At 45.0% G+C, this 144,179-nt stretch overlaps 1 protein-coding gene across 1 annotated transcript; it reads left to right on the forward strand.

Moving 5' to 3' along the window:
* The first annotated feature begins 38,024 nt into the window (after positions 1–38,024).
* On the forward strand, positions 38,025–120,346 carry LOC121008753 (bifunctional apoptosis regulator-like). Its single transcript, XM_040441448.1, has 7 exons — positions 38,025–38,314; positions 53,269–53,473; positions 54,595–54,764; positions 55,961–56,105; positions 56,745–56,915; positions 119,082–119,284; positions 120,340–120,346. Exons 1-7 carry the CDS (start codon positions 38,025–38,027, stop codon positions 120,344–120,346), a joined length of 1,191 nt encoding a protein of 396 aa, XP_040297382.1.
* The last annotated feature ends 23,833 nt before the right edge of the window (positions 120,347–144,179 follow it).

Genomic DNA, 144,179 nt, shown 5'->3' on the forward strand with positions numbered 1-144,179 from the left:
GTTCCAGGGTCCTATAGGGTGAGATATGATTCTAGGTATCAGGTGAATTAACTTGCCTACCTTTAGGGCCTGTTTATAATGGTAGACTGTCAGGAGTGGAGTTAGGGTCTTCTCTAGGAGGTGTCCATCTTTCTTCCCTAGTTTCCAGGCCTTATTCCGGTATTCCCTTCCCTTTCTATGCTTGGTGTGGTGTTTTCCTCCCACACACGAGCGTGAGAATTAGATTTACACTGTTCACCAATATTAGACAGTTTTTATTTATAAGAAAACAGAATAACTATAGGCTTTTAAACAGTCTATAGTCTGCCGTTTATGGTAGTCAGTAATCTACAAATTTGACAAAGATCTGTAGTTTTTTAAGAGGGAGCCCATGACAATTGAATAGCTGACAAGGATTTTGAAATGTGAAATCCTGAAACGTAAGTATGGAAATTAATCTGTAGAAAAAAATGACACACAATCTTACTTTCACAAAGGGCTTACAAAAGGGGCATTCCTGTGCAGGTGAGCGGGATGTAAGCATTTGGCCAACCTGAATTACAGACTTCTCTTCAGGGGCCCCATAGCAACCACAGTGTCTGGTGTGACCCCCTTGTGAAGCAACTAAATGTTTCAGTAATTGTTGATTAGTCCTGCACATTAACTTGGAGGAATTTTAGCCCGTTCTTCCGTACAAAACAGCTTCATCTCTGATACGTTGGTAAAATTTCCTTCCATGAACTGTTCACTTCATAATATTTCTATTGGATTAAGGTCATGACTTTGACTTGGGCAATGTCATGCCCTGCTCAGGTTATGTGCGGAGGTCTGCCAGGTTAGCAGCACGTGTGTAGTTTTTTGTTTGTTTTGGGTTTGGAGTTGAGCTGTATCCGCCTCCCTTCAGGTGCACTGGGTGGGGTCGTTTGTGTGAGTTTATATTACGCCCCTTCCCAGTATCCTGTCAGGGTATAGCTTCTATCTTGCTCTGAGGAAAGGTGAATTTTCTGTTTCTGCTCTGTTACAAGATAAGTTGGTTTTGGTTTCCCTTTTCTGTTCTGTCTAGGCTGTTAGAGAGACACCTGCCTCCTCCATGTCCTAAAGAAGCAGGCTGCCTATTTCCCCCTTTTCACCATCTCAGGGACCTTTAGGGAATCTTCAGCCTTAGGCACAGGGGCACGTTTATTACTAGCATTAGGGTCTGAATGTGGGCACAGAAGTCCAGGGAGAGTTGGTAGGGATTTGTCAGGAGGTGACCTTATCCCCAGCTTCTGGCCTAGACGCTTGTTTTGAAGTTTTCTGTGTGTTTCTTGTATCTTGTATCCTACCCGTCGTGACAGGCAATCCAAAACTTTATTCTTCTTTATTCATTCTTTGGTAGAACGACTTGTTTGCTTAGGGTATATGTCTTGCGGGCCGCAGGAGCGTGCTTGAGTGTGGGTGGACAGATGGGTGCATTAGTCATACTCCTGGTTTTGTGTAGCTATCTGGGTCTGAGTGCAGTGATGCGAAGAGCGCACTGGTTCTTCCCTTCGGGGCACACGCCGGTTCTGGGGTTCTCCTGCCTGATGGAGGTCGAGGTGCTGTTGATGTTTTACAGTGCAAGGCAGGGTCACTGTTGTCATGATCCTAGTACCTTGAGGTGCAAATGTGAGATGGAAATAATGAGTCCAGGATAACAGCAAACAATTCTTTACTGAAGTTTTAGATGTAGACAATTCAGGACAGGTCTTACTTGTTATGGACCGGCTGATCTTACACAGAAATACAGTATCCACAGATGCACAAATAACCATAGGCCAAAATGGTGTCTCTTTAGATGTTTTAACTAGCAATCTTCCTTATCCTTCACTTTCCCAACTGACTTTAGCTGCCAGATGTGGGGGGTAATACTTTCACTCAGGGCAATGCAATGCAACCAGAGGGTGGTTCTCCCTAACGGCAGGCAAACTTCTCTGCTCCATTCTTTGACAGGTTGCTTATCCACGTTTCCGCCTTAGGATGTGGAGGTACATACAGGTGCTTAGGAAACTTTGTGCCATGGTTACTATTACGTGTCCTGCCATTGACAGCTAGAGTGACAGAGGTTGCAATCACAGTGCTAGCAGACGGAAGAGTCTTGGGACTGGATGTCTTATAAAATGTAAAATCATCTGCAATAAACAAGTGGTGGATTATCACAATTTCTGTACTTTAGTATACCAGAAAACTAAACTTGTAAATTTGCATGCATAGTGACCACTCCCTTTACTGGCAGGGACTTTCCTTTAATACTGAGCCTCCAGCGGAATTTCAGTTTCCTTGTAGCTTCATCAAGACTGTTCTGTGTTATTCTATGGAATCAGGGGCGAGCACAGCCAGCGGAAAGTGTTCATGGAAGAACAGTATATGGGCCCCTTGACCTTGAACAGCTCAGTAAAGAGCACCCCCTTATGTCTCTCTAACAATCCACCAGTAATAGTCATCTACAGGGTATGTGAGCTCAGTCCCTTACATGCAATATAACAGTAGATAGTGGCCCACTGCCCATAATAGCGGATTCCAACAACTCCTTATTGGTGTGTGATTTTGTTTGTCAATGAGTGTATTATATCACGTCAGTTACATGTAGATGCATTATATTACACATCAGTCACAGTCCTTGTGATTTATTGACACCTGTGCACTGGTTATATTGCTGCGTATGTGCGAGCAGAGGATGGAAGTGGTAGTGCCGCTGACTATAGGAATTGTCACAGTGGTTTTCCTCAGACCTTTGCTCCCTAGGGCTGGTGCAGTGAGAGGAGGGTGCACCCTGTCTTCCCTTCGGGCACTACCTGAAGTTGGGGCTCCTGCATGATGGTAATTTGGGGTGCCCTTGATGTTGCTGTTTGCATGGGTGCCAGGCAGGAGGTGTAGTAGTGCAATGTAGTAGTGCAGTGGCCAGTATTTGGTGTGGTAGGAGTAAGTTAGAAGAATACATTTCTCTCTTAACTTGAGTGCGAAATAGGAGTTGTAGTTCATCCAACAATAATCTGTACACAAATTTTTTCCCAGATGGCGAGGTAAGGAGACTGGCACAGTGGCAAATAATTGCATTCTTGGTACGCCATCTTGCTAAAGTTCTCCTAGAATCTCTTAGTAACTTTCACATACATGATCCATCTCTGGATCCTGAGGCCTAAGGAAAAGGAGGACACGGACTTGCTTCCTCTCTCCTCGCTCTCTAGACTAATCTCCCCCTCCAGACAGGAAGTTTGACAAGTGACTTTCCGAGAGGGGAGGAACAAGGTGGTTCACCATGTCCCTGCCAACCACATAGCAGGTCATGATTGTTGTACAGAAGCATTAAATGAAAGTACATAACATTACATTACAAACCATTTGCAGATACCTCCTGTACTAGGATATTGCATGTGGAAGTTACTACAGTAATCTAATTCCTGGGAAAACCCTGATCTGAATAAAATGACAGAAGTTAGGAGGTTGTTTGACTGTCCTGCATCTCTGGGTGAACACAGAGGATATTGCTGACCTTGAGCGCATGCGCTATGTTTGTGCTTTGGAAGGATTGCAGATTGAAAAAGTCAGATTATGTCAGGATTTTGGTGTTTGTGTTGTGTATTTGTAATACCCCAGAGTGGCATTACCACTTCTGCACCCTGCTACTATCTCTAATGGGCTAATATCATGTCATCTGTGTATTTATTACAGGTCCTTCATAATGTGCATTTTCTATTTTGCAACTGTTATGTTATCATGTAATGTGCCTGGTTCAACAGCAGGTGGCAGCAAAGATGGTAGAGCTATCTTATGGAGGATGGAACCCTTCTTTCCATTCTAACTCCCCCTCTAGGGAAGTGAGGAGACTAGCTAGTGACAGTGAGTCTAGCTTACCCCCTTCTAGGGGAAGGAAGCAGGTGCATGTCCCTGCTGGACGTGCTTTGTGTAAGCCAGCTGGAGCACCGTCAGCTCTGCTGGATGTGGAAGCACAGCTTGGAGCTTCTGAAGCCAGGAGGAAAAGTTCCCTGGATAAACCTAGAGTCAGACTACTGAGAGAAGTTGCAGCATCCAGAGGAAGCTAAGTTATACAGCTACCCTGTTAGTACAACAGAGCCAGAGAGTGACAGATGTAGCAGAGGGGAGTTTGCCTGCCACAGTTTTGTTCATGCTAAAGACTGCTGGGAACCAAGACAAAGCCTGAGACTGAAACATTTAATAAAAGTAAAGCTGTTATGAACTTCATCACAAGGTCTGGACTCAATTTATTTCTTCATCCCCTTATCAACAACACCCTTTTTCATTGCTTCGGAGCCAACGCCTAGGGTCCAGCATATCCAGGTAGGAGCACCGTGACATGTGCACCAACATTAAGAGACATTTAGGCCACCCTACACCACTCTGGCATTCCTACACCTGGGTACAATCCACAGTATAACTAAAAGGGGCCTTGTGCCCTTGTTGCTTCACTGCAATTGGCGTCACAAAAACAAGTACTTTTTTTCTCTTATGTGCTATTTTTGGAACCATGGAGCATGAGTGGATGAGTAAACAGAGCAAACTAGTTCAGTGACATTTGTGGCAAGTTATTATTGTATTTGCCTCCAGCAATCATACAAAAAGCCTACTCCTTGGGCTGGGACTACATGTCGATCTTTGGCATGACAACTGTGAGACCAGTGATTGGCTACAGCGGTCACATGCTGTATACTGGTATGTCACTCCTGCAGCCTATAAATACAGACCGGAGCAGCAGTGCTGGAAATGGTAGGGGATGAAGTGGTGAGTATCTGATCTTTTATTATTTTAGCACATTTATGGTACTGGGCAGAGTTTCAAAAAAGTTGGACATTCCTCTTAACCAGCTGCTGTTTACCTGGGGAGTGGTTTGTGCTTCCAGGTGCTCTTAGGCTACTTTCCCACTAGCGTCGGGGCTCCGCTTGTGAGCTCCGTTTGAAGGGTCTCACAAGCGGCCCGAACGCATCCGTCCAGCTACCAATGCATTCTGAGTGGATGCGGATCCGCTCAGAATGCATCAGTCTGGCAGCGTTCAGCCTCCGCTCCGCTCAGCAGGCGGACACCTGAACGCAGCTTGCAGCGTTCGGGTGTCCGCCTGGCCGTGCGGAGGCAAGCGGATCCGTCCAGACTTACAATGTAAGTCAATGGAGACAGATCCGTTTGAAGTTGACACAATATGGTGCAATTTCAAACGGATCCGTCCACCATTGACTTTCAATGCAAAGTCTGGACGGATCCGTCTGACTAACTTTCAGACTTAGAATTTTTTCTGAAATATAATGCAGACGGATCCGTTCTGAACAGATCCCATCGTTTGCATTATAGGAGCGGATCCGTCTGTGCAGACATCAGACGGATCCGCTCCGAACGCAAGTGTGAAAGTAGCCTTAATTGCACCACTGAACTCATCCTCTCTCTACTGGGCTCGCTGTACTAAGTGGGCTTTGGAATAAGTGAAGTTTAGAGAACCCCATATTAAGACAAGGAGTACCTAAGGTTTGATAGATTTTCCTTGTGTGTTGTTGCCTTGATTCTAGCTAGTCCTCCAACTACAGCAGACAGGGGCTAATTCTAAATCATATTTCCTGTTTTCCTACTTTACTGTTCATCCCCATTTAAACATGTGCTCCATGGAGAATGCTACTAAGTGTGTGTCCTGTGCAATGTATGCGTGCCTTGAAGAACCTTTCGAGGGTGAATACATTTGCACTAGATGCAATTATGTTGCATATTTGGAAGCTCAGATCTTGGATCTAAATAAGCAGCTTGAAATACTTAGGGGAATTGCAAAACTGGAGAGATGATTAGACCTCCCTGTATGAACAGTTAAAATATAAAAGATGGATGGCACACTAATATCTGGTGTTGCAAGGATTAAAAATAGCTCAATAATTTATTAGTACACAAAATTACATAAAAAGAGAAAATTGTTAAAAATTGTTATCAATAATAAAATAAATTCTATCCCACAATAAATAATACTAGTATAGACTCCTACGTGGATAATAATATTGTGAAGAATAGCGTTACTAAAACCACAGTGTTGGTAATACTAATAGACGGTATATACTTGTGTTAACAGTAATCTCTGCACCTCTTATATTAATTCACAAAGATGGCAGTAAACATAGCAATAAACATAGCCGTCTCTAGATGGCAGCAGTTCACCATAATAATAATAATTTGATGGGTATAACACAAATAAATCAATTCTCTAAAATTGTTCCGAACCAAGAGAATGTAAATAAATAAATAAATATATTTCTAATAAAAGTAGAAAAAACTAAAATAAAAAAAATATAAAAAGGTGAAAAAATAGAAAAATTGGAAAATGTGTGAAAAAACTGTCTATATTCAATCATCCTCAATTGATGAATTAATATTTAAATTCATATTGTAAAGATCCTATTCAGTTATGGAGGAGTTCTTGGAAATTAATATTGCTCAATGAGCTGTCGGCTTTATCCTGTGTTCGATAAAGTCACTCCTTTAGTATCTAAGCCACGGTCACATAGTAATAGAATCTAACATTCAGTGTTGGCACATATTGCTTATGTGATGACATTCAATGTTGAAGCATTCAATGGTGAAACTAGGGATGCTTCGATACCAAAATTTTGATTCTGTTTCGATACCACCAAAAAAAAATAAACCACCAAAACAAGACGCGTGCATTCCGCTTTTTATGGAACGTCCGGCCCATAATAGAACAGTTCCTATTTTTTGGGAGGACAAGGTGACAAAAAAAAATGGCGAATCGTGCATTTTTTTTTTTTTTTTCCTGTTACGCGCTCACTGCATAGGACATTTTTTTATATTTTAATAGTTTGGACTTTTCAGATGTGGCGATATGTAATATGTTTATTTATTTACTGTTTATATATTTTATATGTAAAATTGGGAAAGGGGGTGATTTATACTTAATATTTTGATGTTTTTTTATTTATTTTAGTTTTTCATTTTTTTTACAGTTTATTTAATAACTATTTCCCCCTTTAGGGGCTAGGACCTGGGATCTATTGATCCCTTGTGCTATTCACCCTAATAGAGCTCTATCAGGGTGAATAGGACTTCACACTCTCCCTGCTGCCCTGTGCATAGTACACACAGCAGTAGGGAGCCGACTATGGCAGCCAGGGCTTCAGTAGTGTCCTGGCTGCCATGGTAACCGATCGGAGCCCCAGGATTACACTGCTGGGGCTCCGATTGGAACTGCCACCAATGAGGAGGAGGGGACCCTGTGGCCACTGCCACCAATGATTTTAATACTGGGGAGGAGGGGGGGAGGGCGCACTGCACCACCAATGATAATATAATTAACATTTAATACAGGGGGTGGGTGCGGCACCTGAGGGGTTAACTGCCGCTAATTGCTGCTACCCGCCAGCACCCTCCTCCGGGATTTGTATTAAAGAGGACCTTTCATCTGGCAAAAAAATCTAAACTAAGTATCATGATATGTACAGCGGTGCACAGGGATCTCATTGCACTTACTATTATCCCTGGGCGCCGCTCCGTTCTCCCGCTATGTCCTCCGGTATGTTCTGGGCGTCTCCTTCTCGCAGCATAGAGCTCACAACCTGGGAGAAAAAAAAACCTCCCAGGCTGTGAGCTCTGTGCTGTGATTGGCCAGCGCTACAGCCTGGGAGAAGGACACGCCCATGAGAACAAGGGCAGTCTCTGCCCAGTAAAACCAAGTCCCCCGAAGATACCGGAGGACATAGCAGGAGAACGGAGTGGCGCTCAGGGATAATAGTAAGTGCAGTGAGATCCCTGGGCGCTGCTGTACATATCATGATACTTAGTTCAGAATTCTTTGCCAGATGAAAGGTCCTCTTTAAACATTTACATTCATTTGTGGCGCAGTGCGCCCGCCCCTCTCTTCTCATTGGTGGCAGCGGCAGCAGTGGCACAGGGGGGAGGGAGAGACTATTTCCTTCTCCCCTGTGCTGCTGAGGAGGACATGGAGCGCGCTTGGAGCAATGCTATCATTGTTTTCTGATACTATACTGCGCAATAGCGAAGCCTATTATTGAAAATAGGCAAATCCTGGTATCGAGGTTGATAACAGGCAAAAGTATCGATTGGGTATCGAATATTCGATACCTGAAACAACCCTAGTTGAAACATGTTGTAATACTATGTTTCATACATTACCACTCACTGATCTGTAGATGCTTGCTCCCCTCCGTGATGTTCTTTCTGCTGTTAGCAGTCCGGCTTGATCGCGAGTCCCGCTGTCCTGTTGGCGGTGCGGCTTAATCGTGGGTCCCGCTGCCCTCGGCGGGTGGGTTGTTCAAGGTTGCGCCGGGCTTGTGTAGGGGTTCAGCTTTCCCTCTAGTTGATTATGCAATAGGTGGGGGAGGTGTACTTTTTGAATATCTCAGATCGCTGTTCGGCTGATAGTTAGTGCATATGCTGCATAGATATAACTTTCAGTCTCTGTTCATCACATATGGCGTGCTGGCTATCGTAGTCCCGTAAACGTGTTTCGGAGCACACGTGCTCCTTCCTCAGTGGGTATTGATAGCCATCTTGTTAGGTAGATGTATATAAAAGGTATGGGTCCAGAGGTTATTGGTCCGTAATGGATATAATGAAACACTGGACCGGATTTTATCTAGCTTGTGGACCTAGCATTCCTATTCAAATCACCTGATATAAACTCTCATAGTTCAACTATATATAGGAATAAGAACATCTAGAGTGGAGGTATATAAATGAATAAGAATAAAAATTAAAATGTAAAAAATGAAATTTAAAAAAAATATATATAAATATATTCATAAAAATATAATTATGGTCCACGATAAATATCTGAATATATATATATACACTCACCTAAAGAATTATTAGGAACACCACACTAATACTAATAATTAGACCCCCTTTAGCCTTCAGAACTGCCTTAATTCTACGTGGCATTGATTCAACAAGGTGCTGATAGCATTCTTTAGAAATGTTGGCCCATATTGATAGGATAGCATCTTCCAGTTGATGGAGATTTGAGGGATGCACATCCAAGGCACGAAGCTCCCGTTCCACCAAATCCCAAAGATGCTCTATTGGGTTGAGATCTGGTGACTGTGGGGGCCATTTTAGTACAGTGAACTCATTGTCATGTTCAAGAAACCAATTTGAAATGATTCGAGCTTTGTGACATGGTGCATTATCCTGCTGAAAGTAGCCATCAGAGGATGGATACATGTTCTCATTCTGTTTACGCCAAATTCGGACTCTACCATTTGAATGTCTCAACAGAAATCGAGACTCATCAGACCAGGCAACATTTTTCCAGTCTTCAACAGTCCAATTTTGGTGAGCTCGTGCAAATTGTAGCCTCTTTTTCCTATTTGTAGTGGAGATGAGTGGTACCCGGTGGGGTCTTCTGCTGTTGTAGCCCATCCGCCTCAAGGTTGTGCGTGTTGTGGCTTCACAAATGCTTTGCTGCATACCTCGGTTGTAACGAGTGGTTATTCCCCTCTGACCTCTAGCATCCACAAGGCATTTTTGCCCACAGGACTGCCGCATACTGGATGTTTTTCCCTTTTCACACCATACTTTGTAAACCCTAGAAATGGTTGTGCGTGAAAATCCCAGTAACTGAGCAGATTGTGAAATACTCAGACCGGACCTTTCTTTCCCATTCTGACATTCAGTTTGGAGTTCAGGAGATTGTCTTGACCAGGACCACCCCCCTAAATGCATTGAAGCAACTGCCATGTGATTGGTTGACTAGATAAATGCATTAATGAGAAATAGAACAGGTGTTCCTAATAATTCTTTAGGTGAGTGTATATGATAAGATATATAGATATATGTGTATATATTGCATAAAAAATTGATAATAATTGCAATAGATAGCACCTGCATTACTTTTGCGATTTGTGTGCGTTTTGTATATTAGTCTAAAAATATAGTAAAAATAATAATAATAATAATAGGAAATATTCATGAGGGAGATAATGAGATCTACTATTATATTGCTCTTGTGACTCCTGTTTTAAGTATGCATGTGCATGTAGTGGAGAAATGATGAAGTAGTGAATAGTGGTGAATAGGGATGGGAGCCCTCCAAGGAGAGAAGAACAAGGTGCTGATAAACAGCCAGACACTCAATGTCCCGTCCTCAAAGGGCACCCACCCCGTTTTTACGCGAAACCGAAAAGTTCAATTTCTGCGGTTCAAGCCTTTAGGGATTACAGTATCAAATTTGAAGATTCTTCTAGATTCAATTCGACATGTTTGCTATATGGTTCCCCCCTCTCCAGTGTCTTCTGATTTTCTCAAAGGCCACATATGTGAGTGCTGATGGATCTTGATTGTGGTGGTCCTTGAAGTGTTTTGAGACTGAGTGTTGTTCATAGCCTTTTGTAATGTTCGAAATGTGTTCGGCTACCCTTTTCTTAAAGGGTCTCTTAGTCCTTCCTATATACTTTTTATGACATGGACATTGTAATAGATAACTTTTTGATTGAGGGAGCTACTTGTAGGCCTAAGTTGGGAACTCTAGTGTATGTAAACACGGGGCTTGTAGATAATAGAGGCCCTATCCGTTTGTCTCCCAAGAGATGGTGCCAGTGTTTCCTAATGATCTTTTCTGTGGTCTTATATTGGGCATTAAATGGCAATATTAAACGGATCTTGTCATCTATTTTGGTCTCATTCTCTATCTCGTTATTAGAAATTAAAAAAGAAAGCGCTCCTATTCATTGTTCTTACTTTGTTTAATGAGGCATCCACTATTTCTCTTGGGTAGTCTTTAGCTATAAATTGTTGTCTTAGGTCATTGGCTTCTTTTTCAAATTGATCAGTTTCTGTGCAATTTTGTTTGAGTCGTCTGATCTGACTAGTCGGAATATTAATTAACCATCTAGGAAGATGGCAGCTAGAATATAAGATGTAGTTATTTTTCATGACTGGTTTCTGATATGTATTGCATATCAGTTTTTGCCCACAAATTTTCACTGTCAGATCTAAGAATTCCACATGGGTGCGACTTATGTTCATGGTGAAATTCAAGTTTTTATCATTATCGTTAATTTCTTTTAGGAAGCTCTGTAGATTCTCCTCTGTGTCTTGCCATATAAAATATTATCGTCTATGTACTGACGCCATAGCACCAGGCTCCCCCCCAGCCTAGGTCGGATGACTTCCATTTCTCAGTGTGCCATGAGGATGTTGGCATAACTGGGGCGAACCTGGTGAATAGAGGAAATGTAGGAAAAAAAATCACCTAATGGCGCCAAACTGCTACCAGATAGTGCCTATAAGGAACCATGGATTGGTATAAGAAATGTATTAAAATTAGGGAGTGGAGGTGTAAAAATGTATACGATTGAGTAAGGGGCTATATTGTCTCTATGGTAAAATCTTATGTCAATAAGTGCCCCTTACCAATAAATAGTAGGATAATCAGTATTCGGTATCCATATGGTAAAGCTATCTACCGTACGGTTCTATTATCCGGTATATAGTAGCATACGTAAAAGCAATAAAAAGTACTTTAAAAACGTAAAAGACAGGTGAAATACACCACACTCACTTCACCAGGGAGGGGTGCAGTGGGATAAAGCTCAAGACACCCACAACATCCTCCTCCCTCGCCTGGCTCGCTCGTAGAGTTACTGGAAGATACGGCAGTCCAACGCTCTGTACTTATGGTATAATCCTTTAACCACCTCCCGACCGCCTAACGCACGGATGCGTCCGGAAGGTGGTTGATTCATTCCTCCTGGACGCATCCGTGCGTCATCTCGCGAGACGCGAGATTTCCTGTGAATGCGCGCACACAAGCGCGCGCGCTTACAGGAACGGAAGGTAAGAGAGTGGATCTCCAGCCTGCCAGCGGCGATCGTTCGCTGGCAGGCTGGAGATGTGATTTTTTTAACCCCTAACAGGTATATTAGACGCTGTTATGATAACAGCGTCTAATATACCTGCTACCTGGTCCTCTGGTGGTCCCTTTTGTTTGGATCGACCACCAGAGGACACAGGTAGCTCAGTAAAGTAGCACCAACCACCACTACACTACACTACACCCCCCCGTCACTTATTAACCCCTTATTCACCCCAGATCACCCCAGATCACCCCATATAGACTCCCTGATCACCCCCCTGTCATTGATCACCCCCCTGTCATTGATAACCCCCTGCAAGGCTCCATTCAGAGGTCCATATGAATTTTACGGATCCACTGATAGATGGATCGGATCCGCAAAACACATACGGACGTCTGAATGGAGCCTTACAGGGGAGTGATCAATGACGGAGGTGATCACCCCATATAGACTCCCTGATCACCCCCCTGTCATTGATTACCCCCCTGTCATTGATCACCCCCCTGTAAGGCTCCATTCAGACGTCCGTATGAATTTTACGGATCCACTGATAGATGGATCGGATCCGCAAAACACATACGGACGTCTGAATGGAGCCTTACAGAGGAGTGATCAATGACGGAGGTGATCACCCCATATAGACTCCCTGATCACCCCCCTGTCATTGATCACCCCCTGTAAGGCTGCATTCAGATGTCCGTATGATTTTTACGGATCCACTGATACATGGATCGGATCCGCAAAACACATACGGATATCTGAATGGAGCCTCACAGGGGGGTGATCACCCCATATAGACTCCCTGATCACCCCCTGTCATTGATCACCCCCCTGTAAGGCTGCATTCAGATGTCCGTATGATTTTTACGGATCCACGGATACATGGATCGGATCCGCAAAACACATACGGACATCTGAATGGAGCCTTACAGGGGGGTGATCACCCCATATAGACTCCCTGATCACCCCTCTGTCATTGATCACCCCCCTGTCATTGATCACCCCCCTGTAAGGCTGCATTCAGATGTCCGTATGATTTTTACGGATCCACTGATACATGGATCGGATCCGCAAAACACATACGGACATCTGAATGGAGCCTTATAGGGGGGTGATCAATGACAGGGGGGTGATCACCCCATATAGACTCCCTGATCACCCCCCTGTCATTGATCACCCCCCTGTCATTGATCACCCCCCTGTCATTGATCACCCACCTGTAAGGCTCCAGTCAGACATTTTTTTGGCCCAAGTTAGCGGAAATTATTTTTTTTTTTCTTACAAAGTCTCATATTCCACTAACTTGTGTCAAAAAATAAAATCTCACATGAACTCACCATACCCCTCACGGAATCCAAATGCGTAAATTTTTTTTGACATTTATATTCCAGACTTCTTCTCACGCTTTAGGGCCCCTAGAATGCCAGGGCAGTATGAATACCCCACATGTGACCCCATTTCGGAAAGAAGACACCCCAAGGTATTCCGTGAGGGGCATATTGAGTCCATGAAAGATTGAAATTTTTGTCCCAAGTTAGCGGAAAGGGAGACTTTGTGAGAAAAAAAAAATATCAATTTCCGCTAATTTGTGCCCAAAAAAAAAAAATTCTATGAACTCGCCATGCCCCTCATTGAATACCTTGGGGTGTCTTCTTTCCAAAATGGGGTCACATGTGGGGTATTTATACTGCCCTGGCATTCTAGGGGCCCTAAAGCGTGAGAAGAAGTCTGGGATCCAAAATGTCTAAAAATGCCCTCATAAAATGAATGTTGGCCCCTTTGCGCATCTAGGCTGCAAAAAAGTGTCACACATGTGGTATCGCCGTACTCAGGAGAAGTTGGGCAATGTGTTTTGGGGTGTCATTTTACATATACCCATGCTGGGTGAGATAAATATCTTGGTCAAATGCCAACTTTGTATAAAAAATGGGAAAAGTTGTCTTTTGCCGAGATATTTCTCTCACCCAGCATGAGTATATGTAAAATGACACCCCAAAACACATTGCCCAACTTCTCCTGAATACGGCGATACCACATGTGTGACACTTTTTTGCAGCCTAGGTGGGCAAAGGGGCCCACATTCCAAAGAGCACCTTTAGGATTTCACAGGTCATTTACCTACTTACCACACATTAGGGCCCCTGGAAAATGCCAGGGCAGTATAACTACCCCACAAGTGACCCCATTTTGGAAAGAAGATACCCCAAGGTATTCCGTGAGGGGCATGGCGAGTTCCTAGAATTTTTTATTTTTTGTCACAAGTTAGCGGAAAATGATGATTTTTTAATTATTTTTTTTTCCCTTACAAAGTCTCATATTCCACTAACTTGTGACAAAAAATAAAAACTTCCATGAACTCACTATGCCCATCAGCGAATACCTTGGGGTGTCTTCTTTCCAAAATGGGGTCACTTGTGGGGTAGTTATACTGCCCTGGCATTCTAGGGGCCCAAATGTGTGGTAAGAAGTTTGAAATCAAAATGTGTAAAAAATGACCGGTGAAATCCGAAAGGTGCTCTTTGGAATATGGGCCCCTTTGCCCACCTAGACTGCAAAAAAGTGTCACACATGTGGTATCTCCGTACTCAGGAGAAGTTGGGAAATGTGTTTTGGGGTGTCATTTTACATATACCCATGCTGGGTGAGAGAAATATCTTGGCAAAAGACAACTTTTCCCATTTTTTTATACAAAGTTGGCAAGATATTTATCTCACCCAGCATGGGTATATGTAAAATGACACCCCAAAACACATTCCCCAACTTCTCCTGAGTACGGCGATACCACATGTGTGGCACTTTTTTGCAGCCTAGGTGGGCAAAGGGGCCCACATTCCAAAGAGCACCTTTCGGATTTCACCGGTCATTTTTTACACATTTTGATTTCAAACTTCTTACCACACATTTGGGCCCCTAGAATGCCAGGGCAGTATAACTACCCCACAAGTGACCCCATTTTGGAAAGAAGACACCCCAAGGTATTCGCTGATGGGCATAGTGAGTTCATAGAAGTTTTTATTTTTTGTCACAAGTTAGTGGAATATGAGACTTTGTAAGAAAAAAAAAGAAAAAATAAAAATCATCATTTTCCACTAACTTGTGACAAAAAATAAAAAGTTCTATGAACTCACTATGCCTATCAGCAAATACCTTAGGGTGTCTACTTTCCGAAATGGGGTCATTTGTGGGGTGTTTGTACTGTCTGGGCATTATAGAACCTCAGGAAACATGACAGGTGCTCAGAAAGTCAGAGCTGCTTCAAAAAGCGGAAATTCACATTTTTGTACCATAGTTTGTAAACGCTATAACTTTTACCAAAACCATTTTTTTTTTTACCCAAACATTTTTTTTTTATCAAAGACATGTAGAACAATAAATTTAGAGAAAAATTTATATATGGTTGTCGTTTTTTTTGCAAAATTTTACAACTGAAAGTGAAAAATGTCATTTCTTTGCAAAAAAATCGTTAAATTTCGATTAATAACAAAAAAAGTAAAAATGTCAGCAGCAATGAAATACCACCAAATGAAAGCTCTATTAGTGATAAGAAAAGGAGGTAAAATTAATTTGGGTGGTAAGTTGCATGACCGAGCAATAAACGGTGAAAGTAGGGTAGGTCAGAAGTGTAAAAAGTGGCCTGGTCTTTAAGGGTGTTTAAGCTATAGGGGCTGAGGTGGTTAATAAGATCAGTCAGGTATAGCTAAACGCATTTAGGGGGATAATAAAACCCCTTCTTCAGGAGCAAGGTTCAGTAGAGATATTAACAGAATAAAGAATATTTTGGAACAAAAACTTATATATAACATGTGGCGTTTTTGGTGCCAGAAGGTCCGTCCTTGTCAATTTCGGTCCGGGAAGTGACGTCACCATTAGAAAGACAAAATATTATACATGAAAGAACAAAACACATAAATAATTGCATAAAGAGAATATACATTAAATAGTAAGGATGCCGGTCCTATAAAAAAAAAAAACTAAAATGAAAGGGAGAGGCAGAGAGTACTGTCGGTACTCACACGGGCCAACAGTAGCCAGAGTTCCGGTTTGTGGAACGCATAGACCGGAAGCATGTCTAGATGCGTTCTACATCGGATAATGTATGCGGTTCCAGCGTGTGACCCGCAGAAACCAGAAGGGACAGGGTTATCTATAAGTTCCTGTAGGTGGAACGCTAATGGGAAGGAGGCTTGTATACTCTATAATTTGGAACGCAAATAAAAACCTAAAGTTTCTATACCGGATGCAGGCAAATAGTTGTGAAATGAATATAGAATAAAATTAAATAAAGATAAAAAAAAAATTCAACCATTTTACACATATAACTGAATAATGACATAAGGAAAAAGGCTCATAAAAATTCTAATGAAAATTCATAAAGGGTGACGCTTGGGTTAAAAAGTAGATGCCAAGACAATCTAGTGTATAAATATAGTCTAGAAAATGATAAGAATATAATAAAAAAAATCGATGATAATAAATAATGATAATAATGGTAATATATACAGTGGGATGCGAAAGTTTGGGAAACCTTGTTAATCGTCATGATTTTCCTGTATAAATCGTTAGTTGTTACGATAAAAAATGTCAGTTAAATATATCATATAGGAGACACACAGTGATATTTGAGAAGTGAAATGAAGTTTATTGGATTTACAGAAAGTGTGCTATAATTGTTTAAAAAGGCTAATTTTCCTGGGTTGAGGGCAGCATTTCTGGGAATAGACTGGAAGCAGCTACTGTCACATAATAAGGCCTCATGCACACGACCGTTGTGTGCATCCGTGGCCGTTGTGCCGTTTTCCGTTTTTTTTCGCGGACCCATTGACTTTCAATGGGTCCGTGGAAAAATCGGAAAATGCACCGTTTTGCAGCCGCCTCCGTGATTCGTGTTTCCTGTCAGTCAAAAAAAATGAGCTGTCCTATTTTTTTAACGGACAACGGTTCACGGACCCATTCAAGTCAATGGGTCCGTGAAAAAACATGGATGCACACAAGAAAATCCGTGGCCGTAGGTTCGTGATCCGTGGCCGTGGCCGTGATCTTTGGCCGTAGGTTACTTTCATACAGACGGATCCGAAGATCCGTCTGCATAAAAGCTTTTTCAGAGATGAGTTTTCACTTCGTGAAAACTCATATCCGACAGTATATTCTAACACAGAGGCGTTCCCATAGTGAACCCCCCCTCCCTCTATTGTAATATCATTGGTGGCCAGTGTACGGCCCCCCGGCCCCCCCTCTATTGTATTAATATCATTGGTGGCCAGTGTGCGGCCTCCCCTTTTCCCCCCCTCCCCCCCGATCATTGGTGGCAGTTACTTACTGACGGGAGCTCTTCCTACTGGTAAGTGACAGATCATTAAGCAATGCGCCGCACAGACCTGTCACTTACCAGTAGGAGGAGCTCCCGGCCGGTCACAGACAGCGCAGCAGGTAAGTATGATGCTTTTAATATTGTAATATTGCAAAGTAACCATGGCAACCAGGCCTGCAGTAGCGTCCTGGTTGCCATGGTTACCGATCGGAGCCCCAGCGATTAAACTGGGACTCCGATCGGAACTCTCCGCTGCCACCAATGATCGGGCGGGGGGGGGGGGAGAGGGGAGGCCGCACACTGGCCACCAATGATATTACAATAAAGGGAGGGAGGGGGGCCGACGGAGGCAGCACACTGGCCACCAATGATATTACAATAGAGGGGGGGCCGGGGGAGGCCGCACACTGGCCACCAATGATATTCAAACTGGGGAGGGAGGGGGGTCTGCCCCCTGCTGCCTGGCAGCCCCTGATCTCTTACAGGGGGCTATGATACGCACAATTAACCCCTTCAGGTGCGGCACCTGAAGGGTTAATTGTGCTGATCACAGCCCCCTGTAAAAGATCGGGTGCTGCCAGGCAGCAGGGGGCAGTCATGTACACAGTTCGTAGTATAGTCTAACTAGAAGCGTCCCCATCACTATGGGAACGCCTCTGTGTTAGAATATACTGTCGGATCTGAGTTTCACGATGTAACTCAAATCCGATGGTATATTCTAACATAGAGGCGTTCCCATGGTGATGGGGACGCTTCAAGTTAAAATATACCATCGGATTGGAGAAAACTCAGATCCTATGGTATATTAACTCCTGACTTTACATTGAAAGTCAATGGGGGACGGATCCGTTTGAAATTGCACCATATTGTGTCAACGTCAAACGGATCCGTCCCCATTGACTTGCATTGTAATTCAGGATGGTTCCGTTTGGCTCCGCACGGCCAGGCGGACACCAAAACGACTTTTTTTTCATGTCCGTGGATCCTCCAAAAATCAAGGAAGACCCACGGACGAAAAAACGGTCACGGATCACGGACCAACGGAACCCCGTTTTGCGGACCGTGAAAAAATACGGTAGTGTGCATGAGGCCTAATGCTGAGGATAAATGAGAGAGCTTTAATTTCACATTTAGTAATTGCACAAAAAAATGTATTCCTTTAGGTAACAAGTATAAACGGCTAAAATTACACCCCCCCCCCCCCATGGCTTACAGCTACTGTAAGAAGGGCAATAAAAGACTGAAAAAGGGCATTTAAAAAATACAAATCTGAGTGTTCAGCTGTAGCGTTTGAAGATTACAAAGGGCTTAATAAAATCTGTAAAAAGGAGATAATATTAGCAAAAATACAAAACGAACAGCAGGTGGCAAAAGAGAGCAAAACAAATCCCAATTTTTTAAAAAATATATAAATGCCAAAAAAACAAGATTGGAGTAGGTAGGTTTCCTAAATAATGGTAATGGGGGGGGGGGGGTTAGTCACTGAAGATAAGGAAAAGGCAGAGTTACTAAATGTTTTTTTTTTAGCTCTCTATATACAAAAGAAGAGAAAGGAGCTGATATATGTGGTGCTAGCGCTGTTAGCCAATTGAGAATATTACTGGATGTACTAACTATAGATATAGTCCAAGGTAAGTTAAATAAGGTAAAAGTGAACAAGTTTCTGGTCCAGATGGATTACACCCAAGAGTGCTTAAAGAGCTCAGTTCAGTCATTGCTGTGCCTCTGTTTATATTTTTTAAAGATTCTCTAGGTACTGGTACAGTGGCAAGCAATTGGCGCAAGGCAAACAGGGTGCCCATATTAAAGGGCTTCTGTCACCCCACTAAACTGTTTTTCTTTGTGTACTTATAATCCCTATACTGCGATTTATCCATACATAATGTGATTAATCATTTTGGTTCAGTAGATTCTGCTAAAAACGTACTTTTATAATATGTAAATTACCTGTCTACCAGCAAGTAGGGCGGCTACTTGCTGGTAGCAGCCGCATCCTCCTATCATAATGACGCCCCCTCCGCATGTTGATTGACAGGGCCAGCGAACTGGATCTTTCTCTGTCTGGCCCTGTCTGCTATCAGGATCTCGCGCCTGCGCCGTAACGGTATTCAATCAGCGCAGGCGCACACAGAGAGGCGGACGCTCGCTCGGCCGCTCCATCCTCAATGCACCTGCGCCGATGACGTCACATCTACACCCGGCGCAGGCGCATTGAGGAAGGAGCGGCCGAGCGAGCGTCCTCCTCTCAGTGCGCCTGCGCCGACTGAAGACAGGTACGGCGCAGGCGCCAGATTTTGAATGCAAACAGGGCCAGCAGAGAAAGATCCCGTTCGCTGGCCCTGTCAATCAAGATGCGGAGGGGGCGTCATTATGATAGGAGGATGCGGCTGCTACCAGCAAGTAGCCGCCCTACTTGCTGGTAGACAGGTAATTTACATATTATAAAAGTACTTTTTTAGCAGAATCTACTGAACCAAAATGATTAATCACATTATGTATGGATAAATCGCAGTATAGGGATTATAAGTACACAAAAAAAAAAACTGTTTAGTGGGGTGACAGAAGCCCTTTAAAAAAAGAATCTAGGTCCTTCACAGGTAATTATAGACCGGTTAGTTTAACTTCTGTTGTGGGAAAAATGTTTGAAGGACTCTTAAGGGACTATCTACAGGAGTATGTGACTGTAAATAATATTATAAGTGATAACCAACATGGGTTTACCAAGGACAGAAGTTGTCAGACTAACCTGATCTGTTTTTATGAGGAGGTGTGTAGTAACCTGGACAGAGGGGCGGCTGTGGATGTAGTGTATCTGGATTTCTGTATTATTACCACTTTACAAAGCGTTGGTGCAGGATCATCTAAAATATGCAGTTCAGTTCTGGGCACCAGTCCATAGAAAAGATGCACTGCAGCTGGAAAAAGTACAGAGAAGAGCGACTAAACTGATAAGGGACATGGAGGGTCTTAGCTATGAAGAAAGATTAAATGTATTTAGTCTTGAGAAGAGCCGTCTAAGGGGGGACATGATTAACCTATACAAATATAAACATGGACCATACAAAAAATACGTTGAAAAACTGTTCCATGTAAAATGCCCTCAAATGAAAAGGGGGCGCTCCCTCTGACTGGAGAAGAAAAAGTTCAGTCTCCAGAAGCGTCAAAGCTACTTTACTGTAAGAACTGTGAATTAGTGTTGAGCGAGCATGCTCGGCCGAATACCTGGCCAACTCAAGCTTCGCTATGCTCGGCCCATGGCGGTACTCGGCTGAGTACTGCATGTGCTTGTGCGCCATGCTCGAGTCTCCTTCCCGCACGTTTCCCGGCTGCTAAGCAGCCAATAAATGTGAAGGTAAGTACTGCCATTACTGTAATGCCAGTAGCCATGATGGCTACTGGCATTACAGTGATTAGCTGGCCGGAACGCGTCATTGGGTGCTATATATTGTGAGTCAGGGAGAGCTGTGCTTAGGAAGGCACAGATAATGTAGGGAGTGTGATCGCAATATATTCAATAGAAAAACGTTTCAAAGACCCAAAAGTCCTTTTAAGGACTATTGTGTGTGGTGGCAGGCTGGCAGCAATATAATTTAGCCCGCAATTTTTTTTTCCATACTTTGCAATACTTTTTCGATAGAGGGTGTCTGCAGTGACTTGTGACATCTGTGCTGCAATACCTTATGTGTGTCAGGGCCAGATATTGGGAAAAATATTACTGACAACAAATATACACTGCGTGCAGAATTATTAGGCAAATGAGTATTTTGACCACATCATCCTCTTTATGCATATTGTCTTACTCCAAGCTGTATAGGCTCGAAAGCCTACTACCAATTAAGCATATTAGGTGATGTGCATCTCTGTAATGAGAAGGGGTGTGGTCTAATGACATCAACACCCTATATTAGGTGTGCATAATTATTAGGCAACTTCCTTTCCTTTGGCAAAATGGGTCAAAAGAAGGACTTGACAGGCTCAGAAAAGTCAAAAATAGTGAGATATCTTGCAGAGGGATGCAGCACTCTTAAAATGGCAAAGCTTCTGAAGCGTGATCATCGAACAATCAAGCGTTTCATTCAAAATAGTCAACAGGGTCGCAAGAAGCGTGTGGAAAAACCAAGGCGCAAAATAACTGCCCATGAACTGAGAAAAGTCAAGCGTGCAGCTGCCAAGATGCCACTTGCCACCAGTTTGGCCATATTTCAGAGCTGCAACATCACTGGAGTGCCCAAAAGCACAAGGTGTGCAATACTCAGAGACATGGCCAAGGTAAGAAAGGCTGAAAGACGACCACCACTGAACAAGACACACAAGCTGAAACGTCAAGACTGGGCCAAGAAATTTCTCAAGACTGATTTTTCTAAGGTTTTATGGACTGATGAAATAAGAGTGAGTCTTGATGGGCCAGATGGATGGGCCCGTGGCTGGATTGGTAAAGGGCAGAGAGCTCCAGTACGACTCAGACGCCAGCAAGGTGGAGGTGGAGTACTGGTTTGGGCTGGTATCATCAAAGATGAGCTTGTGGGGCCTTTTCGGGTTGAGGATGGAGTCAAGCTCAACTCCCAGTCCTACTGCCGGTTTCTGGAAGACACCTTCTTCAAGCAGTGGTACAGGAAGAAGTCTGCATCCTTCAAGAAAAACATGATTTTCATGCAGGACAATGCTCCATCACACGCGTCCAAGTACTCCACAGCGTGGCTGGCAAGAAAGGCTATAAAAGAAGAAAATCTAATGACATGGCCTCCTTGTTCACCTGATCTGAACCCCATTGAGAACCTGTGGTCCATCATCAAATGTGAGATTTACAAGGAGGGAAAACAGTACACCTCTCTGAACAGTGTCTGGGAGGCTGTGGTTGCTGCTGCACGCAATGTTGATGGTGAACAGATCAAAACACTGACAGAATCCATGGATGGCAGGCTTTTGAGTGTCCTTGCAAAGAAAGGTGGCTATATTGGTCACTGATTTGTTTTTGTTTTGTTTTTGAATGTCAGAAATGTATATTTGTGAATGTTGAGATGTTATATTGGTTTAGCTGGTAAAAATAAATAATTGAAATGGGTATATATTTGTTTTTTGTTAAGTTGCCTAATAATTATGCACAGTAATAGTCACCTGCACACACAGATATCCCCCTAAAATAGCTAAAACTAAAAACAAACTAAAAACTACTTCCAAAAATATTCAGCTTTGATATTAATGAGTTTTTTGGGTTCATTGAGAACATGGTTGTTGTTCAATAATAAAATTAATCCTCAAAAATACAACTTGCCTAATAATTCTGCACTCCCTGTATATATATTTTTTCCATAATTTATCCACACTTTGCCTATAAACGGTGTCTGCAGTAAATTGTCACATCTGCGCTAGAGTGGCGTGTGTGTGTGTGTATATGTGTGTCAGGGCCAGATATTGGTAAAAATATTAGCGAAAACAATGATATTTTTTCCATAACTTATCTACATTTTTCCTATAAACGGTCTCTTATAACATATAACATGAATAAGGCGAGCATTAAGGGATGGGGAAGTGGACGTAATGCTGATGTTTATGCAGAGGCCCTGGCCTTGGGCGCGGTGAAACTGTCTGCTGCCAGGGCATAAAAACAATCATCCAAGATACCTAGCTTCATGTCCCAGTTTGCAGGGCGGCGCAGGACACCACTCTTGAAGTCAGCCCAGTGCGAGCAGGTGGTCGGTTGGATTGCAGCAGAGATAGTGCTTCCAGTCGGTTAAGCACCACCCTGTCTTCCACCAAGTCCAGTCATAGTAGCCAGGAGTCTGGTCCACACAATCCTCACCCTGATCCTCCTTCCTCCCACCATTCACAGTCTGGCCAAAAAAGTGATCCCACACTCGGATATTCCGAGGACCTCTTTGCCTCGCCATTAATTGGCCCTCTCGCCAAGCACGCTTAAAGAGGGACCTGAGATCTTGTGTCCCGATTTCTTGAGCATCCAGAGTCACAAGAACATGACGCTGGGGGAACGGCAATTGGTGTTTAATGAGGTGGATGATGATGAGACACAGTTGCCAATGACTCAACCTCTACTGTCAAGAGGTTGAGGAAGAGGATGACACACAGTTGTCAATCACTAAGGTTGTGGTTAGGTCAACAAGCCAGGAGGATGATCAGAGTGAGGAAGTGGAAGAGGAGGTGCTGGACGACGAGGTCATTGACCCAACCTGGGAAGGTGGCAACAAGCCGAGCGAGGAGAGCAGTACAGAGTGGGAGGAATCTGCAGCACTGCAACAGGCTGGAAGAGGCAGTGGGGTGGCAAAAGGTAGAAGGCGGGCACCACCGAACAGACCCGCAACTGTTCCACGGAGCACCCCCTTGTGTAAATCTCCTTTGCCAAGGGGTAGGTGTTCGGCAGTATGGCGCTTTTTTGAGGAAAGTGCGGATGATAAAATAATAGTAGTTTTCATCCTGTACCACACCAAAATGAGCCAGGGCATGAACACTAGCAACCTCACCACCACCCGCATGATCCGCCACATGGCATCAAAGCACCCTAATAGGTGGTCTGAACGCCTGGGTCCACAATCTGTGTCTGCGGGTCACACCACTGCATCCTCTTCCCCTGTGTTACATGCTGGCCAATCCCCTGTCGAAGACGCAGGCCCGGATGCCTCCGGTCCTGCACCTGGACCTTTGCAAGCACCATCAGCGACCACATCCACTTCCCTGTCCCAGTGCAGCGTCCATATGTCATTACCCCAGGCATTTGAATGCAAGCGCAAATACCCAGCCACCCACCCACAGGATATAGCACTAAATGCGCAGCTTTCCAAATCACAAGCCTAAATGTTGCCATTTAGGCTTGTGCACACTGAGGCCTTCTGCAGCCTGATGTTGGTGGCCGTCCCTCGTTACGCAGTCCCCAGCCTCCACTATTTTTAAAGGTGTGCCGTGCCCGCCTTAGGGCTCTTTCACACTTGTGTTGTCCGGATCCGGCGTGCACTCCATTTGCCGGAGGTGCCCGCCGGATCCGGAAAAATGCAAATGAACTGAAACCATTTGAAGACGGATCCGTCTTCAAAATGCGTTCAGTGTTACTATAGCACCCAGGGCGCTATTAAAGTCCTGGCTGCCATAGTAGTAGTGGGGAGCGGGGGAGCAGTATCCATGTGATCACGTCATCCATGCGCGTGGGGCGCCCTGACGTCACTCTGGAGCGCCCAGGGAGCCGCACAGACTGTAAGTATACTGCTCCCCCGCTCCCCACTACAATTTACCATGGCAACCAGGACTTTAGCGTCCTGGCAGCCATAGTAACCATTCAGAAAAAGCTAAACGTCGGATCCGGTAATGCGCCGAAACGACGTTTAGCTTAAGGCCGGATCCGGATTAATGCCTTTCAATGGGCATTAATTCCGGATCCGTCCTTGCGGCAAGTGTTCAGGATTTTTGGCCAGAGCAAAAAGCGCAGCATGCTGCGGTATTTTCTCCGGCCAAAAAACGTTCCGGTCCGGAACTGAAGACATCCTGATGCATCCTGAACGGATTTCTCTCCATTCAGAATGCATTAGGATAAAACTGATCAGGATTCTTCCGGCATAGAGCCCCGACGACGGAACTCTATGCCGGAATAAAAGAATGCAAGTGTGAAAGGGCCCTTACACCAACATGTGTCCCTTAACATCACACGTGCCCTGACCAACGCAGTTACTGGGAAGGTCTACTTAAGCACGGACACATGGACAAGTGCTTTTGGCCAGGAACGCTACATTTCCCTGACGGAACACTGGGTGAATGTTGTGGAGGCCGGGAGCGAGTCGTACCCTGGGATGGCACAGGTGCTACCAACGCCAAGGATTGCGGGCCCCAATTCCATGAGGATTTCTGCCACCACCTACTAGGTGGCTCCAACCCCCACTTCATCTCCTCCACTTCTACCTACGAATTATCTGCGTGCAGCGCCAATCAGTCATCAGTCGGTAGCTGGAAGCAGTGTAGCACTGCAGTGGGGAAGCGGCAACAGGCTGTTTTAAAGCTGAAGTGCCTAGGTGACAAACAGCACACCGCCACAGAGCTGTGGCAGGTTGTGTCTGATAATGGCCGTAACTTGATGCCGGCTTTGGAGCTGGACAACCTTAGACAAATTTCATGCCTTGCCCACGTATTCAACTTTGTGGTTCAGCGGTTTCTAAAAACCTACCCCAATTTGCCTGAGCTACTGGTGAAGGTGCATTGCGTGTGTGCACATTTCCGCTAGTCACCGACAGCTTCAACCGGTCTGTCAACGCTGCAGCAACGCTTGAAATTGCCAGCTCACCGGCTGTTGTGCGACGTGAGCACGTGCTGGAACTCCACGTTCCACATGTTGGCCAGGCTTTGTGAGCAGCAGAAGGCAGTTGTGGAATACCAGCTGCAACATGGTCGTTGCCTTTCCAGTCAGCTTCCGCTATTCACAAGAGAGGAGTGGGCATGGATGTCTGACCTTTGTGAGGTTTTACGCAACTTTGAGGAATCAACACAGATGGTGAGTGGCGATAACGCTATTATCAGCTTCATCATCCCACTTCTGTGTCTTCTCAAATGCTCGCTGCTCACAATTAAGGACGACTCTGTGCATGTGGAAGAGGTGGAAATGGGGGAAGACTTTACACAGCCCCCAAGAGGAAGCGATGGCGAAACATACTTCGGGGTGGTGTGTCTCCTGATTGCTGGTTGGTATCCCCACAGTTGTGTCCATGTATGTGTATGCTATTAGGTTGCTCAAGAGTAATAGTGTGTTGGGGACTTGTTGTTCAGCATTCCCGGCTGGGGGTGCAGGCATTTGTCTCTTTTTTTCACAGCTAGGCATTGTGCCCTCTGAGTTCGAGTGTTATTTATGGATGCTGGGTGGGTGTAGGATTCGGGCAGGGCTTGTTACTTAACCATGATGGTTATAATTTGATGTTATTGCCTTTGTGTCCTTACCAGTTCAGTGTAATCTGGGGACGCACATTGTTTCTATATTCTCTCCTGCATAATCTGTCCCTTATGGGATTTTATTGTTTTTATAATGTAATTATGGTATATAATAAAATATGATATTCTGAATATGTGTGCTCTCGAATTGGTGTTTGAGGTTGATGATAGCCAGACCAACCTCAGTTCGTCTTCTCAGTGCGAATTGGAGGCTGAGGAGGAGGAGGAGGAGGAGGAGCAGGAGACGGTTGCCTCAGCTACAGAGGGTAGTACCCATGGAAGTTTAATTCCATCTGTTCTGCGTGGGTGGGCAGAAGAGGAGATTGGGAGTGATCCTCCTGATGACGACAGTGAAGTCTCGCCTGTTGGTACTCTGGCACAAAAGGCTGACTTCATGTTAGGCTGCCTTTCCCGCGACCCGCGCGTTATACGCATTTTAAACAACATGGATTAATGGTTGTTTACCTTTCTCGACCCCCACTACAAAGAGAACTTCTCATCTCTCATTCCTCTGGTGGAGAGGACGAGCAAAATGGTGCAATACCAGAAGATCCTTGTAAAACTGCTCCCAAATTTTCCATCTGACAACACTAGCGGTACTTCCTTGGCCAACCAAGGAGGGGATACAAGGGGAACACACAGCAGTTCCAACAGAGGCAGGGCAACACTCTCCAAAGCCTGGGACAGTTTCATGACACCCCGTCAGCATCCTCACCCTAATGTGCGGCCTACTGCCATAAGGAGAGAGAAATTTTGGAGGATGGTGAAGGAGTACATAGCAGACCGTGTCAGCGTCCTCAATGATCTCTCAGTGCCTTACAACTACTGGGTGTCCAAGCTGGACATGTGGCACAAAATAGCGCTCTACGCCCTGCCACCAGCGTTTTGTCTGAGCGTGTATTTAGTACTGCTGGCGGCATTATAACAGATAAGCGTATCCGCCTGTCAACTGAAAATGCTGACAGGATGACTCATAAAATGAACAAGGCCTGGATTGACCATGACTTCTCGACTCCACCAGAGGAATGCTGATGAACATAAAGGCACTTTACATATGTTGTTTTTAATGTAGTTAATAGACTGTATTCCCATGCACCCCTTCCACCACAAACAAGGGCATATGGTTGAAATCTTCCTTTTCTCCTCCTCCTCTTCCGTCATATCAACATGCATTGCTTATTCGTCACATACAATGCCCTCGCATATATAGCCTTCGAATATAATTTTTTACAGGGTCCGCTCAACTGCAGGCCCGCAACTCAATGTGGATGAGGCTCTCCTTTATGCGATATACAGGTTGTATCGGAGTGCCTCTTCCTTGTAATTTTTGGCAGCACTTGCACTTTATATACAAGTAAGTATAGAGGAAAGAATGTTTTCACTCAATTTTTCCTATAAAATCTATTTTTTACTTTGGTTTTGTGCGTAAAACCTTAATTAGATTGTGGGCCGGGTGATCAGTTTAAGGCCTTTTAAGCAGCATCAGCAGAAGCATGGTGATAAAAATGAGTGGCAAGGTGACATACTGTGGAGATGGCAACATGAGGAGGCCACATTGTGGCACAATGACTGAGTCTGAATAAAAGACTAAGGCCACAGATTGTTTAGAAAGATGCAGATGGAAAGAAATCTGTGGAGCTGTATGAAGGTCACCTGCAGATTAATGCAGACCAGGGGTGTAGCTATAAGGGAAGCAGGGGAAGCTGCAGCTTTGGGGCCCTGACCCAGAAGTGTGCCCATCCAGCAGGAGGGGGACTAAAGAATTTGGTCAGGGCCCCCTCAATCGTATTACACAATAAAATTATATACAGTGACAGTATAGACAGTGTATAAAATGCATGGAACAGCTGCTGGCCCTGGTCTGAGAGAGCGATCTTTACTAGCCACAGGAATGAGGGCGGCATAAAAGGAAGGGGGGGTCGCTAAAAAATTACTGTGGGATGGAGCCCCATTAAAAAATTGGCTGTGGGGCCCAGTCATTTCTAGCTACACACTGATGCAGCCCTCAAAAGCAAGTTGGGTTTATCGATTCCAAAACCTTAATTAAATTGTGGGCCTGGTGATCAGTGTAAGGCCTTTTAAGCAGCATCAGCAGCATGGTGATAAAAATAAGTGGCAAGGTGACATGGTTTGGAGATGGCAGCATGAGGAGGCCACATAGTGGCACAATGACATATTCTGGATAAAAGACTGAGGCCACAGATTGTTGAGAAAGATGCAGGTGGAAACAAATCTGTAGAGCTGCATGACTGTCACCTGCAGATTAATGCAGCCATCAAAATCAAGTTGGGTTTGTCGGTTCCACCTCAGCTCACCAGCAGGCCCGCACCTAAAATCTTTTACAGGGTCAGCTCACCTGCAGGCCCGCAACTCATGCTGCCTTGCTTTGAAGTAATAGCCGTTTATCAGGCTCCCTCTCCGAAACCGAACAATGATTCCCCGTTAACGGTGGTCACCATGTTAGGCGCATAAGAGAACATCGAATGTTGATAGGGAAGATATCCAAATGGATCGTGGACATCACGGGGACGTGCGATCAGGCAGAAGTTATCTAGAGTCAACAAAGCAGCAGCAGGGCCTCTCCTATATAACGTTTTCTCATCCAAAATACAGCAGTGACATTCTCTGTCATTTTTTTTTACTCATTCCAATAACAGGGCATCTTAAGAGTCCTATATTGTTATTTATCGTGACTACCTCCACGAGTCGGGAGTGTGTGATTTGCGTGACACCCGCTTGCCTTCCTTGGATGTGGTAGCCGTTTCTCAGGCTTCCTCTCTGGAATCAAACACTGATTCCCCGTTACCCGTAGTTTACAATGGTTTTGAGCTGATAGACTAAACATCCGAATGGATCGTCGCCGTCACTGGGACGTGCCATCGGCCCCAGGTTAACTAGAGTCACCAAATGTTTTAGATGGTCAGATCAGCAGGCCCTTGCTAATAATGTTTTTGAGGGTCACCAGCAGGCCATCAATCATAATTTTTAAAGGGTGTGTATGATGCCCTCCATTATGTGTAACTTAGGCTCCATTCACACATACTCATTTCCGTTCCGCATAGGCATTTTCTATTAAGTGCCGGCGATGTGTGTTCCGCAAAATGCGGAATGCACATTGCCAGTGTCCGTGTTTTACGGATCTGCGGGTCCAGGGATCCGCAAAACACACACAGATTTGTGAATGGACCCTAAGGCCTCTTTCACGCGGGCGAGTTTTCCGCGCGGGTGCAATGCGGGAGGTGAACGCATTGCACCCGCACTGAATCCGGACCCATTCATTTCTATGGGGCTGTTCAGATGAGCGGTGATTTTCACGCATCACTTATGCGTTGCGTGAAAATCGCAGCATGTTCTATATTCTGCGTTTTTTCACGCAACTCAGGCCCCATAGAAGTGAATGGGGTTGCGTGAAAATCGCAAGCATCCGCAAGCAAGTGCGGATGCGGTGCGATTTTCACGCACGGTTGCTAGGAGACGATCGGGATGGAGACCTGATCATTATTATTTTCCCTTATAACATGGTTATAAGGGAAAATAATAGCATTCTGAATACAGAATGGAAAGTAAAATAGCACTGGAGGGGTTAATAATAAAAAAAAAATTATTTAACTCACATTAATCCACTTGCTCGCGTAGCCCGGCATCTCATTGTGTCTCCTTTGATGAAGGACCTATGATGACGTCACTCCGGTCATTACATGGTACGTCACATGATCTTTTACCATGGTGATTCACCATGTATTCAGAATGCTATTATTTTCCCTTATAACCATGTTATAAGGGAAAATAATAATGATCGGGTCTCCATCCCGATCGTCTCCTAGCAACCGTGCGTGAAAATCGCACCGCATCCGCACTTGCTTGCCGAAAATAATACAATCCACAGAACACCGATCCCAAGCCCGAACTTCTGTGAAGAAGTTCGGGTTTGGGTACCAAACACGCACGATTTTTCTCATGCGAGTGCAAAACGCATTACAATGTTTTGCACTCGTGCGGAAAAATCGCGGGTGTTCCCGCAACGCACCCGCACATTTTTCCGCAACGCCCGTGTGAAACCAGCCTAAGGGTGTATCGGAGTGCCTTTTTCTTGTAATTTTTGGCAGCACTTTATATACAAGTAAATATTCAGGAAAGAATGTTTTTCTATAAAATTTTCCTCTAACATAGATTTTTTTCCCTTGGTTTTGTGCGTATTATTGTCATTATGTAAAAGTGGCGTACTATTTGGACAACATAGTTCCCAGCAGCGTCCAGCGAGTCCAAGATGCATCCATACATCTTCCCCATGTTGTAACAGAACCATTTTGGTGATGTTACCAACAATTTCTGACATTTTCTTATGAATCAGGCACCCTCCCCTCTTCAGAGCATGAGGCACCTGGTTTAATGCTCGGGTTCTCCCATTGACTTCCATTATTCTCAGGTGCTCGGTCGAGCACCCGAATATCACAATGTGTTAGGCCTGAGCCCCCAAGCACTACGGTGCTTGATCAACACTACTGTGAATCTGTGGAATAGACTTCCTCAGGACATGGTCACAGCAGGAACAGTGGACAGTTTTGAAAATGTTTTAGTTAAATTATTAAAAGTAAATAACATTAATGCTTATCAAAACATGTAGAAATCTAAGTGTCACTTCCTTCTGGGATTCACGTCCCCACTTATCCCTTGGTTGAACTTGATGGACTTATATCTTTTTTCAACCGTATCAACTATGTAACTATGTATGAATTGGCTGCAGAGTTTTTACAGGTGAAATATTTACAGACTTGATATGATTCACACGGCAAATCGCAGTAAAGGCGCGCGTGGTTGCAGTGGTGTGCCTACGGTGTTTGGCACCCAGGGCGGGTCCTTTCTCTGGCAACCCCCCAATACTTTAAAAAATTGTACCCCTTCACAGTAGAATTGCCCTCATTGTACAACCTTCACAGTAGTTTTGTACAGATATGTGCCCTCTCACAGTAGTTATGCCCACATTGTGCCCCCCCTCAAAGTAGTTATGCCCTCTGTGCCCCTTTTACAGTAATAATCACCATTGTGCTCCCTTCACAGTAATAATCCCCACTGTGCCCCCTTCATAGTAATAATGCCCACTGTGCCCCCTTCATAGTAATAATGCCCACTGTGCCCCCTTAATAGTAGTAATGCCCTCTGTGCCCCCTCCATAGTAGAAATCCCCATTGTGCCCCCTTCACAGTAATAATGCCCACTGTGCCCCTTCACAGTAATAATGGCCACTGTGCCCCGTTAATTGTAGTAATACCCTCTGGCTCTGTGCCCCCTCCATAGTGTTGATCGCAAATATTCTAATCACAATTTTTTATCGCGAATATCGGCAAAGATGTAGAATATAGTGCTATATATTCGTAATCGTTATTATTCTAGATCAGGCATCCTCAAACTGCAGCCCTCCAGCTGTTGCAAAACAAAACTCCCAGCATGCCCGAACAGCCTACAGGTATCAGCCTGCAGCAGGGCATTGTGGGAGTTGTAGTTTTACAACAGCTGGAGGGCCGCAGTTTGAGGATGCCTGTTCTAGATTTTTTTTCATCATTAACCTCCCTTCTTGCTTGTGGGCCAATGAGAAGGCTACAATATATTTGTCAGAGCTTAGCAACATCCCTAGCAACCAATAGGAAGGTTGCCTACCCCTTTACTATATAAGAAACTCCCCAGCAGCCATTTTCTGCAGTTTTTTTTGCAGTTCTGAGAGAGAGAGCAGTGACATTGCTGTGCTCTGTGCTTTCATCTGGATCCTATTCCTTATCCATTTACATTAGATAGTTAGTTAGCTCATATATATATAATACAGATAGTTAGTGGGAGATAAACAGTGTAGGTTATATGGTGATATAGTTTAGCTGATAGGTTCCAGTGCAGGGTGTTAGGTGGTGTGATAGGAATTACTGTTTGTCTGTTGTCTATACATACATGCTACAGACATAGTGCTGTGATGTCACAACAATACTTAGTCCACCAATCAGTAATATCTACTCAGACCTGATAAAATGTGAAGTAGTATGTATTGCGCATAATATGCGCATCATTAGTGCCGATTTGCGCAATCGCGAAGATAATGACTGGAGATCACAAATTCTAGAATTTGCTAATTTATTGCAAATATTATGTGAAAAAGTCGCAAAATATCGCGAAAATGAATATTGCCTATGCCGCTCATCACTACTGCATAGTAGAAATGCCCATTGTGCCCCCTTCACATTAGTAATGCCCTCTGTGCCCCCTCCATAGTAATAAAGCCCTCTGTGCCCCCTCTGTATTAAAACAAAAAAAAAAAAGAAAAGTAACTACTCACCTTGTCCCGCTCCTGAAGCTCACATACCCATACCTCCCAACCGTCCCAGATCCGGTGGGACAGTTCCGAATTTCAGTGGCTGTCCCAGTACAGGTGAGGTATGTCCCGCTTTCTGGCAGCTGTCCATAGGAAGCAGAGACAGTTGCCATAATGAAACCGAGAGCTGTCGCTGGCATCGGCTCCCTGCTTCATTATTCCTGCCGGCTCTCTACACCTCTGGTCTGTGGGGGGCGGGGCCGGCAGTCAGACTCAGCTCCACCTCCTTTACAGACCAGAGCAGCCAATGTCCTGCTGCTGCTAGGAACAAGGTAAGTATGTGGTGTTTTTTTTTTACTTACTGTGAGGGGCACAATGTGTGCATATTATTGGGGGCACAATGTGTGCATATTATTGGGGGCACAATGTAGTCATATTACTGGGGGGCACAATGTGGGCATATTACTGTCACCGCCAGACATCTGAGAAGCTCTGACAGACGTCCTTCAGAACCTCCTGCTTGAGGTTCTTTTGTTTTGCTTTCATTTTGTCATCTCGTTTCCCTCTCTCAGCTGTCATCAAGTTGCACTGATTGCTTTCCTTTTAAATCCCCTCCCATACTGCATCACTTTGCGGTTTATACAACTTCCTGGAGTGTGCTGATGCTAGTAGCTGTTTCTGCTCCTGATTTCAAGACTCATAAGGACCACCTACGTCAGGTCTTGCTCAGCCTGCGGGAGAATAAATTGTACGCTAAACTGGAAAAATGTGTGTTTGCGGTTCCAGAAATTCAATTTCTGGGGTTTCTTCTCTCCGCTTCTGGTTTTCGCATGGACCCCGAGAAGGTCCGCGCTGTGCTTGAGTGGGAGCTTCCTGAGAATCAGAAGGCGCTGATGCGGTTTTTGGGTTTTGCTAATTATTACAGGAAGTTTATTTTGAATTATTCCTCTGTTGTTAAACCACTCACTGATATGACTAGAAAGGGGGTAGATTTTTCCTCCTGGTCGGTAGAGGCGCGTAAGGCCTTTTCTAGTATCAAGGAGAGTTTTGCTTCCGCTCCCATCTTGGTACAACCTGATATCTCTCTGCCCTTCATAGTTGAGGTGGACGCTTCTGAGGTGGGTGTGGGTGCGGTCTTGTCTCAGGGTCCCTCTCCTGCCAAATGGCGACCGTGTGCCTTTTTCTCAAAGAAACTCTCCTCCGCAGAGAGAAATTACGATGTGGGAGATAGGGAGTTGTTGGCCATCAAGTTAGCTTTTGAGGAATGGCGCCATTGGCTAGAGGGAGCCAGACACCCTATTACCGTGTTTACCGACCATAAGAATCTGGCCTACTTGGAGTCAGCCAAGCGTCTGAACCCGAGACAGGCCAGATGGTCTTTGTTTTTTTCAAGGTTTAATTTTGTTGTCACGTTCCGCCCTGGGGTTAAGAATGTGAAAGCAGATGCCCTGTCACGTTGTTTTCCGGGAGGTGGGAATTTTGAAGACCCAGGTCCCATTTTGGCTGAAGGTGTGGTGGTCTCTGCTCTTTATCCTGAATTGGAGGCAGAGGTTCAGGCAGCCCAGGCAGAGGCTCCTGATCTTTGTCCTCCTGGGAGGTTGTTTGTGCCTCTCGCTTTAAGACACAAGGTTTTTAAGGAGCACCACGATACTGTCCTTGCTGGGCACCCGGGGGGTAGAGCCACAGTGGATCTCATCGCTCGGAGATTCTGGTGGCCGGCGCTTCGTAAGTCGGTTGAGGGTTTTGTGGCAGCCTGCAAGACCTGCGCTCGTGCCAAAGTCCCTCATTCACGTCCATCAGGTCCTCTCCTCCAGTTACCCATTCCTTCCCGTCCTTGGACACATCTGTCCATGGACTTCATTACGGACCTGCCTCGTTCCTCAGGCAAGACTGTGATTCTGGTGGTGGTGGACCGTTTTAGCAAAACGGCGCATTTCATTCCTTTTCCTGGGTTGCCCAATGCTAAGACACTGGCGCAGGCATTTGTTGATCACATTGTCAAATTGCATGGTATTCCTTCAGACATAGTCTCTGATAGGGGCACGCAGTTTGTTTCCAGATTCTGGAAGGCTTTCTGTTCTCGCTTGGGGGATTCGGTTGTCATTCTCTTCTGCTTTCCACCCACAGTCGAATGGCCAGACGGAGCGCATCAATCAGAATCTGGAGACGTATCTGCGCTGTTTTGTGGCCGAGAATCAGGAGGATTGGTGTTCTTTTCTCTCCCTTGCTGAGTTTGCTTTGAATAACCGTTGTCAGGAGTCCTCTGATAAGTCGCCATTTTTTTGTGCATATGGGTTTCATCCGCAGTTTGGGACATTCTCTGGAGAGGGGTCTTCTGGTTTACCTGATGAGGAGACATTCTCCTCGTCTTTGTCATCTATTTGGCAAAAGATTCAGGATAATCTAAAGAGCATGAGTGAGAGATATAAGCGTGTGGCGGATAGGAGACGTGTGCCTGGTCCGGACCTGAGTGTTGTTGATCTGGTGTGGTTGTCTACTAAGAATATCAAATTGAAGGTTCCCTCCTGGAAGTTGGGTCCTAAGTTTATTGGGCCTTACAAAATCTTGTCCGTCATCAATCCTGTTGCCTACCGTCTTGATCTTCCTCAGACATAATGTTTTTCATAAGTCCCTATTAAAACCTTATGTCCAACCCATTGTACCCTCCTCTTTGCCTCCTCCTCCGATTGTGGTTGATGGTAATCTTGAATTTCAGGTCTCTAGGATTGTGGATTCTCGTGTTGTCCGCGGTTCTCTCCAGTACCTCGTTCATTGGGAGGGTTATGGTCCTGAGGAGAGGATGTGGGTCCCAGTGACTGACATTAAGGCCACTCGTCTCATCAGGGCTTTCCATAGGTCCCATCCTGAGAAGGTGGTTTCTGAGTGTCCGGAGTCCACTCGTAGAAGGAGGGGTACTGTCACCGCCAGACATCTGAGAAGCTCTGACAGACGTCCTTCAGAACCTCCTGCTTGAGGTTCTTTTGTTTTGCTTTCATTTTGTCATCTCGTTTCCCTCTCTCAGCTGTCATCAAGTTGCACTGATTGCATCCCTTTAAATCCCCTCCCATACTGCATCACTTTGCGGTTTATACAACCTTCTGGAGTGTGCTGATGCTAGTAGCTGTTTCTGCTGCACCCACAAGTTAAGTCTGTTTCTTTATTCCTGTTTTCCTGTTTGCTTGATCATAGCTGACCCTGACTCCCTCCGTATTAAGTGTAGGGAGCCGGTGGTCGTGTCCCCTCACTATTATAGGGTGTTCAGGTGTCATTCAGTCGAGGAACGAGGGTATGCAGTTTTCTACCATTGAGATTTTTGCATATGCTGAGCAGTTAGGGAGAGAGCTAGGCTTGTTACAGGGCTTACCCTTCTGTTCCTTAGTTTTGGATCAAGTCAGTCTGATCTTCATTTGTGTCTTCTAGTTTTCTGTTACACCATCCGTGACAATTACTGGGGGGCACAATGTAGGCATATTACTGGGGGGCACAATGTAGGCATATTACTGGGGGGCACAATTTAGGCATATTACTGGGGGGCACAATGTGGGCATATTACTGGGGTAACAGCTGGACATAATTCTGTGAAGAAGGCACAATGTGGGCATAAATACTGTGCGGTGGCATGAAGGGGAAATAATTACTATGTGGGGAATTAAAGGGGTATCCCTATCACATACAATGGGGGCATATCGCTAGGGTATGTCCCCATTGTCTGATAGGTGCGTGTCCCACCTTTGGGACCCGCACCTACAAGGAGAACGGAGTGGGGAGAGCTATGGCTGGAGGACCCCGTGTTTCCCGGGGTCCATCCACCACCAAGCGCTGCTCCTCGCTGATCCCATACAAAAGTGAATGGCAGCGCACCGTGCACGCGTGGCCCCTGCTCCCATTTATTTCTATGGGGCAGACAGAAATAGCCGAGCCAGCACTCGGCTATTTTCGGCAGCCCCATTGAATTCAATGAAGGGCGGTTGGTCATGGGCAGTGCGCCCTCCATTCATTTCCCCGCTCCGTTCTTGTTGAGGACCCGCACCTATCAGACAGTGGAGTCACATCCTAGTGATATGTCCCCATTGTATGTGATGGTAAAACCCCTTTAAGGGGACTGGGTCGGATTAGGTGTATAGTTATGTTTTTGAAGGAGTTAGAGGCGTGGCCTAGTGCGGAAGAAATTTGCTTTGTGCGCCGCACATTGTGTCCCTCTTTGTTAGTTTACAGGCACAGCGATCTTTTTGCAGGCACAGATCACTCTGCAGCACTGTATGGGAGGAGCTTATGCAGGCTCCGCCCACACAGACTGGCAGCGCGATCTGTGTCTGCAGGCTGAATGGTGGAGCGGGGAGAAGTCTTCCTTCTTTACCATTCTGTGCGCTGCCGGCCTGAAGGAGGGGAGAAGCGCTGGAAGCTGAGCGGTAAGTGACAGGACCGCAGCTCCCAGCGCTCCAGCAATGAGCGCTTCCATCTATATTGATGGAAGCGTCAATTGCTTCTGGCACCCCCCCTGAGAGTCGGCACGGGGCGGACCCCCCCTCCTCTAGTACGCCACTGCCTGGTTGTCAAATGCAGGTTCTGATGCAAGTGTCAACAGCAGTATGTGAAGAAATCCTTATGGGTCCAACAGTGAGGAATAGCTGTAAAGTTTTAGCCCACAAAGTTGTCATAATAAGGGATGAGCAAACTTTGCGAGTTCAGGGACCCGGACCCAAACCCAGACTTTTTCACTGAAGTCTGGGTTCGATGTTTGGGTGCTTTTTTTTATTACTTTTTTTATTTTTCGTTATAACAGGTTTATATCAGAAAATAATGGCATTAGTAAGACTGAATGGAAAAGGGAGACCTTTAGCGGCATTCCATTTTGCAATTGTTCAAAATTGAAGTCTACGGGAGCATAACGGATCCGTCCTGGTTTCCGTTATGCAGAACAGGACTACTGAATAACGGAAACCAGGTATTCCTTTTGCATTCCGTCTTAAGAATGCCATTGTTTTCAGATATAACCATGTGATAACGAAAAATTAAAAAGTGAAGTTCAGGTCCCTATTGACTTTAATGGGGTTTGCGCCTGGGGTCAAGTTCGGAACCTGAACTTCCATGGGTTCATCATCCCTAGTCATAATGCCATCTTGTATTGGCATTGCAGTGTAATTGTTCAACTGTTCACATGAATGCTGTATGCCATATATTGCTATGTCCACTACAGCATTTAACCCTGTGCAGTACATAGGATGAAAACCACAGCATGAAAATCAACAGGTAACTTTTTCTGTAAATTCTTTGAAGATTTTTTGCACCAAAATACGCCACGTGTAGGGTGGCTGCTTTTAGGCCAGACAGCCCTGTTTTCTGACAGGGCCTGGATGGACGCAGGGATGTCCTCCTTTTCAGTAGCTCACTTTCAGACGGCCATAAAAAACAGATGCAAAACGGCCATTAAAAACTGACAGATGGCCAGAAAATGGATGCACAAATGGTTGACAAATGGCCATGACAGTGCATTTTTTTCACTGTTGCTTATAGTGTGCATGTAGCCTAATGTTTCTCTTCAGTTACAATAGGTAATGCAGGGTTTGACAAACCATGGCTACTGGAAAACTGTACCTTTTTTTTTTCTCTTACACTAAATACATAAATTAGTGAAGAAATGTTCCCAATCATAGTTATGACAATTCATGTCTGCTGTTTTGCAGGACTTATAATGACTGATTGTTTTGGAGACCCGCATTCCGAATTTGACAGCCTCTGCACGGCAGCCATGGAGGAGGACGCCAAGTTAGACATTGGAGTGAGAATGGACCGAAACATATCTGTTAGTGAATTTTCCTGCAGTTGTTGCCATGATATATTGGTGAACCCCGCCACCCTGAAATGTGGTCACAGCTTCTGCAGACATTGTCTCGCCCAGTGGTGGTTGTCTTCTAAGAAGACCGAGTGTCCCCTATGTTGTGACAAGTGCAAAGAGTTTCCCAAAGTGAACATACTTCTTAGGTAAGTAGAGGTGGGGGCTAAACGTAATTCTGATATACGTATTTTAATGGTAATATTGTTTAAGGCAAAGATAACATATTCTGCATGTGTCCTACAAGCTAAGTGGCTCATCAACTGAATGCAATGGTAATCTCTCCTCTTTCATATCAATTAAAGGGTTGCCCCTCTATGACAACTTATTGCCTACTAAAGGGATAGACTGTAAATATTTTGTCAGTAGGCATTCACTCACAGGGACCCCCATGTTCACAAAACAGCGTCCCAGAGTGAATGGAGAAATGATCTACATGCACTGCCACTCCATTTATTCTCTATGGGACTGTCGGATACGGCTATTTTCACATGCACGACAATTGATCCATTCATTCTGAGGACTTCAAGACCCTGTTCTTGTGATCGGTGGGGGCCTATCTATTGGATCCCCCGCACACATCAGATACTTATCAACTATCCTGTGGATATGCAGCAAGCCCTTGAGGAGCCAGAGCGGAGGGTGGGAATGGTAGTGGCTCTGACTATAGGATGTGTCACAGTGGTTTCCCTCAGGCTGTTGCTCCCTAGGGCTGATACAGTTAAAGGAGGGCACACCCTTTGTTTCTCGGGATGCTCCGGGTTGCTGGGGTTCCTGCAGGATGGTAGATTGGGGTACCCTTGATGTTAAGTGTTTGTATGGATGCAAAGCAGGGTGTGTAGAGTATGCAATGGCCAGCATATGGCGATGTACGAGTCAGTAAACCAGCCCAGCTTTAAACAGAATAAATGCCGGTCCTTACTGTAGTGAAAAATGTGAGTTGTATATATCCAACAACAAGGAAATACAGTCTCATCTGTACATAGTGCAACTCCTTCCACGGATAGCAATGTATGGCTTTTGGCCCACTTTATACACTATCTTGCTAAAGTCTCTCTCTCTAGAATCTCTGGCTGGTGACTGTATTCTTGCAATAATGCCTACAGTTCATACTGCGATGTGCAGGTCCAAATGACTACGATTGGTCAATTCATGTCCATGTGTGTAGGGCGTCTTAACTTGTTATCCCTAGTACTGCAGATAGGTAGTAATTTTTATTTATTTTTTTAAAATAACACCTTTAATGCTGAGCTGTTAGTGGAACGTAGGATTGTATCAATGGGTTTTGTAGGACAAACAGGATTGTATATTGATATAAATACACTCTGCAGGGAAACTCAGCATCTGACCAAATGTTAATATGTAGAGAGTGTAAGAAACAGTCATGTCATGTCTCTAAGTTTCATTATCCTGGTTAGGCCTCTTTCACACTTGCGTTGTTGGGATCCGGCATGCACTTCCGTTGCCGGAGGTGCCTGCCGGATCCGTAACAACGCAAGTGTACTGAAAGCATTTGAAGACGGAACCGTCTTCCAAATGCTTTCAGTGTTACTATGGCACCCAGGACGCTATTAAAGTCCTGGTTGCCATAGTAGGAGCGGGGAGCGGGGGAGCAGTATACTTACAGTCCGTGCGGCTCCCCGGGCGCTCCAGAATGACGTCAGAGCGCCCCATGCGCATGGATGACGTGATCCATGTGATCACGTGATCCATGCGCTTGGGGCGCCCTGACGTCACTCTGGAGCGCCCGGGGAGCCGCACGGACGGTAAGTATACCGCTCCCCTGCTCCCCGCTACACTTACCATGGCTGTCAGGACTTTAGCGTCCCGGCAGCCATGGTAACTATTCAGAAAAAGCTAAACGTCGGGTCCGGCAATGCGCCGAAACGACGTTTAGCTTAAGGCCGGATCCGGATCAATGCCTTTCAATGGGCATTGATCCCGGATCCGGCCTTGCGGCAAGTCTTCAGGATTTTTGGCCGGAGCAAAAAGCGCAGCATGCTGCGGTATTTTCTCCGGCCAAAAAACGTTCCGTACCGGAACTGAAGACATCCTGATGCATCCTGAACGGATTACTCTCCATTCAGAATGCATTAGGATAATCCTGATCAGTATTCTTCCGGCATAGAGTCCCGACGACGGAACTCTATGCCGGAAGACAAGAACGCAGGTGTGAAAGAGCCCTAAACTGTGTTAAAATTTAATGTAAAATGCCTGCAGTATTTGTTTGGTCAGTAGATGGCAGCATAGGACCAATTTGCATTGGAGTTTACCATAGAGAAAGTGTATTAATGTGATAATGGTCCTTTAAGGCAGCAGCTAAGTGTTGAAGTGACACACCCCATATTATGTCACCCTGCCTCAGTGTGAGCAGGAAGAAGGAGGAAGAGGGACTGGAACTGCAGCTGCCGCCATATTGGCAAGATAGAAAACAAGTTCTGTGTTGTGTAAGACGTGTGTGGAGATACTAAAGGACATTCCTGTGTGAACTTCGGTCTAGAGACGGATGGAGTACAAAGAAACCGTGCATTTAGTGAAGCCAAGTTAAAAGGACTGTGTGCAGCAACTAACCTGTGGAGCCGACATTGGGCTGTGTGGATTACCCCAAACAGTAAAGAGACTCAGTGCTGTCGAGGTACCGGACAGTAACTGTAATAATCCTGGATTATATTCAACTGGTTTTCCGGCCTGCTGAGGAGGACTTCTTTGTTGCGGATCCTGCGCTGATCAAAGAAAAAGACGACATCGGGCCCCACCGTGCACTTCCACAAACTGTAAGCGGTCCACTTGGACCACTGGGATAAGGGGGGTGCGCACCTGCTTGAAAGTTAGGGTCAGTTAGGGATAGTTTGTGGGACTATTCTTTCTTAGTGTCTGCACTGCAAATACGGACACAGCAAAGGTGAAAATTGTTGCAGTGTTTAACTTGTATTGTTTATACTGTTTTGAATATTTTGCTTGTCTTTACCTGTGTAACTGCACTGTTAACCTGCTTTTAATAATTTATAGTAAATGCAATTTTCTTAATCTTGACTTCTGCGTACGCACTGTTTTCTGGTTGCAGAGTCAAACCACCTGCCTTGCCCTAGGTTCACAAGAGAGCATCCACCTGAAGACAGTGTGTCATCAGTAAATTACTTACAATTTTATTAGTTAATATATTTTTTATAACTTTAATAGTATTCCTTGTCATTGTCTGTATAAAAAAAAAACTCTGAAATCTTTTCGCTCTGATCACTGAGCCTCACAATATTGACTATCCCCGTTTTGTGCAGATCACTTCTCAGTGGCCATCTCATTAACATCACAAGCAGGATTATAATTAAAGATATCTCTATATAGATAACACAGGACCCACCATTCACAATAGTTGATGGTCACAGCTTTTCAACTACCCCTCCCTGCACAATAACCTCTGTACAGTTCACAGAGCATGGGTTAGTGATTCATCTTGTTATAGAAATATTATTAGTAGAAATCCGCTCGCATCAGACTTTGTGTAAGGAAACGTAAATCTCTCAACCACAGTCAGACAAAGGTGTTTTCATGTTCAGTTCTGCTGAGCAACTCCCCTGCTCCCGCCCAGTCTGTTCACTTTTATTGTTTACTCACAAAAGGTGTAACAATAGAAAAGGGGCTGGCCCATCACCCGACCACTTACTTCATGTAACAAGGATGCAGGAAGTGATGACATACAGGAAGTGATGACATAGGAAGACAAGACACCATCATTTAGAATAACATAGCTAGCTAACAAACACATGTATACTATAACCTCCTATAACCACTGGAGTTAAATTTATCCAGCCTTGCTCAGTGATTAATGCCAGATAAAGTTACTATGATCCTCATGCATGATTATTTACAGGACAACGTCATTATCTCCAGCGGCTGATCAGGCGCACTAGAGACAACAAACGCATGTTCCTTTCATATATTGTTCTCTTAACAAATGCATCCACGCCAAGCCAATAAATCTGCGTCTTGCGCGGGGGCCCTAGCCGGCGTCCATACATCAGCCAACAAAACACTGCTCTGCTGAACACATCAGTCTAACCCGGCCCGGAGCCCAGTGCTGTGACAGGACATACACAGGAAGATATCCACTCCAATGGTTTACCCTGACACTGAGAGACATGATGACAATACACAATATATTAGAAACACATCCTAATAAAATTTCCACAACAATCTCCAGTCTAAATATGTTGAGTTATATAAAAAATGAGACAGACCGTAACATCAAATAATATCCTTTGTGATAGAGCGCATAGAGATAGGCACAAAATGGAGGTGCTCATCTATCCAGAAGATAGGTCATCAATATACATTCCGAGATAACTCCTTTACAGGGGTTATCCAACTCCTATAATGCCCCCCAAAATCACGGGTGACACTAGGGATGCCCCATAAGGACCTAACAACATGCAATCGTCAGACTGCCAAATCTATTTAGCAATAGGATTTACTATATTGCTAAATATAAAATTCTGTATATTCCAATGTAGTGCTGCCACCTGCAGGCCTACATTGGATTGGAATATACCTGTGAAAGGCCTGAGTCTCCAGCAGGCTCAGGTCTTTCTCAACAAATGAATGGCTCCCCAATAGCCGCTCGGGGGAGCCAATTCAGGCCCAGATGCACAGTTCTTCCAGGTTTTCAGCTCTCAGATGCCAAGGTCACATTTGACTATGACATCACCAATCGCAGACATTAGCAATGGGTGCATGAGAAATGTATGTGTGACTGTACCTTCATACTATCAAAACAGCTGATTGTTTGGAAATTAATGAAGACCTAGTCTTACGGACATCACCAGCATCCTCTCCTGACGAGAGAGATCAGTTTTGGCCAGATTACTTTTTTTCAAAAGGTTATCTGGTTTTATGGAGGAGCTGTCATCTGTCCTGACATGTTTTCTTTTAAAATAATTTCCCTGTGACGCAGCAATTCTGTTCTGTTATTCATTTTGGAAAATTATGAACAAATTGACAACTGTGTATGAACTAGGGCTGCAGTTAACGATTATTTTAGAAATCGAGTATTCTATCGATTATTTTTTACGATTAATCAAGTAATCTAATAAGAAAAGATGAATTAATAGACTGTTTTACTTTATAAAAACTCATCAGACCCCCTGCCATCAGTCCCCAACACCCTTCTCCCCTGTGCGATCAGCCCAAGTGCATCAGTTCCCCCCAGTACCATCAGCTCAGTTCCCCCAGGGCCTTCAGCTCTTCCTCACACCGTGCCATCAGCTGCCCCCTCAGTGCCATCAGCTGCCCCCTCATTGCAACAAGCTTGCCCCCCAGTGCCCCCAGCTTGCCCCAAGTACCACCAGCTTGCGCCCCCAACTACCCCCCAGTGCCACCAGCTTGCCCCCCCAGTACCACCAGCTTTCCCCCCCAGTACCACCAGCTTGCCCCCCAGTACCACCAGCTTGCCCCCCCAGTACCACCAGCTTGCCCCCCAGTGCCACCAGCTTGCCACCACCTTGCCCCCCCCAGTGCCACCACCTTGCCCCCCAGTGCCACCACCTTGCCCCCCAGTGCCACCACCTTGCGCCCCCAACTGCCCCCCAGTGCCACCAGCTTGCCCTCCAGTGCCACCACCTTGCACCCCAACTGCCCCCCAGTCCCACTAGCTTGCCCCCCAGGTGCCACCAGCTTGCCCCCCAGGTGCCACCACCTGACCCCCAGTGCCACCCGCTTGCGCCACCAAATGCCCTACAGTGCCACCAAATGCCCCCCAGTGCCACCAGATTGCGCCACCAACTGCTCTCCAGTGCCACCATCTCCCCCTCCTAGACATGTCCCCAGCGACAGTAATTACCTTTCCTGTAGGGGCGCCGCTCCACAGCTCCTCCATCTTCTTCTCTGCGCGCTGCACTGACGTCATACTGCGTCGGGTCATAGTGCGCTTAACTCCCGTTCTGTGGTCACATGACACAAATGAATCCTTGATGCAAAAAATTTTCATCAAGAATTTTATTGTGTCTAATTACTTTATTAAATCGAGTAATCATTTCAGCCCTAGTATGAACATCCCCCTTATCAGCTTTCTCTGTCCCTGCAGCTTCTGCCATGGTCGGCACTGATAAGGATAGTGCCAGACCATGATTCCCCCCGCAAGATGAGCACTCGTGCTTAAACTTGCACTTGTCCCCATATTGGACATATTGGATATTGCATGTGCCCTCATTAAAGAGGAAATAAACGTCCAGCTGAATTGATAAATAAATTATAATAGGATCATCGAATATGAAGAATTCCAGCAAAATTGACCCTCTTAAAACGTAACTTTTGCTTAGTTCTAATTATAAAATAATATCTGTGAAACAAAATATATATAGTGATAAATACTTATACAGAGTCACCAACCATTGATATGGTTATGAAGGTTGATGTACACAGGGCAGCATGGGGAGTATTGGAGTGTCTGTCCTATCCCTACACTCACCCTCTATAAAGCCTCAGCCCAGGGACGTCCCCTGATGGTGGAGACTCCCTGTCCTCGAACCTGGACTGACTGCCCTACGTACACCCTCCTCTCAATGACCAATAATCTGGCAACCTGCATATAAGACGGATGTAGCTAGTGTCACAGGTTAGTTATCGCCTGTCTTGACAGCAGCCCATGTAGATGGAAAAAAATATGGTATGAAGGTGTGGGTCCCACCTCTGGCACCATAAAGAAGCCCCTTGGAAACGTCAAGATAATCATACGGTCCCAGGCTTTTTAAAGCATAATCCCCAATGCGTTTCCCCTACTTTCAGGTTCATCAGGGGGTAAATAAACAGTCATGGGTGAACCGTCTTAGTAAAAGATAGTTATGATATATTGTGATACACTTATATAATGAAATAATAGAAATGGAGGATACGGAACCAGATAGCGCAGGTAATGATAGGTGCAAGGACTCAATGGGACCAGTCAGATATATCCCACTTAGCCTCAGACATGGTCATCATTATCAGGAGCCCATTCAGATAAGGACCAATACAATGTCCAGAACTGTAAAAACATACATTGTACAGTATATAAGGCTCTGATGAACACCAAAAATCTAGCTTGCCAAGTTCAATTAAAAGGTCCTGTACTCACACTTCCTTGCGCTCTGGTATCGTACCGTTCCTCCAGATAGTCACACATACTGTTCTTTTTAGCTTCCCTAAATACCCCCGTGCCAGCTGTTTGAAATCGGCGCTTAATGGAACGCCAGGCAGTCACTTCCGGTCGCGAGGTGTTTCCTAATGCGTCACATCTGGTCCTTGGACCGCAGGTGCGCGTCATATCCGGTCTTTGGAACGCAAGTGGCCGTCATATCCGGTTTATCGGCCACAACGTTCCTGGTTTGTTTATATTGACGACACGTACACTGAGCACACTGGAATTTAATGTATTAAGCAAAGGGTTGTCATTTGTACCCACTACAAACTTTTGTCTATTTACTTGGACGAAAGATTTAAATCTGTTCAGCCGGCGCCTTAAATGGCACAAGTTTTTCAAAGATAGTAATAGACAAACTTGTGAAAGGCTTGGTCTGAGCGAGATGGACTCCATGGCTTTGCATACATTATGTGAACTAGGGGAGGAAGGCAGCCGAAGACCGGGTCAGGGTCCATTTACCGACCTTAAACCTAAAAGTGGCAAGATGCCCCCACCCATGAACTATGTGTGTGGACATCTTTTTACAAATGGTGATTAATGACCTGGAACAACTCGGACATGTATCTCCCCGTCATTTCAATCTCTCTCAGGCAGAGATGCTAGCATTAATCCTCGCTAAGAGAATGATAAATCTATCATAATCAAACCCTCTGACAAAGGGGGTAATCTGGTTATCCTCGACCATACAGCCTACCAGAGTATGTGTCTTGATCTCCTTAAGGACAAGGAGGGCTATAGAATATTGCCTGCTAATCCATCCACCTGCTTCTTTGACGATCTTAAAGACATTCTAACTGGAGCCCTGGTAGAAAGGGTTATCTCCCCAGCGGAGTACGACTTTCTCCTTCCTCCCTATCCCACTGTAGCCACCTTTTACGGACTACCCAAGGTCCATAAGGGTATCACACCGCTTAAAGGTCGTCCGATCGTCTCTGGGGTGAATTCACTAACCCAGAATTGCGGTGTATACATCGATCGGGTGCTGAGGCAGTTCGTCGTGTCCCTCCCGTCATATATACGAGGGACACGATGGACTTCCTCAGCAAGATCGAAACTATTAGCGTGGACCCGGGATGTCTACTGGCCAGTGTGGATGTCGAGTCTCTCTATAGCTCTATTCCACACAGCAAGGGTATATACGCGGTGGAGTACTTTTTAAAAACCAGGGACATTCACTGCAGAACCCATAATGCCTTCATTCTCAGACTTCTCGAGTTTGCTCTGACCCACAACTTCTTTTTATTTAACTCTCGCTTCTACCACCAGCTCAGGGGGACGGCTATGGGGAGCCCGTGTGCCCCCACGTATGCCAACCTCTTCCTGGGCTGGTGGGAAGATGTATACGTGTTTCCAGATGTATCAACTTGGTGGTCTGAAAGGATCATCTTCTGGACACGATACATTGACAATATCTTTGTCGTATGGAAGGGTGGGTCAGAGCAACTCAGAGAATTTGTAGCGGCCCTTAACACCAATGATATTGGTTTGCGGTTCACATATGAATCTGATCTACATCGCATCCCCTTCCTGGATGTGCTCGTTACAAATGAAGAAGAGAGACTCGGTGCGGCCATGTACAGAAACTGCAACCAATTCACTTCTTCATTGGGACAGTCATCATCCCATACCACTCAAACGGGGTATACCGAGGGGCCAATACCTCTGTACACGGAGGAATTGTTCTGAGAATGAGACATTTCACGGTGAAGCCAAAAGACTTCAGACTAGATTTGAAGAAAGGGGATACCCCCAAACGATCCTTAGGGGGGCCTTTCAAAATGCCCTAGTAAGGACCGCACGGAACTCCTTGTCCCTAGACCTAAGACACAGAGCGGACAACAGCTAGTACGCCTTATCTCGACCTTCGACTCTGCAAATACACAGATTGTCTCAATTCTTAAAAGGTATTAGCCCATCTTACATATGGACCCCGACCTTAGGGATGTGCTTACTGCGCAACCCAGCATCACATATAGACGGGGGAGGAGCCTCAAAGACCGTTTGGTCCACAGCCACTACACGACACCAGGTGCAGTGGGGATGTGGCTCGACCGTAAACCCTGCGGTATGTATAGATGTGGCTCGTGCAAGGCATGTGCATTCATATCTACAGCTAAAATGATCACATGTTCGGTAACTGGACAAACCTTTAAAATTAGAGACTTCTATAATTGCAGGAGCAAAGGGGTGGTGTACGTATGCCAATGTCCATGTCCTATGGACTACATAGGAAAAACCATCAGAGAGGTCAGGCGACGGATTTGCGAACATGTGAACGACGTTGTTAAGAAAAACATCACTCCGGTTGCATCACATGTAAATGACGTTAATGGTGGTAACCCCAACTGTCTGAAGTTTTCGATCTTGGACATGATCCCCCCACCCCCAAGGGGAGGCAACTGGGATCGTAAAATTCTCCAGAAAGAATGTACAGTACAGACCAAATGTTTGGACACACCTTCTCATTCAAAGAGTTTTCTTTATTTTCAGGACTATGAAAATTGTAGATTCACACTGAAGGCATCAAAACTATGAATTAACACATGTGGAATTATATTCATAACAAACAAGTGTGAAACAACTGAAAATTTGTCATATTCTAGGTTTTTTCAAAGTAGCCACCTTTTGCTTTGATTACTGCTTTGCACACTCTTGGCATTCTCTTGATGAGCTTCAAGAGGTAGTCCCCTGAAATGGTTTTCACTTCACAGGTGTGCCCTGTCAGGTTTAATAAGTGGGATTTCTTGCCTTATAAATGGGGTTGGGACCATCAGTTGCGTTGAGGAGAAGTCAGGTGGATACACAGCTGATAGTCCTACTGAATAGACTGTTAGAATTTGTATTATGGCAAGAAAAAAGCAGCTAAGTAAAGAAAAACGAGTGGCCATCATTACTTTAAGAAATGAAGGTCAGTCAGTCAGCCGAAAAATTGGGAAAACTTTAAAAGTAAGGGCTATTTGACCATGAAGGAGAGTGATGGGGTGCTGCGCCAGATGACCTGGCCTCCACAGTCACCGGACCTGAACCCAATCGAGATGGTTTGGGGTGAGCTGGACCGCAGAGTGAAGGCAAAAAGGCCAACAAGTGCTAAGCATCTCTGGGAACTCCTTCAAGACTGTTGGAAGACCATTTCAGGGGACTACCTCTTGAAGCTCATTAAGAGAATGCCAAGAGTGTGCAAAGCAGTAATCAAAGCAAAAGGTGGCTACTTTGAAGAACCTAGAATATGACATATTTTCAGTTGTTTCACACTTGTTTGTTATGTATATAATTCCACATGTGTTAATTCATAGTTTTGATGCCTTCATAGTCATGAAAATAAAGAAAACTCTTTGAATGAGAAGATGTGTCCAAACTTTTGGTCTGTACTGTATGTGGATCCACCGGTTTAAATCTCAGGTACCTCTTACCTTGTTTTTTATAGTTTGTGGAGGATGTGCCCAGTCTGATCACTCTGATCATGAATAAGCCTGCTCGGTATGATGAGTTTTGATATATTGGCAGGATACGGGAAGTATCCGATTTTTTACTATTTGGCGTCTAATATCATACAGATGCCTGGTGCTGCCAGCTATCCAGGGCGTGCACCTAGGTGGAATGCTGTGCAACATATTTGTTCTTTGATATTTGTCCACACCGATCTTCCCTTCTACCCCTTTTTCCCAAACCCCCCCTCTACCTATCTGCAACGCTGCCTATGGCACTCCAGCAGAATATGGGGGTATGTCAATGAAAACGTTGATTACACATGTGGTCAATCATTTACATACATCCTCTTGCTATACGATGCGGCTCTGATATTGTAATTACCCATATCTTGGGGACTCATAACCATATCGGGTATCCCTTAAACTGTGTCAGTTTACTCTGAAGTGCATGTAAACTTTAATAAAATAATATATTTCTGAACGACTGCACAGCTAAGAGCAAGTATACCTTTCTGATTGATGTGACGTCAGTAAGCAAGACGTCCGGTTGCCCAGCAATGAATATAAACAAACCAGGAACGCTGTGGCCGATAAACCGGATATGGCGGCCACTTGCGTTCCAAAGACCGGATGTGACGCATTAGGAAACATCTCGCGACCGGAAGTGACTGCCTGGCGTTCCATTAAGCGCCGATTTCAAACAGCTGGCACGGGGGTATTTAGGGAAGCTAAAAACAACAGTATGTGTGACTATCTGGAGGAACGGTACGATACCAGAGCGCAAGGAAGTGTGAGTACAGGACCTTTTAATTGAACTTGGCAAGCTAGATTTTTGGTGTTCATCAGAGCCTTATATACTGTACAATGTATGTTTTTACAGTTCTGGACATTGTATTGGTCCTTATCTGAATGGGCTCCTGATAATGATGACCATGTCTGAGGCTAAGTGGGATATATCTGACTGGTCCCATTGAGTCCTTGCATTTATCATTACCTGCGCTATCTGGTTCCGTATCCTCCATTTCTATTATTTCATAATATAAGTGTATCACAATATATCATAACTATCTTTTACTAAGACGGTTCACCCATGACTGTTTATTTACCCCCTGATAAACCTGAAAGTAGGGGAAACGCGTCGGGAATTATGCTTTAAAAAGCCTGGGAACGTATGATTATCTTGACGTTTCCAAGGGGCTTCTTTATGGTGCCAGAGGTGGGACCCACACCTTCACACCATACGTTTTTCCATCTACATGGGCTGCTGTCAAGACAGGCGATAACTAACCTGTGACACTAGCTACATCCGTCTTATATGCAGGTTGCCAGATTATTGGTCATTGAGAGGAGGGTGTACGTAGGGCAGTCAGTCCAGGTTCGAGGACAGGGAGTCTCCACCATCAGGGGACGTCCCTGGGCTGAGGCTTTATAGAGGGTGAGTGTAGGGATAGGACAGACACTTCAATACTCCCCATGCTGTCCTGTGTACACCAACCTTCATAACCATATCAATGGTTGGTGACGCCGTATAAGTATTTATCACCATTAAAGAGGAAGCACAAACCCTTCTGAAACCGCCACGGAGCACTCCGACTGTCCTGAACACCTGGCCCCCCGTGAAAGGACTGACCTGCCCTAACTGGAGCCATCACCCGCAATCACAGCGCTATATCCTTGTGGTCCCACCTGATACTAGGACGCACCGCCTTGCACTGACGAAACTGTTCGTCATAACGCAACCAAGCAAGCACCCCATAAACCCGATACGCTTCCCCAATAGTGTCTAAATAGTAAAAAAGTGAAGAACAATTCTCTGACGCCTTTTCCCCTATAACATTGGCCAGGATCACAAAAACCTGCAACAAATTTGAGAACGTACACGGAATCAGACAATAACACCACTTATCCTCATCCTCCTTTTTCTTTTCCTCTTTCCGTTCCCTATCCAACAAAAAATGCTCCAAAGGGACTAGGGGCCCTTCAAAGCAAACATACACCTCGCCCTTTGCTGTGTGATCAAAATGAGGCACATCCCCCTCCTTATCACCGTCTTTACCCCGTCCTTATCCCCCCCGACTCCGCTGATGTCCCTCTAGTCCCGCCGCCACTACTACCGCTGCTCGCCGTCGCCCCCCCCCCCCTGACCGGAGCTCCCCTCCCCTTAGATACCCTACGCCGCCAATGGCGACCCCCACCATCGACTCAGGTGCCACCAAACCCCGCACCAACTCCCGTAACCCAGCCCAAAGCTCCTTTAACCCAAACCAGCCGCCGCCCCCGGGGTCAGCCCAACCCAGAGGTCCCTTTTGCTACCTCCAAGGGGTTACCCCCTTGCGACTCACCTGGCTGCGCAGATGCTGTGACTCCGCTAGCCCGAACATGAGCTTGAGGGTGTTGCGTGCAGTCATCCCCATGTCCTAGGATCCTCAGGAACTCCTCTGCAGAGATGTCTTCTCCTCTTGTAGCCTGGGCGCACAGTTCCACAAAGTTCCAGAAGACAGTGAGCCAGCCCTGTGCGGCAGACGCTGAACCTCCATCTTGGCCACACTACTCCTGCTGCTCTCCCCCTCGCTGGGCATCAGAACCACTGCCCAGAGGTCCGCCGTGCTGCCGGATTCCTCCTGGCCTGTGCCTGCCTGGAACTAACCTTCCCCACAGCAGCACGAACCAGAGGATCCATGGAGGGTCTCCTCACTCTGTGCCAGACCCTCGGGTTCACCTCTGGGCTTAGGCGGGCCGGAGGCCTGGTCCTCATCGGCCGTTTTCGTGGGGGCACTTCAGCAGCAGCACCAACTGACCCCCGCCAGCAATCCCTGGACCTGAGCCTGCAGCCATCCTGGACCTCTCTGTTCCGCAGCCTCCCAAAGCTGCGCCAGCATCGCCTCCACCTCGGACATGGTGAGTAGGCTTTGGGACACACAGCACACTGTAGCTTTTTTTTTTTTTTTTTTCAATATTGGGGAGAACGACTGATCCCTTCACAGTGCCCACTAAAATAGCCCCTTTCCTGCCTTTTGTCCTCCCTTTTAACAGCCTTCCCCCCCACCAGCTACTCTCCCTCTATTGCCGCCCTTAACCCCCTGCCTGCCATTTTCTCCCCACTCCCTCCAAACCCAGTCATGCAGGCCTCCCCCCAGGCTTGCAACACAGGTCTGGCCTGTCCTTTTATGCATGACATTTTTATGCCAAATACAGGCATAGGAGGGATAATGAATTTCCCCTAATAGGTTTTTTTTTGTACCATTTTGGGGTACTTAACAATTTTTGATCACTTTTTATTCCATTTTTTGTTGTGAATGAGCAAAAAACTGCAATTCTGGCGTGTTTTTTTTTACAGCATTACTACTGTAAAGGGGTCACAGTGAGAGCATTACTGCTGTGAAGGGGCACAAAGAGGGCATAACTACTGTGAAGGGGCACAGAGGGCATTACTACTGTGAAGGGGCACAGAGGGCATTACTACTGTGAAGGGGCACAGAGGGCATTACTACTGTGAAGGGGCACAGAGGGCATTACTACTGTGAAGGGGCACAGAGGGCATTACTACTGTGAGGGGGGCACAATGAGGGCATTACTACTGTGAGGGGGGCACAATGAGGGCATAATTACTGTGAAGGGGCACAATGAGGGCATAACTACTGTGAAGGGGCACAATGAGGGCATAACTACTGTGAAGGGGCACAATCAGGGCATAACTACTGTGAAGGGGCACAGAGGGCATAACTACTGTGAAGGGGACACAACAAAGTCATAACTACTGTGAAGGTGCATAGAGAGGGCATTACTACTATGAAGGGGCACAGAGAAGGCATTACTACTGTGAAGAGGCACAGAGGGCATTACTACTGTGGATGGGGCACAACAAAGGCATAACTACTGTGAGGGGGGACAGAGAGGGCATTACTACTATGAAGGGGCACAGAGAGGGCATCACTACTGTGAAGGGGTCACAGAGAGGGCATTACTTCTGTGAAGGGGGAACAATGTAGGCATAACTACTGTGAGGGGGGCACAGTGTGGGCATAACTACTGTGAGGGGGGCACATTGTGAGCATAACTACTGTGAAGTGGTATATTGGGGGCATAACTACTGTGAAGGGGCACAATGTGGGCATGCCTACTGTGAAGTACTTATTTTGCACTTGGTAGTCCAAGACCCTTCCTGCTACCCTTAGATTGGCCAAAACTACTTACATGTGTATTGCTGGCTAATCCAAGTGCAGGGCTGGACAAGCAGGACTGTGACCAGAAAGTTGTTTTTAACATTCTAAAATGTACATAGTTGAAGTCCAATGCTAAAGGAACAATTGAAACAAATGATAAAATATTACATGGCATCCAACAAATCTCAGTGAGACAGTACTTACATGAGAAATATTTGAAAGGGCTCCCAAAGGTTTAATTTCCGCTAATACCAGATTATTTAGTGACCGCAGTAATGCATAATGTTATGTTTTCTTTGTGACTCTTGTAACGACCTCTTGGTTGATATTTTGTTTTTCAGGAACATCATTGAAAAACTGTTTCCTGATACCATAAAAGAAAAATATGAGGACCTTAAGCAGAAAGTTGATATTACCGGAGCCTTGCAGGCCTTCAATAAGTATGGCATTTTCCAGAGTCGGTTGTCTTCCTGGGACAGGCAGGCTAACCACCAGAGGGGCGGAATTAACTTCTCAGGGGTGCTGACTGTATTAAAGAGAGTAACAGTAAGTGACCCTCCTGTATAACACAGTCATTTGTAATGTCTTTACATACATCCCATCTGTTCTGTCTTCATACACGTTCACATAGTGTGCAGTCTGACATTCAGCATAAACCATTCCAAATAAGAGGACTGTTTTCTGTAGTCTAACTTTTTTATTGGCAAAACAGAAGTATTTGATGTGATTGATCAATTGTGGCAAAACTATAAGAATACAAATGGCTTGTATAAGGCATAACATGTATCACCAGAAAGCATAGAACAGCATGTATTATAACATTTGCATAACACTGAGCAAAATGGCTGCCTATACATAGATTGCATGGCTAGCTAACATAAATAACTCCCTCAGTGACACTTCAACTACTAGAACAGCTCTGCATAACATACTGTCCCTGAAACAAAGGTAGATGTCACTCACCAGATATACTTGCACAAAGATGGGGGAATTTAAGAAGAACTGCATGGAACAGCTCTGCTGATGTCCTGTAGTCTGTATGTAGACTGGAGACTGAGCTTCTCCTTCCCAGAATGCCTTGCACTACCCACAATTCCTATTACCTCTCACAAAGCAGTAATCTTTATTAACAAGAAAATAAGGTGCAATACATTTTTACCACCGCTAGATGGTGCTGTTACCTAACTAATAACTACAGGAATACAGAAAGTGCAGCAGAATGAAACTAGAAATGAAATAGACGTGAATTGAAATAAATCTCCTCCTACTGGAGGCAGAACACCATCTGTTCATGTGCCTACACAGTAATGAAGAGGACTATGTTATCACTTCTCTTTATGAACCAGAACAGAGAACCGCTCTGTAAGACTGGCTCCTATCCTGGTGGACACAAATCTCAATCTCCTGTTCTGGCAGACTTGTGCCTCATATTATAAGTATGGAAGCTCATCAGAATGGACACTAAGTAGTATTGCACTTTCCAGGGTGCTGCTCAGTCACTAGCTTTTTCAAAAGGGTTGTCTCTCATGCGTACAACACTATAAACCCAATGTGCCATATAGAAGGAATATTGCAGCACCACATTTTGTGAATCAAAACCAATCCAGTCTTGAAAAGGAAGAGTTATTCTGTTTTCTATTAATGGTTTGTAATGGATTGTTTCCCAGGTTGTGTTACTGGTGTGTTATCGGATCATTCAAGCATGTGAACATGACCTCTTGGCCCACAAACCAGTGTCTAAATGGACCCCTGAAGAGGTAGTCCTTTGGCTTGAGCAGTTGGGTCCATGGACGTCTGATTACCAAGACAGATTTTTATCTGTCAGGGTAAATGGAAGGTGAGAATATTGGTATAGATTATTGGAAATGAATGCATCTACTAGCAATATGGCAAGTGTCTAGTATCTTGGTGCTCATCTCTTAGATGCTCTTACAAAAGCAAGTGCATGCTGCTTGTTAATTATCCATCCCCCATTCATTGGCATGGCTAAGAGTAATTTAGCATACAGGGCCCGCTATTTTGTGGTTCTATGCATTGGCAGTGCTATTGCAACTGTTGGATTATTTTCCTTCAGATCCAGTGACAGACTCTTTAAGGCTACTGCCGTACACTCAGGTTTCTGCATGGAATTTTGTACGTCAAAACCAGCAGTGAATTAAAAAAAGAAGTCATATCTGTCCTTTATACTTTCTCTCCTTTTATGATCCGCTCCTGGTTTTGGCTTCCAAAACTGCATGCAGAAAAATGACCATGTGCATTGCTGGCCGTACCCTTAGGTTTTGTGCACACAGTGGATATTTACATCTGAAAAATTTGCTGCAGATTTACAGTTTTGAGCAAATCCGCACGCAGATTCAGGTCCAGTCAATGTTTGTAATCCACATGCGGCCACTCACTTCGGTTTCTGCAGCAACTGAAGTTATTTATCAAGGTATCTCACATTTCAAGGCCACTGTGAAATCCAGAAGCATGTGAGCTACCTCATGGATTTCCAATTGGATTTTGGCACTTGAACATTCCACTGTGTGAACATATGCTTAAACGCGGTCATGCCAACCAGTGGCATACATAGAGAAGTAAGGGTCCCATAGCAAGGATCAAACCAGCCCCCTTCCCCCCCCCCCCCCACCCCCACACACACAGGACAGACGGGTTTCTGCCTAAACCCCTTTCAATGACACTTGGGCCATTTTTTTCACTGCCTCATTTGCTAAAAGTTGTTCCTGACCAAGTTTTCATGCCCAGTAGAAGAGAGGATGATCCCAACTGAGCCCCCTCTTGCTCTGGTCTCATAGCAGTCGCATGGTCTGCCATTGTGGTAGTTACGCCCATGATGCCAACTGATCTGATCATTTACATCTGTCAAACTTGTCTTGTCATCCTGCTATTACTACAATGACAGAAGAAGAAAATATATTTTGGCTGGATAAGGAACCCTACATTTGTGCACTTGTGTTATCATTGCTATAACTTTTTGGGAGCTATTTTTTTTTTTAGCTTTTATGAACTGCTGACGTCTACTTCTATGAACAGGCTACTGCTAATACTGGGTGAGGAGGAGTTTTCAAAAGAGCCATACAGTATAGAGAGCACCAGTCACCGGAAAGCCATCATCACGGAGCTGGAGAGAGTGAAGACGCTTGGGGTGAAGCCACCTCAGAATTTGTGGGAATATAGGGTAAAGCATTTGTCCACTGTCATATGGTTACATTGGTACAAGTGAAGGTTCTTCACCTATATGTGATGATGTTGCCTGTTGTGTTCTGTGATTGGTATAAGACAAATGGTTCCTGGACCACACTAAGATTTATTTACGTACCTGTCACTGAAACTTACAAGAAAATGGCATCGCTGTGGGGCTACATGATCACTAGCATGAAGGTGCCACAAGTATTTCTACAGCATTTGCTATTGACTGCAGCAAAACTGCATGCTCATCAACATTCAGTGTCTGGTTGGGTTCACATGGCAAGGTCCCTAACCAAAGAACTTTTCTTAGAACTTTTCATATGGTTGAAAAACATCATATGTCCATCATGTCCTACCAAGGGATGGGAGAGGATGTAGATGAAAGGAAGAGGTCTGGATATACTTTAAAAAATAGTTTCCCACTCTTAATCCAGGGGAATCCGAGAAAACCATTAATGCATGAAATTGAAATCAGCTTTTGTAGCTGGGGGAGGGGGGGGGGGGGCAGCCATTACCCCTGCAGCATCACATTGCATCTTTTATTTTGTTTCAGATATATTTACTGGAAAGTGAATGCTTGTTTAGGGGCTTCTGGTAAATGTAAACTTTCTTCTTTCTACTCTCTTAGGCGGTAAACCCTGAAAAATCCCTTTTCCTGTTGTATGCCCTGGAATCATTGCCACGGCTCAGCATGTTATACATGTATTTGTTTGATTATACAGAGACCTTTTTACCGTTCATCCACTCCACATGTCCTCTGCAGGAGGAGGATGAAGAAGACCATATAACCAAATTCATAGTAAGTTTTCACAGATTTTTAACACCTTTTTAAAGATTTTTTTACCTTATTTACTATACTCAGTATTCTTATTGGTTTCAGTAACGCCACTCTTTGTCTAGACACTTTTAGATGCCAGTGTTGTATTCTATGCTGTTGAGTAGAGATGAGCGAATTTTTAAAAAATTCGATTCAGCCGGTTTACCGAATTTTCCAAAAACATTTGATCCGAATTTATTTGTGGCGAATCGCGTTAAATAAAAGGGCTATTTCCTGGCTGTAGAGAGCCTTTATAGTGGTGTAGAACACTGTGCCTTGCAGTAACAGGCATAGGGAGTCTGATGTGGTAGTGAAACAATACTGTGAGTCAATATGACATGCAGATGAGAGGTGTCGCTCTTAGAATCACTGCACAATCCACTTATTTGGGCAGTTACGTGGCCAAAACTGACCAAATAACTCAAGCGTGAACTCATCCTTACAGGTCAATGTTAGCGTCAAAAAGAAGTGCACTCCTTTTACACTGTCTGTAGCTGATTCCACATAGATGTCTACAGAACCTGTTCTATTAAACGCTTATACAAGTAGAGCTCTCCTGACAGTGGAGAGGGTGTCAGCAGTAAGTTTGTGTTGACGTCTCAGATTATTTTGCCCTTCCTCTGATCCATCAGAACAATAACCCCCAAAAAACGGATCCTGTCTGTGGAGCATACACCTTCAATCAATCAGTATTGCTAAAGCCAAAAAAAAAAAAAAAGGAGTGGATCCAAAACAGAGATGACACGTGAATGGAATATTTGAATGTCTTCTGTGTTTTGTACCCACTGCTGCTTTTGGCTACCAAATCATAAGCTAATTCTGATGCAAAATATGGACCATGTCATGCAGGCCTTACAGCTGTTACATAGACAGGATCCGTTGTGCGTCTCATTTTTCCTTCTTTCTGACAGATCAGAAGAAGGGTCAAATAAATGATGATGTCAGCCAGGCCAAAAGGCAAAATAGTGGCCCAGTCATGAAGTGGGGAGGGTGGGAACAGCTTGAGAAGTCCAAAGAGTGGCCCTATGACAGGGTGGCACAATGACAGTGTGGAGGTAGCAACAGCATCAGGAGGCACAATGACAGAGTGTGGAGGTGGCGGCAGCAGCATCAGGAGGAGGCCACAGGGTGGCACAATGACAGTGTGGAGGTGGAAGCAGGATAAGGAGGTCACAGAGTGGCACAATGACATAGTGTGAAGGTGGAGGCAGCAGCAGCATCAGGAGGAGGCCACAAAGTGGCAAGGTGAGATAGTGTTGAGGTAGCAGCAGCATCAGGAGACCACAGAGTGGCAAGGTGACATAGTGTGGAGGTGGCAGCAGTATCAGGAGACCACGGAGTGGCAAGGTGACATAGTGTGGAGGTGGCAGCAGCATTAGGAGACCACAGAGTGGCAAGGTGACATAGTGTAGAGGTGGCAGCAGCATCAGGAGACCACAGAGTGGCAAGGTGACATAGTGAGGAGGTGGCAGCAGCATCAAGAGACCACAGAGTGACCCGATTGCAGAGTGGGGAGGTGGGTGGCAATACTAGTACCAGCTGAAGATGGTGGGTGAAAGAAGGAGCACTTGGTATCAGATGTGTTGCATCAGGCAGGTGGCAGCATCAATGCGATTTAGTAGACCGCGCGTATTTCAGTTAACCACTCCAATCATAGTATCCACTTCTGCACGTATGGGTAAAACATTAGTCTCCACAGGAATCGCTCTTCCTCCACTGACTCCTATGGGATACCAAAATCACACTGATAGTGAAGTACTGCTACTGTCGATTGCAAGCACACCTGATATTATACTCACAGGCGCACAGTAATATGCAGACACTTAGAAACATAGAAACATAGAATGTGTCGGCAGATAAGAACCATTTGGCCCATCTAGTCTGCCCAATATACTGAATACTATGAATAGCCCCTGGCACTATCTTATATGAAGGATGGCCTTATGCCTATCCCATGCATGCTTAAACTCCTTCACTGTATTTGCAGCTACCACTTCTGCAGGAAGGCTATTCCATGCATCCACTACTCTCTCAGTAAAGTAATACTTCCTGATATTACTTTTAAACCTTTGCCCCTCTAATTTAAAACAATGTCCTCTTGTAGCTGTTTTTCTTCTTTTAAATATTCTCTCCTCTTTTACCTTGTTGATTCCCTTTTTGTATTTAAAAGTTTCTATCATATCCCCTCTGTCTCGTCTTTCTTCCAAGCTATGCATGTTAATAAGGTCCTTTAATCTTTCCTGGTAAGTTTTATCCTGCAATCCATGTACCAGTTTAGTAGCTCTTCTCTGAACTCTCTCCAAAGTATCAATATCCTTCTGGAGATATGGTCTCCAGTACTGAGCACAATACTCAATACAATGCTCTGTAGAGCGGCATGAGCACCTCCCTCTTTCTACTGGTAATGCCTCTCCCTATACACCCAAGCATTCTGCTAGCATTTCCTGCTGCTCTATGACATTGTCTGCCTACCTTTTAAGGCCTCTTTAACACGGGCGTTGCGGGAAAATGTGCGGGTGCGTTGCGGGAACACCCGCGATTTTTCCGCGCGAGTGCAAAACATTGTAATGCGTTTTGCACTCGCGTGATAAAAATCGCACATGTTTGGTACCCAAACCCGAACTTCTTCACAGAAATTCGGGCTTGGGATCGGTGTTCTGTAGATTGTATTATTTTCCCTTATAACATGGTTATAAGGGAAAATAATAGCATTCTGAATACAGAATGCATAGTAAAACAGCGCTGGAGGGGTTAAAAATAAATAAAAAAATCATTTAACTCACCTTAGTCCACTTGTTCGCGATGTCGGCATTCACCATGGTAAAAGATCATGTGACGTACCATGTGATGACCGGAGTGACGTCATCAAAGGTCCTACCTTGACCTATAATTAATGCTCACCACAGGTCCTATTCAGTAAAGGGGACAGAAGGAGATGCCGGCATCGCGAACAAGTGGACTAAGGTGAGTTAAATGATTTTTTATTTTTTTTTAACCCCTCCAGTGCTGTTTTACTATGCATTCTGTATTCAGAATGCTATTACTTTCCCTTATAACCATGTTATAAGGGAAAATAATAATGATCGGGTCTCCATCCCGATCGTCTCCTAGCAACCATGCGTGAAAATCGCACCGCATCCGCACTTGCTTGTGGATGCTTGCTATTTTCAAGCAACCCCATTCATTTCTATGGGGCTTGCGTTACGTGAAAAACGCACAAAGAGGAGCATGCTGCGATTTTCACGCAACGCACAAGGGAATGCGTGAAAATCACCGGTCATGTGAACAGCCCCATAGAAATGAATGGGTCAGGATTCCGCGCGGATGCTGTGCGTTCACCTCCCGCAACGCATCCGCGCGGAAAACTCGCTCGTGTGAAAGGGGCCTAAGTCTTCTGAAATAATGACCCCTAAATCCCTTTCCTCAGATACTGAGGTTAGGACTGTATCACTGATTTTATATTCTGCTCTTGGGTTTTTACGCCCCAGGTGCATTATCTTGCACTCATCAACAGTAAATTATAGCTGCCAGATTTTTGACCATTCCTCTAGTTTTCCTAAATCCTTTTCCATTTGGTGTATCCCTCCAGGAACATCAACCCTTATACAAATCTTTGTGTCATCAGCAAAAAGACACACCTTACCATTGAGGCCTTCTGCAATTTCGCTGATAAAGATATTAAACAATATGCGTCCCAGAACAGATCCCTGAGGTACCCCACTGGTAACAAGACCTTGGTCTGAATATACTCCATTGACTACAACCCTCTGTTGCCTGTCCCTCAGCCACCGCCTAATCCATTCAACAATATGGGAGTCCAAGCCCAAAGACTGCAATTTATTGATAAGCCTTCTATGTGGGACAGTATCAAAAGCCTTACTAAAGTCTAGATAAGCGATGTCTACTGAACCTCCTCCATCTATTATTTTAGTCACCCAATCAAAAAAATCTATAAGATTAGTTTGAGATGATCTCCCTGAAGTAAACCCATGCTGTTTTTCATCTTTGAATCCATGGGATTTTAGATGTTCCACAATCCTCTCCTTAAGTATGGTTTCCATTATTTCCCCACTAATGATGTCAGGCTTACTGGCCTATAGTTGCCCGATTCCTCCCTACTACCTTTCTTGTGAATGAGCACAACATTTGCTAATTTCCAATCTTCTGGGACGACTCCTGTTGCCAGTGATTGGTTAAATAAATCTGTTAATGGTTTTGCTAGTTCACCGCTGAGCTCTTTTAATAGCTTTGGGTGTATCCCATCACGCCCCTGTGACTTATTTGTATTAATTTTAGACAGCTGACTTAGAAACTCTTCCTCTGTAAAGACACATGCATCAAAAGATTCATTAGTCTTCTTTCCTAACTGAGGTCCTTTTCCTTCATTTTCCTTTGTAAAAACTGAACAGAAGTATTCATTGAGGCAGTCAGCTTGTTCTTTATCTTCTTCCATATACCTTCCTTCTTTTGTTTTTATTTTGGTAATTCCTTGTTTTAGTTTCCTTTTTTCATTTATGTATCTGAAGAATGCCTTATCGCCTTTTTTCCCTGACTGAGCTAATTTCTCTTCTGCCTGTGCTTTAGAAACTCTTATAACTTGTTTGGCCTCTCTCTGCCTAATCTTATAAATTTGCGTGTCATGCTCTTTTTGTTTTATTTTTATAATTCCTAAATGCTATCTTTTTGTTTTTAATGATTTTGGCCACTTCTGCTGAGTACCACAGTGGTCTCTTCCTTTTTTTGCTTTTACTGACAAGCCTAATGCAATTTTCTGTTTCCTTCAATAGGGCCGCTTTTAAGTAGTCCCATTTCTCCTGGACTCCAATGAAACTGTTCCAATCTGATAGGGACTCGTATACCACTAATCTAATTTTAGAAAAGTCAGTTTTTCTAAAATCTAAAACTTTTGTTTTTGTGTGGTGTGACAGTCACTGTACTTATAGTAAACCACACTGACTGGTGATCACTATATCCCAAGCTTTCCCCTACAGTAATATCATATACCAAATTCCCATTTGTGAATACTAAATCTAAAATGGCCTCCTTCCGGGTTGGCTCCTCAACTACTTGCTGTAGAGATAATCCCAGTAGGGAATTTAGATTATCTGTACTCCTGGCAGAACTAGCTATTTTGGTTTTCCAGTTTACATCAGGAAGATTGAAGTCTCCCATAATGATAACTTCCCCTTTCAATGTCATTTTAGCTATTTCCTCGACTAGTAGATCATCAAATTATTTGACTTGGCTAGGTGGTCTATATATTACACCTACACAAGTTACCTTATGATTATCAAGCTGCAAGGTAACCCAAACTGACTCTAAATTGTTCTCGTTAACTTGTATCAAATTAGATTTTATGCTATCTTTCACATACAGGGCCACCCCTCCCCCCTTCTTGCCTTCTCTGTCTTTCCTGTATAGAGAGAACCCTGGTATTGTTATATGCCAGTCATTACTCCCCTTGAACCACGTCTCAGTAACAGCCACTACATCTATATTCTCAGATGCCATTATAGCCTCAAGTTCATTGATCTTATTCCCTAAACTGCGAGCATTTGTAGACAAGAATCTGAGGTTTTAATTTCTCACCCTTTGTGCTACTGGCATCTTCTGGCATTGTTCCAGGGGGCAGTTGGACTGCTGGATTATCACTCTTTTGCCCCCCTTTCCTAGTTTAAATGCTCCTTAGCAAATACTTGGAACCATTCACCGAGGACATTCGTTCCCTTGAGAGAAAGATGCAAACCATCTTTCTTGTACAGTTCTTTTCCATTCTAACAAGAGCTAACATGAGACACAAAGCCAAACCCTTGGTTCAGACACCATTCACCAAGCCATACATTGAATTCCTTAATGCGCATCTTCCTGTCATGCTGAAGGTTATGCACAGGCAAAACTGCAGAGAATGAAACAGTTGATGCAACCTCCTGTATATCCTTTCCAAGTGTGTGAAAAGCTTCTTTCACCTTTGAAACCTCATTGCAAGCCAGATCGTTTGTCCCAAGATGGACAATAACATCTACTTCCCTTTCCTGCTTTGCTTGCCTAACAATATTAAGGATCCGTCGTCTATCCCTGCTAGCGGTAGCACCAGGGAGACATCTCACAACACCATTCTCCTCAAACTTCACACCTCTTATGATGGAATCGCCCACCAACAGCTGCTTACTATCAATCCTCACCTTCCCCTTTTTGTCTTTGGCTGCAGACTTGCATACTTTAGGCATGGGAGATTATTGTTTCTCACCCACTGTGCTTGAGCCATCCTCCATGTTGCTCTTGCACTCTGAAAGTGCTGCAAATGAATTATGGAGAGCCACAGTGTCGGTGGGTAATAATTCAATTAAGAATTATTAATTATGGTCATAAAAATAATTAACAATAAAAAAATAAAATTTATAAAATTTGTCATAAATTCTTAAAATCATGACCTGGTGAATTGTTGTCAACCTAATTGATACAATTCACATCTGAGTCCAACTATTTCCTCAGATAAATAAGATAAATATTTTTGACGTGAGATGACGTTAATGATAAAATGTAGTTTTGCATTATACAATAATACACAGGTATTATAAAAATATGCAGATTTATTGGTTACAAGGTTATAAACATATATAAGTAAATAAACACAATGATATATGTAAATTAATATATATATATATATATATATATATATATATATATAGCGTTAATATAAAGCATTACAAGCTTAACAATACATGTGAGTGGAAATAACTTGTCACATTATAACCAAGCTATTATTAGGTTAGGATATCAAAATATGAACATAAGTTATATATATTACTTCTGTTCAGAGAAAACCTCATGATATCAGGATGGGCATGTCTAATCCTAGACATTATTATAGAATGCTAAATACATTCTGCCCCCCCCTAACCAACTACACATCACATGACTTCAAGATGGGCAAATCAAGGATATAACTTAGAAGAGACAACTGTATCCTTCTGCCCCATCCTGGACTATTTTCACATATATAACTTTGGTAAGACTATTAAGACAAATAACAGGGATCTAGGATCTTAAATGGGAAGGACTTGAAACAAGTCTTTCCTGTGAGAATCCATCACTTAGCTTGGCGAAGAATGTTCTATCAATATATATATATATATATATATATATATATATATGCAATCATTTAATGCTTTGCTAGATTATGAGTCTAGATTCTTCTGCAGGTAGAATGAAGCCTCACAATATTCTAAGACTACATCTCAATATGGAGATAATCAATTAATTTAATTATTTATTTATTCGCCAATCTAGATGGTATAATTTCACCCACACTATCAAATTAGTCTTAATAAAATGAAATATCATTTTCTGTGTCTCTTACCAAGTCCTAGTAGGAATCTCACTTCTGCTCTTAGGAAAGCTGGGTGGTCCATCATAGCGCATCTCATTATGGCTTTCATCCTGATAGATCCCTCTAGAGAGCTCAACTTCTCTCTCTCCTCTCTCCTCTTTCTCCCTTTTCTCTCTTCTCTCTCTCCCTCTCTTTATTATTTTCTTCTACCTTCTGTGTACAGTTTATGATCACAAACTTATCAGTTAGACACACCTTCCTAGTTTGGAACTTTCCAATCATTGTCGGATGGGCGTGACCATTGATAAAAAATGTGACATCATAACCTTACCCAGAATGCACTTTTGCTTCTGTTGTAATGTCACCTACTCATACCTAGGTTGCACTGCTGTATAAGCTATTTGCATCATAGTATAAAGGGTTAACTTATGTAAGTCTGAATATACATTTTGACCTTAGAAGCTTTAATTCAAAGCCATAGGGATTAATTCTGACACTTGTAGCAATTAGAGACAGACCTCTAGGCGTCTCTCTGAATGTTTCTCACACTGTTGATTTATGGACTCATAAATAGTTTGAATGGCCTTGTTTTCTCACAGAGATATCAGTACCTCCTGTCATACCAAAGATGTGAATAATTGTTACAAAACACACATCTTCACAGACACTCTTTTAGAGACAGATATTCTCCTAATGAGAAATATATACAATATACTGGATACATGTTGTCTTCGTAACATATAACAATCTAATATAAACAAATATATATATATATATATATATATATATATATATCCTACTGATTGTCTTATGCTAAGGACTAACTAAGGCTCATTAAATGAATACATACATATTATATATTTTGCTTTATTAATAAATGCCTAATTGTATAGGTAATGATCACCAGCTGCATAGAGCTTATCTTTATCTCCCGTCATAAATTTAAAAGTAGACAAGGAGACCTCTTCTCAGACTGGTACATTCATGAAAAGAATAACATTAAAGAGCAGAAACCTTTGTATGACCTTACTTTGGCCTACTCAAGACATACAAAATTGTAAATATAGTCGAGCATGGCTCTTAAAGGCAATGAACATCCATCTTGACAATAATGAATTGGATATCAATGCATTTACCTATGAAAAGGCACAACAACAGACTGTGGCACATGTCTTCTATCCACAACTCTCAGTCTACCAGAACCTACAGTAACCCATCTTCCATTTCTAGGGGGCCTCTGTGGCAGTGGCATTGCAATGTTCTCAGCATGAGAGAACAGGCTTCAAACAAGCGCTATAGAAGCGAGTACATCAAGGTCCTCTTTCCCGATAGTAATCCTATGAGGAGTTCGCTACAATAGTGAAGCACCGTCTCCAATTTATATTAAACAAGTTTTTTTTATACTCACAAATTCCATAAAAGGTATAAGCAATTCACAGATAAAAAGCAGCAGCCTTTTGCACGCCCGACCCGGGTTTCGCCTTAGGCTTCGTCAGGGGCATTGACCTCAATCATCAACACTTGTGTTTAAATATCCACCCTTAAACTTCTCCTTAGTTACACTGGGTCACAATGCTGCTCAAATTCATTAAAAACATACATTTTCTTTTTAAAATAACAAACAAATGAATCCAAAGGACTTAACCTATAATGTTAATATTTTACGCTCTCATTGGTTATATTCCCATTTTTATCTGCATCAAACGTAGCTTCGTTCATAAAATCACTCCACCACACAACTTGTCACATGACTATTTCTCCACCAATGATGATGCAAAACGATCAATATATCTTAAACCCCCTTTATTTTTTTTATTTTTTTATATATTACTGAAAAAAATCATCAAGGGGATTTAAACCTCAAGGTAAACTCACACATCCTTCTCCCAAACTTAATATATATTCATATATTCACGATTCGCACTCGTTCCATGTTACTACCATAGACCCATTCATAAATCCATTTCACCATGTGATCAAACACGTAGTTAGTCACATGGTTTTGCACCAGCCAATCACAGCCTTAATCCACCGAACAAAAACAATAAGAATAGTATATTCTATTTTCAATATAGGGACACACTCCTCTAGCCGGTCAGACAAGGTTTCAGGTCAAACTCCACATTTAACCCACAGGGCTGGATTGTGTCAAGATCATAAATCCACTTCACCGCCTTCCGATCAATCTTGGCCACAGTGTCTCCCCCCGCCAATTCGCCTTCACCAGTTCGATCCCCATATTTTATTTAAGTAAGCACATCCTTACTGAATCAGAAATTAAGGTGTTAGGAAAGGGTCTTAAGTTTGCACCCACCAAGGGGTTAAATAAGTTTGAGACATTTCGTGACATTCACAAATATGTCCGGAAGCTAAATATTGCCAAATATCTTATTAATTACCAGACACCTATGTTGAAGAATGCCACACAGGTGTCATGGTGGGTAGGATACAAGATACAATAAACACACAGAAAACCTCAAAACAAGCGTCTAGGCCAGAAGCTGGGGATAAAGGTCACCTCCTGACTAATCCCTACCAGCTCTCCCACGTTCAGACCCTAAAGGTGGGAATAAACGTGCCCCCGTGCCTAAGGCTGAAGATTCCCTAAAATCCCTAAGATGGTGAAAGGGGAAAACAGACAGCCTGCTTCCTCAGGACCTAGAGGGGGCAGGCGTCTCTCTAACAGCCTAGACAGAAAAAAAGAAAACAAAACCAGCGTATCTTGTTACTGAGCAGAAACAGCAAATCCTTCCTTCCTTCCTCTGAGCAAGATAGAAGCTATAACCTGCACAGGACACTGGGAAGTGGCGTAATTTAAACTCATACAAACAACCCCACCCAGTGCACCTGAAGGGAGGCGGATACAGCTCAACTCCAAAACCAAAACAAAAAACTACACATGTGCTGCTAACCTGGCAGACCTCCGCACATAACCTGAGCAGGGCATGACACATATCGGTCAAAGGTTTTACAATGGTAGAGTAGTTCAAGATACATTTTCTATAATAATTGGTAAACCCCAAAAACCGCTTCAAAGCTTTCTGATTCTCCCATTCCAGAACCGCCCAGACCTTTTCGGGGTCCATATGAAAACCAGAGTCAGAAAGCAGATATCCCAGAAACGGAAGCTCCTGAACAGAAAACACACATTTCTCCAATTTAGCATATAATTTATTCTTCCAAAGGATCGACAAAACCTGTCTCACGTGATCCTGATGGGTCTTCAGATCAGGAGAGTAAATTAGTATGTCATCCAAGTAAATTACAATGAACCTTCCCACAAAAGGATGGAAAATGTCATTGACAAATCGCTGAAACACCGCTGGCACGTTAGTTAACCCAAAAGGCATAACCAGATTCTCGAAATGACCCTCGTGCGTGTTGAAGGCCGTTTCCCACTCATTACCCTCCTTGATTCTGATCAGATTGTAGGCCCCTCTTAAATCTAACTTGGAGAACACCTTGCCTCCAACAATTTGATCAAAAAGGTCAGAAATCAAAGGAAGGGGATATGGATCACGGACCGTAATATGGTTCAATTCCCGGAAATCCAAACAAGGTCTAAGCGATCCATCCTTTTTCTTTACAAAGAATAAACCAACTGCGACCGGAGACTTAGATGGCCTAATATGACCCTTTGCCAAACTCTCGGTAATATACTTCCGCATGACCTCTGCCGAGACTTTGGCAACTTAGCCCCTGGGATGAGATTAACCACACAATCAAATTCACGATGAGGAGGCAACTCCTAAGCCCCACCCTCCAAAAAGACATCCGCAAAATCTGAGAGATACTGAGGTAGAACCGTAGTAGACACCCCTGAGATAGATGCACTAAGACAATTGTCCGAACAAAATTCACTGCAACCAATGATCTGCCTTGCCTGCCAATCTATAGTAGGGTTATGTTTTATCAACCACGGTAAACCTAAGACCATAGGAGCGGGCAAGTACTTCATGACAAAACAAGAAATGATCTCAACATGTGAATCACCCACCCTTAACTGAATACCATGAGCAATATGAGTGAGACTCCTTTGAGAAAGAGGGGAAGAATCAATTGCGAACACCGGAATCTCTCTTTCTAAAGTGCAAGTACTTAAGCCCAGATTTTGAAGGAAAAGAAAATCAATAAGGTTTACCCCAGCACCACAGTCAATGAATACTTCAGTCTAGCGCCACCATAGCTGGAAGGAGAATACGAGTATAGCAGGGAGAATGCATACCTGCTTGCTCCGACACCCCATTCACACTACCAAGAGTCAGGGATGTTTTCTTTTTTTTTTTATGTAAACCTCTTTGTGGTTCTTTATCATCAACTTGCGGTTTAACAAAAGGACAAGCATAAACAAAATGACCACTTTCTCCACAGTAATAACATAGCTTATGCAACCTCCTAAAGTTCCTATTACCAGAACGGAAAGACACCTGACCCAGCTGCATGGGTTCCTCCCCTACTCCAGAATTACATGTCATTTTACTCTGGGGAATCGTTGAGATGAAACCATTCACAGAAGGGATCCCTCGCGCAGAAGGAACCTTACACCTTTCTCTAATGCGTCTATCTAAACGTACTGCTAGAGACATGGAATTCTCCAACGTATCCAGATACTCATGAAAAGCGAGGGCATCTTTCAATCTCTCAGACAGCCCCTGACAAAACTGACTACGTAGCGCGCGGTCATTCCATTCAGACTCCGTAGCCCATCTCATAACCTCAACGCAGTACGCCTCTGCAGTATGTTCTCCTTGTAATAAATTGCGCAACTTAGATTCTGCCATCGAGACCCGATCTGGGTCATCATAAATGAATCCCAAGGCTTTAAAAAAATTCATCCACCGACCGGTGGGCCAGAGAACCGGTCGGCAGAGAAAAGGCCCAGGACTGCGCGTTCCCTTTTAAGCAGGAATATGATTATTCCTACTCTCTGACTCTTATCACCTGATGAAGACGGCTGCAGCCGAAAATACAGCTTGCATGATTCTCTAAAGCGGATAAAGTCATCCACACCCCCTGAAAATCTATCAGGGAGAGCGACTTTAGGCTCCCCATAAATTTGACTTCCTCCTATAGCAGCTGATGCCAGAGCATTCTGACACCGTGCGACAGAATTACGCAGATCAGCAACCTCTAGGGATAATTCCTGCATGCGATCAACTAACGCATCAATTGACTCCATCTCAAAGCAGCTGAGAAATGGCAGTCTAGGTATTGGCGGGTTATAATGTCACGGTGGGTAGGATACAAGATACAAAAAACTTCACACGTGCTGCTAACCTGCCAGACCTCCGCACATAACCTGAGCAGGGCATGACAACAGGATAGTGAGATTGTTCATACACAATTGAGAAAAACAATTTTTTTCCAAAAAATTCAAATAATGAGTGCATAGATGCATTCAAAACAGGAGTATTGAATGAATTAGAAGAAATTAGCTCTAAACCGAAAAATTATAATCTCACAAAGAAGGAGAATGACGCACTAAGAAAGCTGGAGAAGAACCGGGATATAGTAATAAAACCGGCAGATAAAGGGGGAGGACCTGTAATAATGGATGTAGTCAAATATGAGGCTGAATTAATGAGACAACTATCTGATAAGGAGATGTATATGGTCCTAAAGAAAAATTCATTGTCAGAATACAAAATTGAGCTGGATTGGCTCCTTTTGAGGGGATATAAAGAGGGAATTATAAGCAAGAAAGAATATGAAAATGTAACAATAAAAGCTTCGGTCACCCCAGTTATTTACCATTTGCCAAAAATTCACAAGAGTAAGACAGATCCCCCAGGGAGACCTATAGTCTCAGGCATTAACTCATTAACCAGCAAACTCACAGAATATATAGATTTTTTTCTGCAAAAATATGTCACTAAAACTCATTCCTTTTTAAAAGACTCAGGAAGCGTTATCTCCTTGGTGAAAGATTTATGCCCGCATAATGAGAACATGTGGCTAGCGACTGTGGACGTAACCTCACTCTATACTATTATCCTAAAAGAACTAGGTATGGAAGCTATTAAGAGAAATCTAGATAGCGATCCTGCAATATCTGAAAAACAAGGTGCATTTATTTTAGAATGTGTCGCATATTGTCTGAACCATAACTACTTTTGGTTTGGAAATGACTATTACCTACAGAAGGTTGGGACGGCGATGGGGGCGAAATTCGCCCCCAGTTTCTCCAACCTGTATATGACATTCTGGGAGGAAGAGAGGATTAACCCACGTCTGGCCAAAGTTACACTTACCGCATGGTGACGGTACATTGACGACTGCTTACTCATGTGGGAAGGGGAAAGACAGGGACTTGAAGAATTTATTGGAGAACTAAATAGGAATGACTGGAATCTAAAATTCACCAGCTGCATCAGCAATGAAGCGGTTAATTTCTTGGATCTCACGGTCTTTGAGGGAGGAATAGTGAAAACAAAAACCTTCTTCAAGGAGATAGATGTGAACGGCTATATTGATATTCATAGCTGTCACTATAGTCCATGCTTGAGGAACATCCCGATGGGACAAATGAAAAGGATCCACCGCAATTAAACAGATCTAGAAACATATAGGGAACAGAGACAGGTCATACTAGAGAGATTTGTTGAAAAGGGTTATGAAAGAGAGGAACTAATTAGCTGTAGTAAGAACATTGAAAAAGGAGGAATTCCAAAAAGAAAAGAAGAAGAAAAAAGTATAAAAAAGGACTTTCGCTTCACATTTCTTACACAATATAACACCCAGGCCGGTATTATCAGAAATGCCATTCGAAAAAATTAGGCGGTGTTAAAAAATGACCCAATAATAGGTAAAGAAATTCCTGACCGCTCGGATATTGTTTTAAAAAAAGCCCCCAACCTCGGTAATCATTTGGTGCGCAGTGCGATTCCCACTGAAAATGTCAGAAAAGGAGGAGATAAATTCTCCTGGCGCAGTTTTTGCCTCCCATGCAAAAATAGGGACAAAAGCAAAAGACAGTGTAAAGTGACTACTGTTCATTCCATGAAAATAAATAGGGACTTTAAGATCAAGGGGAACATCACCTGTGAAAACGCAGGAGTAGTCTACATGCTGGAGTGCCCGTGTGGCCTCCAGTACGTGGGCCGCACCATGCGAAAATTGAAGACACTTATACAAGAACACATCAGGAATATTAAAAAGGGATTAGAGACACATGGCGTATCGCTGCATTTTAAAATCGCGCATCAAAAAAATCCGAGGGGACTTACCTTTATGGGGATCGAACTGGTGAAGGCAAAATTGGCGGGAGGGAGACACTGTGGCCAAGATTGATCGGAAGGAGGTGAAGTGGATTTATGATCTTGACACGATCCAGCCCCGTGGGTTAAATGTGGAGTTTGACCTAAAACCTTGTCTGACGGCTAGAGGAGTGTGTCCCTATATTCAAAAATAGAATATACTATTCTTATTGTTTTTGTTCGGTGGATTAAAAGGGTATTCTCAACACGCCGTTTAATACTTAGCTGCTCCCGGCGCGCTGTCCACTTCCTGGTTTCGGCACTCGGCAGGGCTCCATCTTGATTAATGTCTTCTCACGGCCGGGCCGCGCGATGTACTGAACGCGCACGCCGAGACCTCGCATGCGCCCTGGTGACTTCTGGAAATCACCATAGCGCATGCGCGGTCTTGGCGTGGAGAGAAGGGAGGGAGAAGATAAGAAGTCGTCTGCGCACGCGCGGCCGTAACTAGGGGAGGCGGAAGACAACAATCAGGTAAGTATAGGTTTCTTTTCTTATAAGGGGTAGGAATTAGTTAATTAAATATATTTAGAAAAATGATCACTGTTAAATCATTGACAGATTTAACAGTGATCATTAAGATGATAATACCCCTTTAAGGCTGTGATTGGCTGGTGCAAAACCATGTGACTAACTACGTGTTTGATTAGATGGTGAAATGGATTTATGAATGGGTCTATGGTAGTAACATGGAACGAGTGCGAATCGTGAATATATGAATACATATTAAGTTTGGGAGAAGGATGTGTGAGATTTGCTTGAGGTTTAAATCCCCTTGATTTTTTTCAGTAAAAAATAAGAAAATAAATAAATAAATAAGGGTTTAAGATATATCGATCGTTTTGCATCATCATTGGTGGAGAAATAGTCATGTGGCAAGTTGTGTGGTGGAGCGATTTTATGAATGAAGCTACGTTTGATGCAGATAAAAATGGGAACATAACCAATGAGAGCGTAAAATATTAACATTATAGGTTAAGTCCTTTGGATTCATTTGATTGTTTGTTATTTTAAAAAGAAAATGTATGTTTTTAATGAATTTGAGCAGCATTGTGACCCAGTGTAACTAAGGAGGAGTTTAAGGGTGGATATTTAAACACAAGTGTTGATGATTGAGGTCAATGCCCCTGACGAAGTCTAAGGCGAAACCTGGGTTCGGGCGTGCAAAAGGCTACTGCTTTTTATCTGTGAATTGCTTATACCTTTTATGGAATTTGTGAGTATAATAAATACTTGTTCTATACAAATTGGAGACGGTGCTTCACTATTGTAGCAAACTCCTCATAGGATTACCATCGGGAAAGAGGACCTTGATGTACTCGCTTCTATAGCGCTTGTTTGAAGTGCCTGCATATTACTGTGCGCCTGTGAGTATAATATCAGGTGTGCTTGCAATCGACAGTAGCAGTACTTCACTATCAGTGTGATTTTGGTATCCTATAGGAGTCAGTGGAGGAAGAGCGATTCCTGTGGAGACTAATGTTTTACCCATACAGAAGTGGATACTCTGATTGGAGTGGTTACCTGAAATACACGCGGTCTACTAAAGCACATTGAACTGAGTGTGAATTATACCCACATCACTTTCTGACCTGCTGTGGCTATTTATCCAGGCAACGTATAAGAAGATTTTTGCCATTTATAGAAGGTGGCAGCATCAGAATAGTAGCTGAGGCAGGTAGCCAGAAGAAATCGGTCTCTTTTGTCAACATGTTGGTGAGGCACCATTGATGATCTAGTCTGATGCATCAGGCACTGGTGGGTGGAAATCCTGGCTGATTTATCTTGACAAAGGTCAGTCTATACTTATTTTGGATGGACAGACGAGTTCTTCTTGGGGTAACTATGGCCCCCGCCGCACTAAACACCCGCTCTGATGCCACACTATTGGCTGGGCAGGACAGCTTTTCCAGGGCAAACTCGGCCAGTTGCGGTCACAAATCTAGTTTGGCTGCCCAGTAGTCCAGCGGATCTTCAATGTGGGATGGCAGGGTGCTGTCCAAGAATGCCAACACCTGCTTGTTCAGGTCCTGCTCCAGGTCTAGCTGCTGCTGGTGAATAGTTTCTTCACTAGGCAGGTGAAAAAAGCTGCTCATCAGCGACTCTAGACTCAAGTTGCTGCTGATGGAGCTGGAACTGCTCCTACCCCCCTTCCCCACCCTGCCACAGCAGCCATGGCAGAGGAACGTGAGCGCAGAGGGCCCCCCCAGTCAGACTTGTGAGAGGATGGACGATGGCGCAGATAGACAGCGGCCAACTGACTACATAGGATGTCTCTATAGTAGTTCAGTTTGTCCTCCCTCTCAGCGGATGTAAAAAAGCCCCCCTTTTTGGACCGGTAGCGAGGATCCAACAAGGTGGAGAGCCAGAAGTCATCCCTTTGCCGAATGGTGACAATTCGGCTGTCACTACGCAAGCAAGTGAGCATGCATCGGGCCATTTGTGCAAGTGACTTGGAGGGACTCCCTGCTTCCATCTCCACTGCATACTGCCACGGTGTGACTGGGACCTCTGCCTCGTCTTCCTCATCGCCCTGTAGCTCCTCTGGCTGCTCCTGCTCCTCCTCTCCTGTCACCTATGTAGAAAAACCACCCATTTCGCTACACATTTTTTGTGCTCCAATGTCCTCCTCCTCCTCCAATTCAGCCCCCACAGAGCTCATGTGGGCATGAGATCTAGGCGCCACGTTTACAGTCCCCTGACCAGCCAGATTTACTAGCATCTATTCCAGGACATGAAGCAGTGTAATGATGTTGGTCATCCCGTAGTCCTGGCAACTGACAAATAACGTGGCCTCCTCAAAGGGCCTGAGCAAACGACAGGTGTCACGCATGAGCTGCCACTGGCTGACATTGAAGTTACACAGGGGAGTACTCCTGTCCACTTGGATTATCAAGAAATTGTTTATGGTCTTTCTCTGTTCGGATAGTCGGTCCAACATATGGAGGGTGGAATTCCAACGGGTGGAAACATCGCATATCAGTCTATGTTGGGGGATGCCATGCTGCCACTTCAGATCAAGGAAGGTGTGCTTTGCGGTGTACGAGTGGCTGAAGTGCATGCAAAGTTTCCTGGCCATTTTTAGGATCTCTTGCAGACAGGGGAGGGCTGGCAGCCTTAGTCCTGGGGGGCAAATCCAGTCAAGTGGCCTATTTTTTGCCCCGCCCATTATTAAAATCCCCTCCTACATATAATAGGCCACTCCCAACAAACACTGTACAGCTGAAATTTTTTTGTTGAGGCCTGTCTCTACATCATACGGAGAGGGAAGGCCTATCCTGGCTGCACTGCCTGCTTCACATTATACAATAAACAGCAGGCTACAGCCAGGAAGCTCCTCCTCTCTCCTCCCTCCCCAGCTCCTGCTCAGGGCTTTTGGTTCCCCCCACCATCTGTCACCCACCCATGGCCTGCTGCCCCCTTTGGCCGTCCTCACCCAGCTCTGAATCTTCCTTCTGCAAATAGCAGGGCGAGGAGCCGGAGCATCTCCTCTCCTACATAGCGCCCCATACCTCTTACATCCAGTGATGTCACCTTTGTTGTAGACGTTCTCTTTCTTTATCTTCTCCATTCAGACCAGACCGCCATGATGATTTTTAGCCATCTCCTGTCTCTGCAGAGATTGACAAACAGACATTAGTTTCCCACATTTCCATCATCTTCACATCTTCTGAACACGCTTTTCTGCCACCCCCAATACTATACTGCAGAAACAGTCCCCCGGTAAATACTACTACCACACAGATAGTGCCCCCTTCAACAATTATTGGCACACAGTGCTCTAAAAAATAACTACACCCAGACAATAATAGTATAAAGATAATATCCCCCAAAAATAATTGTGCTAAGCTGATACTGTGCTAGGGTGCCCCCCAAAGTAACAGTGCTCCCCAAAATCCCATCAATAGAAATAATTCTCTGCCAGAGCACACTTAGTAGTAATAATGCCCCTATAGTGCCCATACTAGTAATCATGTTCTTCATAGCCCCCCAGTAGTAGTAAAGCTCCCCATAATACCTCCTAGTAGTAATAATTCTCCCTATAATACGACAGTACATGAAATACCCCGCTTAGTGCTCGCAGTTGAGCTAATGTCCCCATAATGTATGCCGGTATAAAATACCGCTATATAGTGCCCCAGTAAATGCCCTCATAGTGCTCCTTTCCCCCTTCCCCATAGTGTCCCCCATAATATGCCAATAAAAAAATGCCCCTTCTTAGTGCCCCCAGCAGATGCCCCTATAGTGCTCCTATCCCCCATAATGTGCCAGTAAAAAATGTTCCTTCTTAGTGCCACCAGATGCCCCAATAGTGCTCCACTCCCCCATAGTGCCCCCAAATAATGCCATATAGTGCCACTCTCCCCTACAATTCATCCCATAATGTGCAAGTAAAAAATGCCCTCTTGGTGCCACCAGATGCCATAGTGCCCCCCCCCTAATGTGGCAATAAAAAAGGCCCCTTTAGAGCCCCCACTTCCCCATAGTGCCCCCAAATAATGCCCCTATAGTGCCAACAGATGCCCCATAGTGCCGCTCTCCCCTATAGTGCTCCCCATAATGTGCCAATAATTAAAAAAAAAGCCCCTTTAGAGCGCCCAGATGCCCCCATAGTGCTCCTCTTCCCCATGGTGCCCCCCCATAATGTGCCGGTAAGAAATGCCCTCATAGTGCCCCCCCAAAATGGCCAAGAAATAAATGCCCCCAGAATGCCACCCCCGAAAAAATAGGTCTGTAAGAAATGCCAGCTCCCCCCATAGTGACAGCTCCCCCCGCAAAGAAAAAAACAAACAAACACTAATACTTACCTCCATCAGCAGCGATGCGATGCAGGCCTCTTCCGACCTGTGTCCCCCGCTGTGTGCTGCCCGGCTCAGGCGGCGCGATGATAATGACATCATCTCACCGCCTGAGCCGGGCTCTAATAGGCTGCAGGCGTTAGTGCCTGCGGCCTATCAGAAGAACAGGGAAGGGAGACGCCTCTTCCTCCCCTGTCCTGCCGCAGCACAGGCATCTGTATCGCTGTCCTGAGGACGGCGATACAGATGAATATGGAGATGAGCGCTTCCACAATGGAAGCGCTCATCTCCTACTGCCCGCCAATTACATCCAGGGCCGCACCGCCTGTGGTGATCGGCGGTGCGGCCCTGAGGAATAAAAATAAAATAAAAAATGATTTGTTAAAGACGGCACAGCAGCCCATTTTTTAGAGTGGCCTGGGGGACAATTGCAATTGCAATTTGTACCACACACATATATATATATTGTCACATACCTTGAAGTCTTGACTCAAAGAAGATTATCACTTGTTCAATACTAGATTTCCAATGTATATCGCTATTGACTTATGAAAGACTATTCCACAAATAGAGGCATCACTATAGAAGGCGCATCATTTATCCTCTATTCAGTGGCGACCACCCATTTATTACTATTATTTTTACATTTTTCTAAATTTTTATCATTCATCAAAAAGGACATTTTTTCATAGACTCTTAACCTTGAACCATTGATCCTATAACTATTACTACTAGCACTCATCTTATATTTTAATATTTTAATATATAATTTTCTATTAAAAAAGACTCTACAACTAAAACAATTTTTTAATACTATAAATAAATCAAAATAGTTTGACCCAAATAAGAGTGTGCCTGCTTATCCTTCCATTTCTTAATTTTACTCTTCTGACTGGGTGAGTCAAGCTTAGCAGTCTCTGCACCTCTACTATTTGCTTGAAAAGTAGAGCCGTCTATCCTATTTATATCAGAGGCGGACATTGTCGCAGGACCAACGGCGTGAGAACGTGGAGGCGGAAGCAGCGTCACCTTGCCAAGTTGCTGGTGTGGCTGTGCAGGAACCACATTCACGAACTGGGCCGTAAAAGAACATGTATTGCCCCTGACGGTAGTTACAGCTCCACACGTCGGAGCTGCCGTGTACTTTGGCAGACACTGATAGGCTCAAGGACTGGCCCACCTTCTGTTCTACAGTACATACGTGTGCAGGGCTGGTACTGCCTTTTTGGCAAAGAAATGCCGGCTTGGGACTCTCCGCCTTGGCTCGGCACAAGCTATCAGTTCTCTGAAAGGTGCAAAGTCCACCACTTGGAAAGGGAGGGACTGCAGCACCAGCAACTTGGCTAGAAGCACATTCAGCTTCTGCGCCATTGGATGAGTGCACGCATACTGTTGTCTTTTGGCAATCGATTCGGTGAGCGATTGCTGACAGAATGACTGACAAGGAGTAGCAGGAGGAGCAGGAGCATCAGGACCGGTAGATGATGGGAAGGACAGACTGCTTTCTTCGGCTGAGGTGGTGGAGCCTTGACTACCTGAAATCGGGTGCGTGCCACTGGGTGATGCAGCGATTACTGCTGCAGTCTGGACCACCACATCGGAGCCACGGTTCTCCCAGGCCACTTTATGGTGACGTTGCATATGTTGACGCAGGGCCGTGGTGCCAACATTGGCACCCTGGCCATGCTTCACCTTCTGCCCACCGATTCTACAAATGGCCATGTTTACCCCCTCTGGCGGCTTAACAAAAAACTGCCACACTGCTGAGTAGGTGATTTTACCCCCAACACTCCGCACTGACAGACTGCTACGGCAGCTGCTTTCGTGAACCCCTGCACCACTAATTTTCAGGCAGGTAGGCTACTGCGAAGCGGGTGGTCTACCCGGGGCATGTTTGGCTCCCGACTTCCCACTGCTGCCACCCTGCTGACTCTCGGCCACGCTAGCAACTTGCTGGCTCTGCTGCTGCCTCACAGGCAAGCTGCCACCCTCTCGATGATGAAGCCCCTAATTCACCCGGCTCCCAAGTGCGATCTACTACATCATCATTGAGTTCTATCTGCACATCACTGATGTCCTCTTCAACGGTCTCTGGGTCAGGAGCCTGACCGCTCGCAACACCAGCTTCCACGCCACTCTCCTCATCACTACTTGCCCACATACCGGAGGAAGCAGCGGATGTCTCCTCCACATCTTGGCTGGCCAGTAGCTGCTGACTGTCCTCTAGTACAGTAGCTCGTCCTCGCTGTATAGTGGAACTGAGCCCACAGCATATAATACTTCTCTGGCTGAGGGAACAGAAAAGGACAGAGGCAGGTTGAGGGCAGGTGAGGGCACAGTTCCTGTTCCCGGGCCATGCCAACTAAGGGTTGTGTCTGACGAACACACTGACTCTTGGCTGGGGGTGTTTGATGTCACTTGGGATGAATTGGATGACCGAGTCAACCATTCAAGAACCACTGGGTTGCTGGTCATGACACGACCGGTAGATGACACCGGGAGCTCCGGCCTCTCGCTGCGACTCCTGCTGCCACGCCCCCTTACTCTGCTGCGACCTGTGCCTGCGCCAGAAACATTTAGGCCTCTGCCACTCCCCTGTGCAGGGCCTGGCACTTCTCTGTCTGACAAAAGGAAATTAAAGTACCCCAAAAAATGTTTCTCACTTCACCACACAACGGCTAATAAGCCCTTTTTTTTTTTTACCAATACACACCAAAAAGGGCTTTAGAACATATAACTGCACCGCTGAACGGCAAAAAGGCTCCTTTTTTTTTTCACTGATACACACCACAAAAGGCTTTAGAACATATAACTGCACAACTGAACGGCAAATATATATATTTTTTGCCACTAATACATGCCAAAAAGTGCTATCATTTCCTCACTTCACCACACAACGGCTAATAAGTAGTGTTGATCGAGCATGCTCGGCACACGGTATTCGGCCTAATACCGCATGTGCTCGAGCGAGATGCTCGAGTCTCCTTCCCGCACGTTTCTTGGCTGATACGCAGCCAATAAACGTGCAGGTAAGTACTGCCCTCACTGTAATGCCATAGCCCTGCTGGTTACTGGCATTACAGTAATTGGCTGGCCGGAACGCGTCATCGGGTGCTATATACTGTAGCACCCGATGACGCGTGTTCGGCTCAGTCTTAGTCAGGGAGAGCTGTGCTGAGGAAGGGACAGACAGTGTAGGGAGTAATATAGGAATATTTTTATTATAAAACCAAAAGTCTTTTTAAGGACTATTGTTGTGTGTGGCAGCAGCAATATCTATTTTTAGCGCAAAGTGCGCTAAATAGCTAAAACTACAGACCCAAAATTCCTTTTAAGGACTGTTGTGTGTGGCAGCAATATCTATTTTTAGTGCATTCTGCGTAAATAGCGTGCAATAGTTAGGCTGCTGCAGACAGCGACATTATCTGCGCTACATCTCCTGTGTAAAGTGTGCGCATCCAAAAAATATCTGTGATATCCAGTGTACTTTTTCCGTAGACGGTGTCCGCTGCGGACAGTGAAATTAGCTGTGCCACATCTCCTGTATAAAGTGTGCGCATCCCAAAAATATCTGTGACATCTAGTGTACTTTTTCTGTAGATGGTGTCCGCTGCGGAAATTGACATTAGCTGCGCCACATCTCCAGTGTAAAGAGTGCGCATCCCAAAAATATCTGTGACATCCAGTGTATTTTTTCCGTGGACGGTGTCCGCTGCAGACAGTGACATTAGCTGCGCCACATTTTTTTTAGTGTAAAGTGTGCGCATCCAGAAAATATCTGTGACATCCAGTGTACTTTTTCCGTAGACTGTGTCCGCTGCGGACAGTGAAATTAGCTGTGCCACATCTCCTGTGTATAGTCTGCGCATCCAAAAAATATTTGTGACATCCAGTGTACTTTTTCCGTAGATGGTGTCCGCTGCGGACAGTGACTTTAGCTGCGCCACATCTCCTGTGTAAAGTGTGCGCATCCAAAAAATATCTGTGACATCCAGTGTACTTTTTCCGTAGATGGTGTCCGCTGCAGACAGTGACTTTAGCTGCGCCACATCTTCTGTGTAAAGTGTGCGCATCCAAAAAATATCTGTGACATCCAGTGTACTTTTTCTGACAGTGACATTACCAGTGCCACATCTGCAGTGTAACGTGGGCCCTCAAAAACTGTATCTGTGACATACAGTGTACTTTTTCAATAGACGGTGTCTGCTTCTGACAGTGACATTACCAGTGCCACATCTGCAGTGTAACGTGGGCGCTCAAAAACTGTATCTGTGACATACAGTGTACTTTTTCAATACACGGTGTCTGCTTCTGACAGTGACATTACCAGTGCCACATCTCCAGTGTAACATGTGCGCATCAAAAAAATATTTGTGACATCCAGTGTACTTTTTACTTAGACGCTGCGGACAGTGACATTACTGGTGTATAACGTTTCCTAATCCCAAATACCTGTGACATTGCCTGTAATTTTTTATTAGCCACTGGTGACAGCATTGACATTATCTGCGGGATATCTCCTGTGTGATGTTTCCACATCCCAAATGCCTTTTTTAATTTGTTTGCGCATACACCTTTAAATCCTACGCTACTGTACGTGTGACATACTTTCAAGCATATATAACATTTAATATGAAGAAGGCAAGTAGTAAAGGACAGGGAAGTGGCCGTGATGCTGATGGTGCATGCAGAGGCCGCGGCCCTGGGCGCAGTGAAACTGTGCTTGCTGCCAGAGCACAAGAAAAACAATCATCCACGATACCTAGCTTCATGTCCCAGTTTGCAGGGCGGCGCAGGACATCACTCTTGAAGTCAGACCAGTGCAAGCAGGTGGTCGTTGGATTGCAGCAGATAATGCTTCCAGTCGATTAAGCACCACCCTGTCTTCCACCAAGTCCAGTCTCGGTAGCCAAGAGTCTGCTCAACACAATCCTGACCCTGATCCTCCTTCCTCCCACCATGGAGAGTCTGGACAAACAAGTGATCCCACACTCGGATATTCTGAGGAGCTCTTTTCAGCGCCATTCCTTGATTTGGCCCTCTCACCAAGCATGCTTGAAGAGGGACAGATCTTGTGCCCTGATTCCCAAACTCTTGAGCATCCACAGTCACAAGAAGATGACGGTGGGGAACGGCAATTACTGTTTAATGAGGTGGATGATGATGAGACACAGTTGCCAATAAGTCAATGGCAATTACTGTCTCAAGAGGTTGATGAAGAGGTTGTGGTTAGGTCAACAAGTCAGGAGGATGAGCAGAGTGAGGAAGTGGAAGAGGATGTGGTGGACAATGAAGTCACTGACCCAACCTGGAAAGGTCGAAAGCCGAGCGAGGACAGCAGTACAGAAGAGGAGGGAACTGCAGCACCGCAACAGGCTGGAAGAGGCAGTGGGGTGGCAAAAGGGAGAAGGCGGGCCACACCAAACAGGCCCGCAACTGTTCCACGGAGCACCCCTTTGCAGATATCTCCCTTGCCAAGGGGTAGGTGTTCCACAGTATGGTGCTTTTTTGAGGAAAGTGCGGACGACAAAAGAATTATAGTTTGCAACTTGTGCCGTACAAAAATGAGCCGGGGCGTGAACACTAGCAACCTCACCACCATTAGCATGATCCACCACATGGCATCCAAGCACCGTAATAAGTGGGACGAACGCCTGGGTCCACAATCTGTGTCTGCGGGTCACACTACTGCCTCCTCTTCCCCTGTGTTATGTGCTGGCCAATCCCCTGTCGAAGGCACAGGCTTGGATGCCTCCCGACCTGCACCTGGACCTTCGCAAGCACCATCAGTGACCACATCAACTTCCGTGTCCCAGCGCAGTGTCCAAATATCCTAACCCCAGGCCTTTGAAGGCAAGCGCAAATACCCAGCCACCCACCCACAGGCCATAGCACTAAACGCATATTTCCAAATTACTGGCCCTGGAAATGTTGCCATTTAGGCTTGTGGACACTGAGGCCTTCCGCAGCCTGATGTCGGCGGCCATCCCGTGTTACGCAGTCCCCAGCCGCCACTATTTAACATGTGTCCCGTAACATCACACGTGCCCTGACCAACGCAGTTACTAGGAAGGTCCACTTAACCACGGACACATGGACGGCACACTGGGTAAACATTGTGGAGGCCGGGAGTGAGTCATACCCTGGGATGGCACTGGTGCTACCGATGCCAAGGATTGCAGGCCCTACGTCGATCAGGGTTTCCGCCAGCACCTATGTTAGTGACTCCAACCCCCACTTCTCCTCCTTCGCCTCCTCCTCCACTTCCACCTCCGAATTATCCGCGTGCAGCACCAGTCCTCCATGAGTCGGTAGCTGGAAGCAGTGTAGCACTGCAGTGGGGAAGCGGCAACAGGCCGTGCTGAAGCTGATATGCTTAGGGGACAAACAGCACACCACGGAAGAGCTGTGGCAGGGTATAAGAGACCAGACCGAGCTGTGGCTCTCGCCACTCAACCTAAAACCAGTCATGGTTGTGTCTGATAATGGCCGTAACTTGGTGGCGGCTTTGGAGCTCAGCAAGCTCACACACATCCCATGCTTAGCCCACGTCTTAAATTTTGTGGTTCAGCAGTTTCTCACAACCTACCCCAATTTGCCTGAGCTACTGGTGAAGGTGCGCCGCATGTGCGCACATTTCCACAAGTCATCGACAGCTTCAGCTGGTCTGTCAACACTGCAGCAGCGCTGGAAATTGCCTGCTCACCGGCTGTTGTGCGACGTGAGCAAGCGCTGGAACTCGAGGTTCCACATGTTGGCCAGGCTTTGTGAGCAGCAGAGGGCAGTAGTGGAATACCAGCTGCAACATGGTCGTTGCCCTTCCAGTCAGCTTCCACTATTCACAAGCGAGGAGTGGGCATGAATGTCTGTGAGGTAAATAAACTTTGAGGAATCAACACAGATGGTGAGCGGCGATAACGCTATTATCAGCGTAACCATCCCACTTCTGTGTCTACTCAAACGCTGGCTGCTCACAATTAAGGACGACACTTTGCATGTGAAAGAGGTGGAAATGGGGGAAGACAGTACACAGGGTGATAGCCAGACCACCCTCAATTCATTTTCTCAGCGCGAATTGGATGATGAAGAGGAGGAGGAGCAGGATACGGTTGCCTCCGCTACAGAGGGTAGTACCCATGGAAGTTTAATTCCATCTGCTCTGCATGGGTAGGCAGAAGAGGAGGAAGAGGATGAGGAGATTGAGAGTCATCCTCCTGATGACGACAGCGAAGTTTTGCCTGTTGGTACTCTGGCACACATGGCTGACTTCATGTTAGGCTGCCTTTCCAGCGACCCGCGCGTTATACACATTTTGGACAACACGGATTACTGGTTGTTCACCCTTCTCGACCCCCGCTACAAAGATAATTTCTCATCTCTCATTCCTCTCGTGGAGAGGACAAGCAAAACGGTGCAATACCAGAAGGTCCTTGTTGAAAAATTGCTCCAAAAATATCCATCTGACAACGCTGGCGGCAGAGTCCATAGTTCCTTGGGCAACCGAGGGGGGAAGAAGAGGGGAACACACAGCAGTTCCAACAGGGGCAGAGCAACACTCTTTAAAGCCTGGGACAGTTTCATGACACCCTGCCAGCACCCTCACCATGATGCGCGGCCTACTGTCACAAGGAGAGAAAATTTTTCGAAGATGGTGAAGGAGTACATAGCAGACCGTGTCAGAGTCCTCAATGATCCCTCATTTCCTTACAACTACTGGGTGTCCAAGCTGGACGCCTGACATGAACTGGCGCTCTACGCCTTGGAGGTGCTGGCCTGCCCTGCCGCCAGCATTTTGTCTGAGCAGGTATTTAGTGCTGCTGGTGGCTTTATAACAGATAAGCGTATCCGCCTGTCAACTGAAAATGCTGACAGGTTGACTCTTATAAAAATGAACAAGGCCTGGATTTACCCTGAATTCTCGACTCCACCAGTAAAGAGTAAAGCTGATGAACATAAAGGCACTTTTCATGTGTTGTTTATAATGTACTGAATACACTGTATTCCCATGCACCTCTTCCACAAGAAAGGGTATATGGTTGAATCTTCCTTTTCTCCTCCTCCTCTTCTATCATATTAACATGCTTATTTATCGCATATAATGCCCTCGCATATATGCCCTCCCATATAATGTTTTATAGGGTCAGTTCACCTGCAGGCCCTCGCATATAATTTTTTAGAGGCTCAGCTCACCAGCAGACCCTTACCTACAATCTTTTACAGGGTCAGCTCACCTGCCGGCCCTCGCATATAGTGTTTTACAGGGTCAGCTCACCGGCAGGCCCTCGCATATAATGTTTTACAGGGTCAGCTCACCGGCAGGCCCTCGCATATAATGTTTTACAGGGTCAGCTCACCAGCAGGACCTCACCTACAATCTTTTACAGGGTCAGTTCAACTGCAGGCCCTCACATATAATTTTTTAGAGGGTCAGCTCACCAGCAGGCCCTCACCTACAATCTTTTACATGGTCAGCTCATCTGCAGGCCCTCGCATATAATGTTTTACAGGGTCAGCTCACCTTCAAGCTCTCGCATATAATGTTTTACAGGGTCAGCTCACCTGCAGGCCCTCACCTACAATCTTTTACAGAGTCAGCTCACCTACAGGCCCTCGCATATAATGTTTTATTGGGTCAGCTCACCAGCAGGCCCTCGCATATAATGTTTCACAGGGTCAACTCACCTGCAGACCCTCGCATATAATGTTTTACAGGGTCAGCTCAACTGCAGGCCCTCGCATATGTTTTACAGGGTCAGCTCACCAGCAGGCCTTCACCTACAATCTATTACACGGTCAGCTCAACTGCAGGCCCTCACATATAATTATTTAGAGGGTCAGCTCACCAGCAGGCCCTTGCCTACAATCTTTTACATGGTCAGCTCACCTGCAGGCCCTCACAGACAATTTATTACAGGGTCAGCTCAAACACAGTGCCTCGCATATAATGTGTTACAGGGTCAGCTCACCTGCAGGCCCTCGCATATAATGTTTTACAGGGTCAGCTCAACTCCAGGCAATGTTCGCAAACCGCACGTTCGCGGCAGGCCCCATTAACTTTATACGCAGGCGAACCTGAAAAACCTTCAGGTCATATTTGCAGCCAGAAAACACTTACTAGAAGTACACAAATAGTCCCACAACATGAACAGTGATATACCATAGGGGGATCATTAGCAAAAATTCCAACAAAAATATGTATTTTAATCAGGGGCCATTTTTATGTGACTTAAAGAGAAACTCTCAAAAATGTGCCCTGCTAGAGCCTAGAAAAATGTTATTTCCTATCGGTTTGATGTATACAAATGTGCAGCACTCCACGTTTTTGTATCCTGCAGAGTCCATTAAAAAATGCATACGTTAACGTAATTTTTTTTTCTACCATGGATCTATATGGAGAACGGACTCCACTGTACGGTATCAGTCTGAAGCATCTGTTAACGCATACATTTTTTGTATGATTTAAATGGATGGCAAAAATAGGATGTGAACCCAGCCCTAGTGTCAGAATAAGCACCAGTACACAGCGGAGCAGCGTGGTGGTGAGGGGAGACCGCCATGTACTGACAGAGCGCTACCTGGTCCTGGTGGTCAGGGATGAGGACTGTGTTTCCCAAGGATCATTTTCTACTGAGAAATACAGGGAACTGTATAATACACTAGAATCTATATAATATAAAGATATTAGCCCTACCCCGAATAATAATACAATTAGGTGGTCATTTATTATATAGAAATACGTCTATGTTAGGCGTATTTCTGACACTGATTGTGGCGCAAAGGTCCTTAGCACCGCAATTTGCATATTTTTTCCTGCTCATGCCAGGTCTAGAAAAGGATTGCGTGGGCAGGGAAAGGGATAGTTATGGCCATCCAGTTATTGGATACCACCGCCATACATTGACTGGATAACACCTCTGTACAGTGACCGGATAACACCGCCATACCATGACCGAATAAAAGGGTATAAGAGGGCACAGTACAGGGAATGACTAGGAGCACTGCACAGTGTGTGGTAAGAGGGCACAATGCAGGGTATAAGGGGGCACAGTACAGGGTGGGGGCACAGTCACATGACCCTGTGACATTAGAAGGTCCTTATGGTGAATGTGGTTCATACGCCACAATAATGAGAGGCAGAGGAGTAAGACAGGGGTGTGATTATGTGGCTAGAGATAAAAAATTTAACTGTTGGCCAGTACAGGCCCCTAAAATTAGGCAATAGGCATTCACCTGACAGCAAAGAACTTTGGATTCTGGGGCTGGAGGTACATTAGGCGGTCACAGGATAAATATGTAACTGTCGGCCAGTACAGGCCCCAAAAATTAGGCATTCACCTGACATAAAAGGCCTTTTATGCCGCTGTATATACAGGTGAAACTCGAAAAATTAGAATACCATGCAAAAGTCCATTTATTTCAGTAATGCAAATTAAAAGGAATTGCATTAATGCAGCTTAAAATTAGAATTTTGTGAAAAGGTTCAATATTCTAGGCTCAAAGTGTCATACTCTAGTCAGCTTATTTATCCATACTCCCTGAGCAAAGGGTACATCAAAATAGAGACTTTGGGGTTTCATAAGCTATAAACCATAATTCAAATTATAACAAATAAAGGCTTGAAATATCTCGTCTTGCATGTAATGAGTCGATCTCATATGTTAGGTTCACCTTTTAAGTTGCATTGCTGAAATAAATAAACTTTGCACGATATTCAAATTTTTCGAGTTTCACCTGTAGATAAGGCAAGGACCATTCTTTGTTCAGGTGCGGTAGGATTGGTACCCGCACCTGTTTCGCTGTGGGTGGAAATTCCTCTGCCAGTGGCCGCAATAGAAGAATGCAGCATCTCTCGCAGCAAGGCCTGGAAATGTTGCATTCTGACAGCCCTCAGTGATGCTGGTAACATGTCGGCCATTTTGTGTTTGTACCGGGGGTCTAAGTACGTTACCACCCAGTACAGGTCCTTAACCTTTATGCTTTTTATACGGGGGTCCCTCTTCAAACACTGGAGCATGAAGGCCTCCATTTGCACTAAATTGAAAGCGGTGGAGCACCCTGGCTCCTGCTCATTGCCCAGGAGAATATTGTCCTTGGTCTCTTCCCCCCAGCCACAGACAACACCAGGGATCCCGAAAAGTTTAAAGCATGCTCTTCTTGCTCCTCCTCCTCCTCCCCCCAGCCACCATCCTCCTCTGACTCCTCTTCAGACTCCTGCTGACCTGTCTCAGATGGAGTATATCCCCCTGGGAATTCATTCAGTATTGCGACTTCCTCATCTTCCAGCTCCTGCTCCTCGACGGCTTGATCAATGATATGACGCAATGCTCGCGCCATAAAGAAGGTGTAAGGTACGATGTCACTGATGGCGCTCTGGCTGCGACTGACCAGTTTGGTGATCTCATCAAATGGCCGCAGAAGTCTGCATGCGTCGCGCATGAGTAGCCACTGGCGCGGTGAGAAGAAACCAAGCTCCCCAGAACCTGTCCTGCCGCAGAGTTCGTACAGGTAGTCGTTAACGGCACGTTTCTGCTGGAGCAGCCTATCAAGCATATACAAGGTGGAGTTCCAGTGCATCGGGCAGTCACAAATCAGACGTCTGACAGGCAAGTGGTGTCGCCGCTAAATGTCAGCAAGGAAAGCCATGGCCGTGTAAGATTTTCTAAAATGGGCAGAGATTTTCCTGGCCTGCTGCAAGACGTCCTGAACCATGGGGTATTTGGTAACGAATCGCTGCACGACTAAGTTCAGGACGTGTGCCATGCACGGCACATGTGTCATTTTGCCGTGTTTCAGCGCGCTCAGCAGATTGGCACCGTTGTCACACACCACTTTACCAACTGTCAAATTGAGCGGGGTTAGCCACTGATCGGCTTGTGACCGCAGAGCTGAAAGCAGTTCAGGACCGGTGTGGTTCTTGGCTTACAGGCATAACAGCCACAGCACAGCATGGCAACATCTCAACTGGCACGTCGAATAGGTTTAGGGGAGCTTGAGGCAAGTAGTATTTTTGTGGTATATGGAAAACCTCAATCACTATTTTATGGAAGCATACAAATGCACTATAATAAACTTTCTATGTTACAAAGTATATTATAAGTAGCTCACACCCCTCTGTGTATCACACCTATCGATATCATAACGTTACCAGTCCTTAAAAGGATTTGTGTGGTCTATTAGCTAGCGTTTGGTGTCCCTGAGTTCCCAACAGCCTGTCCCTGCTCCAAAATGCAACCTCACCCTGCACTGGCAAAACACATAATGTAAAATGTAGTAATAGAATAATGAGCGAGCACTCATACACTTGGCAACCAGATTGACATATGCAGAAAATATTTATTAAATCCCCATAAAATACAAGTAATAAAATTTATAAGAACAATGTAGCAATATTATACAACATTACAGTCACATATATTGTGGTAGATATGATCGACACTATATTCATATGACTCAATAGTGTCGATAAATTCAATAATATATATCACACCAAAAAACTTCAAGTATATGCTGTTATTTGGGAAAGAGGGGGCGCTATCTTCTAGCGCTCTATCCCAATTTAGGAAACTGAATGTCACTAAAAATGTTGTAGGTGTATTCACTGGGAGCGCAATATGTTCATAAAGTGTCCACAGGAATCCTGATAATATTAAAAGTCTCTTATAGCATATCCTTTTAAGCTCGATATGAGCTTTGGATTGAAGAAAACTTTAAATCGATGTTTGGCTTACCGTCTAGCGTCTGCTGTCTCCCTATTGCTTCAATGGAGCTTTAAATATTTGCCGGCTTATTCAGTCGCTCCATACAGCAAGCTGGTTTGAATTTCGCGGGAGTTCCAAAGATCGCAGGAGTTGCCACTCTGTTCCGCAATTTCCTTTGGTGCAGCTTTCGACGATAAGAATAGTTAATCCTTTATTGTAGAGATTTTCTTCTGTATGGCCATACAGTATTATCGGAGGCTTTTCAATGCAGGTACATCACTTGTTTCACCATACGCGTTACGGGTAGATTCACTCTCCCTTCCTCAGTGGTCAAGTGTCTGCCTGCTCTGCCTCCATTTTTATCCATTCCTTTAATTGCTTCCCAAATCTTGGACACCTGTTGTTCATGCTACTCCCAGTTTGCCAGGGAATCCTCCCACATAATCAGGGGATAATTCTATACAGCCTTGATTTTTTAAAAAAATAAAAAATTTTCCCCTCTTGCAGTTTCCATGCGTTTTTTATGCGTTTTTTTGGGGACACATGCGTTTTTTGGCCCAGATGTCCCAATTGGTGTGATATATCATTGTGTGAAATATAAACTTGATATCTGATTGCTAACACTTATAAAATGACTTTTTATAATAAAATATTATTAAACAAATTCTCAAGATTAAAATATCAATATAAGAATATAAAACAATAAATAATAGATGTGAGAAATCTTGAAAGTTTCATAGGAATCCTAGAGTTTGATACAATTATTCGGATTTGATAGAGAAAGAAGGGTGGGTATCTCGGAGCCAAGGACACGTCGCAGCGCCGATAAACGGCCTAGCATGCGACGTGCCGTCGACCACGAGACACCCAACCTACATAAATCCAAAAATTTCCAACTCCGAATTACGGCCTTTCGGTTGTAGAGATCCAAATTCATAAATGCGTCTGGATTCTATCCTAGACATTTGTCTGATAAAATCACCGCCTCTCCAGTGTTCTCCACCTTCTCCAGTGCCGTAAACATCAGGCTCGATGGATCCTGATTATGCATCTCTTTATAATGTTTAGATAGGGAATGTTTATCGTACCCCTTCCTGATGTTGGCAATATGTTCGGCCACTCTTTTTTTGAATGGCCTCTTGGTACGTCCTATATATTGTCTGTTACAGGGGCACTGGAGAAGGTAGATAACTCCACTGGAGTCACATGTAAGACAATCTTCTATCTCCCAATTAAAATTGTTCTGAGTCGAGGGGACATTAGTCATCAGGCGGGGTTTTTTATTCATTCTACAACCCATACACCTTCCACATTTATAAAAACCCTTCAAACTCAGCCAAGTTCCTGAAAAACTCAACTTATTCTGTTTCCACGGTTTTACGGTAAGGGCCATCTTAATACCTAGATTGGGTGCCCTAGTGAAGGTAATCGTCGGAACAGTCGGGAGTAAGTGTCCCACAATCTCACACACAGGTTGGATGTGATAGATCCAATCCCTGAGACGATAGGGCGTCCTGGGGGATCATTCGGATTTTTATGCACCTTGGGCAGGCAGTAGAAGCATGGTAGCCTCCTCTGTGTGCCCAAAATGAAATTCAGTTCCTGCTGTGATATTGTACCACTATCCAATCCATCCATACTGTATCTCCGGAGCTCCAACTCAAATCTCTCAAGGGGGTCTCCCTATCGTCTCAGGGATTGGATCTATCACATCCAACCTGTCCAAATATATAGACGTACAGTTACAGCCAATAGTCAAGAAAACCAATTCCTATATTAAAGACACTACCCAAATCATACAGATTCTGGAAAACCTAGATGTCCAGTCTGGATGGATTATGGGTACACTTGATGTTCAGTCACTTTATACTGTGATTGAATATCAGCAAGGAATTGATGCTGTAAAAATGCAATTAATAAGAGATGGCTCGTATGGAGCAATAAAAAAAGAATTTATAACAAAAGGAATAGAGTATATCCTGAGCCACAACTACTTCTTTTTTGAGGGGGAATTCTTCCTGCAGAAGCGGGGTACCGCCATGGGGACCAGATTCGCCCCCAGCTATGCTAATTTGTTCTTGGCTGAGTGGGAGTACAACCTCATTAAGCCAAGGCTGGGGACGGATCTGGCCCTGTCGCGCCGTTATATAGATGATGTGATCTTCATCTGGAAAAAGAGTAAAGAAGAATTGGAAAAATTCCTAGAAACAATTAATATTAATAATTTAAATCTGGTCTTTACCTCAAACATACAGGAGAGCACTGAATTCTTGGATTTATTAATCACACAATCTGGTAATAAATATATATGTGAGACATTTCGTAAACCCACAGCTAGAAATAGTTATATTGATTTTTCTAGCTGTCACCTGCCAAAATGGCTGACAAATGTTCCCTCTGGTCAGTTCCGTAGGATTAAGAGAGAGTTCTTTAATAAGGAGGACAATAAAGATAAAAATGAGATGGATAATGAGGAAGATAAAACACAAAATAAAGAAGCCATGAGAGTTGTTCTTCCATTTAATGAGAATTATAGGAAAATTCATAAAATTATTAAAACCCATTGGCACCATGTGTTGAATGACAAAATTGTGGGACACTTACTCCCGACTGTTCCGACGATTACCTTCACTAGGGCACCCAATCTAGGTATTAAGGTGGCCCCTACCGTAAAACCGTGGAAACAGAATAAATTGAGTTTTTCAGGAACTTGGCTGAGTTTAAAAGGTTTTTATAAATGTGGAAGGTGTATGGGTTGTAGAATGAATAAAAAACCCCGCCTGATGACTAATGTCCCCTCGACTCAGAACAATTTTAATTGGGAGATAGAAGATTGTCTTACATGTGACTCCAGTGGAGTTATCTACCTTCTCCAGTGCCCCTGTAACAGACAATATATAGGACGTACCAAGAGGCCATTCAAAAAAAGAGTGGCCGAACATATTGCCAACATCAGGAAGGGGTACGATAAACATTCCCTATCTAAACATTATAAAGAGATGCATAATCAGGATCCATCGAGCCTGCTGTTTACGGCACTGGAGAAGGTGGAGAAACACTGGAGAGGCGGTGATTTTATCAGACAAATGTCTAGGATAGAATCCAGACGCATTTATGAATTTGGATCTCTACAACCGAAAGGCCTTAATTCGGAGTTGGAAATTTTTGGATTTATGTAGGTTGGGTGTCTCGTGGTCGACGGCACGTCGCATGCTAGGCCGTTTATCGGCGCTGCGATGTGTCCTTGGCTCCGAGATACCCACCCTTCTTTCTCTATCAAATCCGAATAATTGTATCAAACTCTAGGATTCCTATGAAACTTTCAAGATTTCTCACATCTATTATTTATTGTTTTATATTCTTATATTGATATTTTAATCTTGAGAATTTGTTTAATAATATTTTATTATAAAAAGTCATTTTATAAGTGTTAGCAATCAGATATCAAGTTTATATTTCACACAATGATATATCACACCAATTGGGACATCTGGGCCAAAAAACGCATGTGTCCCCAAAAAAACGCATAAAAAACGCATGGAAACTGCAAGAGGGGAAAAAAATTTTTTTTTTAAAAAAAATCAAGGCTGTATAGAATTATCCCCTGATTATGTGGGAGGATTCCCTGGCAAACTGGGAGTAGCATGAACAACAGGTGTCCAAGATTTGGGAAGCAATTAAAGGAATGGATAAAAATGGAGGCAGAGCAGGCAGACACTTGACCACTGAGGAAGGGAGAGTGAATCTACCCGTAACGCGTATGGTGAAACAAGTGATGTACCTGCATTGAAAAGCCTCCGATAATACTGTATGGCCATACAGAAGAAAATCTCTACAATAAAGGATTAACTATTCTTATCGTCGAAAGCTGCAGCAAAGGAAATTGCGGAACAGAGTGGCAACTCCTGCGATCTTTGGAACTCCCGCGAAATTCAAACCAGCTTGCTGTATGGAGCGACTGAATAAGCCGGCAAATATTTAAAGCTCCATTGAAGCAATAGGGAGACAGCAGACGCTAGACGGTAAGCCAAATATCGATTTAAAGTTTTCTTCAATCCAAAGCTCATATCGAGCTTAAAAGGATATGCTATAAGAGACTTTTCATATTATCAGGATTCCTGTAGACACTTTATGAACATATTGCGCTCCTAGTGAATACACCTACAACATATTTAGTGACATTCAGTTTCCTAAATTGGGATAGAGCGCTAGAAGATAGCGCCCCCTCTTTCCCAAATAACAGCATATACTTGAAGTTTTTTGGTGTGATATATATTATTGAATTTATCGACACTATTGAGTCATATGAATATAGTGTCGATCATATCTACCACAATATATGTGACTGTAATGTTGTATATTATTGCTACATTGTTCTTATACATTTTATTACTTGTATTTTATGGGGATTTAATAAATATTTTCTGCATATGTCAATCTGGTTGCCAAGTGTATGAGTGCTCGCTCATTATTCTATTACTACATTTGCTTTTAAAAGAGGGTGGGGTGATTCCCTCTATATGAGCTTGCAGCACCATACCTTAACTACTTGCTAGTGAGCCACCACAGCCTACCACATAATGTAAAATGGCTGCCAGATCGGGTTCTGTTATAGCGTTGGGGGTGTGTCCATGTGCTGAAACATCTGTCATTGGCTGTCCAATGCAAAAGAATATGGCGCGCGCGGAGATCGCCATATGTTCGCATGTTCGGCAGATCGCGAACGCGCGAAGTTCGCTGCGAACTGACCGCTGGGCGAACCACAAGGCCATCACTACTCACCTACAATCTTTTACAGGGTCAGCTTACCTGCAGGCCTTCGCATATAATTTTTTAGAGTGTCAGCTCACTTGCAGGCCCTCGCATATAATTTTTAGAGGGTTGGCTCACCAGCAGGCCCTCACCTACAATCTTTTGCAGGGTCAGCTCACCTGCAGGCCCTTGCATGTAATGTTTTACAGGGTCAGCTCACCAGTAGGCCATCAATCATAATTTTTCAAGGGTGTATGATGCCCTCCTTTATGTGTAATAAAGGGTGTATTGGAGTGCTGGTTCCTTGTAATTTTTGGCAGCCCTTTCCCTTAGTGCATAGGCTTTATGAGTGTTGGAGTCCCACTACCTGAACAATTGTACCACAATATGAATGAGGCCCTCCTTTATGTGATATACAGGTTGTATCGGAGTGCCTCTTCCTTGTAATTTTTGGCAGCACTTGCACTTTATATACAGGAAAGAATGTTTCCTAACAATTTTTCCTCTAAAATCGATCTTATCTTCGGTTTGGTGTGTATTATTGTCAGTCTGTAAAAGTGGCGTACTACTCAGACAACATCGTTCCCAGTAGCCACCTGGTAGTACAAGATGCATCCAGACATCCTGCCCATGCTGTTCCTGAACCATTTCAGTGGTGTTTCCATCAATTTCTGACCTTTTGCTATGAACCAGACACCCTCCCCTCTTCAGAGCAGGGGGTGCCTGGTTTAATGCTCAGGCTTTCCCATTGACTTCCATTGTGCTCGGGTGCTTGGTAGAGCACCCGAGCATCCCGAGGTGTTCGGCCGAGCACCCTAGCACTTTGGTGCTCGATCAACACTACTAATAAGCCCTTTTTTTACCCACTAATACAAGCCAAAAAATGCTTTAGAACATATAACTGTACCGCACAAGGTTGCAATATTTCCTTGCAATAAACCCTGTTAATGGCTGTATCAAACAGCACTTGCACCCCAATAACAAGAACAGTTTGCTGGAATTACAGAGCTGTATAATGGCAATTTGGATCTGCGATCAGTGCAGCAAGGTGTAATATGATAGGAACTATTACCCAGGCTGTAAACTCCCCTACTGAACCCTGTTCTGCTTCAATACTGTGGAATGATTCCTCCCTATCCTTTTCCTGAACTTCTATACAGCAAAATAAAAGTTTTAAAGTCTTTTCTACCACTGTCCCTAGCGCCTGCTGACGTCTCTCCCTGCACTAAGTATACTGGAAAATGGCTGAATCGAAGATGGCTGAGGCTATTTATAGGGCTGTGACATCACAGGGCTGGCTGCTGATTGGCTGCATACAAGGCATAGTGAGTGATCCCTTGTTCCCAGAGTTCCTTGCTCCATGTTCTAACACGTGTAGCAGCCGTTTTAGGAAAACATGCGATTCGTTACCACGAAGCGTGAGGAAATTCGGAGCAAATCAAATTTTTACTGAAATTCGGATTGAATTCCATTTCGTCAACTTCGATTCGCTCATCTTTAATCAGGACGCTATTTCACACCAGCTCCGCAACTACTGGTTGACGCATCAAATTAAGTGTAAAAGTATTTGACCACCCTAAAAGTGTCCTTGGCGGATAACCCTTTTTAGGTTATCTCTTCTCTGCCTTATGGTGTGATCACCTCTAGTATCCTTTTTTTTAAGCCAGAGGAGCATGCTTTCTTAACCCATGCAGCATGCGAGACCGCACTTTCATCCCAGAAGCAAGGATGGATGGAAGGACGTATACAGTGCTGTCCAAAATTATTCATACCCCTGGCAAATTTTGACTTAAAGTTACTTTTATTCAACCAGCAAGTAATTTTTTGACGGGAAATTACATAGGTGTCTCCCAAAAGATAATAAGACGATGTACAAGAGGCATTATTGTGGAAAAAAAACATTTCTCAGCTTTTATTTACATTTGAGCAAAAAGTGTCCAGTCCAAAATTATTCATACCCTTCTCAATAATCAATAGAAAAGCCTTTATTGGCTATTACAGCAATCAAACACTTCCTATAATTGCAGACCAGCTTTTTGCATGTCTCCACAGGTATTTTTGCCCATTAATCTTTAGCAATGAGCTCCAAATCTTTCAGGTTGGAGGGTCTTCTTGCCATCGCCCTGATCTTTAGCTCCCTCCACAGATTCTCAATTGGATTCAAGTCTGGACTCTGGCTGGGCCACTCCAAAACGTTAATGTTGTTGTCTGCTAACCATTTCTTCACCACTTTTGCTGTGTGTTTTGGGTCATTGTCATGCTGAAATGTCCACTGGTGCCCAAGGCCAAGTTTCTCTGCAGACTGCCTGATGTTGTCGTTGAGAATCCTCATGTATTGCTCTTTTTTCATTAAGCCGTTTACTGTGATTACGTTCCCTGGTCCATTTGCTGAAAAACACCCCCAAAGCATTATGTTCCCACCACCATGTTTGACAGTGGGGATGGTGTTCTTTGGGTTGAAGGCTCCTCCTTTTTTACACCAAATGAAGGAAACATCATTGTGACCAAACAAAAAAAAATTGTTTCATCTGGCCATAACACAGAAGACAAGAAGTCTTCTTCTTTGTCCAGATGAGAAGCGAGCTTTTGTGTGCCTTATCTGGAGAAGTGGCGTCCTCCTTGGTCTGCCAGGGGCATAAATAATTATGGGCAGCACTGTATATAAACTAAATACACCCCAAAACTGGTTGTATTAGACTGCTATTTCACCCCGGAATCAAGGAGGAATGGATGTACTTATATCTATATATATAAAGAATGACGTATATATGTGTGTATGTTCCGCTATCACTCAAAAAACATTGATTTCAACAAAACTTGGTATACACATCTCTTGCTAACTGGAAATAAATCTTGTGGGGGTCACCGCTCTCTAGGATGTACCGTTCCTGAGATATTCCCAAACAATGACCTGCATTAGCCAATACAAGCCTGCAAGTCTTTTTCTTCATATCCCAACTGCTATACACACGGTCACATGTCCCTTATCAGCCAATAGAAGACCGCAGGCCCTTTTTCTCCATATACACACAGTTTTACTCCAGGTTTCCATACTTCACTGCTGTAGGTCAGCTTTAGGCACAACTACACTGCTACATGTGTATCGCGCGACATTGATGTCGCACCAGTGTCGCGCGCCAATTTTTATAATGATAGTCTATGGTGTTGCACTGCAACATGTGACATGCTGCGACTGCGACGCGACAGTTGCAGAAAAATCCATCTTGGATGGATTTTTTGCAACTTCATGTTGCAGTCGCAGCATATCACATGTCGCAGTGCGACACCATAGACTATCATTATAAAAATTGTTGAGACAAAATCTCGGCGACACATGTTGTCGTGTAGTCCTAGCATTAAAGGGGCAGGGCGCTGTGGAAGTTACTGTTAAAGGGGCGTGCACCGTGGAGGTCACTGTTAAAGAGGCATTCACTATGGATGTTACTGTTAAGGGGCAGGCCGCTGTGGAGGTCACTGTTACAGGAGCAGACACTCAGGAGGTCACTGTTAACGAAGCAGGGGCCACTAATAAAGGGGCAACTGCTGTGAAGGTCACTGTTAAGAAAGCGGGGTACTGTGAGGTCACTGTCAAGGGAGTGGGGTGCTATGAAACTCACTGTTAAAGGGGCGGGCTGCTGTGAAGGTCAAAGTTAAGGGGATGGGCTGCTGTGGAGGTCCAATTTTAAAGTGGTGGGGCACTGTGGGGGTTCAGTGTTAAGAAGTTGGGGACTGTGGAGTTCACTGTTAAAGGGCGGGGTGCTGTAGAGGTCACTGTTATGGGGGATACTGTCGATATCTTTAAAGGACACACACAAACAGTAAATGAAATAGATGAAATATACCCGTGCAAAGCTAGGTCCTTCTGCTAGTAGAAAATAAAAACACCCCAGAGCTGTTTGACTCTGAACGCAATTTCACCCCAGAATCAAGGAGGAATGGATGTTCTTATATATCAACTAAATACACCCTTAAACTTTTGTATCAGAATGCAATTTCAGCCCAGAATCATGGAGGATTGGATGTACTTATATAGAAAATAAAAACACCCCAAAACAGTTTGTATCAGACTGCAGTTTTACCCCAGAATCAAGGAGGAATGGAAGTACTTATATAAAAAATAAATACACCCCAAAACTGTTTGTAACAGACTGCAATTGCAATGGGCCAGGATACGGGTATTTAAAGTTCTGTATTTGTCGTGACGCCAATTGCAGCGTGCACAGGGTACTAACCCCAGGGCCCTTCTAAGGTGTTATAACGCACGTCCCAGATTAGGAATGCCAGAGTGGTGTAATGGCCTATAATGTCTCCATAGGGTAGTGGTGTCTTCTACCTGGGTACGGCCGGACTCCTGGTTCACTTGCAATAAATTTGAGTGTAGTGATAGTAGGAGGAATATTGCAGCAGAAATGATGTCCAGACATTTAGATGGAGTTCAAACGTTTCTTTACTGAAGATAACTTGTATACAAGCAATATACAGCCTTGGTCTCTTGGTCCCAGCAGGTTTTAGCAATGATTGGCAAGAAATGAATGCTTCTGCTTTAAATGTGAGCTTGCAGAATAAGTCATCTGCTTGGTAGTTCTGTAATTGTGGCAGGAACTAATCTTTTGCACTTTTCTATAACTTCTGCTGTATGGGGACAGACTAGCTGAGGAGGAATGGCTTCTCCTAGGTCTCTGGACTTGACTCACAGATGGTTTCTCAGGTGATGCTTTCTTCCTGGAACCCTGGAAGTTGTCTGTAGCTTTCTGCTTCTTCATCCAGCTGAGGCTGAAGGAGCTCACACTGGGAATATGACTAAGTCTCAGACCGAGACTTGGTCCTTGCTGTCTTCACTATACAGGGGGTAACTAAATCTGGATCTAACTAGTTTTTCCCTCTCTTGCTGCAGGAAGATGGAATCCTCCACTTCTCTTCAGCAGGGGGGCAGAATAGAACAGAATCGTTCCACTCTGAACGGCCATAACATTAAAACTATCTTTATTAATGATGCTGCCACCTGCTGGTATACCAGGAAAATGACTTGAACAATTGCATTTAACATAGGTTTATGCACATTTGTGGAGGACATAAGCAAAATCACATCAGATGACAGTATAAAAGCTCTTAGAAGATAGTAGCATTCCGTTATGCATTCCATCATAGAATTGCGTTATGGTCCGTGGTAACGGAATCCATAACGCAATTCACCTTTTACCACCAAACGAAGTGTGAACAAATTTCATAAGCGGAAATTCGCTCATCTCTAATGACCACGTATAAGGTGTTGCCGTATTCAGGAAAAAATGCCTAAAAATTTTTGGGGTGCATTTTCTCCTGTTACCCCTTGTGGAAATGAAAAATGTGGGTCTAAAGCAACTTTATATTGGAAATTAAAGTTAATTTTTCATTTTCACAGCCATGTGTTTCAAAATTCTATAAAATGCTTGTTGGGTCAAAGCATTCACTTCATCACTAGATTTATTCCTTGAGGGGGGTATTTCCAAAATGAGGTTACTTTATGGGGTTTTCTTTCTAGGGTACCTCAGGGGCTCTTCAAATATGACATGGCACCTGAAAACCATTCCAGCAAAATCTTCCCTCCGTTAGCAATATGGCGTTCCTTTGCCTCTACACCCCGCCGTGTGCCCATAAAGCAGTTTATGACCACATATGGGAAGTTTCTGTAAACTGCAGAATCAGTGCATTAAATATTGAGGTTTCTTTGGCTCCTAACCCTTGCTGTGTTACTGTGAAATTTTTAAATTTCCCCTCCATTTTGCTGGAACACCTAAAGGGTAATAAAGTTAGTAAAATCAATTTTGAAAAACTTAAGGGGTGTAATTTCTAAAATGAGGTCATTTATTGGTGGTTTCTACTGTGTAAGCCCCACAAAGGGACTTCATAACTGAAATGGTCTTTAAAGGGAGTCTTTCACCTAATCTGAGCGTTTTAGATCAGGTTATAGACTCTTTGACCCTCATTCCAATGGTACCTTTGTTTTCTGTGTCCCTCGTCCAGATCATGAATTTTTTTTTTACGTATGCAAATGAGCCTCTGAAGGTGCCCAGAAAAACACACCTCTTTCAGCCCTCTGGCCCGCCCTTCTGTCCTATTGCCTCCTCCGCCTCCAGCCGTCGAAAGTCACGAGCAGCACCAGAGGATGGAGGGCCGGCTGTCTTTAGTTGGCCGGCGCATGCGCAATATGAAAAGATGTTCTTCTGCCCATAATGGCCAGAGCAGTGCGCAGGTGCGGGCCAGTTCCCAGCCTGACTTTTTCTCTTGCCGCTCATGACGTCCGCCGGCTGGAGGCAGAGGAGAAGGTAATAATAGGACAGAAGGGCGGGCCAGAGGGCTGAAAGAGGTGTGTTTTTCTGGGCACATCCAGTTACGCCGCCCTGGGCACCTTCAGAAGCTCATTTGCATATGTTTAAAAAGTGACCACCAATTTAACAGTGACTTTCACAGTGGCACCGCCCCTTTAACGGAGAATGCCCCTTTAACAGTGACTTTCACGGTAGCTGTCCTTTTAACAGTGACTTTTACAGTGGCTGCCCCTTTAACGGTGACCGCCCCTTTAGCAGTGATTTTCACAGTGGCCGCCCCTTTAACGGTGACCGCCCGTTTAACAGCGACTTTCATAGTGGTTGCTCCTTTAACGGTGACTGCCCCTTTAACAGTGAATTTCATGGTGGCTGTCTTTTTAGCAGTGACTTTTACAGTGGCCGCCCCTTTAACGGTGACCGCCCGTTTAACAGTGTCTTTCATAGTGGCTGCCCCTTTAACTGTGACCGCCCCTTTAGCAGTGACTTTCACAGTGGCCGCTCCTTTAATGGTCACCGCCCCTTTAACAGTGACCATTACAGTAGCCGCCCCTTTAACGGTGATTGCCCGTTTAACAGTGACTTTCAAAGTGGACGCCCCTTTAACGGTGACCGCCTATTTCACAGTGATCACGCCTTTAACAGTGACTTTACCAGTGACTGCAGCCCCTTTAACAGTGACTTTCACAGTGACCGCCCCTTTAACAGTGACTTTTACAGTGACCGCCCCTTTAACAGTGACTTTCACAGTGATCACCCCTTTAACAGTGACTTTCATAGTGACTGCCCCTTTAACAGTGACTTTCACAGTGACCTCCCCTTTACCAGTGACTTTTACAGTGACCTAGAGAGCTGAGACCCCCGCAAGATTTCTTTCCAGGTAGCAAGGAATGTGTATACCAAGTTTCATTGAAATGGATGGTTGCATTTTTGAGTTTTTGTGGAACATACATACATACATACTATAGGAAGGCGCAAGGGTCAGTCATTGACGGAGGGTCAATGACTGACCCTTGCGCCTTCCTACAGTATGTATATATGTATGTATGTTCCACAAAAACTCAAAAATGCAACCATCCATTTCAATGAAACTTGGTATACACATTCCTTGCTACCTGGAAAGAAATCTTGCGGGGGTCTCAGCTCTCTAGGACGTACCGTTCCCGAGATATTCCCCAAAAGTAACCTGCATTATCCAATTCAATCCTATCCGATTCTTGGCCTCGGTGAGGTAAGAGCCGGTAATTTCATGTGTCAGCGGCAGCTACTGCTGGCTGACATGGTTTTGCTATTTAGAATGGCTGTAAAGTCGATCCAGCCCGGCTCTTATTGGGAGCAGTCAAAGTGCAGGGTGGGTGGCTGCTCCCCACATTCCACATTTTACTTCTCTCTGACAGTGAAGCTCTGTCAGTCTCTGTGTTGGGACCTGGGAGTTTGGGCCTGGGTAAAGGCCTGCTACCTTGTTGGCGTGAGAGCAGGTGGTTTCTGCTATGTCCAAGGACTTCTGCATTGCTGCATGGTGTGAACAAACACCAGACTCAAGGTGACTGTTTTCCTTGAAACTGACTTTTTGTTTTGCTTATCCTTATGTGTGAATAAACTCCGAACTGTTTAAGTTAAAGACGTTGTCGTTGCCTCTATACTGCGTCAGCAAGCCTGTCTACCAGAGCAAATCCCCACAATTGGTGTCGGATGCGGGCAAACGCAGTTAGGCAGGCCTGAAGGCCGAAAAGTTTTTGTTTTCCCTGGCACAAGTGCATGTCCTACATTAAGCCAGCAAGGTTACGACCCATGTCCCCTGACAAAATGGAGGCGGTCATGAAGGCCCTCTTGGAGGCTAACTTGCAGCAGCGGGAGGCTAACAAGCAGCAGCAGGAAACTAACCAGCTGCTATTGCAACATGTGATGGCATTGCAAGCGGCAGGAGCATCCCTGAACGTCCACGATGCCTGGAAAGCTGTCAGTGCGGCGATCCCTAAGATGACCCCCTCGGATGACGTCGAGACCTATCTGGCGGTGTTCGAAAAGGTGGCCGTGAGGGAAAAGTTACCCCGAGACCAGTGGGCTGAGGTCATCGCTCCGTTCCTAGCGTCTGGAACCCAGTAAGTTTTTTTCAATCTCCCAGATGATCAAGCGGCCGACTACCTGACCGTAAATGGTGAGATCCTGGCAAGACTGGGGGTGAATGTGTTAGTCCGGGCCCAGCGAGTGCATCAGTGGGAATTTAACCTTGCTGAAACTGCCACACTGCAGTATTATGACCTGTTACACTGTTTGAAAAAATGGCTACAGCCTGATGTACTGACCCCCACTGCAATGCTGGACCGTCTCTTGGCGGATGTGTTCTGGAGTGCTTTACCGTACCCCTTCCAGCACTGAATCAGCCAGGTATCTCCGGGTAATGCCTTGGAGATGGTCGACCTGGTGGAGCGCTATGAGGCCACCAGAAATCTACAGGGTTCTTTTGGGAGGGGGCCAGTCAAACCCGGGAAATCTCCTCCCCAGACCTGGCGGCCGGTGCCAATGCAGACCCGCCCGGGACATATCCCCTGCAGACTCAGCCCCGGTGGTTTGCTGGCGGTGTCATGAGCCTGAACACATAAGGTCCGACTGTCCCCATCGAGGTGAACCCATGGACACCATCTTTGGCTGCCGCCACTCATTATATGCCAGGAAGTTGTGAGCCACAGGAACCTCCGAGACTATAGACAATAGCCACCTGTGCCAGGTGGAAGTGGGGGACACTCTGGCGGTGGCTCTGCTGGATTCAGGGAGCTTGGTGTCCCTGGTAAGAGCTGCCCTGGAACGGCCCCCTGAGTATACTGGCCGAAAGGCGTAGTGTGCATTCATGGAGACTTAAAGGGGTTATCCCATCATAATGATCACTGTTAAATCAGTTAATGATTTGACAGTGATCATTTTTGTAAATATACTTGCTTAACAAATTCCCACCATTTAGGATAAAATTCATCCCCACTTACCTTACTGTTGTGACTCGGTCTCCCCTGGTTACGGCCACCGCTCTTCTCCAGAAAATCGATTGTCGCGCTTGCTCAGAAGATTCCTTCTTTTCTCCCGGCCGGGCCGCTCGCTGTCCTAAACGTGCACGCTGCCGCGCATGCACGACGGTGACTTCTTCCCGGCCAGAATAGTACAGAGCTGCGAACGCGCACGCCGGCTCTGTACTATACTGGCCAGAAATAAGTCACATGGCGCATGCGCGGCAGCGTGCGCGTTCAGTCCAGCGCGCGGAGCGGCCGGGAGAAGACTTCAATCAAGATGAAGCCCGCCCCCAGCCAGAATCCAGGAAGTGAACGGCGCGGTGGCAGCAGGTAAGTATGAAAAGGCGAAGTGGGATAACCCCTTTAAAGGACAATCCTACCGCCCTGGTGTCTCTATCAACGGTGGCCGGCAGTATGAACTCATAATTGGGAGAGACTTCCCCGGTTTCCTGGCACTATGGCAGGATACGAAAGTTACCGATACCCGGGAGACAGACGTAACTCTGGCAGCTTAGGGGGGAGACCAGAACCCTGGGAACCTGAGTCAGAAGGGCCAGTGATAGGGTTGACTGCCACTTCGGTGGAAGAGGGGGAGACAACCCCGCTGTGGAGAAACCAACCTCGCCACTGGGTGCTGGAGAAACCTGGTTGCCAGCCTCTTGCCCCAGGATTATGGGCCCTCTCATCAGCCCATGCTAAACTTAAACCCCATGGCGATTTGACTGTGCTTGTGGCATCTGAGCGCTATTCGGATATATTGAGCGCTCAGATCCAAGCCATCTAGGGATATGTTAAATGTCTGTGTTTACTGTAATGGTTGTGACATTGTATATTTGAATAGTGATTTCTGTCCTGTTGTCCCCACGTGTACAATAGCGATGTCCCTTTGTCCTGAGAGATAATTAAATTACTCCTCGGTTTTCTCCAGGGCAGAGAGGAGGAAACCAGGATGCATTGTGGGGATGTATTGTGTCTGTGTATCCTGAATTGCTGCCTCTGTCCTTGGAGATAAATTGGATTACTTCCCAATTATCTCCAGGACAGAAGACTCTGTAAAACTGTGTATTTTCCTGCCTGTGATGATTACATTAACCCATTGTGTAAGGTAATTGTATCATAGGCAGAGGGGAGGATTTTGTGTGGGAGTGTCTGAGTGTATTGTACAGGGTTACTGGTTGTTTTACAAAACCCTGTGGGTGGTACTAATGTGTAACAATGTTATACAAGAACAATAAACACACAGCTCTGGCTGTCCACTGCTTTACCCTCAACACAGAGCTTGGTCTCATTCTTGGGGGGATTCACTGTATGCTGTTAGAGACTGATTGCTAGGAGTGTAAGCCGCTTGGGTGCGTTTCCTATTCGTCTGCTAGCAGCTATTTGTGAGGTTCCGTTTGGGAGTTTGGTGCATTTCCTTGTATGCCGTTACAATTGGTGGCAAGCGGCGGGATCGTTCCCACAGCCAGAAGGACAGCTACATGTCACGGATGGTGTTTGGCGAAAAATGGAAGTCATAAAAATAAAATAGACTGACTTGATCCCAAACTAAGGAACAAATGGGTAAACCCTATAACAGCTCTAAAGCTCTCCCTTACTGCTCAGCCCATGCAAAGATCTCTATCATAGATAATTGCATGCCCTCGTGCCTCGACTGTATGACACCTGGGAACCCTACAATAGTGAGGGGACACGACCACCGGCTCCCTGCACTCAATACGGAGGAAGCCAGGGTCACCTAGAATCAAGCCAGCAGAAACACAAATAAAGGAAACAGACTTATCTGAGGAATCAGCAGTTGCAGCTTCTTGCAGTAAGCACAATCCAGGAAGTAGTATAAACCACAAAGTGAGGCAGTATGTGAGGGGATATAAAGGGAGGCAATCAGTGTGAATAGATGACAGCTGAGGGAAGGAAAAGAGATGAGAAAGTGAAACCAAAACAAAAGAACTTCATGCAGGAGGTACAGAAGAATGTCTGTCAGCGCTTATTAGAGCTCTGGTGGTGACAGTACCCCTCCCTCTACGAGTGGACACCGGACACTCAGGGCCCACCTTCTCAGGATGGGACCTATGGAAAGCCCTGATAAGACGAGAGGCCTTAATGTCCACCACTGGGACCCACATCCTCTCCTCAGGACCATAACCCTCCCAATGAACGAGATACTGGAGAGAACCGCGGACAATGCGGGAATCCACAATCCTAGAGACCTGAAATTCAAGATTACCATCAATCACAATCGGAGGAGGAGGCAAAGAGGAGGGTACAGTGGGTTGGACATAAGGTTTTAATAAGGACTTTTGAAAAACATTATGATTCTTCCAAGTCTGAGGAAGATCAAGACGGAAAGCAACGGGATTGATGACGGACAAGATTTTGTAAGGCCTAATAAACCTAGGACCCAACTTCCAGGAGGGAACCTTCAGTTTGATATTTTTAGTAGACAACCACACCAAATCACCCACATTCAGGTCCGGACCAGGCACACGTCTCTTATCTGCCACACGCTTATATCTCTCACTCATGCTCTTTAGATTACCCTGAATCTTTTGCCAAATAGATGACAAAGACGAGGAAAATCTCTCCTCATCAGGTAAACCAGAAGACCCCTCTCCAGAGAATGTCCCAAACTGTGGATGAAACCCATATGCACCAAAAAATGGTGACTTATCAGAGGACTCCGGTTATTCAAAGCAAACTCAGCAAGGGACAAAAAAGAACACCAATCCTCCTGATTCTCAGTCACAAAACAGCGCAGATATGTCTCCAGATTCTGATTGACGCGTTCGGTCTGGCCATTCGACTGCGGGTGAAAAGCAGAAGAGAATGACAACCGAACCCCCAAGTGAGAAAAGAAAGCCTTCCAGAATCTGGAAACAAAGTGCGTGCCCCTATCAGATACTATGTCTGAAGGAATGCCATGCAATTTGACAATATGATCAACAAATGCTTGCGCCAGCATTTTTGCATTGGGTAACCCAGGAAAAGGAATGAAATGCGCCATTTTGCTAAAACGGTCCACCACCACCAGAATCAAAGTCTTCCCCGAGGAACGAGGCAGGTCTGTAATGAAGTCCATGGACAAATGTGTCCAAGGACGGGAAGGAATGGGTAATGGGAGGAGAGGGCCCGATGGCCGTGAATGAGGGACCTTGGCACGAGCGCAGGTCTCGCAGGCTGCCACAAAACCCTCAACCGTCTTACGAAGAGCCGGCCACCAGAATCTCCGAGCAATGAGATCTACTGTGCTCTGCCCCCCGGGTGCCCAGCAAGGACAGTATTGTGGTGCTCCTTAAAAACCTTGTGTCGTAAAGCGAGAGGCACAAACAACCTCCCAGGAGGACAAAGATCAGGAGGCTCTGTCTGGGCTGCCTGAACCACTGCCTCCAATTCAGGATAAAGAGCAGAGACGACCACCCCTTCAGCCAAAATGGGACCCGGGTCTTCAAAGTTCCCTCCTCCTGGAAAACAACGTGACAGGGCATCAGCCTTCACGTTCTTAACCCCAGGGCGGAACGTGACAACAAAATTAAACCTTGAAAAGAACAAAGACCATCTGGCCTGTCTCGGGTTCAGACGCTTGGCTGACTCGAAGTAAGCCAGATTCTTATGGTCGGTAAACACGGTAATAGGGTGTCTGGCTCCCTCTAGCCAATGGCGCCATTCCTCAAAAGCTAACTTGATGGCCAACAACTCCCTATCTCCCACATCGTAATTTCTCTCTGCGGAGGAGAGTTTCTTCGAGAAAAAGGTAAATGGTCGCCATTTGGCAGGAGAGTGACCCTGAGACAAGACCGCACCCACACCCACCTCAGAAGCATCCACCTCAACAATGAAGGGCAGAAAGACATCAGGTTGTACCAAGATGGGAGCGGAAACAAAACTCTCTTTGATACTAGAAAAGGCCTTACGCGCATCTACCGACCAGGAGGAAAAATCTACCCCCTTTTTTGTCATATCAGTGAGTGGCTTAACAACAGAGGAATAATTCAAAATGAACTTCCTGTAATAATTGGCAAACCCCAAAAAGCGCATCAGCGCCTTCTGATTCTCAGGAAGCTCCCAATCAAGCACAGCGCGGACCTTCTCGGGGTCCATGCGAAAACCAGAAGCGGAGAGAAGAAAACCCAGAAATTTAATTTCTGAAACCGCAAACACACATTTTTCCAGTTTAGCGTACAATTTATTCTCCCGCAGAATGATCAAGACCTGACGTAAATGGTCCCTATGAGGTTTGAAATCAGGAGAAAAAATCAAAATGTCATCTAGATACACTAGTACAAATTTCCACATTAAATGATAAAAAATGCTGTTCACAAAATGTTGGAAGACGGCTGGAGCATTCATCAAACCAAAAGGCATAACCAAATTCTCGAAATGGCCCTCAGGGGTATTGAAGGCCGTCTTCCATTCGTCCCCTTTCCTTACCCTCACCAGGTTGTATGCCCCTCTTAAATCCAACTTAGAAAAAACTTTAGCCCCAACAATCTGGTTAAACAGGTCCGGGATCAGAGGAAGCGGATAAGGGTAACGAATTGTGATACTGTTCAGCTCCCTGAAATCCAGACATGGTCTTAAAGAACCATCTTTTTTCTTAACAAAAAAGAAAACAGCGGCAACAGGTGACTTCGAGGGTCGGATGTGTCCCTTTCTCAGGCTCTCAGAGATATAAGTAAGCATAGCGACCCTTTCAGGTTGGGAGAGATTGTATAAACGAGATTTAGGCAGCTTGGCGCCTGGGATGAGATTAATAGGGCAATCGTACTCCCGGTGAGGGGGCAACTCCTGGACACCACTCTCTGAAAACACATCCGAAAATTCAGAGAGAAAAGATGGTACAGTCTTAGTGGAAACCTCTGAAAGAGACGCCGAGAGGCAATTCTCTCTGCAAAAGTCACTCCAACCATTTATTTGCCTCGCTTGCCAATCAATGGTGGGGTTATGTTTAGTGAGCCAGGGTAGCCCCAACACTAGAGGAGTAGGTAATCCGCTTAGGACGAAACATGACACATCCTCAACATGAGCATCACCCACAGTCAAACAGATATTATGAACTATGCCCTTTAACGATTTTTGAGAAAGTGGAGCCGAATCGATAGCAAACACAGGTATGTCCTTTCCCAAAGTGCATACCTGGAAACCATGTGTTATAGCAAATTGATTATCAATGAGATTGACAGCTGCTCCACTATCTACAAAAATCTCACAAACAATGTTCTTGCTATCTAGCGCCACCCTGGCAGGCAGGACAAAATGGGAACTACAAGCAAACGGAAAAGCTTCAATTTCTGCATCAACCTTGCCAATAGTAACAGATGGAACGTTTTTAGAGGACTTTTTTCCTTTTGTTTCTATATTACCCTCAAAAAACGCCTTGAATCTTCTAGAGGAGCAAACATTTGCCAAATGATTTATACCTCCACAACATAAACAAACCCTCCTCTGAGAGCTGAATCCTCTATTGTTAGAGGCAAGCAAACCCAGCTGCATGGGCTTCTGCTCAGAGGGGATTGAGAGAGACTGAGGTCCCTGTGCACTGAATGAGACCGCCCCACTGTCCTTGGACTTATTATGACAGGAAGGAGTGATCTCTCCTCTCTATCTAAAACGCCTGTCAATACGTACAGCCCAAGACATGGCAGACTCCAAGGAGGTAGGTCTCTCATAAAAGGCAAACGCATCTTTCAATCCCTCCGAAAGACCATGGCAAAATTGACTTCGGAGTGCAGCATCATTCCAACCAGAATCAGCTGCCCATCTCCGAAATTCTGAACAGTATATTTCTGCGGACTGTTTACCCTGGCATAAAAAACGCAGTTTAGATTCAGCCAGAGCAATACGATCCGGATCATCATATATCTGACCCAGGGCTACAAAAAATTCATCCACCGATCGGAGGGGCCGTGCCCCCACCGGTAGCGAGAAGGCCCAAGACTGAGCATTATCCCTGAGCAGCGATATGATGATCCCCACCCTCTGCTCCTCATCACCAGAGGAATGGGGAAGTAGGCGAAAATGGAGTTTGCAAGCCTCTCTAAAACGAACAAAATTCTCACTACCCCCGGAGAACGTATCCGGAAGCGAGATCTTAGGCTCAGAACAAACTCCATGAACGCAAGCAGAACCGGTCACCTGAAACTGAGAGACAGTTTTACAGAGATCTGCTACCTCCAGTGAAAGACCCTGCACGCGGTCAATCAAGGCTGAAACCGGATCCATGCTTAAAACGGTTTTGTTGGTTTATAATGTCACGGATGGTGTTTGGCGAAAACTGGAAGTCACAAAAAAACAACAGACTGACTTGATCCCAAACTAAGGAACAAATGGGTAAGCCCTATAACAGCCCTAGAACTCTCCCTTACTGCTCAGCCCATGCAAAGATATCTATGATAGATAATTGCATGCCCTTGTGCCTCGACTGTATGACACCTGGGAACCCTACAATAGTAAGGGGACACGACCACCGGCTCCCTGCACTCAATACGGAGGAAGTCAGGGTCACCTAGAATCAAGCCAGCAGAAACACAATTAAAGGAAACAGACTTATCTGAGGAATCAGCAGTTGCAGCTTCTAGCAGTAAGCACAATCCAGGAAGTAGTATAAACCACAAAGTGAGGCAGTATGGGAGGGGATATAAAGGGAGGCAATCAGTGTGAATAGATGACAGCTGAGGGAAGGAAAAGAGATAAAATGGAACCAAAACAAAAGAACTTCATGCAGGAGGCACAGAAGAACGTCTGTCAGAGCTTCTTAGAGCTCTGGCGGTGACACTACAGGAGACATCATTCCCTGGAATTACAATTTGAGGGCAACGCATGTCCCAGTACAGCGACCCTGACAGCAGTAGGATGGAACCAGCAGTGGCATACGATAAGGAAGACCAGGATGGCCAGGATGCATTAAGGAAAGGCATCTGGTACCAGGCCCTGGATAATGAACAATACCAGCGAGGCGAGAGTCTTCCCAGTGAGGAGCGGCGATTGCAGAAGCAAGTGGCCCTGCGGATGCCCTTCCTGGGAGAGCAGCCCCTGGAGGAATGGGTGAAGGAACTAGAGCAAAGGGTATGGCAGGAGCTATGGCTGGAGGATGCCTACCAGGCGCTCTGGTGGTATATGGCACAGCATATACCCTGGACAGCTGAGCATGACAAGCCAGAGGGAAAGGAGTTTGATGATCCTGGCTTGTTATGGGAGTCCTTTGCAGAGCCTGACTTCGGGAGCCCTGCACAGTCCAGACTTCAAGACATTTTCTACGAGAGGGAGGCTAGGCAGGATTGTGATGTGTCCCATGAGGTAGAGAAAGACCTGGCTCACCTAACAACCCTGGAGTGGGAACTGGAGCTGGACTACCGAGATCTCTTCTACTCCATTGGGAAGGCTCAGCAGGACAGCAAGATGAGAGACCCGGATCCAGACCCATTCAGCTGGGCAGATATTGTGGAGTGTTACTGGGAAGAACCCCAGGTGGCCGGTGGAGATGGGACCGAGGTCTCTCCACCAGTCCTGCAGGGAATTGGGAGCCCAGTCTCCATTCCCCAGCGGCCGTGTGATTTACAGGGAATTGGGAGCCCAGTCTCCATTCCTCAGCGGCAGAGTGTCCTACAGGGAATAGAGAGCCCAGTCTCCTTTCCCCAGCAACAGGACACTGTATTGGGAGCAGAGACAGTCGGTCTCCCTCCCCAGAGGCTGGAAGTATGTATGGGAGAGGAGTTTGCTACCCCCTCTCCCCAGCGGCAATGTGATTTATTGGGAATTGGGAGCCCAGTCTCCATTCCCCAGCGGCAGGCTGAGTTACAGGGGGCAGAGACAGTCGGTCCTGTCCCCCAGCAGCAGATTGAGTTGTTGGGAATTGGAAGCCCAGTCTCCATCCCACAGCAACAGATGGATTTGTTGGGAATTGGGAGCCCAGTCTCCATTCCCCAACGACAGTTTAATGCACCAGGGGGAGACAGTAAGCCCCACAACAGTGCAGATGGGACCGTGGTCTCTGCACTCACAGCACAGGGGGTAGGGACAGTCGGTCCTGTCCCCCAGCAACAGGGCTGTTTAGCCAAAGGGGAGACAGTCGGTTTCCCCCCACTGCAGCACGGTGGTCTATCTAAAGGGGAGATAGTCGGTCTCTCCCTACAAGGGGAGACAGTTGGTCTCCCCCTCCAACAACCAGGCTCCAACCAGGCTAGTTCCGTAATAGCGCTGGCACTAGGACAGAGTACCACTGGTCTCTGCCCACTCAGCAACTCACCAAGGCAGTCTACCAGTCCCCCACACAGCCGTGGTGAGGCACCTAGACATGGACAAGTTTATCCCTTGCTCAGGTGTAGTAACCATTTATTGTGGGTGGGCTGTACTGCTGTTTCTATTTTGTGGGTGGGCTGCTGGACTAACAAGGGCACTGACTGGCAGAAGGTCAGATACCCTGTTAGTCTGTTTGGAAAAGGAGAGAAATGTGGCGAAACCAACCTCGCCACTGGGTGCTGGAGAAGCCTGGTTGCCAGCCTCTTGCCACAGGATTATAGGACCTCTCATCAGCCCATGCTAAACTTAAACCCCATGGCGATTTGACTGTGTTTGTGGCATCTGAGCGCTGTTCGGATATATTGAGCGCTCAGATCCAAGCCATCTGGGGATATGTTAAATGTCTGTGTTCACTGTAATGGTTGTGACATTGTATATTTGAATAGTGATTTCTGTCCTGTTGTCCCCACGTGTACAATGGAGATGTCCCTTTGACCTGAGAGATAATTAAATTACTCCTCGATTGTCTCCAGGGCAGAGAGGAGGAAACCAGGATGCATTGTGGGAATGTATTGTGTCTGTGTATCCTGAATTGCTGCCTCTGTCCTTGGAGATAAATTGGATTACTTCCCAATTATCTCCAGGACAGAAGACTGTAAAACTGTGTATTTTCCTGCCTGTGATGATAACATTAACCCATTGTGTAAGGTAATTGTATTGCAGGCAGAGGGGAGGATTTTGTGTGGGAGTGTCTGAGTGTATTGTACGTGGTTACTGGTTGTCTTACAAAACCCTGTGGGTGGTACTAATGTGTAACAATGTTATATAAGAACAATAAACACACAGTTCTGGCTGTCCACTGCTTTACCCTCAACACGGAGCTTGGTTTCGTTCTTGGGGGGATTCACTGTATGCTGTTAGTGACTGATTGCTAGGAGTGTAAGCCGCTTGGATGCATTTCCTATTCGTCTGCTAGCAGCTATTCGTGAGGTTCCGTTTGGTGGGAGACGTGGAGGATTTGCCGCCGGGTCTGTATCTCGCGAGACCTCAACGTCTCCGGAGATAATTTTGGTGCAGCACCAGGACCCGACTCTATCCCAAACCTGGGAGAATGTGGTAGTAGTTCAGGGTGAGCCGCAATAACCGGGGGCCGAGTCTATGTTCCCCCGTTTTGTGGTTCAACGGGAGATGCTGCACCGAGTAAATCAACTACGGGGTGAGCATATTGAACAGCTGGTGGTGCCCAAGGCGTATCGCAAGCTTGTGTTGGAGTTAGCCCACCAACATGTTCTTAGGGGACACCTGGGCCAGCAGAAAACGCAGGACCGGATTATACAGCAGTTCTACTGGCCCAGTGTGTTCAGAGAGGTGGAAGAGTATTGCAAGTCTTGCCCAACCTGCCAGATAACCAGCCCCCAGCCACATTTCCGTAGTCCTCTGGTCCCTCTCCCTATTATTGAGGTTCCATTCGAACGGATCGCTATGGATCTCATAGGCCCAGTACCGAAGTCCGCTAGAGGGCACCAACACATCTTGGTCATCCTCGACTACGCCACCCAGTACCCGGAGACGGTGCCACTGCGTCATACATCAGCCAAACTCATAGCTAAGGAGTTAATGGAGATGTTTTCTCGAGTGGGTCTGCCTAAGGAGGTTCTGACTGACCAAGGGACCCTGTTTATGTCCAAGGCCATGAGGGAACTCTGTAAGTTGCTCCACATAAAACAGTTACGAACGTCCGTGTATCATCCGAAAACGGATGACCTGGTAGAAAGGATTAATCAAACGTTAAAAAGAGCAGTGTCTAAGGATGGGAGGGACTGGGACCTTCTTCTGCCCTATCTCATGTTCGCAGTGCGAGAAGTGCCCCAGGCCTCTACTGGGTTCTCCTCCTTCAAACTGCTATACGGCAGACACCCTCGCAGTCTGTTGGACGTCGCCAAAGAGGCATGGGAACACCAACCCACACTGCACAAAAGTGTTGTCGAGCACATCACCCAGATGCAAGGACGGATGGAAGCATTTTTACCTATGGTTAGGAAGCATATGGAGGCAGCGCAGCGAGCCCAGAGTAGGGTCTATAATCGGCAGGCTTGGGTCCTTTAACCCAGGTGATCGGGTGTTGGTTCTGGTACGGACTGTAGACAGTAAGTTCCTAGATAGGTGGCAGGGGCCCTACGAGGTACTTGAACAAATTGAAGAGGTAGATTACAAGGTACACCAGCCATGGAGTCGAAAGCCAGAGCAGGTGTACCATGTGAATCTGCTCAAACCATGGAGAGATAGGGAAACCTGTACGGAAGACTGCCCACGACCAGGGTTCTTAGGGGAAGCGGTTTCGACCCCTCTGTCTGTAGCAAGGGAAGCGGCTGCCACAGTGAAAATTGCTGACAGCCTCTCCTCTAAACAGGCTCAGGAAGCCAGGGAGTTCATTAGTCGGAACAAATTTGACGCATATCCCATGCCCCGAGTAGATGAGCTTATTGAGAAGTTAGGCCAAGCCCGATATTTTTCTGTGTTGGACCTCACCAGAGGGTACTGGCAGGTACCCTTGACAGAGGCTGCCAAGGAAAAAACGGCTTTCATCACACCAGAGGGGCTGTATCAGTACAAGGTATTACCCTTTGGTCTACATGGCGCTCCCGCCACGTTTCAAAGGCTAATGGACATTGTACTATGCCCACATTGTCGGTACGGTTCGGCGTACCTGGACGATATCGTTATCCATAGCACCGACTGGGAAAGTCACGTATCTAAAGTACAGGCTGTAGTGGACTCCCTTAGGAAGGCTGGCTTAACCGCTAACCCAAAAAAGTGCGCAATAGGGTTAGAAGAGACCAGGTACCTGGGGTATGTAATTGGGTGCAGAATGATCAAACCTCAGGTGAACAAAATTGAGGCAATTAGGAATTGGCCCCGACCTGTCACTACTTGGCAAGTAAAGTTGTACCTGGGTATGGTGGAGTACTATATGAGGTTTGTCCCCAATTTTGCTACAGTCGCCGCACCATTGACAGGCCTTTTGAAGGGACACAAGTCAGTGACGGTTTAGTGGAATGAACAGGCGGAAAAGGCTTTCTCCGCTTTGAAGTCTGCCCTGTATGGGTCCCCGGTATTGGTGACACCTGACTTCAAGAGGGAATTTGTGGTACAGACCGATACCTCTGAAGTAGGCCTCTCAGGACATCAATGTGGAGGAACATCCTGTTTTTTTCCTATACTGAAAGCTTACACCAGCCTGGCCATCAAGTGGGCACTCAAGTCTCTCCGTTATTATCTGTTGGGGGAGAAAGTTCCATCTGGTGACCGACCACTCCCCTCTCAAGTGGATGAGCCAAGCCAAACAGAGGAATGCTCGGGTCACCAGATGGTTCTTGTCGTTACAGAACTTCAAGTTCTCAGTGGAACACAGGGCAGGCCGCTTACAGGGAAACGCGGATTCCCTGTCCTGGGTACACTGTCTGGCAAGTGTTCACCCCCTCAGGGTTGAACAAAGGGGGAGGTATGTAGGAAGGCGCAAGGGTCCTTCATTGACGGAAGGTATGTGTCACCGAGATTTCTGGCCTCGGTGAGGTAAGAGCCGGTAATTTCATGTGTCAGCGGCAGCTAGTGCTGGCTGACATGGTTTTGCTATTTAGTATGGCTGTAAAGCCGATCCGGGCCGGGTGGCTGCTCCCCACGTTCCAGGTCGGGTCTTGGTTTGGGTTATAAGACACAGGCAGCACTTGAAGAAGGCACTGGCTATTTGTTCAGTCCCACTAGCTCCACCGTCATCCTACCCCCAACCCTACATCCTGCACCAAGAAATAAACACACCACACCACTGCTTGGATTTAATCGGCCACAGCAGCCGTTTATTGAATACATACAAAATATATAACATAAGTTAACCCCTGACGAGGGAGGTCCTAGAAGCCCCAATAACTCCATAAACGCTGGAACACCTGCGTCTCCATCTTGCCCCCAGCCGTTGAACCCAGCTCGGAGGCAGCAACTGATGGACGCGTAATTAGTTCCTACCAGCTCCTCAATGAGAGTCCAGCCCCTCCCGCGGGGCCCTCCCATCCTCAGGTACCACCATATTCCTCCACTTCAAGGACCTCCCCCGCCTCCATGACTGCCGCGACATTTAACACAACAACACTCCCCCAATTCCACCTCCACTAGGGTCGGGTGGGTGGGCGTTTGGATCCCCTGGCCGCACTGACCTCACATCCGCCTCCTTCCTCCGTCTCCGCTCCGGCCACGCCCCCCGCCGCCCTGGCAACCCGCGCCTTGCTACCTAACCCACCCCCACAAACCACTAACCCTTTCCTTACCTCTCCTTCACCGCCCGGCCTCTTCATGTGCGTCCTCCCCCACCGCTGCGCTCCAGTCCGGCCTGACTGTAAGGTGGGAGGAATTTACTTCTCTCTGACAGTGAAGCTCTGTCAGTCTCTGTGTTGGGACCTGGGAGTTTGGGCCTGGGTAAAGGCCTTCTACCTTGTTGGCGTGAGAGCAGGTGATTTCTGCTATGTCCAAGGACTTCTGCATTGCTGCATGGTGTGAACAAACACCAGACTCAAGGTAACTGTTTTCCTTGAAACTGACTTTTTGTTTTGCTTATCCTTATGTGTAAATAAACTCCGAACTGTTTAAGTTAAAGATGTTGTCGTCGCCTCTATACTGCGTCAGCAAGCCTGTCTACCAGAGCAAATCCCCACAATACATACACACATACGTCTTTTTTTATATATCTCAATCACTGACAGCACCTCCATCCTGTACTGATACTGTTCACAGGACTGCAAAAACAAAGATGTAAATGTGTAAATTACAGGTTTTGCAGAATCTTTTTCCACAAATTTATGTCAATCTGCTCAGCTCCTCCTGCTCTATAATATGGTGCATTCAGATTGCTTTAAGCTTTTTTTTTTTTTTTTTTATATACGCCTGCCTGCACCCCCGAAGTGCATTTGCAGGCTTTATATTTTACACTGAATCCACCAGAACTGTTCTGATGGCTCAATGGCTCTGATGGCCCTTTTCTCTGAACTCCTAAAATCGTAGAAATACTCACTGAAGCTAATTCAGAATTCAGCTATAATGAGTATTTATGAGCTTTCCTTTGGGGTTTTATTAAACTCTACACACCATCCATAAAAGAGCTGCTTTTATGCTTTTATTAGACATGCACCTGACATGGAACCAGTGATTTTTAACCACGTACAAAATTATCATAATTTGTTTAATGTAAAATGTCTGGTTGTGTTATATCTAAGGCTAGTTTCACACTTGCGGCAGGACGGATCCGACATGCTGTTTACCATGTCGGATCCGTCCTGTGGCTGTTCGCCGTGCCCCCGCTCCGTCCCCATTGACTATAATGGGGATGGGGGCGGAGCTCCGGCGCAGCACGGCGGTGCACGGAGAAAGCCGCCGGACTAAAAAACCTGACATGCAGTAATTTTAGTCCGGCGGCCTTAAGCCGTGCACCGCCGTGCTGCGCCGGAGCTCCGCCCCCATCCCCATTATAGTCAATGGGGACGGAGCGGCGGCCCGGGGGCACGGCGAAACAGCCGCAGGACGGATCCGACATGGTGAACAGCCTGTCGGATCCGTCCTGCCGCAAGTGTGAAAATACCCTAACAAAGATAATTTTTTTTATATATCATATAGTCTTAGGCTACTTTCACACTAGCGTTGTTTTAATCCGGCGTTCAATTCCGACACCGGAACTGCCCGCCGGATCCGGAAAAACGTGATCACAATGAAAAAATGCATTGGAAAAAACGGATCCGCCATTTATGGACTTTAACTTTTTTTTCACATTTTTCGGGTTTAACATGCAAAAGCCGGATCCGGTTTGACTGAACACACAGCGCCAGATCCGGCGTTAATGCAAGTCAATGGGAAAAAGACCGGATCCGGCGTTCAGTCAAAGTGTTCAGGATTTTTGGCTGGAGGTAAAAATACTGCATGCTACGTTTTTTTGAAAAGCCTGATCAGTCAAAAAGACTGAACTGAAGACATCCTGATGCATCCTGATGCACGGACTCTCCATTCAGAATGCATGGGGATAAAACCGATCAGTTCTTTTCCGGATTTGAGCCCCTAGGACGGAACTCAGCGCCGGAAAAGAAAAACGCTAGTGTGAAAGTACCCTTAATTATATGTTCTGCCTTAAAGGGGATTCCCAAGTATTAAAGTGAACCCCTACCCACAGGATAGGGGGTAGATAACTGATCTGTGGAAGTCTGACTACCAGGACTTCTACCTGTCCCAAGAACAGGGGTCCCATTCTCCTATCCTGATGAAGTGGCAGGTCAAGTATGTTTCCTGCTTCTCCATTCATTATCTGTGGTCTGCCATAAATAGCCAAAAGCTGTACTCTGCTATCTGCGACAGTCCCTTAGAGAATAAATGGGGTGGCTGGACACATGTTCAACCTGCCACTCCATCAGGACAAGGGAATTGGACCCTGTTCTCAGGATCGTGGGGGTCTGACCGCTGTGGGTATGTGATAGCATTAATACTGGGCACCAGGAGCATAGCCAAAGGCTCATGGGTCCTGCTGCAAGCAGGCTCGGACTGGCCCACAGGGGTACAGGGGAATCCCCCGGTGGGCCCCTGAGCAAGGTGGGCCCCTAGTCTCCCACCCCCTGCACAAGTGGCACATAACACATTAGATTTAGTACACTACATATATTCAATGTACAGCACCTCAACCAGCCTGTGTTCATATAAAAAACTTGTTAGATTATTTATTATATTTGAATGTATCCGTACGGTGGTCCCCCAAAATAAATTTTCCTGGTGGTCCCTAGGTACCCCAGTCCGACACTGGCTGCAAGAGTTCAGCTTGGGCCCCCCTTCCCTCAGTGTTTTGTGGCCAAGGGCCGGGAAGTACATAGCCTTCATGCTGGCTGAGGCAAAAATTGAAACGGCACCTCCCCATGCCAAATTCTTGACCCAACCCCTTTCCTTCCTGCCAGAGGTTTAACGTGACCATCATGTACTTTCTATAATACAGATGTCTTCTTATGTGGCATAACGGTCTTTGGGCGCCCTCATGCTCCTGGGCCTGGTAGCGACCACTACCTCTGCACCCCCTATAGCTACGCCCCTGCTTGGCACATATTGTCCAGTTGTGGTAGAAAGAACGGCTCTGGAGCACAAGCTGCTGTTCATATGAACAAAGTTCTGTTGTATGACTACAGATGGCTGCAAAATATGATAAAATATGATATATCAGGAGATGAGTTTTATGCACAAAAAGCTTACAATCTTAGAGAACATTTAAGAACAGGAATGTATGGCAAACTATAAAGAGGAGGCAATGTGAGCATATCTTAACGTGAAGATAAGACTTGTTTTACATTTTATGTGTTTGAATATAAATAAATGTTTTGCGTTAATCAACGAAATAATCAGTTTAACATTTTTACTAGAATAGTTCTCTGAGTTCCTGTTGAAGTGCATGAATTGTGTAGGCTTATGCAGTGTGGCTGACCACAAATACACAAATACAATGCAGATGCACACTGCAAGCATCAACACATTTTTGATAATAGTTTTGTAGTTTTCCATTATTGCTGTTTTAACTTTTAATTCAATGAAATCGCAATGCAAATTTGTATACCTGTCTACAGAGAGACATTACCTTCCAAGGCTTAAGCAAATACCTTTCAGCCAGTCAGTTAGCAGACATAGGATGTTTTAAGACAGCTCATGTTTGCTGCTACTTTGGCAAAATAGACCTGCATACATTAACCATACCTTATGCCGTTTTCAGGATTTACAGGATCCAACATGGACACAGTGGCGTGAGTTTCTTGTCAATTACTTGATTCTTCCATATCAACTTCTTGTTGAGTTTGCATGGGACTGGCTAGAAATACATTACTGGACTTCTCGATTTATAATTGTACAGGCCATAATGCTCTCAATAGTGGAGTTACTTACATTTTGGAAACTGTGGTCAACCAGCCAACTATGGTAAGTGATGGTGGATTTTCATGAAGAATAGAATTTTATAATTTCTAATTTGTTACTGCAGAAACAGGCAGGATATACAATTTTCTATATGTTCTTCCCAAGAACCATCTCTGTCATTCAGATAGAAGCGGTCCACATACTAGTGTTCAATTGTGAAATATTTATCATTTTTTTTTAAATTTATGGCATATCCTATAATATTATGTTGGTGGGGGCTAACTCTGTTCTTAAGGGTGTCACCTTCACTGTGTACCAGGCATAGCTCTGTACTTTTAGTGGCAAGTTCAGCCCCCCACCGATCTAACATTGATCTCTTATTGTAAGGACAGGCCATCAGTTTTAAAGAACATGATAATCATTTTAATTCTTGATCATGTAGTACTAAGAATTTGTATTTTCCTACATCCCAATGGAGGACAAGTCCGGAGATGCTGTAGGCCACGGTAGCACATTTATTTCACGAATGCTACTCACATTAACATGCAGCCTGGTGTTGACCTGTTGAAACACAGCTCTTGGGACAATTTAGAGAAATGGTCGTACCACTGGTCCCACAAACAAATCAATATAACACTGAGCTGGGGAATTTGGCTACCGTACATTATGCCACCCCACACCATAATACCAGGAATAAGACTGGTGTGACATTCCCTCGTGAAGGCTTTTTTATGCCATTGCCCACGGTGGCTTCCAGACCAATCTCCAGCTATCATTGCATCCAAGACAAAAGCAAGACTCCTCACTGAAGAGAGCAGACCTCCAAGCCAGCCTCCAATGCCTTGTTACTATGCATTCCGATAGAAATGAAAAGCGATGGAGAGCGGTGACATGAGGTCAGTAGAGCACATGTAGCTGGACATCTGGCTCGTAGCCCAGTGTCGTACAAACACCTTCTGATGGTTTATGTAGACACTGTTTGCCGTCCTAGGGTTGGGATATGACATCCTATTTCACTTGCAGTACAGAATGGATCACTACACTACATGTCATTCTTCTAATCAGATATTCTGTCCGTGCAGAGGTTCGCCTCTATGCACTTCTTTCTGTCATTGCAGTTCATAATTGTTCTCCCAAACACTGGGACACGCAGCATTGAACAGTGCTGACATCTCGGCCTAGGCCCGTAGTGATATTATTGGAGTGATAACTAAGGTCTCTCAGTTCAATAATTTTGTCCCTCTCAGTTTGCGACAAGTGGCCATAAGTGACACATCAACAAACAGGAGGCATCGCACAATCATCCCACATGACTTTATGCAATTTTAAAGGTTTCATGTGGCTTACAAAAATGTATTTTTAATCTGGCATTTATGCCCCTCCCACATACCACAGATTGGAGCTAGGTGCTTGAAAATTTGATCATCTGCAGATCTTAGAGACATCTGCTACTTACTCGATTTGCATAACTTTACGGCTTATCCATCTTGATGTTGCAATTTCAATGCTGAGGAGTGTATTCCATGTTAACACATTTCTACAAAATCTTACAGGTCCCTCCATATAATTATGTTGAACATTTTCAGGACTGTAGCAACCCAAAGACTTCTTCCTATTTTCTTCTTCTGGAATTTCATCCCACAGTTTGTCTGGAAATACTTGTTTTACATTGGTTTGTATATCAGCCCAACCCTTACCGTTTTTCCAGTGATAAGAATGATTCTAGCATTACATACTCAAGCAATGTAAGACAGGACTGCATTCATCCCCAGGACTTGACAAAAGTTGTGATACTGAATTAAATGATGGAAGACAACTTTCTACAGTCACTGAGTGATCCGTGTATTTTAAAAAGTCTATTAAAATCCAAGAGGCACTATTAAAGGGGTTGTCTCACTTCAGCAAATGGCATTTATCATGTTGAGAAAGCAATTACAAGGCACTTACTAATGTACTGTGATTGTCCAGATTGCCTCTTTTGCTGGCTGGATTCATTTTTCCATTGCATCCATTCCATCGGTGGTGTTACCGCCACCAGTGCAATACGAGATATGAGATGGTCGGAACGGGGGCTGCACATGAGTGTTTATGCAGACTCCCATGGCCCCGACAACCACAGAAGCTGGCTCTTTTTCATTTAATGTGCAAGCATGGCCATCGCTCTAAGTTTAGATGGTTGGTGGCACACCTCAAGAAGCCACTCCAACACTATAGCCTTGAGTGCAAACAGGCCACAGCCAGCTTTCATTTTCTTGTCACAGCAAGACGGTGTACATTCCACAGCAATTGGTGTCCATTTCCATCACAGGATACAAAACAAATCCTAGACCACTAACTACACATAGTTTCTCCCTCATTAACAGGTTCTAGGTCTACCACCCAAATCTCCAAAACACAAGTCACAATTCATACCATACAGCCATTCCTGCAAATCCTTGCAAATCTGACATGTCACTTTATGTGGTAATAACTTTGGAATACTTTTACTTATCCAAGCAATTCTGAGATTTTTTTTCTTGTGACACATCATACTTCATGTTATTGGTGAATTTGAGTCAATATGTTTTATCTTTCTTTATAAAAAAAATCCCAAATTTATGAAAAACTTGGAAAAATTTATATTTTCTAAATTTTAACAGACAGCGATGCCACATAAAATACAAAAGTTATTAACATTCAACATATGTCTACTTTATGTTGGTACCATTTTGAAAATGTCAATTCAGCGATAAAGTCACTTTCTTGGGGTAGAAGCCACCAATAAATTACCACATTTTAGAAACTACACCTGAAATTATTCAGATAACTGATTTTATAAACTTTGTTAACCCTTTACATGTTTCACGAGAATTAAAGGAATATGAATGTGAAATTTCAAAATGACGCTTTTTTGTTGTTGCAGATTTTCCATTTTTATTTATTTTTCCTGTAACACTGCAAGGGAAACAGCAAATTACCTTTGTATTACGGTACATGCAGTTGTAATTTATCACCATCTTCATCACTGTGCAGTGCATCAAGATTCATCGCTATCCCTTCTGTTAAACAAAAAGCATAGAGCACCCTTCAGTAAAGCAAAAAACCCATGCGTGCCCCTGCAGGAGCTGCGTCCAAATATCTTCTCAGTGGAACACAATAAAGAAATGGAGGCAGCGCCAATAAAGTGGATAAAAAAAAAGTTCTTTTAATGCATGTTGTGGCAGTAAGGATGTGTACATATCACTGTTTATTTTTGCGTTCGTCTAAGGCTACTTTCACATTAGCGTTTTCAATTCCACTATTGAGATCCATCATAGGATCTCAATAGCGGAAGAAAACGCTTCACTTTTGTCCCCATTCATTGTCAATGGGAACAAAACTGAACTGAACGAAGCGGAATGAACCAAAATGAATTCCGTTCCGTTTGGTTGCGTCCCCATCGCGAACATAAAAGAGCTGCAAGCAGCGTTTTTCTTTCCGCGAGGTAGTGCGGAGCAAGATGGATCCATCCTGACACACAATGTAAATAGGGGCAGATCCGTTTTCTCTGACACAATCTGGCACAATATTAAACGGATCCGTCCCCCACTGACTTTCAATGGTGTTAAAGAAGGATCCATCATGGCTATAGAAGACATAATACAAACAGATCCGTGTGTTTTGGACTCGCTCCTACTTTTGTCTTACAAATACTGATCAAATACTGATGCAAATACTAACTGTGTGAAAGAGACCTAAGTGCTCATGCCGGTGTTACGTGCATTGGGGACGCAATTTGCGGTCCCCAATGCACGGGCATTATCTGTGCAGCTGCCACAGATGGATGCAGACCCATTCAACTTGAATGGGTCCATGACCCATCCGCACCGCAAAAAAAATAGAACTTTTTTTTGCGGTGCAGAGGCACGGAAAGAAACCCAGTGGAAGCACTCCGTTGTGCTTCCGTGGGTTTCAGTACTTCCGTTCATCCGTGCCTTGTGCATGCACAATGGCCTCTTTCACATGGTCAGTATTTGGTCAGTATTTTGCATTAGTATTTGTAAGCCAAAAACAGGAGTGGGTCCAAAAGAGAGATAAAATGTAATGGAAATATTTGCATCTCATCTGTGTTTTAAACCCACTCCTGCTTTTGGCTTACAAATTCTAAACAAATACTGTTGCAAAATACTGACCAAATACTGACCGTGTGAAAAAGGCCTTAAGCTCAATTTGCATCCATTTTGGCCATTTACATCTGAAATCTGTTTTATAACAAGGAAAAAAGTCCTGAATGCAGGACCTTAATGGCTTCACTCACACAATCAGTATTTGATGAGTATTTTGCATCAGTATGTGTTCAGTACTTGTAAGCCAAAAATTAGGAGTGGGTCCAAAACAGAGATAACATATTGGAAATATTTGCATCTCTTCTGTGTTTTGGACCCACTCCTGCTTTTGGTTTACAAATACTGATCAAATACTGACAGTGTAAAAGAGGCCTTACGGATGCTCAAAATATAGGATAATTTTTTTTTCAGTTCTTCTGACAGATAAGAAGAACAGAAAAATAAACTGTGGCCCCATAACAGAGTGGTGATGGGGCCAACAGCAGTGGCAGTAACAGAGACAATAGTGGCCCCATAACAGAGAGGGGATGGGTGGGCAGCAGCAGTGACAACAGTCGCCCCATGACAGAGTGGGGAGGGCTGCAGCAGCAGTGGCATACACAACAGTGTGATCGCAAGACCCAGTGGCATGCATACCCTTTCAAAAAATTAACATCCACATATCAGTAGGCCAAGAAGCCCCATTGTCGGAATGGTAGAAGAGGCAGCAGGCGGATGGCAGCAAAAGAATGGTGGCAGCAGCATGTGGACAGAAGTAACGGTCCATTTTGCATAATATTCCGGTGTGACAGCGCACTACAGTATGATTATTAGTGGCTGAATAATCTATTCAGACAGCATGCATCTGGCCATTTGCGCAAGGGACTAGGAGGGCCTCCCTGCATCCATCTCCACTGCATACTTCCACGGTCTGTCAGGGTCATCTGTCTTGTCTTCGTCATCGCCATCCAGCCCACGTCGTTTAACATAGGAAGCGTGGCGTTCCAATGGGTGGAAACGTTGCATATCAGGCGATGTTGGGGAAGGGGACTCTGCCTTTGCAGCTCAAGGAGTGTGTGTTTTGCATGGTAAGAGTGGCTGAAGTGCATGCACACAGTTTCCTGGGAATTATTAACAGCTCTTGCAGTTCAGTGGAAGACTTCGGCCCCTTTCACACAGGCGAGTTTTCCGCGCGGGTGCAATGCGTGAGGAGAGGGAGCGTGAGAAAAAGAGACCAAATTTAAGGGAGATAAATTTATTTTAAAAAATTGGGATCGAGAGGAAATGTGGGAAAAGCTATTGAGGAGCAAATGTGGGACAAATTACAGAAGCTCAAATGTGGGCCAAAAGATTCAAGCGGAAATGTGATAAAAGCTATTGAGGCGCAAATGTGCAAGGCAGGGGTTTATTCACATCTAAAATTGTATAATGTCAACCCAAGAATGTCACAGGAAAATTACAGAAATTTATTAACCTGTCTACTTGGTAGAGCAGGGGTCTATGACAAAAAAAAATTGTTTATTGTCACTCTAAAATGTAAAATAAATATATTGAAATTTATTAAGCTGTCAACTAGGTATAGGAGGGGTATATTACACCCAAAAAATTGTGAATTTCACCCAAAAATATAACAGACACATTTTATTTTATTTTTTTACCTGTCTACTGGGTATAGCAGTGGTACATCACACCCAAAAAATGATGAATTTCACCAGAAAATGTAACTGACAATTTTTATTTTTTATTTTACCGGTCTACTAGGTATAGCAGTGGTACTTCACACCCAAAAATTGTTGAATTTCAACTGAAAATGTAACTGACAAATTATTATTTTTTTTTTTTACCTGTCTACTAGGTATAGCAGTGGTACATCAACCCAAAAATTGGTGACTTTCACCAGAAAATGTAACTGACAATTATTTTTTTTAATATGTCTACTAGGTATAGCAATGGTACTTCACACCCAAAAATTGTTAAATTTCTACTGAAAATGTAACTGACAAATTAATTTTTTTACCTTGTACTAGGTATAGCAGTGGTAAATCACACCCAAAAATTGGTAAATTTCACCAGAAAATGTAACTGACAAAGTAGTGAAATGACAAAAAAATGAAATAGGTACAAATAAATAAAAAAAATTGATTTATGAGGTGGAGTTCCATATGGAGTAGGAGTTTGAGGAGGCGGTGGACGTAGCAGTGTAGGTGGAAGTGGCGGTGGAGGAGGACGAGGTAGCCAACACAGGTTTTTTTTAATTAAAATTAGGGTACACTCCAAAAGAGTGTGAAATATCCAAAATAAAAGAATGAGCAATTGCGCTGCAGTATAATAATGGCTGGTCAATGCCGGTATACATGTCTATTCTGCACAGCACTCCACAGACTATGGAGAGGTCAGTTTAATCAAACACACCATACCCACTGGCTCTCATCCTTCTATCAAGGAGAGATACAGACCCATACCACCTACTACCTACCAGTCCGTAAAAGAGATGATACAGGAAATGAAGGACTCTAATATAATCCGGGACAGTCATAGTCCCTGGGCTTCGCCCCTAGTTCTTGTTCGTAAAAAAGATGGCAGCATTAGGTTCTGTGTGGACTAATCAATCAATCAAATCACCCACAAAGACGCTTATCCGTTGCCATACTGGCAGGTACCTATGGCCCCGGAAGACCGGGAAAGGACCGCTTTCACCACGCCTATGGGCCTGTTTGAATTCAACTACATGCCTTTCGGACTGTGTAATGCTCCAGGGACGTTCCAGCGGTTGATGGAGCGTTGTTTAGGCCATAAGAACTTTGAGACTGTATTGCTATACTTGGATGACGTCATTATCTACTCCAAGACATATGAGGATCATTTAAAACATCTGGCCGAAGTGTTTCAAGTCCTCGATAAATATGGCCTTAAAATGAAGCCGCCCAAGTGCCATCTGCTGAAACCAGCGGTACAGTACCTGGGACATGTTGTAAGGAGTCCAGCCTGATCCTGATAAACTTGCTGCTATACGTAATTGGCCTACTCCTACCACCGTGAAAGAGGTGAGAAGTTTCCTCAGTTTTGCAGGATATTACAGACGCTTCATCCCGCATTTTGTACAGATTGCGGATCCGATCCAGGAACTCCTAAGGGGGCATCCCAAAAAGAGTCCAAAGACTCCTATCCCTGTTGAATGGAATGAAGAACAGGAGATTGCCTTCCAGCTCCTGAAGAAGAAGCTGACCGAACCCCCTGTCCTGGGTTACCCAGATTATCAGAAGTTGTTCCACCTCTATACGGATGCCAGTAAAAGAGGCCTGGGAGCCGTGTTGGCTCAGGTGCAAGACAACAAAGAGAGGGTGATTGCCTACGCCAGCAGATCCCTGAGGGGAGCTGAGAAAAACGATCAGAATTATAGTTCCTTTAAGTTGGAATTCCTTGCTTTAGTGTGGGCTGTGACTGAAAAATTCAAGGACTACCTTGCTGCCACTCCGTTTGTCGCCTTCACTGACAACAATCCCCTGGCGCATCTGAATACAGCCAAATTAGGGGCTCTGGAACAAAGATGGGCCTCCCGCCTTGCCAATTATGACTTTACTGTGAAATACCGGGCAGGCCGCTGAAATGAGAATGCTGATGCCCTGTCTCGGCTTCCCACTACAGAAGCACCAGATGAGTCAAAGGATGCCTGGGAAGAAGTGGAAATGCCGGCGTTTTACAACAAGTTTGCTCAGCAAGATAATGTTCACACTGAAAATAATTTAGCTGCTGACCCATCTCCACCTAATAATCATGAGTCCAGGGGCAAACAAGAAAGGTGGATTAAGCTCCAGTCAGAAAGTAGAGTCCTTGGTGAACTGCTCGACTTCCTTACTAGTGGAAGAACTCCTGAAAGAGTCCGCAGGAAGAGCGCAGACCCAGAACTATTGAAATTGTGGAGACATCGCCACCAACTCTTCCTTCAAAAAAGCCTGTTGCTAAGAAGGAGCCTGGATCCAGTATCCTGTGATAGGGTGTACCAGATCCTCATACCACGTCAAGACGCCGGTCTTGTATTAGAGATGTATCATAACCGGTCCGGACACTTCGGCGTGCAGAAAACTGAGGCCACCATTCGCAGAAGGTTCTATTGGATTGGGATGAGGGAAGACATTGAAAAATGGTGCCGGGAATGTAATGCCTGTGCCGTCGGGAGAAGTGAGCGCCATGACCAGAGAGCGCCTCTCCATCCTATTGTGAGTAAAATTCCCCTGGAGCTTGTTGCCATTGATCATGTGAAGTTGGAGCCAAGTCGCTCAGGTTATACTTATGCCATGACCATTATTGATCACTTCACTAAGTTTGTTGTAGCAGTGCCCGTGAAGGACCTGACAGCCAAGACTGTAGCGGAAGCGTTCTGGAAGCATTTCCTCCTGTCCTGCGGCTGCCCAGAGAGAATCCTCACCGACCAGGGGTCTGCGTTTAAATCACAGTTGTTCCAGGAGTTTTGCCTGCTACACAATTGCCAGAAGGTCCGGACCACAGCCTATCATCCGCAAGGTAACGGACTCTGTGAAAAAAATGAATCAAACTCTCATTGAAATGTTGAGAGCAGTACCCCCTGAGACAAGGGGTGATTGGCCTACTCTGCTGCCACAGCTTATGAACACGTATAACAATACAATTCACTGCTCCACCGGGTACACGCCTTTGTATTTGATGTTCGGCCGTCAAGGGAGGCTGCCTGCCGACCACTCCCGGGACGTGCAAGTACCCGACGTCATCAACCCACTACCAAAAACTGATTGGGTGGTGGAGCATCAAAGACATCTTCTTAATGCCAAAGAGATTGTTCAGGAGCACATGGAAAGTGCCCGAGAGCGGCAGCTGAGAGACTATGACCTGGCTGCTCATGCAGAACCTCTTGCTATAGGAGACGTGGTGTGGTTGAGGAATAACCACCGATCCAACAAACTGGACAGTAAGTGGGAGAGGACTCCCTACGTCATAACTGCTATTCCTAATGCTGAGACCCACGTTTACCAAATTTCAAGGGAAAGTAAAGGCTCCCAGATCGTACACAGGAATCGTTTAAAGCCCTGCATAGAAGGAGAAACTACAACAGGGGGCATTGAGCCAGAGTCTCCTGAGCCAGAGTCGTCAGCCCAACTTGTTGATCCTATGCAGGCTGTTGAGAACTTGTTACATGACAAAGAGCCACTTCATTGGTTCCTCACACCCTGGTTGAACTTGGTGGTGCCGGCTCTAGTTCCTGCTAGTCCTCGACCCCAGGATGACCTGTCCCAGGGTATACCTGAAAGGGCTCCAGAACCTGTGGATTCCTCTTGCCCCCCTGAGCCAAGACAGAAAGAGTCTCTGCCAGTAAGGAGGTCCACGCGGCCTACTAGGGGGCACCCACCTGTGAGATTCTGGGACTATGTTGTTGACCAGAGTAACTTCCCCCGGGAAACCCCTGTTTAACTGTCTACAAGACCCGGGTACAGACTCATGTTTTTCTTTTGAGCCTCCAGGAACTTATGTTATTATTGCATTTTTACTATTATGGACTATCCTGGTTATTCCTGATACGCTGTACCAGGTCAGTGCCCCTGTTCCCTGTACTATCCTGTGAAGAGATCGACGGCCCTTTTTCACCGCACTTGTTCCTTTGCCAGCGGAGCTGCCTGATATTTTATTGCAAATGTAGTGATGGTTGTATATGCCTGGTTTGCATTTTTGTCTTTCAGGTCACAGTTTCCAGCTGGGCGGTCCCCCTGTGTTGGCGCCGAGGTCGGGCAACCTCAAAGCAGCGGGGTATGTAGTGTCCCACTGCGTAAAGGTGGGCACTACTAAGGGTCATATTGCCCCCACCTCCTGTGGGAGATTGGTATTTTGTATTGCATTATAATGTATATTGTCATGTTATCTCCTGTGTACCAGGCCTGTTAGGGGTGTAGTTCCTCCTCCCAAGCTGTAGAGGGAGCTAGGGAACCCCCTAGTACATATAGTTAGGCCCAGACAGGAAAGGGTCCGTCCAGTCTAGTCCAGGAGGCTGAGTAGTTCAGTCTAGCCTACCTGAAGTGCTGAGCAAGTGAAGCTCAGAAGTTAATCCAGGGGAAGAAGTTGCCTCCTGAAGATATCTAGCATCTTGCTAAGTACAGAGCAGAGCCAATTTTATCCAGCCAAGTAGAAATCTGAAGGGCAGAAGGATATTTACAGCAAGAGGATTTATACCAGAGGAAGGTTTCCCTACCCAAGGATAAAGCCAGCTATAGGGCATACGGGCCTTGGAGAAATCCGGACAGAATCTGAAGAAAGTACAGCCTGATCTGTGAGTGTTTATTCCCTCTGAGTATCTTTTTTTATTTACCACATGTAGACTGAGTATATATAAAATTTTACTTTTACTATGATTTCACGTTGGTGGTAGCAGTGAGACAAAGACGAAAAAACATACATACATGTAAACACTTATTTTGCCACCATATAAGACCACGATAAGATAATACTGGGTGGGTCTTACCCCGTCCTGTGGGTACACGGCCAGGGTTGGTGGGTGGCGTCAATGCTCCAGTGTGGTCACAGGCATTAGTGTCCAATTGTAAAGTCGGTATGGCAATCTGGATACTCCTATAATGCCCTGGTCTAGAGCCCTCCCTATATGGATGGTCAGGGGCTATCCTCATAGACCTGCCTCAACGACACGGAGCACCCGCCCCGACAGGGGCGACCCCATACGGAACCTGTCCCTAAATGGGGCCTATTCCCTAGAAGTCCCTTACTGTATGGCCCTACATGCCATGTTTCGTTCCATAAAAAATGGAGCTCATCAGGGGCTCATTGAAATCAGAAGGTTTCTACAAAAAATACACAGAGAGAGATATACAAAGCGTGGTCACTACAATGTGCCTATTTGGATATACATTTAGACAGCATTAGGTATGTAGTCTCAACTTACTGTTTCAGTAGAGAGTTTCTTGTAAATACAAAATGGTGTGGACGGTCAGTGGTACACGTCCCTGCCAGGGCATGGAGAAGTGTCCTCAATAATACCCTCGCCTTGCCTCACTGCTGAATGCCGGCAGTGTGAGAACACAGCCCATTCAGCCGCCTAGCCTTTTAAAATCAGCGCCTCCAGCTGTTTCCGCCCTCCTGCTCCACCCTCCTTCGGTGGAACGCACATGAAACGCACGCCATTTCCATGCGCTCCATTCCACCGGAAGTCGATGTCACGTGATCGCTCGGGCTACCGGAGGTTACATGTGAATGTGTCTGAGTGTCACCCGTCGCTAGCAACCGGGTGACGCGCAGGCACTGCACGCTGATCAGCCGTCTCAGATGCCGGACGGCAGCTTTAAAGAATGCAATCATTCAAAGATGGATTTCTCTGACAGGTTTCTATCCATACTTGTTCCTGCATGCACTTTGGCCATACGATGCTTATGAGGAAAATATATTAAACACAAGGGTCTATTTATACACCAAAATAAATTTTAGTCATTTTTGTCATCGGGTATATATAGGGCTAGAAAGAGTATTTCTACGCTATCCTTTAATATTTAGATTTTCACAAAAAAGTCGTCCTATATAAGGTCCAAATGGGACAAATTCCCGCACATATTAGATCTTAGTCAATTGGATCCTACAGTCAGATGTAAAACGAGTCATTAAATATTATGACCATCATAATAGCTGAACATTCAGATAAAACACGTATAGCTCTGTTGTTCATTGAGGCCGTTGGGATATAGTGTCTTCAGATAAAAAATCCACCTTGCCTCACATTGGAGGATTCTCTTATACCAATCTCCACCTCTTAAAGGTGGCCTCACTTTTTCGATTCTCATAAAAGAAAGGCACCTTGGGTCCCCGCCGTGCTCAGTACGTACATGGCGTGAGACCACGGTGTCCCTGCTGTTATGGACATCATTTATGTGCTCGCCAATTCTTCTTCTCAGTTCCCTTTTTGTTTTGCCCACATATTCCTTGTTACAGGAACATGTGATTTTATAGACAACCCCCGTAGTTTTACAGTTTATCAGATCCCTGATAATATATATTTTTCCTGTATTACAGCTCCTAAATGATTTTCCGCACTGCATGTACTTGCAGGCTATGCACCCCCCACATCTGTAGTTACCATGAACACCTTTTTCCAGCCAGGTTTTTGGTGCTGGTTTAGGAGAGAAATGACTATTCACCGTCCAGTCCAGTCTCGTACACTCTTTCCCCTCCTATATGTTATACTTGGGTGTTCTTTTATGGTGGTACAGAGGTCAGGGTCCACCCTGAGTACATGCCAGAGTTTGGCAATTATTTCTCTTATGCCTGCGGAGGCTTCATTAAATGTGCTGATTAGGCGTGTCTCCTGAGTCTCTGTTGGGGACACATCGGTATTGCTCGCCTTGTTAGGGGTAAGAAGGGTGCTGGGGGAGCGGGCTTTTGCGGCCCTATAAGCCGGTGTTAATGTGCCAATGGGATAACCCCGATCCATAAAACGTTTTTTCAGATTTTTTGCCTGTCTCTGGAATTACACCTCCTTAGAACAATTTCTCCTTATCCTCAGATATTGACCCCGAGGAATTCCCCTCCTGAGGGGGAAAGGGTGGCAACTGTCCCAGCTCAGGAGGGAATTCGTCGAGGTTGGTTTACGAAAAATTGTAGTTTCCAGGCAACCATCCTGATCCTTGGTGATAAGGATATCTAAGAATGGCAAACGCTTCTTGTCACACTCTGACGTGAAACGTAAGTCAATCTGATTGTTATTTAGGCTTAATGCCCAATCTGAAAAGGACTTACGGACACTTTTCCAGACAACCAGCACGTCATCTATATAACGCGCCCATATCTGGACATTTTGGACCTCGCAGATGGTCTCATCACAGAAGACCAATGTGTCCTCCCACCAGCCCAGGAGCAGATTTGCGTACGATGGGGCACATGAACACCCCATCGCGGTGCCCCTGAGCTGGTGGTAGAACCTGCCGTTAAAAAGGAAATACTTTTAGCATAATACAAACTCCAATAATTGAAGGACAAAGCTGTTATGTATCGTGAATTGACATCCACGCGTACTCAGAAAATGTGCCACTGCATGTAGGCCCCATTTATGCGGGATGGATGAATATAGGGCCTCCACGTCAATGCTCCCCAATATGCACCCATCCTCTAGATATATCTCTTCTAGTTGTTTCAAAAGGTCTCCTATGTCCCTAACATATGAGGGAAGTGATTGCACGAAGGGTGATAGGATTTTATCTATGTAGATTCCTACATTTTGACTCAGACTGTTTATTCCCGAGACTATTGGGCGACCTTTGAGTGGGTCACACCTTTTAAGCACTTTCGGCAGACAATAGAATGTCGCTATCTGCGGGTGCTGTGGGAACAGATACTCGTATTCAGTTGGACTAATTAGTTTGTTATTTTTTGCTGTATCCAGTATACTCTGTGCATGTAGGAACAAGTATGGATGGAAACCTGTCAGAGAAATCCATCTTTGAATGATTGTATTCTTTAAAGCTGCCGTCCGGCATCTGAGACGGCTGATCAGCTAGGTTGCTAGGCGACGGGTGACGCTCAGACACATTCACATGTAACCTCCGGCAGCCCGAGCGATCATGTGACATCGACTTCCGGTGGAATAGAGCGCATGGAAATGGCGTGCGTTCGATATGCGTTCCACCGAAGGAGGGTGGAGCAGGAGGGCGGAAACAGCTGGAGGCGCTGATTTTAAAAGGCTAGGCGGCTGAATGGGCTGTGTTCTCACACTGCCGGCATTCAGCATTCAGCATTCAGCAGTGAGGCGAGGCGAGGGTATTATTGGGGACACTTCTCCATGCCCTGGCAGGGACGTGTACCACTGACCGTCCACACCATTTTGTATTTACAAGAAACTCTCTACTGAAACAGTAAGTTGAGACTACATACCTAATGCTGTCTAAATGTATATCCAAATAGGCACATTGTAGTGACCACGCTTTGTATATCTCTCTCTGTGTATTTTTTGTAGAAACCTTCTGATTTCAATGAGCCCCTGATGAGCTCCATTTTTTATGGAACGAAACATGGCATGTAGGGCCATACAGTAAGGGACTTCTAGGGAATAGGCCCCATTTAGGGACAGGTTTCGTATGGGGTCGCCCCTGTCGGGGCGGGTGCTCCGTTTCGTTGAGGCAGGTCTATGAGGATAGCCCCTGACCATCCATATAGGGAGGGCTCTAGACCAGGGCATTATAGGAGTATCCAGATTGCCATACCAACTTTACAATTGACCACACTGGAGCATTGACGCCACCCACCAACCCTGGCCGTGTACCTACAGGACGGGGTAAGACCCACCCAGTATTATCTTATCGTGGTCTTATATGGTGGCAAAATAAGTGTTTACATGTATGTATGTTTTTACGTCTTTGTCTCACTGCTACCACCAACGTTTTTTAAGTGAAATCATAGTAAAAGTTAAATTTTATATATACTCAGTCCACATGTGGTAAATAAATTTATAGGAGGTGTGACATATCTCTGCACACACGCACTTGGTGCATCAAGATATTTTTTTGTATATAACCCCTGAGTATCTTGCAAAGACTTTGCCTGCCATTTATGTGAAGCCTGCCTGTTATCAAGACCCTGCATATGGAACTAACTGAAGCCTGTATATAGTTGAACTGTTCAGTAAAAAGAAGTTCTGGTTCACTACAACTGTGTGTACCTCAATTATTCCTACAATAAATCGGTGTGCCACCGTTACCGGTACTGGCGTCACGAATTATAAGGGATCTTGCCACCGGCACACTAAACCTACAACACCCAGGGCACCTCACCTACCACCAGGCCTGGTCCCTATACCCAGAGAGTGCCCCAGAGGATCTATGTGCCAGCCTCTCCATCACTGCTGTACGCCTGCCCAGGGTATATTAAAAATCGTGAGTACCAATAGCAACCCTCGGTCTGTTAACTGTGCCCTGTGACCTCACGTTCGCTCACCCTGCAGGACTGGCGTATTGCACTTATGTGTGCCAGGCTGCCCAGAGGCAACGAAAAGCTGTCCTCTGTGGGAGGTGTATCGTCTGTGTCCTCTGTATCCCCCCAGCCACACACCAGTGATGGCCATTAGCTGGTCTGGGTGCCACCCTGCTGTTAACATGGTTCCTCCTCCTCCATCTCCTCCTCCTCATCCTCCACCTTGTCATCCTCCAGAACTGTGCCCTGGATGGACAATAGTGTACCTGGCGTTTGTGGGTGCCGGAACCCACCCTCGGAGCTACTTGTGAATGACTGGCCGGAAACCCTATAAAATGATCCCTCTTCCTCCTCCTCCTCCTCCTGTGCCATATCCTCTTCCATCATCGCCAGCAGCGTTTTTCAAGCAGGCATAGAAGTGGGATAGTAAAGCTGAGAACTGCGTTATCGGCACTGGCCATGTTAGCGGAGTACTCGAAACAGCACAACAAGGAACACAGGTCTCGCATGGAGGCCCAGTCATTGGTGGTGAAGTGGTGCTGTTCCGCCGAGCGACTCACCCGTGCGTGCTGCAGCTGAAACTCCACTATCGCCTGCTGCTGCTCGCACAGTCTGGCCAGCATGTGCAAAGTGGAGTTCCACCTTGTGGGCACATCGCATATGAGGCGGTGAGCGGGAAGGCCGAAGTTACGCTGCAGCGCTGACAGGCGAGCAGCAGCAGGGTGAGAACGCTGCAAGCGCGCACAGACGGCCCGCACTTTATGCATCAGCTCTGACATATCGGGGTAATATTTAAGGAATCTCTGCACCACCAAATTCAGCACATGCGCCAGGCAAGGGATGTGTGTCAAACCGGCTAGTCCCAGAGCTGCTAAGAGATTTCGCACACCACCAGGCCGGGCTTGAGGCTCACTGGCACCAACCACTCCTCGGTCTGTTGTTCAAGGCCCGTCCACAGCTCCTGCGTGGTGTGGGGTTTGTCCCCCAAACAGATACGTTTTAAAACTGCCTGCTGTCAATTACCCCTGGCCGTGCTGAAGTTGGTGGTGAAGGTGTTACGCTGACCGGATGAGGAGCCGGTAGAGGATGAGGAAGCGGAGTAGGAGGAGGAAGCAACAGGAGGCAAACTGAAGCGCCCTGCAATCCTCGGTGGTGGAAGGACATGCGCCAAACTACTATCCGCCTCAGGCCCAGCCGCCACTGCATTTACCCAGTATGCTGTTATGGAGATATAACGTCCCTGACCGTGCTTACTAGTCCACGTATCCGTAGTGAGGTGCACCTTGCCACAAATGGCGTTGCGCAGTGCACACCTGATTTTGTCCCTTACTTGTCCGGTGAAGGGATGGCTCGCCTGGAAAAGTAGTGGCGGCTTGGCACGACGTACTGTGGGACAGCCACTGCCATAGGGCCTTTAAAACTGTCCGTCTCAACCAGACGGAATGACAGTATTTCAAAGGCCAGTAATTTAGAAATGCTGGCATTCAGGGCTAGGGATCGCAGGTGGGTAGGGGGGTACTTCCTCTTCTTCTCCAGCGTTTGGGAGATGGAGAGCTGAACGCTTGCATGGGACATTGTGGAGATGCTTGGTGACCCAGGTGGTGGTGTTGCTGGCAGATCCTCTGTTTGCGGGGTGGCAGGTGGCACTGTCACTCCAGAGGTGGATGAAGAGGCCGAGACTGCAGCAGAAGAGGAAGCAGGAGGAGCCAGAGACCTTTCTTGGTTTTTGAGGTGTCTACTCCACTGCTGCTCATGCTTTGCATTTAAATGCCTGGTCATGCAGGTTGTGCTCAGGTTGAGAACGTTTATGCCTCGCTTCAGGCTCTGATTGCACAGCGTGCAAACCACTTGTGTCTTGTTGTCAGCATACTGTCTGAAGAATTGCCACGCCAGGGAACTCCTTGGAGCTGACTTTGGTGTGCTCAGTCCCTTGCTGCAGTGGGCAGTAGCAGGCGTACTGTCTAGAGGATGGCCGCTCCGCTTTTGCACCCTGCTCCCTCTTTTGCTGTGCTGGTGGCTCTGTGCGACCACCGCCTCTTCCTCCGAACAACATAAGTCACTCGCATGACCTTGATTCCATGTGGGGTCGAGGACCTCATCGTCCTCCACATCATCTTCCACCCAGTCTTCACCCTTGCCCTCCTTGTCGGTCTGCACACTTTCGAAAGCCCCAGCAGTTGGCACCTGTGTTTCGTCATCATCTGAGACGTGCTGCGATGGTCCTCCCATGTAATCATCTTGAAACATAAGTTGTTGGGCATCGGTGCACTCAATTACTTCCACTCCTGGGGCAGGGCTAGGTGGATGGCCCTGGGAAACCCTGCTAACAGAGTCATCAAAAAGCAGAAGAGACTGCTGCATGACTTGGGGCTCAGACTGCTTGGCTGATTTGCAAGGGGGTGAGGTGAAAGACTGATGGACATCAGCTGCAGGTGCCAACTGTGGTCTTTCAGCAGGAGACTGGGTGGGAGACAATGTGAAGGAACTGGATCCACTGTCAGCAACCCAATCTACTATCGCCTGTACTTGTTCAGGCCTCACCATTCGTAGAGCCGCATTAGGCCCGACCAAATACCGCTGCAGGTTCTGTCACCTACTCGCACCTGAGGAAGAGGTTTCATTTGTGCGTGTAGCTGGCACAGATCGACCACATCCTCTCCCTGCAACAGGAGCTCCACCAGTAGCACCACGACCTGGGCCACATCCCTTATTTGACACACTCCTCATATTTCTTGAATTTAGGATCTTGTCCTAAATGGGTGTTTAATTAATAGTAGAAGAGAAGACAGTATGTACAGAGTGTATCTCACACGCCCTGATCCAGACTAGGCCTCAATTAAATTAGTTTGCCCAAAATGGCTGTATTTCAAATACCTGAATAGAACACCTGTATATAAAGGGTGTATCTCACATGCCCTGATCCAGACTAGGCCTCAATTACATTTGTTTGCCCAAAATGGCGGTATTTCAAATCTCTGAATATAACCCAAATATATAAAGGGTGTATCTCACAATGACATCTGCAGCAAAGGCTGCCAAATAAACTCTTTTTTGCCCAAAAGAGTGTTTGTTTAATAACTGAATATGACAGCAGTATATAACCATGGAATATCAAACGTGCTGATGCTGCAAGGGCGCAAAAAAGGGTGTTCTATTAATAGAAGAATATAAGCCCTGTATAAACAGGGTGTATCTCACACGCCCTGAACCAAACTAGGCCTCAATGAAAGATTTGTGCACTAAATGGCGGTATTTCAAATATCTGAATATAACCCAAATATATAAAGGGTGTATCTCACAATGACATCTGCAGCAAAGGCTGCCAAATCAACTTTTTTGCCCAAAAACGGGTGTTTGTTTAACCGCTTAAGGACACAGCCTTATTTCACCTTAAGGACCAGGCCATTTTTTGCAAATCTGACCAGTGTCACTTTAAGTGCTGAACTTTAAAACACTTTGACTTATCCAGGCCATTCTGAGATTTTTTTTTTCCGTCACATATTGTACTTCATGACACTGGTAAAATGAAGTCAAAAAAATAAATTTTTATTTATAAAAAAATAACAAATTTACCAAAAATTAGTAAAGAATTGCAAATTTCCAAGTTTCAATTTCTCTACTTCTATAATACATGGTAATACCTACAAAAATAGTTATTACTTTACATTCCCCATATGTCTACTTCATGTTTGGATCAATTTGGGAATGATATTTTATTTTTGGGGGATGTTACAAGGCTTAGAAGTTTAGAAGCAAATCTTCAAATTTTTCAGAAATTTTCAAAAACCCACTTTTTAGGGACCAGTCCGTCTGAAGTCACTTTGTGAGTCTTACATAATAGAAACCACCCAAAAATGACCCCATTCTAGAAACTACACCCCTCCAGGTATTTAAAACTGATTTTACAAACGTTGTGAACCCTTTAGGTGGCAAATGGTGATTTTTTGGCAAATTTTCCATTTTAATAATTTTTTTCCAGTAACAAAGCAAGGGTTAACAGCCAAACAAAATTCTATATTTATTGCCTCGATTCTGTAGTTTGCAGAAACACCCCATATGTGGCCGTAAACTACTGTACTGGCACACAGTAAGGCGTAGAGCGAAATGGTTTTTGGAAGGCAGATTTTGCTGGACTGGTTTATTTACACCATGTCCCATTTGAAGCCCCCCCTGATGCACCCCTAGAGTAGAAACTCAATAAAAGTGACCCCATCTAAGAAACTACACCCCTCAAGGTATTCAAAACTGATTTTACAAACTTTGTTAACCCTTTAGGTGTTGCACAAGATTTAATGGAAAATAGAGATACAATTTTAAAATTTTACTTTTTTGGCAGATTTTCCATTTTAATATTTTTTTTCCAGTTACAAATCAAGGGTTAACAGCCAAACAAAACTCATTATTTATGGCCCTGATTCTGTAGTTTACAGAAACACCCCATATGTGGTCATAAACTGCTGTACGGACACACGGTAGGGCGCAGAAGGAAAGGAATGCCATACGGTTTTTGGAAGGCAGATTTTGCTGGACTGTTTTTTTTGACACCATGTCCCATTTGAAGCCCCCCTGATGCACCCCTAGAGTAGAAACTCCCAAAAAGTGCCCCCATTTAAGAAACTACGGGATAGGGTGGCAGTTTTGTTGGTACTAGTTTAGGGCACATATGATTTTTGGTTGCTCTATATTACACTTTTTGTGAGGCAAGGTAACAAGAAATAGCTTTTTTGGCACTGTTTTATTTTTTGTTATTTACAACATTCATCTGACAGGTTAGATCATGTGGTATTTTTATAGAGCAGGTTGTCACGGACTCGGCCATACCTAATATGTATACAATTTTTTTTATTTATGTAAGTTTTACACAATGATGCATATGACTTTTTGATCGCTTGCTATTACACTTTTTGTGACGTAAGATGACAAAAAATGGCTTTTTTACACAGTTTTTATTATTATAATTTTTTTACGGTGGTCACCTGTGGGGTTAGGTCATGTGATATTTTTATAGAGCCGGTCGATACAGACGCGGCGATACCTAATATGTATACTTTTTTTTTATTTATGTAAGTTTTACACAATGATTTCATTTTTGAAACAAAGAAAATCATGTTTTAGTGTTTCCATAGTCTAAGAGCCATAGTTTTTTCAGTTTTTGGGCGATTTTCTTGGGTAGGGTATGATTATTGCGGGATGAGATGACGGTTTGATTGGTACTATTTTGGCGTACATGCAACTTTTTTGATCACTTTTATTACCTTTTTTGGGAAGTAAGGTGGGCAAAATTTCAATTTCCTCATAGTTTTTATTTTTCTGGAATTCACTGTGCGGGAAAAGTAACATGACCGTTTTAAATATCAGGTCGTTACGGACGCTGCGATACCTAATATGTGTAGTGTATTTTTTTTATTTTATTTTTATTCAGTGATAAATGTGTTTTTTTTATCTTTACTTTTTCACCTTTTTTTTACCCTTTTTTGACCCAGACCCACTTGGTTCTTGAAGATCCAGTGGGTCTGATGTCTGTATAATACAGTACAGTACACTATTTAGTGTATTGTACTGTATTTTACTTACACTATGCCTTTAGCACAGATCTGTTCAGCACCATGGACAGCAGGATGCCTGAGAAGGCGTCCTGTTACCATGGGAACCTTCCCCGTCTGCCACAACTGAGCAGGCGGGGAAGGGTAAGGAGGGGGGGTCCCTCCCTCTGTGACTACATCCTGTCTGGGGGCTGCAAAGGCACAGCAGCCCCCCGATGGGAGAGGGAGGGAGCTCCCTGATTGTTAACCCTTTCCATACATCGGTCCGTACGGACAGTGGTATGGAAAGGGTTAAACGGCAGACATCACAGCACAGATGTCAGCCGTTTATACCAGAGTGTCAGCAATGTGCTGACACTCTGGTATACCCACTCGACACCAATGAATATTCAAGAGGAGGCGGGCGGGGGATCGCGATCCCGCCTGCCGCACCGCCCGCCTCCCGCACCGCCTGCAACCCCCCCCCTGCACCACCCGCCGGCATAAAATCATTCAGGGGCGCAGGGGGGGGGGGGTGAAAAGTCTATATTTTCGGCATATTAAAGTTTCTGATCCCCGCGGTCAGGGACCGCGGGAATCAGAAACTGCAGATAGCACAGCAAACCGCAGGTCTGAATTGACGTGCGGTTTGCTGCGATCGCCGACACAGGGGGCGGCGCATTTAGCTGAGGCACCTTGTTCCGATCACTGGCGGCCGGGTGGCGGTGATCAGAACAACACATGACGTACCGGTACGTCATGTGTCCTTCAGGACTCGGGAAACATGCCATACCGGTACGCCATGTGTCCTTAACCACCTCAGCCCCCATAGCTTAAACACCCTTAACCGCTTCACGTCCGCCCATAGGATATAAACGTCCTATGGGTGGACGTCCATTTCTGAACGGACGTTTTAAAACGTCTTTTCAGAAATAGCAGCTGCACGCTAATCGTGCAGCTGCTGATCGGGTTGCCCGCTGCCAGTGACAGCAGGGCAACCCTAAGACAAGGCAGGGACAGTGCCCAGGTGTCCCTGCCTTCACGATCGCTGCAGACACAGCGCTCACCGAGCGCTGTGTCTGCAGAGAAGGAAGCGCTGTGCGCTTCCTGTTCCGGCCCGGCGGTCATGTGACCGCCGTGACCGGAGTGTGCAGGAGCTGTGTGAGGTCTCTCAGAGACCTCGATCAGCCCTGCTGTGAGGCTGTACAGCGCTGGATTGCTGCTGTTCAGCCTCTCTAGGGGTGTATTTGTCCTGTAACTGGGGCTACTATGTCAGCCCCAGTTACAGGAGAAATCAACAGTGAAAAAAAAAAAAAAAAGTGAAGTAAATGTCCCCTAGAGGTCTTGTATGACCTTATGGGGGACGAAAAGTGTGAAATAAAAAAAATAAAAATAAAAGGTTGAAAATAAAAAAATTAAAAAAAGTTTCACATGTAAAAAAAAAAAAGTCCCCAAGTAAGGAATGAAAAAAAAAATTTAAAAATAGAAAAAATAAAAAAAGTATACATATTAGGTATTGCCGCGTCCGTAAAAACCAGCTCTATAAAAATATCACATGACCTAACCCCTCGGATGAACACCGTAAAAAAAAAAAAAAAAAAAACTGTCAAAACAAGCAATTTTTGTCACCTTGCATCACAAAAAGTGCAACACCAAGTGATCAAAAACTCGTATGTCCCACAAAATAGTACCAATAAAACCGTCACATCATCCCACAAAAAATGAGCCCCTACATAAGAAAATCTCTCAAAAAATAAAAAAACTATAGCTCTTAGAACATGGAGACACTAAAACATCATTTTTTTGGTTTCAAAAATGCTATTATTGTGTTAAAGTGAAACAAATAAAAAAAAGTATACATATTAGGTATTGCCGCGTCCGTAAAAACCAGCTCTATAAAAATATCACATGACCTAACCCCTCGGGTGAACACCGTAAAAAAAAAAAAAAAAAAAAACTGTGTCAAAACAAGCAATTTTTGTCACCTTGCATCACAAAAGGTGCAACACCAAGTGATCAAAAATGCGTATGTGCCACAAAATGGTACCAATAAAACCGTCACCTCATCCTGCAAAAAATGAGCCCCTACATAAGAAAATCTCTCAAAAAATAAAAAAACTATAGCTCTCAGAACATGGACACATTAAAACATAATTTTTTTGTTTCAAAAATGCTATTATTGTGTAAAACTTTAATAAATGAGAAAAAGTATACATATTAGGTATCGCCACGTCCGTAACGATCTGCTCTATAAAAATGTCACTTGACTGAACCCCTCAGGTGAACGCTGTAAAAATAAATAAATAGAAACTGTGCTAAAACAACCAATTTTTTGGTCACCTTGCCCCATAAAGTGTTATAATGAATGATCAAAAAATCATATGTACCCAAAAATAGTACTAATAAAACTGGCACCTTATCCCCTAGTTTCCAAAATGGGGTCACTTCTTGGGAGTTTCTACTGTAAGGGTGCATCAGGGGGCTTCAAATGTCACATGGCATCTAAAAACCATGTGGAGTTTCTTTTCTTCTGCGCCCTGCCGTGTGCCCATACAGCAGTTTATGACCACATGTGGGGTGTTTCTGTAAACCGCAGAATCTGGGTAATAAATATTGAGTTTTGTTTGGCTGTTAACCATCGATGTGTTAAAGAAAAAAATTGATTAAAGTGGAAAATCTGCCAAAAAAGTGAAATTTCAAAATTTGATCTCCATTTTCCTTTAATTCTTGTGGAACGCCTAAAGGGTTAACAAAGTTTGTAAAATCGGTTTTGAATACCTTGAGGGGTGTAGTTTCTACAATGGGGTCATTTATGGGGATATCCACTATGTAAGCCCCACAAAGTGACTTCAGACCTGAACTGGTCCTTATAAAGTGGGTTTTGGCAATTTTCTTATAAATTTGAAGAATTGCTTCTAAACTTCTAAGCCTTCTAACGTCCTAAAAAAATAAAATGACATTTCCAAAATGATGCCAACATAAAGTAGACATATGGGGAATGTTAAATAATAAATATTTTATGAGGTATCACTTTCTGTTTTAAAAGCAGAGAAATTGAAATTTAAAAAATTGCGAATTTTTCAAATTTTTGGGTAAATTTGGGATTTTTTCATAAATAAAGGTGAAATATTTTGACTCAAATTTATGATTATCATGAAGTACAATGTGTCACGAGAAAACAATCTCTGAATGACTTGGATAAATAAAGGCGTTCCAAAGTTATTACCACATAAAGTGAGATATGTCAGTTTTGCAAAATTTGGCCTGGTCAGGAAGGGGGCAAATGGCCCAGATAGGAAGTGGTTAAAGACCAGGCCACTTTTTACACTTCTGACCTACCCTACTTTCACCGTTTATTGCTCGGTCATGCAACTTACCACCCAAATGAATTTTACCTCCTTTTCTTCTCACTAATAGAGCTTTCATTTGGTGGTATTTCATTGCTGCTGACATTTTTACTTTTTTTGTTATTAATCGAAATTTAACGATTTTTTTGCCAAAAAATGACATTTTTCACTTTCAGTTGTAAAATTTTTCAAAAAAAACGACATCCATATATAAATTTTGCTCTAAATTTATTGTTCTACATGTCTTTGATAAAAAAAAAATGTTTGGGTAAAAAAAAAATGGTTTGGGTAAAAGTTATAGCGTTTACAAACTATGGTACAAAAATGTGAATTTCCGCTTTTTGAAGCAGCTCTGACTTTCTGAGCACCTGTCATGTTTCCTGAGGTTCTACAATGGCCAGACAGTACAAACACCCCACAAATGACCCCATTTCGGAAAGTAGACACCCTAAGGTATTCGCTGATGGGCATAGTGAGTTCATAGAACTTTTTATTTTTTGTCACAAGTTAGCGGAAAATGATGATTTTTTTTATTTATTTTTTCTTACAAAGTCTCATATTCCACTAACTTGTGACAAAAAAAAATAAGTTCTATGAACTCACTATGCCCATCAGCGAATACCTTGGGTGTCTTCTTTCCAAAATGGGGTCACTTGTGGGGTAGTTATACTTCCCTGGCATTCTAGGGGCCCAAATGTGTGGTAAGGAGTTTGAAATCAAATTCTGTAAAAAATGGCCGGTGAAATCCGAAAGGTGCTCTTTGGAATGTGGGCCCCTTTGCCCACCTAGGCTGTAAAAAAGTGTCACACATGTGGTATCTCCATACTCAGAAGAAGTTGGGGAATGTGTTTTGGGGTGTCATTTTACATATACCCATGCTGGGTGAGATAAATATCTTGGTCAAATGCCAACTTTGTATAAAAAAATTGGAAAAGTTGTCTTTTTCCAAGATATTTCTCTCACCCAGCATGGGTATATGTAAAATGACACCCCAAAACACATTCCCCAACTTCTCCTGAATACGGAGATACCACATGTGTGACACTTATTTGCAGCCTAGGTGGGCAAAGGGGCCCACATTCCAAAGAGCACCTTTCGG

This window comes from Bufo bufo, chromosome 7, assembly GCF_905171765.1.
Source record: "Bufo bufo chromosome 7, aBufBuf1.1, whole genome shotgun sequence".
NCBI lineage: Eukaryota > Metazoa > Chordata > Amphibia > Anura > Bufonidae > Bufo > Bufo bufo.

Bases quoted from the DNA above. Each gene is read 5' to 3' on its own strand.
- LOC121008753 (XM_040441448.1), top strand. From the start codon at position 38,025: ATGACTGATTGTTTTGGAGACCCGCATTCCGAATTTGACAGCCTCTGC. The intron at 38,315-53,268 runs GTAAGTAGAGGT...TTTGTTTTTCAG, and splicing joins AAAGTGAACATACTTCTTAG to GAACATCATTGAAAAACTGT. The intron at 54,765-55,960 runs GTGAGAATATTG...TTCTATGAACAG, and splicing joins TCTGTCAGGGTAAATGGAAG to GCTACTGCTAATACTGGGTG.